This window comes from Malaclemys terrapin, chromosome 12 (assembly GCF_027887155.1).
Source record: "Malaclemys terrapin pileata isolate rMalTer1 chromosome 12, rMalTer1.hap1, whole genome shotgun sequence".
Taxonomy (NCBI): domain Eukaryota; kingdom Metazoa; phylum Chordata; order Testudines; family Emydidae; genus Malaclemys; species Malaclemys terrapin.
The window spans coordinates 44,888,265-45,010,160 of record NC_071516.1 but is presented as its reverse complement, the minus strand read 5'-3'; the positions used below and the strand labels follow the sequence as shown (position 1 = coordinate 45,010,160).

Here is a 121,896-nt window from a genome sequence, read left to right as displayed (position 1 = left end):
GACATGGGGCCTTTCCCCTCTAGATGAACGGGGGGGGGGGGGGGAGGGAGGGCAGGGGATGGAAGATAAGGAACTAAACCAAAGCAGCTCAACCTGGTGCTAACACTTGCAGCCCTGTATGAAGACAATTACTATCATCCAATCTCATGCTTCCGGACTTCCCCTGCAGGGGTCAGGCAGGAAGAGTTACCCTGATGCCCCATTGGCTCCCTGTATTCTGGAATGTTTTCTCACCTTCCTTTGAAGCATCAGTGATCGTCCAGAGCTGGAGACAGGGTGGGACAAGGCTCTGAGATGCCTGGCTGGTGGGTCGGGCTGACACACTCTGGGTCCAATTGCTCACAAGAATCGATAGGAGGCAGGAATTTTCCACCATCCCGGGCACAGGGTGGGCTGATGCTGAGACCGGCCAGGCCCCAGAAGCAGAGGTTGGGGGAGGATTTGGGAGAGGGTCACACCAAGAGGAGCTTGGCCCTGGGTCTGTGGGGGAAGAGGGTCCTGGCCCCAGGTGGGGCGGTGTGGAATTTGGCTCTGCACCAGGAACCATGGGTAACCAGCAGCCCAGTGGAGCCTCTGTTCCCCCCACCCCAGAAGGGGAGGGCCCTTGGAGAGGCTCCACTTGCAGAGCCCCCAGGATGGGGCAATGGGGCAGCCTGGAAGGGGGCGAGGATGGCACGCGGATCACACTGGCACTGGGAGTGGAGATGTGGCCATGCACCCCTCTTCAAGGCCTGCGCTCTCGGTGCCCTGTGCCCCTCTCCAAGGCGCTGGCTAGAGAGCCGTGTGGACCGCCCCACAACAGGAAGTCATAGCTAAAAGGGAGGGGAAGCAGCCAGCAGGATCCTCCCAGCGGCATATCCATTAAAGGGCTGGAGAGGGTTCCGGGGGTGGGGTGGGGCGGGGAAGCAGAATGCCTGGGTTCTGTTCCCGCCTCAGGAAGGGCAGTGGTGTCCAGTGGTTTGAGAGTGTGTGTGTGTGTGTGTGTGTGTGTGTGTTGGGGTGGTCTGGGGTTCAGTACTCCTGGGTTCTATCCCCTGCTCAGAGAGGGGGGAGGTCTAGTGATTGTAGTGGGAGGGTTGGGGGCCAGGATGCCTGGGTTCTCTCCCTGGCTCTGGGAGGGGAGTGGGGTCTAGTGGTTAGAGCACTGGAGTCAGGGGACTGGGCAATAGAGCTTTTGGGATTTCATTCCCAGCTCTCCCCAGCTGTATGTGAATCCATCCCCCTCGGTGAATCACCTGGAGCTGGAATGCAGCTGGGAGGTAGCTGGCCCAGATTTTGCCATGACATGCTCTAAATCTGCACTGTGGATCCCTTGGGTCCATCAGCCCAGGGATCCCATCTAGCCTGGCCTTTGAGAGTGGCACCCCCGGCAGACAATTGTGGAATAACCTGCCCAAGGGAGCCACTCCCTCCTGCCACCCTTACTTTATTGCTGGCCATGCCCTGAATTGCAGGCATTCCCCCGGCTCCTCTGCCTTGCTGGAGGTGATACCCATGAACTTCTGATTGGCCCTTGAGTGTCTGTTGAATTCAAGTGGCAGTGAGTTCCATAGGCTGTTCCTGTCTCCATGGCTCTCCGGGTCCCATTCCTACTGCCCCTCCCCCCCAGCTCTGTCTAGTGGTGACACCTTTATAGCTACATGCTGGATACTCAGGAGGGAGAAGGTAGGGTAGACACAGGGTGGAGGGGATGTGGAAGGCTCAGGGGGGGATGAAATAGGTTCCCTGCCTGGCTACCTCTCCCTTACCGGCGTCTTGTATGTCTCCTGCCCCTCATGCTGTTCAGGGTATGCTGGGCATTTTCTGCCCCCTACTGGTGCTCTGCCTTGTGGGGGCACCATGCCTGAAGAGGCTCTCCTGTCTGGGGGAAAAACCAGCAAGTTTGAAATGCTTAGAGTGCCCCCTGAGATCCAGCCCAGCAGAACCAACAAGAATTGGTCCTGTATGGGCTGGAAGACTGGGAGTGCGCAGAATAGGGCAGTATAGAAAGGACCAGTCGCACCTGCCAGGGCTCGGTTCAGGTGGAGCAGGATGTAACCGACTGGGGCTGAAGATTCTCCTGTTTTTGCGAGGGTCAGTGAATCTGTAATGGGGCCTTTCCCCTCTAGGATGTGCTGGCTCCCATCCAGCCTCAGAGCTGGGGAATTGGTGGCTCAGGGAGGCAGGAATGGACACGCAGCCTTTCCCCTCTAGATGAACTGGGGGGATGGAAATTAAGGAATTAAATCAATGCAGCAGGGCTGTTAGCACTTGCAGCCCTGTGTGAAGACAATTCCGATCCCTCCAGCTTTTTACACTTCTACAGACCCTGAACCAAGGAGCAAATCAAGGAAATTCAACCCCAGTCACCTGGTGACTGCTGAAAAAAAATCAATTCTTTATTCTGGCTTGACTAATTCTCTGCGTTTCAGCAGCAGATTCGAGCCCAGAATGATCCCATAGCAGAATTCAGGCTGCCAGTCATGAGAGAAGACAGAGAGAACATGTCATGAAATCACCTGCCTTGATAAGGACATTTGGAGAGAAGCTGGGGAAGGGGAAGTGGATGAGCTGGGTTTGCAAGCTGGGAGGAGGGCCCTGGGAAGTTATAAGCAGGGATTTGAAGGGATTGATTTGATCCCATTGATTTCCAGGAGGCCAACGCAAGACTCAACCCAAGAAGCTCTCGCTCCTGTAGACACCCACGGTGTTCATAAAAAACCCAAACTGGCATCTTCAGGCACCTAAATGCCTTTTAAAATCTGTCTCTGTGTCCACTACTTTTCAGGAACTAGACAAGATGGTGTCTGTTTTCTTTTAAACCATTTGTTGCCCCTGGAAGTGATAGGAATTCTCTGGGACAAGAAGGAAACTGAATTATTGAAAGGCAGAAACACCCAGCACGTGTGTGACTTCAAAACTTTAAAAGAAATTGCTTAAAAAGGGGGGGAACCCAATTAATAGGCTGGTTAATACAGAAATACAATGTTTAAGTCAATGACTAACACATAGAATGCCTCCTATAAGCAAAGACTGAAAGAAAATGTTGATGCACCAGTACCATCTACTGGATAGTGATGGAATCAGCAGAGAAGGGAAATCTCAGAGCTGCTGGCAAAGGTCCAATACAAAAGGATTGCTGTCCTCCAACGAACCCGAAAAGAGGACGTATACACTGGGGCCAGCATGGTGGACCATACAGTTAATCGAAGCCACCAATGAAGTTGGAGAACTCAGAAGTGCAACCAGACACACGGACAAGCCACATGTCCCGCTCTTCCCAGTCGCAGGGTTAGGTGAGATGAAGCAGTGAGAGAGCATTTTGGGAGACTGTTCTGAGGGATGAAAACGTAAGAAATTCGCTTATAGCACCCGGGCAGCCATAGTAAACTTAACTCCTTTTTTATTGAATTTTTTTGAAAGTTTATGTACATACAGAAGGAATTAATACAATTTCTCATTCTTAGGACAGCTAGATTAGTATGTTTTAGTGACTGCTCCAGAATGCTTGATTTATGACTAGAAAACATACATAAATATACATTTCCTAATAGGACAAGATCTTTAGAAAACATTATTTGCCAAGGTTGTTATCTTGCATCATCACTGTCTCATGGAGTTTCTGTACTAAAACATTATTATTATATTAAAATTAATTTTTCAAAAGTAAATTTAAATTAAATACACTTTAAAAAAAATGATTTTTTTTTTGCTTTTACTATGGTGCCATACAGCCCATCTTCACCCTCACAATCTCACTCCACTGTAAATTTGAACAGCCCTTCTCATTTCAATTCCCGGGGAAAACGCTGAGCTGGGCTAGCAGGCGGCTGAAGGTAGGAACTGAGGGGCACTGGCAGAGTGGGCAGCCAAGGACTAGGATAGCAGAGGGCTGTGCGTCGAGATTGAGGAAACTTTGATGCGTTATTTTCTTTTGAGCTCCTAATACGTCAGGAACTTGTTCTTATTTCCTCACCTCTATCCCCACGCATGGCAGCGCTTTGTACTTACTGGGTGAGACGGCGGAGACATGGCCCAGTCAGATAGATCAAGGGAGGTAAGTGGGATCCCGTGTAAGGCAGGATCCTCTCAAGGGAGGACTCTGAACTTTCCCCTCCCCTCCCTCTCTCAAGACAATCCCACGTCCTGGAGATAGTGTTGCAGGCCCAGGGCACATCTAGGAGTCTTCACTGCAGACACCTCCCAGGACTCCCCAATTCCTATCCCAGGTGCCTGGTCACTCTTGGAACTGGGCGGGGGGGCGGGTCTTAAAGCATGAAAGATTCACAAAAGATCAGATGAGCTAATGTCAAAGGGCTGCAGCTCCATTGGAAGCAGTAGGCCAGATCCCCTGCAGATTTTAATGGGCCAGACACCTACTGCTGTATATTGGCAATAGTTCCATTGGTGTCACTGGGCCAGATCTCCAGCTGGTGTATATCAGCCGTAGCTCCACTGGGGTGAGAGAAGAGGGGTCGTTGTTGCCCTGAGAGATTCACTTCTGGTGTCACTGAAAAGTTTTTCTCTTCATAGAAACAGAGAAGTCTCCTGGTGTCTCCCAATCCAACCCCACAAGCACATGGTCTTCTCAAGCTGCTTTGATCCTTTTGCTTTGATCCCTTCCGTCCACTTTGTCCCCACCCCAGGGTTCCAGGCCAATCATGGGATCACTGGTCCCTCGGAAAGACTCCCCGGGCACAGACATCTTTCACAACAGCGATGGAGACTGCATCGTCCGCTCCGACTGGGCTGCTACCTGCAGATGACTGAATTCCTCGAGAAGGGGTGCAACATTAAGATCCAGAGACTGCACCCTGAATGCCTGGTTGGGGATCACTACATGGGCAGCAGGCAGGAATCCAATATCTACATCATCAAGGGCAGCTGCTACCGGGTGATGAAGGACCTAAGCACAGATAAGGGAGCTCAGGTCTTTGAGCTGCATCCCAGGTGCTGTAGTAGGGACAACTACGGGAGGGTTTGTTGGACCTTCTTCATCATTTTCCAAAACCAGGGTGTAATCCGCAGTGTGACTAATTTGAGGACAGATGAAGTTGAAAATAACTTTCTCCTGCCCCCTGAATACTGCAAGAGGCTCTACTACTTCGGGACTGATCAGTTCCTAGCCCTGATCAAAATGGATGAGAAGTGGGGGGCTCAGTTCTTCCTGTACCCAGACATGAGATTTGACAAGCTGTATTCCTTCTACTCCATCCACCCCAACATGCTGAACTTCTTCCCTGGGGGCTTGACCCTCACCAAGGGCATCTCAACCAGCAGCTGGGAGTGCATCAAGACCCTGCACAACGACTCTGACTCCCCCATCATCTGGGCCAACAAGGTCATCTGCAAGGTGGCAGGGCCGGCTCTAGGATTTTTGCCGCCCAAAGCAAAAACAATTTTGGCCGCCCCCCGCCCCGTTCTTTAATTACCCCACTCCCGGCCCCACCTCAATTCCGCCCCTTCCCCAAATCCCCAGCCCTGCCTCCTCCCCCCAGGCTCTCAAGCTTAGGAGGGAGGGAGGGAGGGGGAGAAGCGGCGCCCACGCCGCGGCCACTCATAGTCCCCCCCCCCAGGTTTGAGAGCCTGGGAGGGAGGGGGAGACTCCGAGTGGCCGCGGCGCGGGCGCCGCTTCTCCCCCTCCCTCCCTGGCTCCCAAGCCTGGGAGGGAAGGAGAGCAGCGGCGTGCAAAACGGCCGCTTGGGAGGTTTGAGAGCCTGGGAGGGAGGGCGAGTAGCGGCGCACAAATCAGCTGTTTCGCGCGCCGTGGCAGCAGCAGCGGAGGTGAGCTAGGGCAGCCAGGGCACATTTTTAGGGGCGGCATTCTGGCGCCGGCCATGCCGCCCCTAAAAATGTGCCGCCCCAAGCACCAGCTTGTTTTGCTGGTGCCTAGAGCCGGCCCTGCAAGGTGGGCTACACCAAGCAGAAGATGTCCTGCATCGAGCACAACTAGAGCATCTCATCTGAGATGTCCCTTGGGGCTGGAGAGCTCACCAAGCTCATCACCCAGGCCCAGTTCTCCTACGGCAGGAGAAGCATCTACATGGAGCAGGACTGGAACAAAGCCCGAGAAGAAGAAGAGTCAATCCAGGTGACCCTGGAGCCCCAAAAGAACCTCTACATCTGGCAGTACCACCTCGGCATAGGCCAGGTGTCCGACTTGTTCTGAAGGGACATCCAGTTCACACACACACACACACACACACACACACACACAAATCCGCCCAACCATTTCCCGCTCCTCCAGTCCCCCAAGCATCCGTGATGATGGAGGATGCCAGCACCATGAGGCCTTTGGTTCCCTCTCTTCTTTTATATATAGATCACAGCCTAACCACTCAGATGCTGCAGGGTGGGCAAAATGTGATGCCAATGCAGGCCGCCTTTCTTCACGCAGATCAGCTTGTAGTCAGAAATCCCCTTCTCATGGCCCGCTCCTTCCTCTCCTGCAAGCTTATGGTACCTTGTGATCCAGGAAGTGGCCAGAATCCACGAGTTAGCAACCCTGGAAGTGCACATTTTTCTTATTCCACAGCAGTCAGCTTCAACTTCACATGACTGTGAAAGCAACAAATTCATCTGGCTTGACATCAGCTAATAAAATACAGATTTTTCACAAACAGCCCATAGAAGGCTTGCCAGCCACCTGTTCTCATTTGCAACCCACACTCCATCCACAGCCACAACCTTTCTCCCTATACCTGTGCCACCCATCCACACCCTCAACATCCAAATACAGTAGAGAGAGAGAAAACTTGAAGCATGGGGCCTGGTGCAGGGCCTGAGGCCTGAACCAAAGGCTGTGAACTACAGTAATATAAAATATTTGGCAAAATAATACACTAGATATTTATGTAAATACATTTCAGAAGGCTAGTAGAAATACACCCCAAACTAGTACAAGAGAAGATGGTTTGATGGAACAATTTTCCATTTTGGGGGTTACCAGGATATGGGTAGCCAGTGAGAGGTACTAGGGGTAGGGGTAGGTAGAGAAGTGTTTTGGGGGGTTCAAAGGAGACGGGCAGGAAGAGGAGCACAATGGGGGGCTCAGAGGTGAGGGGAAAGCATAGGGGGGCCTTGGGCAGCTGGCAAATAATGAGGGGCATGCAGAGAAGGGATTCTAGTGGGGCACAGAGGGGAGGGGAAATGAGAGAGGGGGGCTCACAGACTGGGAGGGGAAGGCAGAGAAGGGGCTGTCTAGATGCAGGGCAGACACATGGGATGGGTGGCTGGAAGGGCCAGTTCAACCAGGCGATGGAGGCATTAGCCCAGAGATATCAGGCAGATGCAGGGGCAGTGAGAGGCAAAAGGGTTTGAGGCGCTATGGCTCAGTCTGTCTCGGGGCATTTCCAGATTCCCAGGCCACAGGCCAGTCTGGTATCCTGGGAATTGTTGCTGGCTGCATCTTTGCTGTGCTGGGAATCGGGGCCTTGGGCTGGTACCTGAGGAGGAGGCCAGGTGAGTGATGACCCCCTTCCCTGCAGCACAGCTCCTGCCCTGCAGCACAGCGTTCCCTAGAGCAGTGGTTCCCAAACTTCAACAACCTGTGAACCCCTTTCACTAAAATGTCAAGTCTCATGAACCCTCCATCTAAAAATGAATATTTCCAGGGATTTTTCTCCTTTACCTGAGTATAAATTATAAAAAGCAGTGATCTTGGAAATATAAAATTTGTTTTTATGACATGCTTTTTAAACACTATTTATTATTAATTATTATGTATAATTACAGTATTTGTATTACATTATGAAAACTCTTCCAATATCTCACTTTCGTAGCTTGTATCACTTTGAATAAGCCTGTTATAGGACAAGGTTCCTATGTTTCATCAAGGAGTATTAGATGTGAAACAGCATGAAGTTATTTAAGAAGCCAACTCACAGAGTTCCTCCTACACAAGGACTCAGGTCTTGAGCAGTGCAGGCAAACAATGCACGTTACAACAAAGCTTAAACTTGTTTGTCGTGATAATTTTAAAAACAATACTAGCTGCCTATTTAATTTTAAAAACAGCAAAAAATATCCACCTTCCCTTTCCATTTCTTATAAGGAGCCTTGAAGTTTAAATCTCCTCACTGTGATAGATATGCTTGCTTTGATCTCTGCTGCCTGGGGTCCCTAGGGACAGCTCTGTCCACCATTAGGGATTTTTTTCCCGAGAACCCCCTGTAACATTTTGCGAACACCAAGGGTTCATGAATCCCAGTTTGGGAACCACTGCCCTAGAGCCACACTGGGGTAATGGGGTCAGCACTGACTGGTGGGGGAGAGCGCTCCCTACTGAGCCCCCACCCTGCAGAGCTTGGTCTCCCAGACACATACCAAGCCAGCCTGGCCACGCTTAGCATGAGGTCCAAGGGGCTCCATGCTGAGCCCTGGCTGGATAATGGGGGAGTGGCTGTGGGACGATGCCCCCCAGCTGTGATCCCCATTGTTCCCACACACACACAGGCAGCAAGATCTCCAGATGAGTCAATTGTTGTTTGTGCTTCCCCTGCAGGGGCCCAGAAGGGGCCGTATCATCCGGCACAGACACAGCCAGAGCCTGTCGACTGCTCCAGCCACCGCTAAGCCAGCAGGAGCCTCCTCGTCCACAGCACCTTCTCTCCCGGATGCCACCGAGTGACCAGACACGGAGACAGCTGTGTAATGGCCATCACCACAGACTGGAGCCACATGGACCATCCCTGGCAAAGGGGAGGTGCAGGGGGCGGCGGGGGGGGGGGAATGAATAAGGCCAAAATCCCTGAAGTACGGGGCGGGGTGTGTGACGTTGCAGTCCATAAGTTTTATGGAAATATGCTTATGACTGTGAATATGATGTAAATGGAATATGTTTTATGCAAATGGTCCCTTGTATGGTGTCCTTAGGAAGCTTGTAATCTACTAAGTGTGTTCATCATATTTGTTTGCATGTATTATTTCTATATGTGGAGTTAGGAGAATAAGATATAAACTTGTATCACTGTTGTAGTCACACCAGTGAGGGCTGTCAATGGGGCATTAGGAACTTGATGGCTCTCACTGACTAGGACAATTGGTTGTAAATGGTTTATTTACCTGCAAGCCTTCCTGTGTATGTGTGGGCCAAACCAGGAAGAATGGAGACTAGGAGTCTTACAGTGACATGTACTTTTTACAGCCCTTGTACTTTTCCACTGATGAGGCGGGGGTGGGGACCAAGCACAGACAAAAGATTCCCACCTTGTGCCAAAGTTATAAAAAGGGGGTGGAGCAGGAGAAAGGGGGCTGCCCGTCAATAGAAAACCCCTGCTTACCACCTGAGATGTCTGCTGGATCTAACAAAGACTGTACAAGGGGAAAGTATTGGGCCCAGACTAGGAAGGAGTCTAGTCTGTGAAAGAAGCTTATTGGAACATTTCTGATAGTGAGATATTACCGGTAATCAGTTTCTTAATGTATTGGGCTTAGACTTGCATGTTTTTGCTTTATTTTGCTTTGTGACTCACTTTGTTCTGTCTGTTATTACTTGAAACCTAAACCTGTTATTTCTTGAAACTTAAATCCTACTTTTCATACTTAATAAAATCACTTTAGTTTATTAATAAACCCAGAGTAAGTGATTAATACCTGAGAGAGCAAACAGCTGTGCGTGTCTCTCTATCAGTGACATAGAGGGTGAAGCTTTATACAGAGTAAAACTGATTTATTTGAGGTTTGGATCCCATTGGGAACTGTGTGTCTGGGGGCTGGAAACAGGTAGCCTGCTGAGCTGTTTCAGTTAAGTCTTCAGTTTTGGGGGCCTGGCCCAGACCCTGGTTCTGTGTTGCAGCAGGTCCCCCTTACCTTATTGCTGGGCCATGCCCTGAATTGCAGGTTTCCTCCTGGCCCCCCACCCCAGCGCATGTCTCCTCTATTTTTGTATCTGCCAGTTTGCCACTTACCAGTAGAAAGGTCCTCACTGAAACATTCCAAAAAGGAATAATGTTTCATGACATGAGAACTGCTTTAATTCATTACTTGAATATTAAAGAGGAACAAAGATGGTTTCAACTATGGTGACTTCCACTCCATATTTCTATGGAACACATATCGCACTGACCCGGGAACCTATCCTTGCAACAAAGCCCGATGCCAACTCTGTCCACATATCTATTCAAGTGACATCATCATAGGACCTAATCACATCAGCCATACCATCAGGGGCTCGTTCACCTGCACATCTACCAATGTGATATATGCCATCATGTGCCAGCAATGCCCCTCTGCCATGTACATTGGCCAAACAATGTACATGGCAGTCTCTCCGCAAAAGAATTAATGGATACAAATCTGACATCAGGAATCATAATACTCAAAAACCAGTGGGAGAACACTTTAACCTGTCTGGTCATTCTATGACAGACCTGTGGGTGGCTATTTTACAACAGAAAAACTTCAAAAACAGACTCCAAGGAGAGACTGCTGAGCTGGAATTGATATGCAAACTAGATACAATCAACTCAGGATTGAATAAGGACTGGGAATGGCTGAGCCATTACAAACATTGAATCTATCTCCCCTTGTAAGTATTCTCACACTTCTTATCAAACTGTCTGTACTGGGCTAGCTTGATTATCACTTCAAAAGTTTTTTTCTCTTACTTAATTGGCCTCTCAGAGTTGGTAAGACAACTCCCACCTGTTCATGCTCTCTATGTGTGTATATATATCTCCTCAATATATGTTTCACTCTATATGCATCCGAAGAAGTGGGCTGTAGTCCACGAAAGCTTATGCTCTAATAAATTTGTTAGTCTCTAAGGTGCCACAAGTACTCCTGTTCTTTTTAGGATTTCATGCTGATTTCTCAAATCCATCCCTGAGTTCTTGATTCAGGAATTCCCATCATCTCTCTTCTAGGATCCAGCTGATTCCCAACCCTAGTTTCTAGGATCTGTCCCTCACTATTAAGATTTCCTGATTTCCAGAAAGTTGCTGATTCTCATCTCTGATTTCTAGAATCTGTTGAACATCAAGCTGAGGTCTGTCCCTGCTTTCTATGATCTTGCCAGTTCCTGTCCCAAATTATTAGGATATATTCCTCATTGGAAAGAGCTACCTAGTTCTTGTCCCTGATTTCTAGATTCCATCCTTGAATCCTAGGATCTGTCCAGTTCTGGTTCCTGGTTCCCAGGATCTGCCTGGCTCACTAGGGATCTTGACTCTCCCCAATATTCCCAGCCCTTGCCCCAGGCACTTGCCCCGTGCCCCTGTCCCACACTCACCCAGAACAATGCCTTCCTCTCCTGGGGATCCCCCACGCACAGCATCCTGGACAGGGCATAGCGCAGATACGGCCGAGACAGACACACGCCCTTGCCCATGACCGTCAGTTCCACCTCCTGCAGGGTTGGGGAGGCCCGGGTATTTGCCTCAGTACTAGTCAGGCCCCAGCCGGTCACGGAGCACACAGCCCCCTCTCTCACCCCCTTCTGGGCCAAGGGGATGGTGCCCACAGTCTGTGTCAGCTTGGCCTTCTTCCTCAGCTGTGATGGGGGGGGGGAAGAGAGAGAAGGGAAATCAAATGCCTCTTGGGGGATTGATCCTGTCCTGGGGGGATGGGGTTAGGTGGGACTAGGTGGGGGATCCCCATGAATACTGTGCAACACTGTGATTCCATGTGCCCACTGGGGTGGGGTGATGAAACAGGGGCAGTGCTAGCAGCAATATGAGGTCAGTGGGAGCAGGGTGATGGGATGGGGCGGTGCCTGCAGCATTGTGAGGTCACTGGGGGTAGGCGGATGGGATGGGGGTGGTACCTGCAGCAGTGTGAGGTCACTGGGGGTGGGGGGATGGGATGGGGGTGGTACCTGCAGCAGTGTGAGGTCATTTTCAAACGTGGCGTCATTGAATTCTGGGTGGGGGATTCGACGATGTACAAGGATCTCCTGCCTTCCCAGTTCATGTATGGCAACATTGTGGGCCCACAACAGCACAATGATGTTGCTGTAAAACCCAAGGGGATCCAAGTGCTGCAGACAGGCCAATACAGTGGACTCGGTCATGGGTCGTTAACCATGTTAAAATGTGTGTGTGTGTGTAGACACTGCCTTGCACTCAGGATGAATGTACAGAAGCCAGCACTTTCCCCTGTAGGAGGGGCCAGCTTTGACTTGGCCTCAGGGTGGGGAACTGGCTGGCTCAGCGGCAAGGCATGTTGTATTTCTTACCCCAGGTTGCAGTTACAATGAGCCGCCGTTACCACCACATCCTCCCGAATCAGGAACCCTCCACACTTGCTTCTTTGATTTCCTCCTTTCTCTATCTTCACGAAAGCCATGTAGGGTCTGGAGTGAGGCCGGGCTTCCTGTCCCCCGATGATCTCCCTTGGCAAGTGAAGGAGTTAGTTCAGGCCCCCACTTCAGCCAGCTGGTGAACCCCTCCTCTGACCAAGATCAGGGCCCCATAGTGGGGCGGCTGCCCCACTCCAGGAAGCAGGGGTTAAAAGCAGCCCTGGAGAGGGCTATGGCTGGGGAAAAGGAGTGAAAGCAGCAAACCTAGGCTGGTTGGGGAAATAGCCATGGCGGTGGCCAGCTCAATTAGGGCCCAGCTGGCCCTGATAAGAGGGCTGTGGGCCAGGACCTGAAGAAGGAGTTTCACTCTAGCCCTGGAGTGGGAAGGGCTAGCTGCCTGGGGGCAAGGTACCTGAAGCACAGCAGAGCAGAGCAGTGCTGGGGAAGGGTAAAAGGGAGCTGGGGAGCTCCAGCCAGGTCAACCCCCAGGCTGCAGGCCTTGTTGAAGGCCTATGAAAGGTACTGGGGCTGCAGAGGGGCAGCCCAGGGATAGGCAGAGACAGCTGGTCCTAACCCCTTGCCAGCGATGAGTGGCTTTTACAGACTGCAGTCTGCCCCAGTGAGCTGGGGCTAGATGATGACTGGCAGTAGCCACTGAGGCAAGGTGGGTTTAGAGGGCTGGGGGTTCCCCTGGGAGGGGAGACCCAGAGTGAGGGGGTACTGCTGGGGCAGAACCCTGAGGAAAAGGGCTCTGGGGTCCGGGAGGGACACGGGGCCAGCGGTGGGTGAGATGCCGGCCTGCAGAGGGCGCTCTGTGTGCTGGAAAGCACTAATTCTCAGGACGACCAGCAGGAGGCGCTGTGCCGGTAAGTCTTGACCTCGCTTCGCTACAGACCTCCATTGTCCTGAGCACTGCACAGACTCCAACCGAGATCAAGACCCCATTGTGTCTGGCACTGCAGAAAAACAGCATGGGAATCCATGCTCCAGAGGGTTTACATACACAAAGTTTAGATCCTCAATCTCATTTCACACACTGGGAAATCCAGGCACAAAGAGAAAGTGAATCACTCCGGATCCCTGGCGTAGAGTGTGGCAGAACTGGAAAATGAACCCAGAATGCCCAGCACTGCCCCCTCCCCCTCTGCAACCACTAGAACCCACTCGCCTCCCAGAGCCGGAAACTGACCGCAGGAGTCCTGGCTCCAAGCCCTTCCCCTTTCCCCCCCGCTCTAACCACACAGCCTGCACAGCTCTGCATTTCCTGTCTAGGAGCTGGCTGTTCATATCAGCCTGTATTAAGTTTCTCTGGGTCGCCTTCCACTTGGGATTTTTTACAATAGCATCAACCCCCTCCTCCGCCCTGTGCCCTTAGCTCCCTGCCCACAGCTCTACAGCTGAATCCTGTGCACACGCCAATAACCGCCCCCAGACCCCATGGCCCTTAGGCTCCCCAGATGGGTCCTGAGCAGGCACCAATGCTCCACAAACCCCATGGTAGCTCAGCTGGGTGCTGGGGACACACCAATGGCCCTGGTAGAAGCATCTGACACTGGGGAGGAGCCAGGATCTGCATACAGCTCCAATAGATCCGGGCTCTGCTCTCTATGAGGCTGGGGTGGGGGGTATTCCCTGTGTTCTCACCAGCGTGAGCCCCAGGGGGCAGGGAAAAGGCAATGTGGAGCAGCAGCAGCATCGTCAGAGGGAGTCCAGGGATGTGGGTGATGCATCTGCCTCTGGGGTCATGTATAGACCTGACTAAGAAGGGGCCACCAGGTTACACTCGGCTCAGGGTAAACCACAGCCCCCAAGTCCTGGGGAGGAGTTCACACATGGGTATCACTGAACAGCCACGCTGCAGAGCCAGCAGAGAGCAATCTGCTGGGCTTGTGCACATCTGGGGATGTGCACCCGAAGGGCTGTGCACATCTGGGGCCCTGGAGTCCAGGGGCTGTGCACATCTGGGGCCCTGGGGCCTGTGCACATCTGGGACCCTGATGCCTCCCCTACTCACCAGTCTGAGCCCCGGGGAGCAGCAGGAGCAGCAGCACTATCAGGGGCCATGGGGGACAACATCTGCCTGGGAGGTGGGTTACAGGCATGGCTGGGCACTGGGGATGCAAGGCAGGAAACCTCAGGGCCATGGGCTCTAGGGCGTGGGTGGGGGACCTGCCGTCTAAGTACTTGGACCCCACATCATACCAGCTGGGGGGTGAGGGTGGAAAAGGGGAGTTGCCATCTGGGGCCCATCAGCCCCTGAGTCCATTCCTGCTGAGTGGAGGGAAATGGCTCAGCCGCTAAGAGGAAGGGCCCAGGTTGGGACTTGTGTTGTGGAAAACCCGGCCTCATCTCAGTGTCTCTCTGTACCAGGAGTGCTCCTGTGTCTGGTTGGGACCTTCACAAGCCCCAGGCTCACAGAGTCTCTTGCCTGCTGTCCGTCAAAGCAATGCCACCACCACCCCCTCTCGCTTCCCGTCCAGGTGAAGGAGCTGGAGGAATGTTCCTCTTTGTCTAGGTGCCCACCATGGCTGGGGCACATCTGGGCACTGGTACAGCCTGGAGCTGTGCACATCTGGGGCAGAGCTGAGTCCTGATGCAGTTTGGATGCTCCCCGGCCCTGCTCCGTGCATGCAGCAGATGAGGTGTGTGGTGGGGCTGAGACATCCACTGAACCAGCTTTGCTGGCCTCTTCCTCCAGGTGCCCAGGTAGGAGCAGAGATGGGGGTGGGAGGGACACCTCCAGTGTGATGTTTCAACCTGCCAGGTGAGGTCCCAGCCATCTCTATTCCTGGAAACCCCATTGTGACACTTTATACCTTGGGGGAGCGTCCTGTAACCCCCACACTCCTCATTTTTATATAATTGTGATCTTATATATAAATCATGCCTTGTAAGGTATCAGGGGAAAGGTTATGATCTGCCAAAAGTCATTTCTCTATCCATATATGTATATCATTTATGCATGAGCAGTTATGAGAATTGCATTGTATGGCTGTCACTAAAACATGCTGTAAGTTGGGGGATCAGTCAGATATTAGCTCCCCAGAGGCAACAGCAAGGAAAGTAACCAACGCCTGGGCGGGGTGTCAAACAACCCATCAACGGCCATTGTCCAGCAACGGAGCTACAATGCAAAGACTCGCCTGCATGAGGCCACACCAGGGGAATTGCTCAGCCCAGCCTGGAGACTCGCAATGCCCCCGGACACGCCTGGACTTGTGTTTTCCAAGCACATGGACTGAGGGTATAAAACAGACACAGTGGCCACATGCTGGGCCTCTCTCCTTCACCCACCTACGCTGCAAGCAACAAAGACACTCAGAAGAAGACTTCAGACTCCAACAGAGGAGGCTGGCCCAGATTTCATGGGTGAAATCTGTGCACTATGAACTGCAATATCCAGTGGGGTGAGAAAAACGGCTTAATTTAGATGTTGCCCAGTCTAGTAGGGATGAAGGTTTAGACTGCGTGCTTATTTTTTATTTTATTTTGGTAACTAACTCTGACTTTTTGCCTGTTACTTAATATCAGTTAAAATCTATCTTTTGTAGTCAATAAATGTAACTGTTTATCTTTACCAGTGAGTTTGCCTGAAGTGTGGGGCAAATCTGCTCAATTTTGCAAAGGCTGGTGTATATCCACTTTCCATTGATGAAGTGTTGAACCAATTAATAAATCTGCATTGCTCATCTTGAGCAGTGCAAGACGGTATGTTCCTGAGGTGCAGTGCTAGGCTCTGGGGGGATCTGGCTGGGGCCTTTCTCTGTGTGATTCATGAGTGGCTCCGGGAGCATTCATGCAATACAGCTGGGTCTGGGGCTTCTTCACAGAGACTGTAGCATTGGAAAATAATAAGAGTAAGTTCTGCCTGGAGGGAGATCTCAAAGCAGGCTCGACTGGTTGTTCATTTCTCTGTCCATCTTTCCTTTGCAATATCCAGCTGTTGGTCTTTTCATCTCTCACATCCCTCCCTCCCTCCCTCCTTCCATCCTGCTTCAACATCTATCCATCATTGATCCATCCCTCCTTTTACAATATCTATCCATCATCCATCCTTCTGCAATATCCATCTGTCTGCCTTCTCGTCTGCCATCCACCATCGTTCCACAGTATCTATCCATCATCTGTCTACCCATCCTTCTGCAATACCTATGTCTTCTCATCTACCATTTCTATCCATCCATCCCCAATATCTGTCCATCTAGCTGTCCATCCACCCTTCTGCAATAGCCATCCATCTGTAGCCTTTTTATTTTAAGTGAATTTTGTACTGTAGTATTACATCACCGTGGGTTTGGCACTAGTAGCTACAGTTTCAAGCTCACAGAGTGAAAGTCACCTCTGATACTTACTTCAGATTTAGAGTTTCTAGGAACACATAAAGACCCAGGGTCATGACCACACACACATTTCACAAGGACAAGGTCTAGTCTCTTTTAGAAGTTTTATAAAGTTACAGTTAAAGTTATGATTACCCAAGCATGTAGAAATTCTATACAGACCTAGGCACATGTTACATATATAGTTACACTCAGATTCTTAATGATATTCTTAAGGTCTGATGGCTGGCTGGCCAAATGGTCATCAGTAGAGGGATGGTTCCTGCTGGGGTTTCCCATAGGCAACTCAATTTTCCTAATCTGGGCACCCTATTTTTATAATGTGATTCCGACTTCCTCATTAGCATTTAGGCACATACTGCAGCCTGCGGTTAGGGTATGTGTTAGAAAAATAGCATTACTGGGAATCTTGTAAGCAAAAAATTACTCTTACTGTTAATTTTTCGCAATATCACCCATAGGTACATCTTTTCCCAATAGCTTGTGGCACAGAGTCTGTGATTAATAAAGTGTGTGGGGGGAGCTCCCTTTGATGGACACCCAACCAGCCAGTTAGCAGTAAAATCCCTCTTGGTAGCTGTTCTCTACTTGCTGCTTTACTTGTAAAGGGATAAAAAGTCCCCCAGGTAAAGGAAAAAAAAGTGGACACCTGACCAAAAGAGCCAGTGGGAAGGCTAGAACTTTTTAAAATTGGGAAAGAAACTTTCCCTTTGTCTGTTGTTCTCTCTGGGCTGCAGAGACGGAGCAGCAATGCTATAAGCAGCAATGCTGTGTAAGGTTGAACCACGTATGAAAAGATATCTTCCATACCTAGAAGGAACCGTTTGGATAAGGAATGTTTAGGTAAACACAGTCAGGTTTATTTCTTTATTTTGGCTTGTGGATCTCCTCTGTGCTAACCCCAGATGCTTTTGTCTGCTTGTAACCTTTAAGACAAACCCCCAAGAAAGCTATTTTGGGTGCTTAATTTTTTTTGAATTGCTCTTTTTTAAAATCTAGCAAAAGCCTAAGTTCCAGATGTATTTTCTTCCTTTTTGTTTTTAATAAAATGTACCTTTTTTAAGAGCAGGACTGGGTTTTTGGTGTCCTGAGAGGTTTGTGCATATGCTGTTTGATTAGCTGGTGGCAACAGCTAATTTCCTTTGTTTTCTTTCTCAGCGCTTCCCCTGGGGATTGGGGGTGGGGGTGAAAGGGCTTGAGGGTACCCCACAGGGAGGAATTCCCAAGTGTTCCTTCCTGGGTCCAAGGGTTTTTTTTGCATTTGGGTGGTGGCAGCGTTTACCAAGCCAAGGTCAGAGAGAAGCTGTAATCTTGGGAGTTTAATACAAGCCTGGAGTGGCCAGTATTAATTTTTAGAATCCTTGCAGGCCCTCACCTTCTGCACTCGGAGTGACAGAGTGGGGAATCGGCCTTGACAGGGTCATTCTTTGGTCACTTACTTATGTCAAGAATTTCTTAAGCCTATGGCGTAGTATGGCTAAGCTAAAATCGTACAGACCTCACCCTGCAGGCCTTGCGTTTCAGACTTCCTTATTTAGATACCTAATAGCAAATTATCACTTCTATTACCGATCAGTTTTATACTTCTATAATCCATTTAACTCTATTTAGCATACAATGATTGTATACGATATTGCATGTTAGTTAATCATAACAAAAATAAATGGACAATAAATCAAAATCATTGGCTACACATCTATCCATCCAGCTGCAATACCCAGCCAGCCATGGCTCTGCAATACCAGCTATCTCTCCAATCATGCTAGAGGAGATGGATGATCCCCTCTAAGGCTTCAGCTTGCGCAAAGTTTTCTTGATCCAGGAGACATATTTGAAGACCTTGGTGAACAGCCTGGGTGGTGACCCATCAGCGCTGCCATGGGAGACTATGCCCTGGGCCTTCCCTTTACAGACCAGGGGGCCCCCGGAGTCACCCTGAGAAGCAAACACCAGACATGGGGTTACAGAAGTCCAAGAGAAGGGCAGGCTGCATTCTGTATTCACCGTCCTGAAATCCAGCTCTGAATCCACCGGCCTGTGGACTCACGGTTAAGTCACTCCTGGGACACACCCGGGCCTCCCACCCCCCGGTCCAGGGATCCAATCGACCCCTGTCCCTGATTTCTAGGATCTGGCCAGTTCATACGTCTGATTTCTAGCATCTATCCCTCATGTCTTTAATCTGTTCAGCACTCATCCCTGATTCCAAATCCTGATTTCCAGCATCTGGCTGATACCTGCCCTTGATTTCTAGGATCTCCTGCTGATTTCTCAGATCCACCCCTGGGTTCTTGATTCAGCAATTCCCCTCTCTGACTCCTAGGATCTAGCTGATTCCCAACCCTGATTTCCAGAATCTGTCCCTCACTAGTAAGATCCATGTGGCTGATTCTTGTCCCTGATTCTAGAACCTGTTGAACATGCAGCAGATTTCTGTCCCTGATTTCTATGATCTTGCCAGTTTCTGTATCAAATTATTAGGATTTATTCCCCATTTAAAAGATCTGCCTGTTTCGGATTGGGCCGAAAAAAACCTGATGAGGTTCAACAAGGACAAGTGCAGAGTCCTGCACTTAGGACGGAAGAATCCCATGCACTGCTACAGACTAGGGACCGAATGGCTAGGTAACAGTTCTGCAGAAAAGGACCTAGGGGTCACAGTGGACGAGAAGCTGGATATGAGTCAACAGTGTGCTCTTGTTGCCAAGAAGGCTAACGGCATTTTGGGCTGTATAAGTAGGGGCATTGCCAGCAGATCAAGGAACGTGATCGTTCCCCTTTATTCGACATTGGTGAGGCCTCATCTGGAATACTGTGTCCAGTTTTGGGCCCCACACTACAAGAAGGATGTGGAAAAATTGAAAAGAGTCCAGCGGAGGGCAACAAAAATGATTAGGGGTCTGGAGCACATGACTTATGAGGAGAGGCTGAGGGAACTGGGATTGTTTAGTCTCCAGAAGAGAAGAATGAGGGGGGATTTGATAGCAGCCTTCAACTACCTGAAGGGGGGTTCCAAAGAGGATGGAGCTCGGCTGTTCTCAGTGGTGGCAGATGACAGAACAAGGAGCAATGGTCTCAAGTTGCAGTGGGGGAGGTCCAGGTTGGATATCAGGAAAAACTATTTCACTAGGAGGGTGGTGAAACACTGGAATGCGTTACCTAGGGAGGTGGTGGAGTCTCCTTCCTTGGAGGTTTTTAAGGCCCGGCTTGACAAAGCCCTGGCTGGGATGATTTAGCTGGGAATTGGTCCTGCTTTGAGCAGGGGGTTGGACTAGATGACCTCTTGAGGTCCCTTCCAACTCTGATATTCTATGATTCTATGATTCTTGCCCCTGATTTCGAGCTTCCATCCATGATTACCAGGATCTGGCCCATTCCAGTCGCTCATTCCCAGGATCTGCCTGTTCACCATGGATCCTGGCTCTCCCCAGCTCTGTCAGTCTCCTGTTATAGCAGCACCTTGCCCCAGGTCCCAGGTGCCCCATCCCACACTCACCCGGAAGGACGCCCTCCTCTCCTTGGGATCCCCCACGCACAGCATCACGGACGGGTCATAGCGCAGATAGGGTTGGGACAGACAGATGTCCTTGCTCATGACCGTCAGTTCCACCTCCTGCAGGGTCTGGGACGACTGGGCATTTATCTTGCTACTAGTCTGGCCCCAGCCGGCCACACCACACACAGCCCCCGGTTTCACCTTATTCCTTGTGTCCACAGTCTCGGTCAGATTGGCTTTGCAACTCAGCTGTGATCAGGGTGAGAAAAGGGAAATCAAACTCCTCTTGGGGGACGGATCTGCCCCCAGGGGATGCGGCCAGATGGGGCATCCCTGTGAAAACTGCACAAAACTGTGATGCCATGTGCTCACTGGGGGCAAGGGGGTGGGATGAGGGCGGTACCTGTAGCACTGTGAGGTCACTGGGGGCAGGGTGATGGGATGGGGGCGGTACCTGCAGCAGTGTGAGGTCACTGCGGGTGGGGTGATGGGATGGGGGCGGTACCTGCAGCAGTGTGAGGTCACTGCGGGTGGGGTGATGGGATGGGGGCGGTACCTGCAGCAGTGTGAGGTCACTGCGGGTGGGGTGATGGGATGGGGGCGGTACCTGCAGCAGTGTGAGGTCACTGCGGGTGGGGTGATGGGATGGCGGCTGTACCTGCAGCAGTGTGAGGTCACTGGGGGCGGGGTGATGGAATGGGGGCGGTACCTGCAGCAGTGTGAGGTCACTGGGGGCGGGGTGATGAAATGGGGGCGGTACCTGCAGCAGTGTGAGGTCACTGGGGGCGGGATGATGAGATGGGGTGGTACCTGCAGTAGTGTGCTTTCATTGGGGCAGGTGATGTAAGTAGGGTGCCATCTCAGCGCTTGGATCCCCTACCACACCAGCTGGGGGGCAGGGGAGTTGCCATCGGGGCCCCTCAGCCCATCAGTCCATTTTGGTGGGGCCATGGGCATTGCCGAATGCCGAGCTGTGCTCACCCTGGGCAGTGCCCAGCAGCCCCACTGAGTAGGTAGGTGACATGTGGGGGGGCATGAAGAGTTGAGCTCCCCCCAACAACCAGCTGGGGTGGGGAGTGGAAGGGGAGGGGCCAGAGCATGAGGAGAAGGGGCGGGGCCTGTTCCAGCCAAGCTGTCTGGTGCAGCGCAGCGGATGACCGTGACCGGGAGATCACCTGGCTGCAGCAGCAGCAGGCTGCCCCCAGCCCAGGCTTGGCTTCCGGGACAGCGGCCAAGCAGGCCCGAGCCCCCCACCCCACCGCAGCCCCCGGCATGCTCAGAGTGGGCGCCTGTCCCTGGAAGCAGGGCCTGGGCAGGGAGCGAGCTGCTGCTGCCCCCTCCCCAGTCAGGCTCTCTCTCAGGCTCTGCTGCGCTGCACGGGGCAGTATCCAGGAGAGGGTCGGTCCCGCTGGGTGGGGGGGGGAGATCAGGCCCAGCTGAATCACAGCCACCCCAGAGTTGAGGGCCCAGAGCCTTGCCCAGCTGGGGGCTGCCCGCTCTGAGGCCAGGTACTGCTGGGGCCACACCTTGTTGGGACCCCCCTGTGCCTCTGGCAGCTGTGCACCACTGGTACCGAGCACATCTGGAGTGGAGCTGGGCAAGGTAGGGTGCTACTGCGGTGGGAGCTGTGGTTTAACTGAGACTCAACTCAGCTTCTGGGAGGAACCCGGCCCCTTGATCCTTCTCAACTGCCGTGGGGGTGTGACCGGGGTAGAGGAACCTGGGTCAAGGAGCTCAGGTCGGGCCCGTCTGTGACAGCGCCGCTTCCCACAGACACCCGCATTGGGGGTGGGGACAGAGACAATGAAGCTGATTCTCAGCCCACCTGAACCAGCCAGTCTTGGATGGGAGCTGGTGCCCCCTAGAGGGCCCCATGTCCCATTCCCCACCTCCCTGAGCCAGTCCCCCACCCTGGGTCTGGTTGCAGCCAGCTCCCCCTAGAGGGGAAAGGCCCCATGACCCATTGCTTGTTCAGTGCTTCTGAAAATCTCCCTATGTCCCCCATGCTGGGTGCTGAGTGGAATTGAGCTCCAGCACTTGACAGGATGAGTTGGAGATGGTAAAAGGGGGTCAGGGTGTTAGGGGCCCAACAGCCACTGAAAGTCCATGGGATATAGACACCTCACTCCTCAAAGTGGCATTGACCATCCCAGCCAGGCTGTGTGCAATAGCGGTGGCCAGCTCGAAAGGCCATGGAAGGAATTAAACACTGATGAAGGCTGGATGTCAGTACACTCCATCAATGCCGGCAGCTAGAGGACAGAGTGAAATTAAGAAGCAAACACGACGAAGCTGAAGGCACCAACAGGGCTGAGATACTAGAGCAATGGGTAACACTGTCAGGGGATGGATGGGGAGAGAGTGAGGAACAGATGGCAGGATAGATTGATAGAAGGATGTGGATGGAGAGGGAGGGAGGGAGGGATGGATGGGGAGAGAGTGAGGAACAGATGGCAGGATAGATTGATAGAAGGATGTGGATGGAGAGGGAGGGAGGGAGGGAGGGATGGATGGGGAGAGAGTGAGGAACAGATGGCAGGATAGATTGATAGAAGGATATGGATGGAGAGGGAGGGAGGGAGGGATGGGGAGAGAGTGAGGAACAGATGGCAGGATAGATTGATAGAAGGATGTGGATGGAGAGGGAGGGAGGGAGGGATGGATGGGGAGAGAGTGAGGAACAGATGGCAGGATAGATTGATAGAAGGATGTGGATGGAGCCAGATGGGGCAACTGTGCAATACTGTGATGCCATGTGCTCTCTGGGGTGAGGGGGGGATGGGATGGGGCAGTATTGGCAGCAGTGTGAGGTCTTGGGGGCGTGATGATGGGATGAGGGAGGTACCTGCAGCAATGTGAGGTCACTGGGGGTGGAGTGATGGGATGGGGATGGTATCTGCAGCAATCTGAGGTCACGGGGGTGATGTGATGGTACCTGTAGCAGTCTGACATCACTGGGAGATGCAAAGGTGTGGTACCTGCAGCAGCATGATGTCATTTTCATCTGTCTCATCATTGTATTCTGGGTGGGAGATTCGGTGATGTACCCCAATCTCCTGCCTCCCCAGTTCATCTATTTCAACACAGTGATGGTGCTGTGAAATACAAGGGAATGCAGGTGCCACAGACAGGCCAATACAATGGATTCAGTCATGGGCCATAAACATCCTTGGGATGAGGGCGGTACCTGTAGCACTGTGAGGTCACTGGGGGCGGGGTGATGGGATGGGAGCGGTACCTGCAGCAGTGTGAGGTCACTAGGGGTGGGGGGATGGGATGGGAGCGGTACCTGCAGCAGTGTGAGGTCACTAGGGGTGGGGGGATGGGATGGGAGCAGAACCTTCAGTAGTGTGAGGTCACTGGGGGTGGGGGGATGGGATGGGGGTGGTACCTGCAGCAGTGTGAGGTCACTGGGGGCGGGGTGATGAGATGGGGGTGGTACCTGCAGCAGTGTGAGGTCACTGGGGGCGGGGTGATGAGATGGGGGTGGTACCTGCAGCAGTGTGTGGTCACTGGGGGCGGGGTGATGAGATGGGGGTGGTACCTGCAGTAGTGTGAGGTCACTGGGGGCGGGGTGATGGGATGGGGGCGGTACCTGCAGCAGTGTGAGGTCACTGGGGGTGGGGTGATGGGATGGGGTGGTACCTGCAGCAGTGTGAGGTCACTGGGGGTGGGATAATGGAATGGGGGCGGTACCTACAGCAGTGTGAGGTCATAGGGGGTGGGGTGATGGGATGGGGGTGGTACCTGCAGCAGTGTGAGGTCACTAGGGGCAGGGTGATGAGATGGGGTGGTACCTGCAGCAGTGTGAGGTCACTGGGGGCGGGGTGATGAGATGGGGGTGGTACCTGCAGCAGTGTGAGGTCACTGGGGGTGGGGTGATGAGATGGGGGTGGTACCTGCAGTAGTGTGAGGTCACTGGGGGCGGGGTGATGAGATGGGGGTGGTACCTGCAGCAGTGTGAGGTCACTGGGGGTGGGGTGATGGGATGGGGGCTGTACCTGCAGTAGTGTCAGGTTACTGGGGGTGGGGTGATGGGATGGCTGCTGTACCTGCAGCACTGTGAGGTCACTGGGGGCGGGGTGATGAGATGGGGGCGGTACCTGCAGCAGTGTGAGGTCACTGGGGGCGGGGTGATGAGATGGGGGTGGTACCTGCAGTAGTGTGAGGTCACTGGGGGCGGGGTGATGGGATGGGGGTGGTACCTGCAGCAGTGTGTGGTCACTGGGGGCGGGGTGATGAGATGGGGGTGGTACCTGCTGCAGTGTGAGGTCACTGGGGGCGGGGTGATGGGATGGGGGTGGTACCTGCAGCAGTGTGAGGTCACTGGGGGCGGGGTGATGGGATGGGGGTGGTACCTGCAGCAGTGTGAGGTCACTGGGGGTGGGATGATGGGATGGGGGCGGTACCTGCAGCAGTGTGAGGTCACTGTGGGTGGGATGATGGAATGGGGGCGGTACCTGCAGCAGTGTGAGGTCACTGGTGGCGGGGTGATGAGATGGGGGTGGTACCTGCAGTAGTGTGAGGTCACTGGGGGCGGGGTGATGAGATGGGGGTGGTACCTGCAGTAGTGCGAGGTCACTGGGGGCAGGGTGATGAGATGGGGGTGGTACCTGCAGCAGTGTGAGGTCACTGGGGGCGGGGTGATGGGATGGGGGCGGTACCTGCAGCAGTGTGAGGTCACTGGGGGTGGGGTGATGGGATGGGGGCTGTACCTGCAGTAGTGTCAGGTCACTGGGGGTGGGGTGATGGGATGGCGGCTGTACCTGCAGCACTGTGAGGTCACTGGGGGCGGGGTGATGAGATGGGGGTGGTACCTGCAGCAGTGTGAGGTCACTGGGGGTGGGGTGATGAGATGGGGTGGTACCTGCAGCAGTGTGAGGTCACTAGGGGCGGGGTGATGGGATGGGGGTGGTACCTGCAGCAGTGTGAGGTCACTGGGTGCGGGGTGATGGGATGGGGGTGGTACCTGCAGCAGTGTGAGGTCACTGGGGGCGGGGTGATGAGATGGGGGTGGTACCTGTAGCACTGTGAAGTCACTGGGGGCGGGGTGATGGGATGGCGGCTGTACCTGCAGCAGTGTGAGGTCACTGGGGGCGGGGTGATGAGATGGGGGTGGTACCTGCAGCAGTGTGAGGTCACTGGGGGCGTGGTGATGAGATGGGGTGGTACCTGCAGCAGTGTGAGGTCACTGGGGGCGGGGTGATGAGATGGGGGTGGTACCTGCAGCAGTGTGAGGTCACTGGGGGCGGGGTGATGGGATGGGGGCGGTACCTGCAGCAGTGTGAGATCACTGGGGGCGGGGTGATGGGATGGGGGCGGGGTGATGGGATGGGGGCGGTACCTGCAGCAGTGTGAGGTCACTGGGGGCGGGGTGATGGGATGGGGGCGGTACCTGCAGCAGTGTGAGGTCACTGGGGGTGGGGTGATGGGATGGCGGCTGTACCTGCAGCACTGTGAGGTCACTGGGGGCGGGGTGATGAGATGGGGGTGGTACCTGCAGCAGTGTGAGGTCACTGGGGGTGGGGTGATGAGATGGGGTGGTACCTGCAGCAGTGTGAGGTCACTAGGGGCGGGGTGATGGGATGGGGGTGGTACCTGCAGCAGTGTGAGGTCACTGGGGGCGGGGTGATGGGATGGGGGTGGTACCTGCAGCAGTGTGACGTCACTGGGGGCGGGGTGATGAGATGGGGGTGGTACCTGCAGCACTGTGAGGTCACTGGGGGCGGGGTGATGAGATGGGGGTGGTACCTGCAGCAGTGTGAGGTCACTGGGGGCGTGGTGATGAGATGGGGTGGTACCTGCAGCAGTGTGAGGTCACTGGGGGCGGGGTGATGAGATGGGGGTGGTACCTGCAGCAGTGTGAGATCACTGGGGGCAGAGTGATTGGGTGGGGGTTGTACCTGCAGTAGTGTGAGGTCACTGGGGGCGGGGTGATGAGATGGGGGTGGTACCTGCAGTAGTGTGTGTTCATTGGGGCAGGTGATGTAAGTAGGGTGGTCCCTGCAGCAGCATGATGTCATTTTCATCTGTTTCACCGTTGTATTGTGGGTGGGAGATTCGATGACGTACCCAGATCTCCTGCATGATCCCAGGTTCATGTACAGAAATGTTGCGGGCCCCCAGGAGCACAGTGATGGTGCTGGGAAATACAATGGGATGCGGACAGGTGAACACTCTGGATTCAGTCATGGGTCGTTAACCTCGTTAAAGTGGGTGTGTGTAGACGCTGCCTGGCACTCAGGATGAATGTACAGAAACCAGCACTCCAGCGTTTTTCACCTTCAGGGGGTGCCAGCTTTGACCTAGAAGCAGGGAAGGGGAATTGATGCCTCAGGGACAGGGGATCTTGCATTTCTTACCTAAAGTTGCAGTTACAATGAGCTGCCGTCACCACCACATCATCCCGGATCAGGAACCCTCCACACATTCTTCCTCCTTTTCTTTCTGTCTCTATCTTCACAAAAGCCATGTAGGGTCTGGAGTGAGGCTCGGCTTCCTGTCCCCCGATGATCTCCCCTGGCAGAGCCCCCAAAAGAAGGAGTTAGTTCAGGCCCCCAATACAGCTAGCGCGTGTATCTGTCCGCCAGCCAGGGCCCCGCTGTGCCGGGTGCTGCACAGACCCTGACCAAGATCAGGGCCCACCTGTGCCACAGGCTTTGCACACCCTGACTGAGATCAGGGCCCCATTGTGCCGGGCACTGCATAGACACTGACAGAGATCAGGGCCCCTGTTGTGCCAGGTGCTGCACAGACCCCAAACCAAGATCAAGTTCCCATTCTGTCGGGTGCTGCACAGACCCCCAGGGCCCCTTTGTTCTGAGCGCTGCACAGAAACAGAGTGAGAATCTCTGCTCCAGAGAGTTTAAAGGATGGATCCTCATTCCCATTTCACACCCTGGGAAATCCTGGCACAAAGGTAGAAAGTGGCTCCCTCCAGCACATTGTGTCGTGGAACTGCAAAATGAATCCAGCCTCCCTGCTGTAACCACACAGGCTGCACAGATCTGCCTTTCCTGTCTTGATACACGCTCTTCTCATCAGCCCTTAGTGAGCTTCTCTGTGTCGTCTCCCTCTCAGGGCACTTATTATGGTAGCATCAATCCGCTCCGCTCCCCCTGCCCCTTTAGCTCCCTGCCCACCTGCCTCCAGACCCCACAGCTCCCCAGTTGTGTTTTGGGCACACACCGATGCCCCCAGACCCCATGGCTCTGGGGCACCTCAGCTTTGTTCTGGGCACACACACACCGATAACCATCCCCAGACCCCACTGCCCTGAGGCTCGCCAGTTGGGCAAACATGATAGCCCCCTGGGCCCCACTGCACTCCAGCTGGGTGCTGGGGACACATTGATGGTCCTGGTGGAAGCATCTGACTCTGGGGAGTAGCCAGGGTTTGCAGACCATGTTAATAGATCCATGTTCTGCTCTCTATGGGGCTGGGGGGTTCTATCCACTCCTGTACTCACCAGCCTGAGCCCCACGGGGGGGGGGGGGGGGGAGAAAGGCAATGAGGAGCAGAAGCTGCATTGTCAGAGGCAGTCCATGGAAGGGGGTGGTGTGGCTGTCTCTGGGGTTATTTATAGACCAGGCTGGGAGGGGTTGACCCCCCCTCCCCCAGGTGACAAGGGGCAAACCACAGCCCCTTTATCCTGCTGGGGAGGAGTTCACAGGTGTGTGAGTCACTAGCCAGCTGCCCTGCAGAGCTAGCAGAGCGCAATCTGCTGGGCCTGTGCACATCTGGGCCCCTCCACCCCAAAGGGTGTGCACATCTGGGGCCCTGGAGTCCAGGCAATGTGCACATCTTGGGCCCTGCAGTCCCTGGGACCTGTGCACATTTGGGGCCCTGTACCTCGCTAGGGCTGGGTACATCTGGGGCCCTGATGTCCCACCTACTCAGCATCTTGAGCTCTGGGGAGCAGCAGCAGCAGCACTATCAGGTCCCATGGGGGGGGGGCGCATCTGCCTGGAAGGTGTGCTAGAGGCCTGGCTGGGCAGTGGGAATACAAGGAAACCTCAAGGTCATGCGCTCTGGGGCTAGGTTTACCAGGCATCCAGTGTTCGACTGGAACGCCCAGTCGAAAAGGGACCCTGGCAGCTCCAGGCAGCAGAGCTGGCCAGGCTGCTAAACATCTGGTTGGACGCAGCACCAGCGGGGTGGGCAGGCGCCGTACCCAGCTCTGAATGGCTCCCGGGAAGCAGCTGGAATGTCCCTCCAGCTCCTATGCAGAGGGGCAGCCAGGGGGGCTCCACGTACTGCCCCCGCCCACAGGAACCACTCCGAGTGCCAGCTCCACAGCTCCTATTGGCTGGAAAGTGAGCCCAATAGGAGCTGGGGGGTGGGTAGGAGCAGTGTGCAGAGCCTTCTGGCCCCTCCACCTAAAAGCCAGAGGGACATTCTGGCCGCTTCCCATGAGCCGCCTGAGGTCAGCACCGCCCAGAGCCTGCACCCAAACCCCCTCCCATGCCCCAAACCCCTGCCCCAGCCCAGACTCCCTCACAGAGCCTGCACCCTGCACCTCCTTCTGCACCCCAACCTCCCTGCCCCAGCCCAAAGCCTGCACCCTGCACCTCCTCCTACACCCTGAACTCCTCATCTCTGGCCCCACCCCAGAACCAGCACTCCCATCTGGAGACTTCACCCCCTCCTGCAGCTCATCCCCCTGCCCCAGACCAGTGAAAATGAGTGAGTGAGGGTGGGTGGGAGAGAGTGAGTGAGGAAGGGAGGGGGGAAGAAGTGAGCAGTGGTGGGGCCTCGGAGAAGGGCACGGGTGTTCGGTTTTCTGCAAGTAGAAAGTTGGCAACCCCATCTGGGGCATCAGAGAGGGACCTGCCATCTCAGTGCTTGGATCCCCCACCACACCAGCTGGGGGACAGGGGAGTTGCCATCGGGGCTCCTCAGCCTATCAGTCCATTTTGGTGGGGCCATGGGCATTGCCGAATGCCGAGCTGTGCTCACCCTGGGCAGTGCCCAGCAGCCCCACTGAGTAGGTAGGTGACATGTGGGGGGGCATGAAGAGTTGAGTTCCCCCCAACAACCAGCTGGGGTGGGGAGTGGAAGGGGAGGGGCCAGAGCATGAGGAGAAGGGGCGGGGCCTGTTCCAGCCAAGCTGTCTGGTGCAGCGCAGCGGATGACCGTGACCGGGAGATCACCTGGTTGCAGCAGCAGCAGGCTGTCCCCAGCCCAGGCTTGGCTTCCGGGACAGCGGCCAAGCAGGCCCGAGCCCCCACCCCACCGCAGCCCCCGGCATGCTCAGAGTGGGCGCCTGTCCCTGGAAGCAGGGCCTGGGCAGGGAGCGAGCTGCTGCTGCTCTGCACGGGGCAGTATCCAGGAGAGTGTCGGTCCCGCTGGGGGGCGGGGGGGAGATCAGGCCCAGCTGAATCACAGCCACCCCAGAGTTGAGGGCCCAGAGCCTAGCCCAGCTGGGGGCTGCCCGCTCTGAGGCCAGGTACTGCTGGGGCCACACCTTGTTGGGACCCCCCTGTGCCTCTGGCAGCTGTGCACCACTGGTACCGAGCACATCTGGAGTGGAGCTGGGCAAGGTGGGGTTTGACTGAGACTCAACTCAGCTTCTGGGAGGAACCCGGCCCCTTGATCCTTCTCAACTGCCATGGGGGTGTGACCGGGGTAGAGGAACCTGGGTCAAGGAGCTCAGGTCGGGCCCGTCTGTGACAGCGCCGCTTCCCACAGACACCCGCATTGGGGGTGGGGACAGAGACAATGAAGCTGATTCTCAGCCCATCTGAACCAGCCAGTCTTGGATGGGAGCTGGTGCCCCCTAGAGGGGAAAGGCCCCATGTCCCATTCCCCACCTCCCTGAGCCAGTCCCCCACCCTGGGTCTGGTTGCAGCCAGCTCCCCCTAGAGGGGAAAGGCCCCATGTCCCATTCCCCACCTCCCTGAGCCAGTCCCCCACCCTGGGTCTGGTTGCAGCCAGCTCCCCCTAGAGGGGAAAGGCCCGCTGTCCCATTGCTTGTTCAGTGCTTCTGAAAATCTCCCCATGTCCCCCATGCTGGGTGCTGAGTGGAATTGAGCTCCAGCACTTGACAGGATGAGCTGGAGATGGTAAAAGGGGGTCAGGGTGTTAGGGGCCCAACAGCCACTGAAAGTCCATGGGATATAGACACCTCACTCCTCAAAGTGGCATTGACCATCCCAGCCTGGCTGTGTGCAATAGCGGTGGCCAGCTCGAAAGGCCACGGAAGGAATTAAACACTGATGAAGGCTGGATGTCACTACACTCCATCAATGCTGGTAGCTAGAGGACAGAGTGAAATTAACAAGCAAACACGACGAAGCTGAAGGCACCAACAGGGCTGAGATACTAGAGCAATGGGTAACACTGTCAGGGGATGGATGGATGGGGAGAGAGTGAGGAACAGATGGCAGGACAGATTGATAGAAGGATGTGGATGGAGAGGGAGGGAGGGAGGGATGGATGGGGAGAGAGTGAGGAACAGATGGCAGGATAGATTGATAGAGGGATGTGGATGGAGAGGGAGGGAGGGAGGGATGGATGGGGAGAGAGTGAGGAACAGATGGCAGGATAGATTGATAGAAGGATGTGGATGGAGAGGGAGGGAGGGAGGGATGGATGGGGAGAGAGTGAGGAACAGATGGCAGGATAGATTGATAGAAGGATGTGGATGGAGAGGGAGGGAGGGAGGGATGGATAGAAGGGGTGTATGAACATAAACAGATTTCAGAAGGATCGTGCCAGAACATCCTAATACAAGGTAAACACCCCCAATACAAGTTAAACACACTCCCTGGAGATGATACAGTCTGGCCCCAGCCGGCCTGCTGCACACAGCCCCCTCCCTCACCTTCACTAGGGCAGGGGGATGGTGCCCACAGTCTCGGTCAGATTGGCTTTGTCCCTCAGCTGTGATGGGGGTGAGGGTGGGGAGAGAAGGGAAATCAAACTCCTCATGGGGGCTGCATCCTGTCCTGGGGGGATGGGGCCAGATGGGGCATCCCCATGACAACTGTGCAATACTGTGATGCCATGTGCTCTCTGGGGTGAGGGGGGGATGGGATGGGGCAGTATTGGCAGCAGTGTGAGGTCTTGGGGGCGTGATGATGGGATGGGGGAGGTACCTGCAGCAATCTGAGGTCACAGGGGTGATGTGATGGTACCTGTAGCAGTCTGACATCACTGGGAGATACAAAGGTGTGGTACCTGCAGCAGCATGATGTCATTTTCATCTGTCTCATCATTGTATTCTGTGTGGGAGATTCGGTGATGTACCCCAATCTCCTGCCTCCCCAGTTCATCTATTTCAACACAGTGATGGTGCTGTGAAATATAAGGGAATGCAGGTGCCACAGACAGGCCAATACAATGGATTCAGTCATGGGCCATAAACATCCTTAAAGTGGGTGGGTCTTGTTCTCAGGATCAATGTACAGAAGCCATTATAAGCTTGTTTAGGTAACAAGAAAGCTGAATCACTAGAATCACACAGGCCTGGACTAAAACTTAGCTGTGAAGCAGCCAGAGAAGGCACCAGCCACAGCCAAAGAAGCATGGGTACTGTTACCCTGCACTAAGCCGCAGGAGAGAGCTTTTGGGCAGAGTGCTGGCTGAAAGAGGCTTGGGACTTGGAGTAAAGAAAGAGTCACTTGTTGTTTCATTCCGACTGCATTCAGAGAAACAGGACTTTGGACATACTTTGTAAATAAACAGAACTGCATGAAAGAATAGACCTAATGCCACCAGCAATTTCTCCTCCTGCAAGACCTCACTGACTTCTCAGGCCAAGGAAGGTAACAATACTATTCCTGGAGCAGCAGATCAGGGTATCTGTTGTTGACACATTCTGTACCCAGCACAACAGTGCACCAAGCCATTAGTGGCTCAAAATGACAAGAGGCAAGCCCCAGGACAGGGACTGGCTGGCTCAGGGACGGCAGATGGTACATTTCTTACCCAAGGTTGCAGTGACAATGAGCCACTGTCACCACCATGTCATTCCAGATCAGGAACCTTCTGCAGCATCCTCCTGTCTCTATCTTCACGAAGGCCATGTAGGGTCTGGAGTGACACCCAGCTTTCCTTCCCCCGATGATCTCCAATGGCAGAGAGAGGGAGAGGGGTAAAACTCACCTGCTTTGGGACAACATGAGGCTCCAGAGTTTGACCAAGGACCCCAATTCTATCCCTACCCTCATCCTCAACCTTTGCTGCCACAGATCAGACTCTCAACCCAGCCAGCCAAGTTTCCCTGCCCCCTCCTCCTGGATTGTCCCCTCGACCCAGGTAACATGGAGATCACTGACAATCTCCTCCCACCACATTGAGTTCACTAGAGAATCCCATTGTGGTTGTGGGGCTCTCTTGAAACCCTGCCCCACATGTCTCAGGTCAGATCTGCCCACTGGTCATGGGGTTTTTGGTCTTTCCAGACCCTGCCTGTCCTTGCAACACCCACCTCATAAATCAGGTAGCAGCCCTCCCTGCAGCCTAGAACTTGGAGGAGCAGATCTATGCCAGGCCATGGAGGTGCCCAGCTCTGCCAAGCTACCAGAATGGCCCCTTGGGGCACAGACAGGTTAGGGCAGCCCCGAGGTTGCTGTGCCCTGCACAGATGGCCAGAGGAGTCAGCTGCATTCGGAGCACTGCTGTGCTGGCTACTGGTGCAGGAAGAGCCAGACTCCACCCGGGGCTGGAAATCTGGGTGGGCTCCCAAAGGTGCTGATTCAATGGCCTCCCAGCTCTGTGGTTGACTCCAGCCCTGGAGCACAGTCCTTGAGCTAAAGGGGTGAGGCTGTTAGATGGCAGCACTAGGAGGTTGTTACCCTGCATGTGGCCTCCAGGGCATGTCACACCCATAATTGGTGGCTGATGTTCTTTGGTGGGAAGCTTCCCTAGTGTAGACTGGATCCCCTCAGATCTATGGAAACAACTTCCCCGCCTCTGCTCCCCATCCCACTGGCCTGCAGACGCCTCGGCCATGGGGCACCCCACACGGGGGCAGGGGAGATGGTGAGGAGAAGCTGCCTCCTTTCCGTACCCCCAGGATTGCTGTATTGGGGAAGCAGCCTCAGGCCCTTCCACTGAGCCATGTGCAGGCTCTGCTCCCTAAGGGGTCCCTCCCCCCATACTCACCAGCCCAAGCCCTGGGGGGCAGGAGAACAGCCATGGGAAGCAGGAGTAGCGGCAGTAGCATCTGCACCAGAGCAGGGAAGGAGAAGGTGCTTCACATGCAGCCCGAGGGGCGGGGGGCATTATAGACACAGCTTGGGGGGGGGAAGGAAACCTCAGCATCAAACTCTCTGCTGTGTGGCTCTCTGCACACCTCCCCATGTAGGCTGGGGGGCGGGTCAGGCACTGCTGAATCTGTGCATCTGGGCATCTTCTGGGGATGCTCAGTGCCTGAGCCATGCACAGCTGGGGCTAGCCCATGCCCCATTGTGCCCAGCAGGGGCCCTGCAGCCTCTGTTTCCATGCACATCTGGTGCTGAGCTGGGGGATGTGAGTTCGTTGCTAACACTAGAGACACTAGAGTCTCTCTCTGCCTATTGTAGTGGGAGCTGTGGTTAATCTGAACTCATATCAGCTGCATATGGGAACCCAGCCCTTTGATCCTTCTCACGTCTCCTTGCACCATGAGAGAGACAGGGGGAGGGGCTGAAGTCAAAGAGACCAAATACTGCACTTCAAGGCGTTGGTGATAATGTACAAGGCAGAGGGGCATTGCTGGCACATGATGGCATAGATCACATTGGTAGATGTGCAGGTGAACGAACCCCTGATGGCATGACTGATGTGATTAGGTCCTATGATGATGTCACTTGAATAGATATGTGGACAGAGCTGGCATGGGGCTTTGTTACAAGGATAGGTTCCCGGGTCAGTGTTTTTGTTCAGTGGTGTGTGGTTGCTGGTGAGTATTTGCTTCAGGTTGGGGGGTTGTCTGTAAGCGAGGGCAGGTCTGTCTCCCAAGATCTGTGAGAGTGAGGGATCATCTTTCAGGATAGGTTGTAGATCTGTGATGATGCGCTGGAGAGGTTTTAGTTGGGGGCTGAAGGTGACGGCTAGTGGTGTTCTGTTGTTTTCTTTGTTGGGCCTGTCTTGTAGGAGGTGACTTCTGGGTACTCTTCTGGCTCTGTCAATCTGTTTTTTCACTTCAGCAGGTGGGTATTGTAGTTTTAAGAATGCTTGATAGAGATCTTGTAGGTGCTTGTCTCTGTCTGAGGGATTGGAGCAAATGCGGTTGTATCTTAGAGCTTGGCCGTAGACAATGGATCGTGTGGTGTGTCCTGGATGGAAGCTGGAGGCATGTAGGTAAGTATAGCGGTCAGTAGGTTTCCGGTATAGGGTGGTAATTATGTGACCATCGCTTATCAGCACAGTAGTGTCCAGGAAATGGACCGCTTGTGTGGATTGATCTAGGCTGAGGTTGATGGTGGGATGGAAATTATTGAAATCATCGTGGAATTCCTCAAGGGCTTCTTTTCCATGGGTCCAGATGATGAAGATGTCATCAATGTAGCGCAAGTAGAGTAGGGGTGTTAGGGGACCAGAGCTAAGGAAGCGTTGTTCTAAGTCAGCCATAAAAATGTTGGCATACTGTGGGGCCATGCGAGTACCCATAGCAGTGCCCCTGACTTGAAGGTATATATTGTCCCCAAATGTGAAATAGTTGTGGGTGAGGACAAAGTCACAAAGTTCAGCCACCAGGTTAGCTGTGACATTATCGGGGATACTGTTCCTGATAGCTTGTAGTCCATCTTTGTGTGGAATATTGGTGTAGAGGGTTTCTACGTCCATAGTGGCCAGGATGGTGTTTTCTGGAAGATCACCGATGGATTGTAGTTTCCTCAGGAAGTCAGTGGTGTCTCGAAGATAGCTGGGAGTGCTGGTAGCTAGGGCCTGAGGAGAGAGTCCACATAGCCAGACAATCCTGATGTTAGGGTGCCAATGCCTGAGATGATGGGGCGTCCAGGATTTCCAGGTTTATGGATCTTTTGTAGCAAATAGAATACCCCTGGTCAGGATTCTAGGCATGTGTCTGTACAGATTTGTTCCTGTGCTTTTTCAGGGAGTTTTTTTAGCAGATGATGTAGTTTCTTTAGGTAATCCTCAGTGGGATCAGAGGATAATGGCCTGTAGAATGTGGTGTTAGAGAGCTGTCTAGCAGCCTCTTGGTCATATTCCAATTTATTCATGATGACGACAGCACCTCCTTTGTCAACCTTTTTGATTATGATGTCAGAGTTGTTTCTGAGGCTGTAGATGGCGTTGTGTTCAGCATGGCTGAGGTTATGGGACAACTGATGTTGCTTTTCCACAATTTCAGCCTTTGCATGTTGACGGAAGCAATCTATATAGAAGTCCAGTCTGTTGTTTCGACCGTCCGGAGGAGTCCACGCAGAATCCTTTTTTTTTTTTGTAGTGTTGGTAGGGAGGATTGTGTGGGTTAGTATGCTGTTCAGAGGTATGTTGGAAATATTCTTTGAGTCGGAGACGTCGAAAGTAGGATTTTAGGTCACCGCAGAACTGTATCATGTTCGTGGGTCTGGAAGGACAAAAGGAGAGGCCCCAAGATAGGACAGACTCTTCTGCTGGGTTACGAGTATAGCTGGAAAGATTAACAATATTGTTGGGTGGGTTAAGTGAACTACTGTTGTGGCTGCTTGTGGCATGTAGCAGTTTAGATAGTTTAGTGTCCTTTTTCCTTTGTAGAGAGGCAAAGTTTGTCTTGTAAATAGCTTGTCTAGTTTTTGTAAAGTCTATCCATGAGGAAGTTTGTGTGGAAGGTTGGTTTTTTTATGAGAGTATCCAGTTCTGAGAGCTCATTCTTAATCTTTCCCTGTTTGCTGTATAGGATGCTGATCAGATGGTTTCGCAGTTTCTTTGAGAGTGTGTGACACAGTCTCTCAGCATAGTCTGTGTGATATGTAGATTGTAATGGATTTTTTACCTTTATCCTTTTGGTATGATGTCCATCTGCTTGCATTTGGAAAGGAAGATGATGTCTGTCTGTATCTGTATGAGTTTTTTCATGAAGTTGATGGATTTCCACTCCATACGGCTAAATGCAGTACCTTGCATAATGACAGGTTTCAGAGTAGCAGCTGTGTTAGTCTGTATCTGCAGAAAGAACAGGAGTACTTCTGGCACCTTAGAGACTAACAAATTTATTTGAGCATAAGCTTTCGTGGGCTACAGCCCACTTCATCAGATGCATGGCCCCACAGTATGCCAACATTTTTATGGCTGACTTAGAACAACGCTTCCTTAGCTCTCGTTCCCTAATGCCCCTACTCTACTTGCGCTACATTGATGACATCTTCATCATCTGGACCCATGGAAAAGAAGCCCTTGAGGAATTCCACGATGATTTCAATAATTTCCATCCCACCATCAACCTCAGCCTAGATCAATCCACACAAGCGGTTCATTTCCTGGACACTACTGTGCTGATAAGCGATGGTCACATAATTACCACCCTATACCGGAAACCTACTGACCGCTATACTTACCTACATGCCTCCAGCTTCCATCCAGGACACACCACACGATCCATTGTCTACGGCCAAGCTCTAAGATATAACCGCATTTGCTCCAATCCCTCAGACAGAGACAAGCACCTACAAGATCTCTATCAAGCATTCTTAAACCTACAATACCCACCTGCTGAAGTGAAAAAACAGATTGACAGAGCCAGACGAGTACCCAGAAGTCACCTCCTACAAGACAGGCCCAACAAAGAAAACAACAGAACACCACTAGCCGTCACCTTCAGCCCCCAACTAAAACCTCTCCAGCGCATCATCACAGATCTACAACCTATCCTGAAAGATGATCCCTCACTCTCACAGATCTTGGAAGACAGGCCTGTCCTCGCTTACAGACAACCCCCCAACCTGAAGCAAATACTCACCAGCAACCACACACCACTGAACAAAAACACTGACCCAGGAACCTATCCTTGCAACAAAGCCCCATGCCAACTCTGTCCACATATCTATTCAAGTGACATCATCATAGGACCTAATCACATCAGTCATGCCATCAGGGATTCGTTCACCTGCACATCTACCAATGTGATCTATGCCATCATGTGCCAGCAATGCCCCTCTGCCTTGTACATTGGCCAAACCGGACAGTCTCTACGCAAAAGAATAAATGGACACAAATCTGACATCAGGAATCATCACATTCAAAAACCAGTAGGAGAACACTTTAACCTGTCTGGTCACTCAGTAACAGACCGGAGGGTGGCAATTTTGCAACAGAAAAGCTTCAAAAACAGACTCCAATGAGAAACTGATGAATTTGAATTGATATGCAAACTAGATACAATCAACTTAGGCTTAAATAGAGATTGGGAATGGCTGAGCCATTACAAACATTGAATCTATCTCCCCTTAAGTATTCTCACACTTCTTATCAAACTGTCTGTACTGGGCTATCTTGATTATCACTTCAAACGTTTTTTCACTTACTTAATTGGCCTCTCAGAGTTGGTAAGACAACTCCCACCTGTTCATGCTCTCTGTATGTGTATATATATCTCCTCAATATATGTTCCATTCTATGCATCCGAAGAAGTGGGCCCATGAAACCTTATGCTCAAATAAATGTGTTAGTCTCTAAGGTACCACAAGTACTCCTGTTCTTTTTAGTGAAAATAAAGATACTCCTTTTAACAAAAGATGTTTAACTTCCCTCAGAAAATACACCAACTTGCTTTAGATTTATACAAAGCAGTGAATGTCCTATCCCCAGCACTGGCAATAAAAGTGTAAAGGAAAGAAATTATGTAGCATCCAGTCCCCCCTCCTTTTTTTCCCCCAGAAGACAACAGTGAGGAGAAAGTAGATAAAACTCCCTTCTAACTGTTTTGAAGATAAGCTCATTTCTGAATTCTTTGGCTAACAGTGAATACAAAGATACATCTGTAACAAAAGATGGTCTCCTTCTCTCAAAAAACACTGGCTTGCTTTTTATACTTTTTCCCAAAGGAAAGTTCTGTAAAGAAATTATACATCTTTTACAAACAGAGGCCCCTCTTCTAAGATAAAGACAATGACCGACAACTCCAGGGTTAAAAACACCAACCCTCCAAAGACCCCAAGCCATAAAATGACTTTAGCTGTAAACTTTGTAAAGGGAGAAAGTCCTATTCCCAGCATGGACAATAAAAGTTCAAACGAACCGATATTAGCAGGTTCTTACAGTGGATGACACTAAGAAAGCAGCTTATACAAAAATCAGCTCTTTTTTTCAAATAAAAAAGGAAAACCTTATATTTTACAACAAAGAGATACATCTTCTAAGATAAACACCCACGCTGGTTATCTGAAGAAACACAAGCCCTCAATAAACCATAAAACCCAGCATTGAATGAGCTGTAACGTAACAAGGTGTCTTCTTTAGGAATATTTTGTAGAAGTTCAGTGACATAAAAATGTTAAAGATACATTAGCCTATCCTTTGAAAAATAGTGTTTTTAAAGTACCAAAACAACAACAAAGTAGAATATGAAAACTGTCACAATTGAGGGGAGTTTACAGATGTGCTTCAATAAAAAAAGAAGTTAGCATGCAGTGAGGACAATTTGAAGCAGCATATTTTTTAAAAAACTCTTAAATTTTGCAAGAAAAACACCTGCTTAAAATTAAATAACAGAAGCCTAAAATGATGCTAAGGTTACTCAATTTCCATAACTAAATAATGGTAATCTCTGCAACACAAAGATCTTAGTCCAACTGATTTACCTGGTAAGGTAAACCTCCTTCTCCACCCCGCCCCCCCCAGACCCAGTAAAATTAGGTTATACGGGAATGTAAATTGTGAAGAAATAAGTTCGTGGAGGATCAGGAATATAATGCAAAACCCTCACGTAAAGAAGGGTTTTACAATAATAAAATAAAATGGAAAGACAGGTTATAGCTTTCTACATGGTTAGGTGGGGTCTGCGCTCTACTTGTAAATCGTAAAGATAGCTTTGAAAGTCAAGGGTGTGGTTAAGAATCTCCTCTCCTCTCCCTATCCCCCAACACCACACACACACACACACACACACACACACACACACACACACACACACACACAGGCAAATGAAGAGTTTTACAATAAAACAATTAAAAAGACAAAAGCCACAGCCATAGAGAACAGGGCATGGGGATAGAGAGCTGTCCTGAGGTTTTAGGAGAATATGGATAACTGAGTGAAATCTCTTTTAATGACACAGTTTTGTAGGCAGCCATTCTTGGTGAGTTGTTATGCTTGTGCACAGGCGAGCATTTGTCATTCCGAATCCCTTCCCCACTCTACGAGGTATTATCTCCCCCGTCCAACAGCCGATCATAAATAATATTAACAAAAACACAGAGGAATTACATACTTGAAGATACATTGTAGCGGTGCCTGCAAAGCAACAATTACAATTTTGATTATTATTATCTTGTCTCGACACCTTAGAGAATTTTTTGTTGTGTTTTTATAAAACACTTTTATGCAAACTGTAACCCTAGATGCTGTACAGCATTAAATAATATGCACCAGTAGATGAAAGCCCTGAGACATTGCTGAAAACAGAGGTGTCATGATCACTAAAGTCCTAATGCAGAGGGCCTGCAGGAAAAGTAAAAGGCACAGTTGGAGCAGAAGATGGTATGATTTAAGAGGGTTTCTGGAGTTACTTTGCAATGGCCCAGATGCCCCAACAGCCTATCCCTCATGCACAAGTAGCCAGGAGCCCTTGTTAGAGGAACAGGCCGTCCATATATTTCTTGTCATTGAAAAACTATAACCTAACTACAAGTATACAACGGGTTCAACCTACTTCTCTTTTGACAACCACCCCCACCCTTGAGCTCCATAAAAACACGCTTCACACTGACATTTTAAACTGACATTTTATTTGTACAATATGCCGTGTTTTGTTCCCAGACCACGCTCTGACTTTTATCTAACGTGTATCTGTCAGTTTGATGATTTCATCTAACGCTCTATCTGGTTCCTCCGCCTCTGTCATGTTGTCCACCAACGCTGCTATGAAACCGAAATGTTCCTGGGTTAAACTGGGTCACTGCAGCTCACATCCCAATGTAATGATGGTATTTAAAAAATGATTCATACACAAATGACCACTAAAAATTACCACTAATTTCTTTAATTTTACAATTCACATCATCTACAGACCAGTTTACACAGTCCAGACCTGGGATGGGTTCGGAGCTGGTGCCCCTCAGAGAGGAAAGGTCCCATCTCACATTTCCCATCACCACTGACAGCAGAAGGAAATGCATAGAGAGTGACTGGATCCTATTGATTTGTTTAACTAACTGCCCTGGTTGGACAGACAGCTCAGACTGCCAGTGGCTGGGGCTCCCCTGCCCTGGGTGACAGAGACCCGGGAGAGAAGGAAACACTCCCAGGGACAGGATTCCATAAAACTCTGTGTTGATTCCAGAGGACACAAACCAGCCTGTGAAATTAACAAGTAAAGAGGGCAGATGGCGGGGAGGGAAGGGGACTTTAACTACCCAGACAGCTGCTGGAAAAGTAATACAACAAGACACAAGATTTCCCATAAGTGCCTGGAATGTCTTGGGGACAACTTTTTGTTTCAGAAGGTGGAGGAAAAACCGAGAGGGAGGGGCATTTTAGACTTGAATCTGACAAGCAGGGAGGAATTGGTTGTGAATCTGAAGGTGGAAAGCAATTTAGGCTAAAGTGACCCTCAAATGATAGAATTCCTGATCCTAAGGAAAGGAAGGAGTGAGAGCAGCAGAATCAGAACAATGGACTTCAAAAAACAGACTAACCAGTTCAGAAAAGGATAGGTGAGGTCCCAGGTGAAGAAAATCTAAGGGCTAATGTAGTTCAGGAGAGCTGGCAGTTTCTGAAAGGGGCAATATTAAAGGCACAACTACAAACTATCCCTATACAAAGCAAAGATGGGAAGAATAGTAAGAGGTCAATATGGCTCCAACAGAAATTCTTTAATGTCGTGAAAATCCATAAAGAGGAAATTTGAAAACTTACTAAGGGGGAATACAAAAGACTAGAACTAGCATGTAGGAACAAAACTGGAAAGGCTAGGGCAGAAAATGAGTTTCACCTCACAAGGGACCTACCAGGGGATCAGTGAGAGGTCCCAGAGGACTGGAGAAGGGAAAATTTAGTACATATCTTTCAAAAGAGGAACAAAGAGAATGCAGGGAATTGTAGACCAGTCAGCCTAACTTTGATACCTGGAAAGATACTGGATCAAATTATTAAACAATCATTTAGGAAGCCACGGCCTAGAGGATAATAGGGTTACAAGGAATAGCCAACATGGATTTGACAAGAGCAAATCATGACAAATCAACCTAATGTCCTTCTTTAACACAGTTACTGGCATGGTGGATGGGGTGACACAGTAGACATGATGTATCTTGATTTTAGTCAGGCTTTTGACACAATGCCACCAAACATTCTCATGAATAAACTAAGGGAATTACTATAGGGTGCTGGGAGAAACAGTCAAAAGACTGTACTCAAAAACTATCAATGGTTGTGTGTCAAACTGGGAGAACGATTCTAGTGGGGTCCCGCAGGAGTCAGCCCTGAGTCAGGTACTATGCAATATTTTCATTAATGGCTTAGAGTATGGAGTGGAGAATATAAATATAATATTTGCAGATGACATCAGGTCGAGAGGGACTACAAATACTTTCGAGTACAGGACTAGATATTGAAACAAAGTTGACGAATTAGCAAATTGATCTGGAATCAATAAGATGAAATTCAATAAAGACAAATGCAAAGTGCTACACTTAGGAAGGAAAAATCAAATGCACAGCTACAAAATGGGGAATCTCTGGCTAGGTGCTAGTACTGCTGAAAAGGATCCGGAGGCTATAGTGGATCACAAATTGAATATGAGTCAGCAGTGTGATGCGGTTGGGGAAAAGGTTAGTATCATTCTGGGGGGTATTAATAGGAGTGTCCTATGTAAGACACGGAGGTAATTGTCCCACTCTACCTGGCACTGCTGAGTACATCTCGATGTGCAGAAAGAGTAGCAAATATGGCAGGCGACCAGCTTGGCTTAACAGAGAAATCTTTGTTGAGTTTAAACACCAAAAGGAATTACAAGAAGTGGAAACTTGGACAGATGACTAGGGAGGAGTATAAAAATATTGCTCGAGCATGCAGGGGTGTAATCGGGAAGGCCAAAGCACAACTGGAGTTGCCTCTTGCAAGGGATGTGAAGGGTAACAAGAAGGATTTCTACAGGTATGTTATCAAGAAGAAGAAGGTCAGGGAAAGTATGTGACCCTTACTGAATGGGGGAGGCAACCTAATGACAGATTATCTAGAAAAAGATGAAGTACTCAATGCTTTTTTTGTCTCAGTCTTCACAGACTGCTGCACTGGGTAGCACAGTATGGGGAGGAGGTGAGCAGCCCTTAGTGGTGAGAGAACAGGTTAAGGACTATTTAGAAAAGCTGGACAGGCACAAGCCCATGGGGCCAGATGCAATGCATCCGAGGGTGGTGAGGGAGTTGGCTGATGTGATTGCAGAGCCATTGGCCATTATTTTTGAAAACTCGCGGCAATCGATGGATGTCCTGGACGACTGGAAAAAGGCTAATATAGTGCCCTTCTCTTAAAAAGGGAAGAAGGAGAATCTGGAAAGGTACAGCTTTATCTCAGTGCCTGGAAAAATCATGAAGCAGGTCCTCAAGGAATCCATTTTGAAGCACTTGGAGGCCAGGAAGGTGATCAGGAACAGTCAACATGGATTCACCAAGGCCAAGTCATGCCTTACCAACTAGATTTCCTTCTGTGATAAGATAACTGGCTCTGTAGATATGGGGAAAGCAGTGGATTTTGATACAGTCTTCAACATTATTCTTGCCAGCAAGTTAAAGAAGTATGGATTGGATAAATGGACTACAAGGTGGCTAGATCGTCGGGCTCAACAGGTAGTGATCAACAGCTCAATGTCTAGTTGGCAGCCGGCATCAAGTGGAGTTCCCCAGGGGTTGGTCCTGGGGCCAGTTTTATTCAGCATCTTCATTAATGATCTGGAGGATGGCATGGATTGCACCCTCAGCAAATTCGTGGATGACATTAAGCTTGTGGGGGAGGTACATACGCTGGAAGGTAGGGATAGGGTCCAGAGTGATCTAGACAAATTAGAGGATTGGGCCAAAAGAAATCTGATGAGGTTCAACAAGGACAAGTGCAGAGTCCTGCACTTAGGATGGAAGAATCCCATTCACTGTTACAGGCTGGGGACCATCTGGCTAAGCAGCAGTTCTGCAGAAAAGGACCTGGGGATTACTGTGGATGAAAAGCTGGATATGAGTCAACAGTGCGCCCTTGTTGCCAAGAAGGCTAATGGCATATTGAACTGCATTAGTAGGAGCATTGCCAGCAGATTGAGGAAAGTGATTATTCCCCTCTATTTGGCATTGGTCAGGCCACATCTGGAATATTGTGTCCAGTTTTGTGCCGCATACTACAGAAAGGATGTGGACAAATTGGAGAGAGTCCAGCGGAGGGTACAAAAATGATTAGGGTGCTGGGGCACTTATGAGGGGAGAATGGGGGAACTGGGCTTATTTAGTCTTCAGAAGAGAAGAGTGAGGGGGGATTTGATAGCAGCTTTCAACTACCTGAAAGGGGGTTCCAAAGAAGATGGAGCTCGCCTGTTCTCAGTGGTGGCAGAATACAGAACAAGGAGCAATGGACTCAAGTTGCAGTGCGGGAGGTTTAGGTTGGATATTAGGAAAAACTATTTCACTAGGAGGGTGGTGAAGCACTGGAATGGGTTACCTAGGAAGGTGGTGAAATCTCCTTCCTTTGAGGTTTTTAAGGCCTGGCTTGACAAAACCATGGCTGGGATGATTTAGTTGGTGTTGATCCTTCTTTGAGCAGAGGGTTGGACTAGATGACCTCTGGAGGTCTCTTCCAACCCTAATATTCTATGATTCTATGATTCTACTGTGTCCAGTTCTGGGTGCCACACTTTAGGAGAGATGTAGAAAAACTGGAGAGGGTCCGGAGGACAGCCACAAAAATAGTTAAAGGTTTGGAAAACCTGACCTAGAAGGAAAGGTGAAAAAAACAGGGTATGTTTAGTCTAGAGAAGAGGAGGCTAAGGGAGAACCTGAGAACAATCTCCCAATATATTAAGAGCTGTTCTAAAAAGTATGAGGGTCAATTGTTCTCCATGTCCGCTGACGGTAGGAAAACAAGTAATGGGCTTCATCTGCAGCAAGGGAGATTGTGGTTAGTCATAGGAAAAAACTTTCTAACCCTAAATGGAGTTAATCTCTGGAATAGGATCGCAAGAGAGGTTGTAGAATCCCCATCACTGAAGGTTTTTAAGGCCAGATTAGACAAAAACCTGTTAGGGATGTTCTAAGTTGACATGGTCCTGCCTCACAAGAGGAGGATGGACCAGGTGACTGCTTGATGTCCCTTCCAGGATGACATTTCTATGATTCTACTCTATGAAATGTCTTCTGAGATGAAATCCCCTGTGCTTTGTTCCCCTCCATTGTCCGTTATCTGGTGACCAGCTAGCCAGAGTCCAGGGAGTTATGAAACATTACACCGAGAAAATAAAGCTGGTCTTGAAAGCTTTCTAAGAACCAGGAGAAGAAGGAAATTACTTAGCTCATGGGGAATGGAGAAATAACAAATTTGTAGAGAAAGATGTAGACATTTAATAGTCTTGCTGGTGCAGGCCACAGGCGGTGCGGTGGGGGGTGGGCGGTTTGCAACCACAAATGCCCCTCCCCAGATTAGCTACTTAGCTTATACTGACCATGCTAACATGGACTGAGCATGCTGGATAGCACTGCTGAAACCGGCTGCCCTCATTCTGCGCCCCCACTATGGGCAGGCATGGGTCATCTCTGCCAGTAACCCTCAATCCCGACCTGCAGACCCACCATCCCAGTCCAGAACTCTGACTCTCAGAGAGCTCCATTTGTGCTCCCCAATGTCTGACTCTGAGAACTGTTTCCATTCATGACACAGCCGTGCGTGGGGATGCACCTTTCACTGCCATGGAGACAAGGAGATATCACTGCTCAGATGTTCAGCTTGACAGTCAGGCCTCAGGGATGATAGCCTGCTACAGATGGGAGGGTTTTACCATCCAGGCCATGGACACTGGGGGTTCATCAACACCACAAAAAAACCCCACTGCAGCCAGTTTCAGAGGCCGAGTCAACTGATCCCGTAGGACGGACCAGACTGGACACAGCCCCAGCTGTGCAGAGCCCAAGATACTGAGTGTCTGCACGTGTTGGGGGCCCGTCCTTTCTCCAAGCCATGTGGTGGGGTGTACATGCTCCAGGACAGCCTAGCACCCACCTACGCATTGGGAACCTGACCCTGAGGTTGCCTATCCCCACCCAGCTGGGGCTGTAACCCCTCTGGGCCCAGGCAGAAGGGCTGCCCCCTCCTCAGACAGGCCATGAAGATGCCGCTCATGGGGGATGGGAAGACATCATCTGGGAATGAATAAAGGGTTCTCATGCTCTGTGGGTGCTGTCTGAGTCGTATTAGGGTACCCTGAAGGAGTGGCACGGATGAGAAGACCAGGGAGTTTTATGCATTTATGGGTCATGTCTTCAAACTCTTCTCCACAGCTTCGTGGGCTCAAAACGCCCAATTTACCACAAGAGAAGGTAAAATTTGCAGGTGATCCCATGACTCCTTATGCTGGGGCTTTACGAAATACCAAGGTATTTCAGGAGAGTTTGGACCTTGATGGAGAAATGGGGCCGGGGCCTCAGTGCAATTTTAAGCCACTTTCTGTGGCCCAGAATTGTGGGCATGTGAGACATTCAAATGTCTGGACAGTCAGGGTCACATTTCCAAGTGGTCACCCCTGTTGTGTGGGGACGTTTGCTCTTATCTCAACCATGCCAGCCATGGGGCAGGCCCAGAGGAACACGGCTCCAGCACCGTCTGTTTAGGGCCTTCCCCATCACCCATCACCATGATATCAGTGCTCCCCCACCTCCAACGTGGTCTACGTGCTCCCCATCTTCTGGGAGAATTTCTGCCATGGGCTCTGTGGCTGGGCTACAGGAAGTCACAGGAGGGCCCCCATCCCCTTCTCACTGCTCTGAGACGCACACTGGGACAGAAGCAGGGAGCTGAGCCAAGCCAGCGGGTGACTCGGCGTCGGCCGCACTCCCCGCCAGATGAGCTGCTGGAGCAGAGGAGACAGGCAAGCTCCAGATGAGCCCAGCGCCAGGTGTGCTGGGCTCCAGGCAGGCCCCAGGGGTCCCTGCTCCTAGATGCTGTCGGGGGAGGGGAGGAGAGATGCGCTGTTCCAGAGGGATTTTCCCCTGAGCTCCTTCCTTCAGAGAGAGGTTGTTTTCCAGCCACCAGCTCCCTCCCTCTTGCCCCCCATGTGTCAGTGGAGTAATGCTGAGGTTTCTGAGGGCGCCTGCATGGTCCCAGCTCCCCACGAGGGGAGAGCGAACGTGATCTGCGGTTTCCTGCTGACTCTATAAATCCCCCAGTACTGAGGCACGAGCACTGTCACTTTCCCCAGATGGTGACGATGCTGATCCTGATCCTGTTGCCCATGGCCTTTCTCCTGCCCCCCGGGGCTGGGGCTGGTGAGTATGTGGGGGGAAGGGGTCAGGGATCCTGGGGAATGGAGCCAGGAGCTCGCTGGGCTGTTTGCAAATTCTGGATCCTCCCCAAAGTAAGATGCATCTCCCAGGGTGATTGCTGGCTCCCAGGACGCAGCTAGGGAAGAGTTTGGAGGTGGGGGTGAAGGAGTTGGGTGGTGGAGCTGGTGTTGAGATAAAGCCCCCGAGAGATACATAGAGAGCTTGAGAACAGGAGAGAGACACAGGAGTACCTTAACTAGGAGCTAGGAGTCAAGACTCCTGGGTTCTATTCCCTGCTTGGGAGTGATGTCTAGTGATCAGAGTGGAGCTCAGGGATGGTAGTCAGGACTCCTGGGTTCTAGCTCCTTCTTCCTTTGTGTGTGATGTCATTTTAAATTGAAGCTCTTTAGGGAAGGGACTGACTTTCCCTGTGCAGCTCTCGGCACAACGGGGATCTCATCTGGGTTGGTGGCACCATATGCAAATAACAGCACCAGACTGTTAAAACAGCCTCGTTCATATGGACGTCAAACTAACATCCATGAGTCGTCTGTTAAAACATTCAGATGTGAGCTGCACACAAACGTGTATTGCTTTAATTATCCTGATTTTAAACCACATCTGTAGTTCAACTGGTTCAGCTCTGCCTGTAGCTGCCCTGATATTGATTTAAACCTGGCCAAAGCCAGGGGCCAGTTAACTTCAGAGAACCAGCCTTCAACCCATACAAGTGCCTCAAACCTGCATTTGCACAGGCTTAAAACAAACCATGCAGTCTGGCAATTCCTAAGTCCTACATCTCTCTGATGGTTAGAGACCTTCTCACTTCCACCTCCATCTGTCCCTGCCCAGTTTATCCCCTTTTGTTCTTCTATCTACATTGTCCTTCAGCGTCACCAGCTCTTCCCCGTCCTGTCCCCTCCACCCTGATGTCTTTACATTGATTGTCTAGCTTTGACTTCATCCACCTGGGCTGAGAAGTTTCAGAGTTGGTCTGAAAAGTTTTTCCCTAGGAAATTTCAACTTTTCATTGAAAACCCCCAAAGTAATTTGTTTTCTAGTAATTTTTTATTAATTTTTAAAAGATACATAGAGAGTGAGAAAACAAAGAGCAAAATATACATAAACTTCTCATAATGCATAAACACCTCATAAGATATTAAGTATTTGCTACCTCACCTTAGCTAGGCTTGAAACATTTAGTTATCTGTAGTATGAATGGTTAGAATATCAATCCCTTATTGTATTCCACAATTTACAAACAAAATATGCTTTATAAAAATCCAGCTAGTTAAAGAAAAATTATTAAAGTAAGATAATGGCTAGAAGCAAAATTCAAATGAGAGGGATAGATACAGGGAGCGGAAGTGCGTAGGGAAGAGGGGGGTTGAGGTGGGAACATGCATTTGATAGGATCATCAGATACTTCCAGGAGAGCATCTCATATCTCTAACAACTTTTCTTGGGAAGCTCTTTCCTGGTAGCCAAGCTTGGGATGTCTATGCTCTAATCTTCGATTGTTGGTTGCTTTTTGGATTTCCGTTTTGGTGGTACTTGTCTTTTCACTGCTGTTAGTGCTCTGCTTAGCCAAAGTCTTTCTGATTTATTCTGCTTCCAGTTAACACCCACTAGGTTGAAAATTACATGTTTAATTTTATTTGATGGGGAAAAAAACCCACTGTCCCCTTCAGTTCCGCCCAAAGGCGACCGGTCTATGAGTATATGTGTTAAGTCAGCACATGCTAGTCACAGCTGACTTAGCAGCACCTGCTTTGAACAGTGGAAAGAAGGTCCAATGCATCCTCCATATGATTCCTGTGGAATTAATCTTAAATGTAGGTCCAAGGAGCAGTTCAGAGAACTGGCTACGATTTGCTTCCATTTGGTTAGCAGAAAATTATTGTCTAGTTTCTCCTTCCAATGCTTTTTTAGGGCATCAGTGTTTAGTTCAAATTTGCTGGCCAGCTGTGCATAATGTTGCCATCGATCCTGGCAATCTGGGTCACATTTAGAGAAGCAAAAGCAGTAATGAGTGAAGGGCAGCGAAGGCAGCAGTGCTAAACAGATGGGGGGCGGCATGTTTCCCTTGCATATCTCACCACTGCATCTTAGTCTGTAGTGAGACCAAAATTAAAATTGTTTTGGTGACTAAAAACTTACACATTTTCAGCTGAAAAGTGCCCAAAACTGGGGGGAAATAATCAGTTTTCCAAGAAAAATGCCAAAATGTTTGAGGCAAGAAGACGCCTTCTGGGAAACTTTTCATTGTCTAGAAAATCCGATTTTCTGTACAAAAACAGTTTGGAGGGGCAGCTTTGGAGCAGTCCTGGCTTCTTGCTGGGGGTTGATGGAACAGGTGAAACTTCAGCAGGGGACATGTCAGTGGTGTTCTTGGTGAGACTGACCCCAAAGCTGTTAACTCCGGGCAGTGCATTTGGCACCGATTCTCCGCCCAGTGAGGTCAGAGCTTTAGATTTACCTGTCGGCCCCATGGGGTGTCCAGTGTGGGGCAGAGCTGAGGAGGGGGCAGGGTTCCAGGCACAGGGGTCCCCCAAGGAGAGAATGGGTTGAGACTGTGGAGACTCCCCTTCGGGATGGGGAGCTGGGTCCCAGCCTGGCCCAGGGAGATGATGGGGCTCTTTATATGAACCTGGGCTGCCCCCGGGCAGGGCCGGCTCTACCATTTTTGCCACCCCAAGCAAGAAAAAAAAAAAAAGCCCTTACTGTGCCGCCCCTTAGCATGTGCCGCCCCAGGCATGTGCTTCCTCCGCTGGTGCCTGGGGCCGACCCTGCCCCCAGTGAGATCATCGGGGAACAGGAAGCCCAGCCCCAATCCAGACCCTACATGGCCTGTCTGTGTATACGATGTGCAGAGTTCCTGGTGAAGACAAACTTTGTGCTGACGGCCGCTCGCTGCAACGGAGAGTAAGCGCCTCTGTGCTGGGGATGTCGGGGCAGGTCGGGGTTAGCAGGTGACAGGGGAGCCAGGAGCTCTGGCACCATCGTAGGTTGCAGGGAAGGAGCAGTTAGTAGGACAGGCAGGGAGAGCAGAGCCCAGGGGTCTGATCTGCTCAGGGGGCATCACGTGTCTCTAGGGGCCTCTGCAAACCATGGTCCAGATCCAACGCTGGGTAAATCAATGTGGCTATGGCCAGTGACACCAACTACAGTGTGGCCCATTGATCCCAATGGGGCTAGGGCCATTGACACCTGCTGGGGTCTGGCCCATTGCCGACATGGGGAATGGAGGGACTCAGAGCCCCAGGACTTCTCTGCAGGACTCCGGACAAGGGGGAGCTGGGCATAGACCCATCTGGATCTAGCTGGGAGGGGTCACCTGGCTGGAGGGGAGCTGAGACCCAGGGATCAAGGGGAATGAAGGAGTCTGAGATCACTGCCTGAGCGTCCCAGGCTGATCTCCCCCACCCTAGACATCCCTTCTCTTAGTGCCCAACCCATGAGCATCAAGGAGGGAACCTGGGGGAGTTAGGAGCCATGTTCAATTCCAACTCCCTCAGCTCCCTTGGCAATCCCAACCCTGGCTCTTAGGCTGCGTCTTCACTAGGGAAACAGCTGGTTTATTTCCCCCGGGGTAACGGACATGGGCCAAACCCTGGGGCAGACCTGGCAGTTTGTAGCTGTCCCCCATGTCAGCCGATCGAGTGACCCTTTACTGGAGATCCTCGTCATTACCTGACCTGCTAACTCTCATTAAAACTTTAGCCTGCCCTGTCCTCACTGGGCCTTTTCCACTTGCTATTTCCCCAGGGGTAGCCACCGCCCCTTCCAAAGACACCTGTTCCCAGCACTGACAAGGAGAGCGGGAGTTTGTTCATGGGAAGGGAAATTAGAAAATTATGCAGTGAACTGATTTCAGCTGAAATGACAGCTCTGAGTACCTCCTTCTAACCCCCCCTTGACCTGACCTGACCTGCCGCAGGGTCTAGTGCATTTCACTTGCTGCCTCTTACCCAGCAATGAATAAAAATGAAGTTGCAAAACAATGAAGTGGTGCCTTCCTGGGAATTGAATGAATGCCCCCAGCCTCGGACTCCCAGCTAACTTGTACCTAGCAGGTGTAACCAGGGTTTTGGGCCCCAGTGGGGAATTCACCCCCTGGTTTTGAGTAATTCATGCTGGATCTGTTAAAAATACAAGGGAAATCACAGGTGAAAAAGCAAATCACTGTGTCTGTTGTCAGCTCTCCTGACTCTGGTATCCCACTGCTGACACCTAGGCCAGCTCCCTGCCAACAGGAGTGCACTTTAGGCCCACTGGAGGAGAAATCAGTACCAGGGTATTCTTAGTTTCCCTTATACGTCATTCCTCTTCCACTCTGCACCTGTCTGGAGACAGAGGGGTCACAAACAGCAGGCAGGCCAGTCCCCTCCATCAGACATCTCAGCCCAGATGTCAAGGCCTGATCCCAAACAGCCTCTGTGTGTGTCCCCTGCCTGCCTGACACTAATCAGGGGCTATTCAGACAGGGGGCAAAGAAAATACATGTCAAATCTAGCCCAGTGCAGCAGGGATTAATGGACTAGACACGGCTCTGATGCTCTGGGAAGAGACATCTCAGACTGGGACTTGGCACCATCCACTGATGCCTGTTAGTGTCATCTCATTGTTCCCCTGGTTCTTCCCCATCAGCCTGTCTGCAGCCACTTGTTTTCTCCTGTCCGATACCGAGACTGTGAGCTACTGGGGACAGGGCCCATCGCTGTGTTTTGTGTTTGTACAGCACCTGGCACAGCGGGGTCCTGGGCCATAGCTGGGATTCCACTTAGGTGCTACTGTGATACACCTAATAAGTCATGTGCAGTGGCAATGGGATCCTTTTCCATGGCTGGGTCTTCTAGTACACCTAATACACCTAATAAACACCGTACAGCTGCGAGCACAATGCAACCCTGGTCATCTGACAGTCCCGGACATGCTCCATGTCTCCGGTTGGATGCCAGAAACCAGAGTCACCCCAGGGTCCCAGCTCAAGCTGCCATCAGACCTGCAGGTGTCACAGCACCGGGCAGAGCGGTCAATGCTGACTGAACCAGGGCAGGTGCAGGGAGCAAGCTGGGGAGCTTGGTGAGCTGGGCCCAGTCACACCCCCGCGGTGAGAATCCAGCCGATGCAGTGTTCTCCATCCCAGCCCCAGGGACGCAGACACCTCCCCAGGTCCAGGACTGTGTCCTGGAGAACTGATGCTCCACAAAGGATCTAGGGGGGCTTACAGTGAACAAGCAGTGCCATGAGCTCCCCACACACCTCTGGGACAAAACTGACCAGAGCATGGGCTGTAAAATCAGGGAAGGCATTTTGCCTCTCTATGCAGCACTGGTGAGAGTAAGAGCAGCCCTGGGATGGGGGACAGGTTTGGGGGAGTGGGGAATGGACTTCGGGTCTTTCCCCTACAGGGGGTGCCAGCTACGATACAACCTCATAGGAGGGGACTGGCTGGTTCTAGGGGTACAGAATGAGACGTGCGGCCTTTCCCCTCTTGGACATATCTGTGCTGCTGTCACTGTTCCAAGCACTTGTAGCTACCAGCAGGGTCCAGACAGCAGGTCGGTCCAGCACTGGTAGGCTGAAATGATGGGTCTAGAATGGATGTACAGGGATGTGCACCAATCTAGAAGGGATCTACAGGTGGCTATGTGGGTATGGATAGATCTAGAATGAACAGCATCAACTGAAGTGAATCTAGCAAGAATTTAAATGGAGTGAGTTGGGTATTCATGCATGTATATTGATGTTGAATAGATTCAGAGAGGTTCTGGAATTGTTTTAGATCAGGTGTGGGCAAAATTTTTGGCCCAAGGGCTACATCTGGGTATGGAAATTGTATGGTGGGCCATGAATGCTCATGAAATTGGTGGTTGGGGTGCAGGTGGGCGTGAGGGCTCTGGCTGGGGCTGCGGGCTCTGGGGTTAGGCTGGGGATGAGGAGTTTGGGGTGCAGGAGGATGCTCCAGGCTGGGACCGAGGGGTTTGGAGGGTGGGAGGGGGATCAGGGATGGGGCAGGGGGGTTGGGGTATGGGAGGGGGTCGGGGAGGCAGGCTCCAGGTGGCACTTATCTCAAGCAGCTCCCAGAAACAGAGGCATGTCCCCCCTCCAGCTCCTATGCAGAAGTGCGGCCAGGTGGCTCTGTGCACTGCCCTGTGCATAGGCATCACCCCTGCAGCTCCCATTGGCTGTGGTTCCTGGCCAATGGGAACCGCAGGGGCGGCGCATGGGGTGAGGGCAGCATGCGGAGCCCCTTGGCTGCCCCATGCGTAGGACCGGAGTGGAGTCAGGAGGCTGCTCCCGGGAGCCATCCAGAGTGGGGCAAGACCCTGATCCCACTCCCCAACTGCAGCACCGGAGTGGGACAAGCCCCAGACCCCACTTCCCGGCAGGAGCTCGAGGGCCGGATTAAAATGTCTGGAGGGCTGGATATGGCCCCTGGGCCGTAGTTTGCCCACCTCTGTTCGACTGTGACACTGATATCTGGATGGAGAGATCCCACCCCTCATTCATCAGACATGGCAATTCCAAGAGAGGGATCCAGAGCCAAATAATGGAATGGCTGAGATTGGATCTACCAATAGGCAGCTACTAACGGATGGAAACAGAGTTAATGCCAGTCAATGTGAGTTCATGGAGAACAGATCATGTTCAATGACCATGCTGTCATTTCTGAGCAAGCTTAAAAGTCTGGTTCTTTAAGGTGACTGTGCTGTTGTGATATATACGTGGATTTCCGTAGGGAGTTTGCCCCAACTACCACACAACATTCATATTGAGAAATTAGCTCTCTAAACACTCATCATGGTTCCAAAATGGGCTAACTGATTCTCCTCAAAATATGATCCTCACTGGGGAATCAGCATCCACTGGGGTGTTGCTGGTGGGCCCGACGAAGACCTGTTCTGGGCCTGAGGTTATTTGGTATCTGTATCAATGATCTGGAAGTTCATGTAAATTGTTTTTGGGAAAGTCTGCAGAGAACACAAAGATTGGTGGGGTGGAGGACGTCTCCAAGCTACAGAGCTACTTGGGTCACCTGGTGAGTTAGGCGCAATTAGACCTGCACATGAATCCAGCCAAATGCAAGGTCAAACATCGAGGGACAAGGGATGTCGTTCATGCTGGCAGGACAGGAGCTGTGTCTTGGAGAGCAGGGGCTCTGAAAGGGAGCATGGCTGTCAAGGCTACTTCCCCACTCTGAACTTTAGGGTACAGATGTGGGGGCCTGCATGAAAACTTCTAAGCTTAACTACCAGCTTAGATCTAGTCCACTGCCACCATTCCCAAAGCTAGTTCCCTTCCCTGGGTAGCCTTGAGAGACTCTTCACCAATTCCCTGGTGAATACAGATCCAAACCCCTTGGATCTTAAAACAAGGAGAAATTAACCATGCCCCCTCCTTTCTCACACCAACTCCTGGTGGATTAAGATCCAACCCCCTTGGATCTAAAAACAAGGAAAAATCAATCAGGTTCTTAAAAAGGCTTTTAATTAAAGAAAAAGGTAAAAATCATCTCTGTAAAATGGAAAATAACTTTACAGGGTAATCAAACTTAAAGAGCCCAGAGGAGCCTCCTCTAGCCTTAGGTTCAAAGTACAGCAAACAGAGGTAAACACCCTAGTAAAAGGTACATTTACAAGTGAGAAAACAAAGATAAAACTAACACACTTTGCCTGGTTGTTTACTTACAAGTGTGAAATATGAGAGACTTGTTCAGAAAGATGTGGAGAGCCTGGATTGATGTCTGGTCCCTCTTAGTCCCTAGAGTGAACAACCACCCAAAGAAAAAGAGCACAAACAAAAGCCTTCCCCCCACCAAGATTTGAAAGTATCTTGTCCCCTTATTGGTCCTTTGGGTCAGGTGTCAGCCAGGTTACCTGAGCTTCTTAACCCTTTACAGGTAAAAGGATTTTGGAGTCTCTGGCCAGGAGGGGTTTTATAGTATTGTACACAGGAGGGCTGTTACCCTTCCCTTTCTAGTTATGACAATGGCGGAACCCATCCAAACAGGAGATTTCAGTGGAATGCAGGAGCTAAGCAGGCAGATACCATCCTTGGGTGTATAAACCAGGGGATATTCAGTAGCAGCAAGGAGATGGGGTCACCTCTGGATTCGTTCCTTGTGGGACCAGGACTGGAGATTTTGTCCAGCTCTAATGTCCACTCCTTTAGCAGGACTTTGACAAATTGAAAAGAGCTACAACAACAAGCTGGCAGGGAGCGCTTCAAGGAGAGTGATCTCCTGAGGGTTTTGGAGGTGAAGAGGGGACTTGGCCCCTCTGTAGGAAACTCCATGGGGTGGGGGTTTTGAGAGCAAGGTCTCTTCAACCTATGTGGCCAAGGCAGGACAAGACCCAATGTCCAGGAGCCGGAGTTAGAAAAGGTCTGGCTGAGAATAATATGCAAATATTAAACATGGAGCTATGGGAACAACTGACCCAGGGCCGTGGTGGAGACAGGAGTTGATGGGTGGGTTCTGGCTCTGGGGTGTCCAACAGGGGGTCAGGTTGGGAGGTCACAATGGTCCCTCCTGCCCTTGAAATATATGAGTCTGAGTATCTATGTGCAGAGAAGCCCAGGGGTGTTTCTTACACCTGTAGTAGGGAGGGGGGAGGGTTAACCACATCTGCAGCCAGGCCGGGTGGGCACCAGAGCAGGGAGGAAACTCCCCACCCTGATGTGGGCACAGCTGTGGCTGGAGGCTTCTCCAATTGGCGTCTCCACCCCTGGGCCATCTGGGGTGGGAGTTTCCGGGCAGCAGGGTACACGTTCCTGTGGTTGCCAGGCCCTGCCCTCCCCTCCCCACGCCTGGTCCATATAACCCCCCGGGGCTCAGGCAGAGGCTCCGTGCCCATCCCTGGATGTCTCTGACAATGCAGCTCTTGATCCTCGTCCTGCTTCCCGTGGCCTTTCTCCTTCCCCCTGGGTCTCAGGCGTGGGGAGCGTGACCCTCCCATATGGGGAGCTGTGGGCAGCGGTTAAGGTCCCCCCTTGCTCCTGCTGGGGACAAGCGCCTGTATTGAACTCTGCATCCTCTCCTGAGTGTGGCTGGGGCTCTCTCAGCAGCACTAGGGGTTGGGTGGCCAAGCCCCCACAGGCTCCTTTGGGACCCCACTGCCAATCCGTGTCCCAGACAGGGTGGTTGGCCATGGGGCTAGGCCACTGGGCTGGGACCCAAGAAATCTGGGACCATTCTCAGATCTGCCCAGGATCTCTGTGGACAGGGATTTATATGGATTGAGGATGGTCACTATAATCCCTTAGGCGGGTTTACAAACAATTTCCTTGGGCCTCAGTTTCCCTCTCTGTACAATGTGAGGAATAATTCAGCTTGTGTCTGGATGCTGCCTGGGTCAGTGAAAGGCCTGGAGCAAGGGAGCCCCTGATCTCAGTTAGTTTCTGCGCAGCCCCTGGCATAATAGGGGCTTCTCGGTCTATCTGCCACCCTCATGCAAATAACAGCAATTTGTTTACGGTGAGATTTTCCAACACACCCACCCACCCCAGTGGAAACTTCTTCAGAGGTGATCACAAAACATTTTTTATTTTCCATGGGAAAAAAACCCCAAAGTGGAACTTCTAATTTTTCACCTAAATATTATGCAACACTGGGGGGAAAGAATCTGTTTCACCACAATAATTCAGACATTTTTGAGACGAGGCTTTCTGAGAAAAAAATGATGTTCCTAAAATGTTTGGTGGGTCAGTCTGGGAGCAGCCCTGGCTGGTGACTGTGGGATGGTGGAGAAAAAGCATCCACAAGGGACCTGTTTGTCCCCTTCCAGGTGCTGCCTGGCTTAATCTGGGGCGACTTCGGCCCCCAAAGCTGTTAACTTCAGGCAATGGGATTACTGACCCACTCCTGGTGCGTTTGGCACCGATTGTCCACACAGTGAGGACAGAGCTTTAGATTTACCTTCTGGCCCCATGGGGTGTCCAGTCTGGGGGAGAGATGAGGAGGGCAGGGTTCCAGGCACAGGGATCCCCCAGGGAGAGCATCAGAGGGGATGGGATGATGTTGTGGAGACTCCTCTTTGGGATGGGGAGCTGGGTCCCAGCCCGGCGCAGGGAGACGATGGGGCTCTTTCTATGAACCTGGTCTCTCCCCAGGGGAGATCATCGGGGGACAGGAAGCCCAGCCCCACTCCAGACCCTACATGGCCTATCTGAAAATACAATGCGGAAACGAGATGTTTAGCTGTGGAGGGTTCCTGGTGGCGGAGAACTTCGTGCTGACGGCGGCTCACTGCGAGGGAGAGTAAGTGCCTCTGTGCTGGGGATGTCGGGGCAGGGCAGATGTTAGCAGGTGATGGAGCCGGGAGCTCTGGTGCCGTTGTAGGTTGCAGGGAAGGAGCTGTTAGTAGGACAGGCTGGGAGAGCAGAGCCCAGGGGTCTGATCTGCTCAGGGGGCGGAGGTGTGTCTCTAGGGGCCTCTGCAAACCATGGTCTAGATCCAGCGCTGGGTAAACCAATGGGGATAGGGCCATTGACACCAGCTGGGGTCTGGCCCATTGCCCAGATCGGGGCAGGGAGGGGCTCACAGTTCCAGGACAGCTCTGGAGGGCTCTGGGCTGGGGGAGCGAGGCATAGACCCCTGTGTAGATCATGCTGGATGGGAGCTGAGACCCAGGGGACGGGAGGACAATGAGGAGTGAAGAAGCTCATGAGAACAGCACAAGGGGCTTGTGGAGAGAGAGGCTGGGACCCCAACACCACTGAGCAAGTGTTTATGCTGCAAGCAGTGCCCACTAGAAGGAAGAGGCACCTTTTTCTATTCTGCTCCCCCCACCTCCGAGCCAGCCAATCCCAGCAACGGAGCTGGATCGGAGCTGGCAATGTGTACAGTGGTATGGATGTTTTGCTGGCAGAAGCTGAGTCCGAGATCTCGGCCGGAGACCCCAGGCTGCCCTGTCCCCTCCCTATCACTGTTCATGAGTCAGACCCTCGTGTGCCCATCCCCCACCTCGCCTACGCTCCTGCCCCTAGCACCCCATGCATTGCTCCTGGGTTTTACAGTGAGATCTCTGTCACGCTGGGAGCCCACAGGATTAGTGAACAGGAACGGAGCCAACGGAAACTACCTGTGAGGCGGCAGATCCGGCACCCGCGGTACAACAGAGAAACCACTAACAATGACATCACGCTGCTGCAGGTACGGCCTCCATCCCATCACCCCGCCCCCAGTGACCTCACACTGCTGCAGTTACTGGCCCCACCCAATGTTCTCTCTGATTATTACCATCCATGTGCAGAATGAATATTGTTATGTGCACCAGTATGGAGGTGATGTGTGGCGGGGGTGGGGCTGAGGGGTTCGGAGCGTGGGAGGGGGCTCAGGGCTGGGGCAGAGGGTTGAGGCGTGGGAGTGAGGGCTCCAGCTGGGGGAGGGGGCTCTGAGGTGGGGCCAGGGATGAAGGGTTTGGGGTGCTGGCTGCCCCAGGGCTGCAGTGGAGAGAGAGGACTCCCCCCAGCCCTCTCTCCCTGAAGAAGCACCTGGGCTGGGGGAGAGCGTCTCTCCCAGCTGCAGCAGCTCCAGGGCTGGGGGAGTCCTCTCCCCCTGTGGCACCCCCAGATTGGGCAGAGGGGAGAGGCATCTCTCCCGGACGCACCACAGCCCTGGTGCTGGGGAGGTCACTGCAGCCCCGCAGGCCCCAAGCTCCTCCATCACCACCTCCACCTCACCCCACGCCCGTGAGTGCAGTGTGCACACCTGTGCGGCCCTTGGTGGCCTCCTGCGTGGCCGCGCAGGCATGCAATTTAGAGGGAACCTAGCCCCCCTCCCATCACCACACCTCCAGTGACCTCACACTGCTGCAGGTACTGCCCCCATCCCATCACCCTGCCCCCCCCCCACACACACATCCTCTGACTGCACTTCATGGGGTGTGTCATTCCCCTCCCCTCTTTGCCCCAACAGCTGCATCACAAGGCGCGTCTGACCAAGAAGGTGGGATTGATTGATTTGACTTCTGCTCATCGCAGAGTGAGCCCAGGGACCATGTGCAGCGTGGCTGGCTGGGGAATGACCAGCTTGACCGATACAACCAACACCCTTCAGGAAGTGAACCTGTCAGTGATAAGCGATAAGACCTGTTACAACCGGTACCGTTACTATTACCGCTCCAGCATGATGTGTGCAGGGGACCCTGATGACCAGAAGTCAGTTTATTCTGTAAGTGGCTGATTGGCCTGGGCTCCTGCTGCTGGTTGTCCTTTCTCAGCCGCATTGTGGGGTCAGCCAGGGCTGACAGGGGCCTGGCAAGTGCAGTGGGACCTGAACCCTGCTGATTATCTAGCCCTAAATGACTAGACCATGGTACCATGCCTAGCCTACTGCAGAGCCTTCCACCCAGGTCGTACACTGACACCTTCACCTCCTTATTGTCACACATTGGCCAGGGGTATCATGCAGCAGCTCCCTGCCTGATTCACACACCATGAGAGTATGGAAAGAATGACACAGGGTGGCAGGGTCCAAATAACGACATTCATTAATCATGCACAACCCATGAGGCCTGGCTCCCTGCCCACGGCTGCTCTGCTCGGGTTCCGGTAATGTAGGGGACATAGGACACTGTGAACCCCACTGGAGGGCTCCCACGCTGTTGACAGGGACACCACCCAATTCCTGTGCACTACGGCTGGTGACAGCCCCAAGCTGGCTCTTTCAAACTTTCAAATCCTAGACGAGCCCCTCCTAGGAGTCATGGCATGGCCAGAACAGACCAGATCATCCAGTCTGAAAATCTGTAGCTCATAGGCCACCAACTGTGCCCAGCATCCGCACACTAGAACCAACAGCCAAAATGTGACCAAGGCATCACGGCCCACAGGCAGGGCTTCACTTTTAATAAAAGAGGTGTCAGGACTTCAGCAATGAGTTGCCGGGGCTCAAGCAATTTATTACATTCACACCTGATGCAGCAAGGCCAGCGGTGCTGGGGCTATGAACCGCCAAGTCTAGCGATGCTGGGGCTCAGCCCTGGCACAAATTAAGCGCTGCTCACTGGTGACAGGCAGAGAACAGGAGGGACTGAGGGGCCACCAATGCCCGAGACCCTACAGTGGCAGGAAATGGATTAGGAGAGATGTGCCCAGGTGGTTGCAACAGGTGACTCATGCCCCAGAGGAAGGTGACCCCCCCCCAAGGTCCCCACCACTCTGACCTGGGGGAAAGATTCCTTCCCAGCCCACAACGTGTCGATCACTCAGACCCTGGCCTGTGAACAAGCTCCTGAAAGGCAGAATCCTCTCGATCACCTCAGAGCACCATCCAGCGTCCAATCCTCAGCCCTGGCCACTTTGGAGGTTTCAGATCAACCCCCACCACCTACACCACTTCTATACTTTCAGCCCAAGCACATGGAAAGTTACTGGTAAAAGATGGAGTCTTAGGTCATAAGTCCTTATCCTATGTCCTTACATGTCTTGCTGAGTCACTGGGCCTCCATTGTCCATATGCCCTTTCGGGAGCCCTCTGAAGGGATCCATTGATATCCTTAATGGGCCATCAACACATGGCTGGCTAGTCCTGATGTAAATCTGCCTGGTGTGTGTCACCCAAGAGCAAAACGTATTTGAGATACACCTAGTCAGTATTCATAACTTCAGACACAACCATGATACGTGAATGTAAACAGGATAATCACACTTAACAGATTATAACCTTTACAAGGATACCTTACACGACATGCTCTGTACAAGATTGATTGCAATTTTGTAACAATGGCGACTGAATTATTGCAACTAATCATCTTTCTTTTTATACAGCATCACACAGGAGGTCAGACTAGATAATCACAATGGTGCTTCTGGTCTTAGATTCTATGAATCCCCCATCTTGGGCTTCTCAGTGTTAATTCATTTCTTTTTTGAGGATGCTCTGGCTTTAATGGCCCAAACAGTCCTGGAGTCCTGGGTATGATCAGTGCATTAAAACTCATCTCCCTGCTTATTCTGGGGCAGGGCGATTCTGGAGGCCCTCTCGTGTGCTGTGGAGTGGCCGAGGGCATCGTCTCCAAGGGCATCGAGAACAGCACCGGGCCTCCTGCTGTGTACACACGGATTTCCCACTTCATGCCCTGGATCACTGACACCATGAGAGGAATCTAGCAACACAGAGCCCATGGCCAGCCACAGCCTTCTGCTACGCAACCTGCTCCTGGAAACATGTGATCAGACATCCCTGTTAGTCTGGGCCCAGCTACTCATTGATTTATGGTCAACATAGGCCTTGTGGCCAGATCAGAGATGGCGCCCTGTAATGGGGAAAGGCCCGGGTCCCATTCCCCACCCCTTTGAGCCAGCCAGTCCTCCACCCTGGGGCCGGACTGGAGCTGCCACCCCCTAGAGAGACCACATACCACGTTCCTTTCTGCTTGTATCCTGGATAGTCTCTTTAAAGCACTGAGGAAAATATGCAACGTTCCCTGCTCTGTGGGTCACAGATACAGCTTGTGATGCACTAAATGGCTTTTTGCAGCAGCTGCTGTTGGTGTCTGGACTCCTGAGTGTTTCGCTGATTGTGAGAGGTGGGCTGTCCGACCCCCTCTCACAGCCCAGTGTGCCTCTGAGTGGGGGTTTGGGTGTGGGGGTTGTGGGGTGTGAAACTACAGTTAAAGGGGACTTGTGGGGAGAAGGGAGAAAGGCCCCAATTCAGCCAGGCACTGAGCACATTCCGACATTGCAGCCCATGAGTAACCCCTTTGCATCCAATCAGAATATGCAAGTGCTTAAAGTCAGACACCTGATTATGCACCTTGCTAAATCAGAAGACAAATAAGATAGATAGATAGATAGATAGATAGATAGATAGATAGATAGATAGATAGATAGATAGATAGATAGGCTGAGCCCTAAGTTGCTACAGTCCACACACAAACCCCAGGAGATGCTTTGGACCAGGGCTAGGTGTCTTGACTGGTGGTGTCAGCTAGAACCCCTCTGCTTGATCTTGGGCTCTAACTCACCGACTTTGGAGCCAGGCTGGATCACTCAGGGCTGGTGCTTCTCCAACGCCTTCCCACGATTCCCCTAGTCTGCCCTTAGGCCTAGTCTGCCCTTCCCCCTACTCCCTTCTGCACCTGACATCACCCCCAGTTTCTTAGTGCCCTGGGTTGGCATTGAGCCCCTCGTTGGGCAGGGTTTGCTCCATTTCTACCCAGCCCTAGAGCAGTGCTGCCCTCTGGCAGATCCTCCTGCCAACATGCTGCTCGGTGGCCAGAGGCCCCCAGCCTAGCTCGGGGGGAGCACCACGGGGAGATGGACCCCACAGATAAGATCCCCAAGAGGCAAACAGGGGAGGGGATGGAGCAGGTGGCAATTCAGTGGGGAGGAGAATAAACAACCTGGAGGGCGCCTATGGCAGGGGAGTTGACATCAACAGCCAGCCTGGCCCCTCAGCCCCAGCCTGCCCCTGTGACGGGGGCTGAGTCGATACTGGCACCGCTCGGAGTGTGGAGCCCCGGATGTGCTGGACAGGCTTTGAGCCCAGAGCTATTAATAACGGACCAGGGCAGAGGGGCCGGAGGGGATGGGACAGACTCCGACTGCCTGGGGGAAAAGCTGGTACCTCCTGGGCCTGGTCTCCCATGGGAGACAAGCCCAGAGCTCAGGCCAGGGCGGACCCCACTGCTGTGGGGGATGGGCCTGTGACATTCCCCAGGCTACAATCTGGCCTGTTGGACAGTGTGTTCCCTCAATTCTGCAACCTGGGGTGCCATTTACACTGCTTCACTCTGAGAGCCACCACTCCCGGCCTGCTCACAGCCAGCCTCCAGCATGTTAGTTACTCCCAGCTCTGGTGTGTGAGTGCTATGGGCAGCCACTCCTCACTTACACTGCAGGGCAATACCAGCAAACTCCCAGTCCCAGACTTGCCCCCAGAAATATGCATCTTGTACTGCCCAGCACCTCCTTCTGGACCTTACAAGCTCATTGAAAGTCTGTCATTTCATTAATTGAAAATGATCTGCACAAATCCCGTGATCTCAAATGGAGCTTTACAAACAATTTGAATCCAAACACACTGATTTAGATACAACAATAAAACAAGTGTATTGACTATGGAAAGAGAGATTTTAAGTGATTCCAAGTAATGTGACATAAAAGTCAGATTTGGTTACAAAGAAAGAAAAGGTAAAACACAGCTAATACCTAACTTAACAAGCTAAGTGAATTCAAACCAACGGTCTCTCTCACCATGCATCCAACAGTGTTACTGGCTGCATGCTTCAGTCAGGATCTTCCCCCAGCCCCGGGCTGCTTCCTTTCTTCTTCAAGTGTTGTTGATGCTGTTGGTATAAAGAAAGGGAGAGAGAGATTTGGGGCTATTGCCTTCTTCTCTTAGAACCCTTTCTCTTGCGCAAGGGCCATCTCCAGCTGCTGTCAAAGAGACACAGAAAGTCTATGTGGCCAGGAACCTCAAGCTGCTGCTTTGTCAAAATGTAGATACTTTGTCCATACCTCCCACCCCCTCCAAAGAATGGCCACTTAACCAGGTGACAATCCATTTAATCTTGTTGACACTTGGCTGAGGCATTGGCTAGCCTTTCAGCTCTGGGGAACTGGTTTGTGACCACCCTCCAGACCATGTTGGAACATGCCCCAATATTATCATAGAATCATAGAATATCAGGGTTGGAAGGGACCTCAGGAGGTCATCTAGTCCAACTCCCTGCTCAAAGCAGGACCAATCCCCAATTATCACACTGTAGAATCTTATAACTCTACATACAGTGTTGCCACACATATTTTACAAGGACAATAATGATCAGCAAATTATGAGTTTTCAAATGATTCCTCACAAGGTCTACTTTGTACGAGATTTATCATAACTCTATGAAAGGGGTGACTATAGTGGTACAGACTGCCACAGGGACATGCTTCATGGCAGAGTTTGCTGCAGCTGAAGATTGAGGAATGGTCAGTTCCCTGCCCCTTTCCCCCAAATGTGTAACAACATCAATTGGAAGGGACCAGTAGGTCATCTAAGCTGATCTGCTGGAGAGCACTGGCCCCCAGCACCACCCAGGACTCCCTGCCCCAGGCCACCCATGGGCCACCACAGGTAAAGCCCAGGCAGGGTAAAATTCAGCCTGAGACTAATTATTGACCATGGCAGTGCCCCTGCATGGTGCTGAGCAGGGGTGATTGATCCAGGTCTAGCAGAGCCTGCAGATGCAGGGCACGGGTGGCCCAGCCATGGACGTGTGAGCACTACAGGGAACAGTCTGGAAAACGTCCAGCCTTAATTCATAAACCAAGTAACCTGAGATCTTTGGTGCAAAGGCTGCAGTGAAGAAATGGTCAATAGCCTCCTGGCTCTGGTTACTGACAGGGCAATTCTGGTGTGCGATGGTGTGGCCCAGGGCATCGTCTCCATAGGAGATACCAATGGGATCTCCACACAAGGATCTCCACATTCCTCCCCTGCATGGAGAGAAATCTGCAAACCTGAAAACCTTTTGTAGGGCTTGTGGACCCAGCTGAGTACTCCCTGCTAAGGGTCGTAGGGTGGCGCCAAAGAGCCTGTTGGAAAGACTCTGACCCTGGCCTGCTGGGGGGCTGTGAGCATCTCCTATCCCTTCTTGCGCCTCAGTTTCTCCTGTGCCCCATGGGAAGAATGACACCTGTGCTGTCAGGCCTATGCATGACGGACAGTCCCGAAGAGCTGGGTGCTATAACTGTTATTGTGGGCAGCGCCCGGCTGCTGGCCACGGAAACCAATGGAAACACCAAAGACAGAGCTGGGAAAGGCGCCCTGGGCCCTCCAACCCAATCCCATTAGAAACACACAAAGAACAGCCAGGAAACGATAGAGCTGCCTTCATCTGCCAACGCCAGGGGCTACAGGTTTGTTTCCAGCTATTGCACCACTCGGACCAAGGAGCCCTGGGTGTAGTCTGTGGGTTACACTGATTGCTATCAGTGCTGGGTGAAACAACATGCCCTGATCCTTCCTGTGTGTGAGATAGACAAGGGTGCGGTTCTGATCACCCTGATGCCAGCTCCCACCGGACACTGTGTACATGATGCACAGAGTGTCTTTGACTTCCTCCTGCATAAACACATAGACACCTCCTCGGCTTCTGCTGCCCCATTGGGTCTATCAATCCACAAAGGGGGCTCAGCCCTGTCCCCTGTCTGTGGGGTCCCTGCCCTGTCTGGGGAGGTGCCATCTACCTGGGGGTATTCACACACACAGAGCCAGGAGCATCACTGGTCCAGCCATTCCTGCATCCCGCCTCCCCCAGGGCCAGTCCCGGATGCTTCCAGCCAACATCCCCAATAGCCTTGTATCCAAGTCAGGTGGGTCGAGCACTGGCAGGGTGGGGAGATGGGTCTAGAATGAATGTACGGGGCTCTAAATGAAACTAGAAGAGATCTGTATGAATGTGGATGGATCTAAAATGGACCCATATGTAGCTATTCGGATTGGATAGATCTAGAATGGAATTGCATCAACTTAAATGAATCTAGAATGAATGTAAATAGAGTTAGTCAGGTATTCACACATCTGCATTGACAGGGCCTCCCAGAGGATTCAGGGGGCCTGGGGCAAAGCAATTTCAGGGGCTTCTTCCATAAAAAAAAGTTGCAATACTATACAATACTATATTCTTGTGGGGGCCCCTGTGGGGCCCGGGGCAAATTGCCCCACTTGCCCCCCCCCCCCCCCAGGGCGGCCCTGGGAAAAATAAACATTTAAAAACCTTCTGCATCTCGGCACAAACCCAGTTTTGAGAAAACTTCTTTTCAAGTCACCTTTACAAGGTATCACTGGTTCTCAGCATCAGCTAGTGCTAAAAGGCACTAAAGCTCATTAAAAGAGTTGGACAAATATTTTCCATCAAAACTTTTTTTTGATCAAAAACTAGGGGTTTTGAAAAAGCAGAAGAAATCACGGACAATGTCTGCTTTCCTTCAAAATGTGTTGTGTTTTTTTTTAATTGAAAAGCTGAAATTAGTCTGCCAAAACCTGAACATGGTTTGGGGTTTCAGAAGTGTGTGGCCAAATATTTGCTGCTTGCTGTGTTTGACTGTTTAAAGAAACAATACAAAAATTCTGCTTAAAAAAAATCCAAAACTTTTGAACCACCTCAGCTTGTGACCAAATGCCTGAGCCCATCCAGTCAGAGATTTTTCCAGGTTTCTGATGCTCTGCTGGCTTCTTTGACTCATATCTGTCTCCTCAACTTTGGGTTCATTTAGGTTAGAACATAGGAACATAAGAAAGGCCAGACTGGGTCAGACCAAAGGTCCAACCAGCCCAGTATCCTCTCTACTGACAGTGGCCAATGCCAGGTGCCCCAGAGGGAGTGAACCTAACAGGTAATGACCAAGTGATCTCTCTCCTGCCATCCATCTCCATCCACCCTCTGACAAACAGAGGCTAGGGACACCATTCCTTACCCATCCTGGCTAATAGCCATTATTGGACTTAACCTCCATGAATTTATCTGTTTCCTAGAGACTGGTTCCATGGGGTCCCTCACAAACTGGAGACGGTTACTGTGGGTTTGTCTTTAGTATAGCTTATGTACATACTCCACGAACTGAGCATTTGAGCTTGTTCCAGAATCTGGGATGAGCCTATGTTGTGAAATAGCACATGCATGTGAATGGACACAAGGTGCTGAAATTAAATTAACCCAGGGGGTCTCAAACTGGGGGTCAGGACCCCTCAGGGGGTAACGAGGTTATTACTTGGGGTCGCGAGCTGTCAGCCTCCACCTCAAACCCTGCTTTGCCTCCAGCATATATAATAGTGTTAAATATATAAAAAAGTGTTTTTAATTTATAAGGGGGGGGTCGCACTCAGAGGTTTGCTATCTGAAAGGGGTCACTAGTACAAAAGTTTGAGAACCACTGAATTAACCCCTCTGGAGCCACAGGGAATGCCGGGGGGGGGGGGGGGGTTCTCCCTTGGTAGGGTTGGGAAGGAGGTAGGTGGTGTAGGATATTGCTCTTCTCATGTGATCCCTCCCCCATGGCTTTCTTGGCTCTATCACTGTTAATCTACAGTGGCTAATTTGAAATGAAGCTCCCCTCCCCTGACATGAATCTCCATATGGCACTGAAATGAAATGTAGACTATAATTTGGCATTTGAGAAGTGAAAGGGATGATAGCCCTAAGGGAAAAGATAACAGCTTGGCTCTTTGTGTTAAATAGCTGTCTGCAAGCCTCAAACTGCTGAATGAGCTTTAGGGTAGGGAAGGCTGTGCCTCCCCGAACAGCCTGGCCCTGCCCCCTATCCGACCCCCACCACCTTCCCGCCCCCCAACTGCCCCCTCAGAATCCCCAACCCATCCTGCTCCTTGTCCCCTGATTGCCCCCCCCAGATCCCCCCAAACACCACCCCGGGACTGCACCCCCCACGAACCCCCCTGCTCCCTGTCCCCTGACTGCCCGACCCCTATCCACCCCCGCGCCGAGTCCTGACATACCCATGGAATGCCCACGATCCAACCCCCCATTCCCTGTCCCCTGACTGCCCCCCCAGAACCTCTGCCCCCTCTCTGTCCCCTGACTGTCCCCGGGACTCCCTGCCCCTTATCCAACCCCCCCAGACTCCTTACCATGCCGCTTACCCCCACCTCCCGCCTCTCCTGGAGCCTCAGCGTGCTGCGTCCAGGGGTGGCCCTGGACAGCACTGCAGCACCATGGCTCCAGCAGGACCTGAGCTCCCGCTGCTCGGCTGCAGCTCACAGCCCCGCCCCGTAACCGCCGTGACCCACCTAAAGTGGAGATCACTGACAATCTCCTCGCACCACATTGAGTTCATAGAGAATCCCATTGAGGCAGGTGGTTGTGGAGCTCTCTTGAAACCCTCCCCACATGTCTCAGGTCAGATCTGCCCCCTGGTCATGGGGGTTTTGGTCTTTCCAGACCCTGCCTGTCCTTGCAACACCCGCCCCATAAATCACGTAGGCTGGGGGGAGGGTCAGGCACTGCTGAGTCTGCACATCTGGGCATCTTCTGGGGATGCTCAGTGCCTAGGGCCCTGTAGAGCTGGGGCTGGCCCATGCCCCATTTTGCCCAGCTGGGGTCCTGCAGCCTCTGTCTCCATGCACATCTGGTGCTGAGCTGGGGGATGTGAGTTCACTGCTAACAGTAGAGACACTAGAGTCTCTCCCTCCCTATTGTAGTGGGGGCTGTGGTTAATCTGAACTCATCTCAGCTGCAGATGGGAACCCAGCCCTTTGATCCTTCTCACATCTCCTTGAACCATGAGAGAGACAGGGGGAAGGGGCTGAGGTCAGAGAGACCAAATGCTGCACTTCAAGGCAATAGTGATAGAAGGGCCTCTCACACTTACCGTGCTGAGGCTGGGAAAATACAACCCACTGAGCCAGCCAGTTCTCTTCCCTTGGGCCACATGGGACCCAGTGTCCTCTAGAGGGGAAAGGCCCTATGTCCCATTCCCTGCCCGGTCGCCAAGCTAGGGTCAATGGGCTGCAGCTACACTGGAGTCAATAGGGCAGATCCCCAGCTATTATCAATCAGCCATGACTCGATTGGTGTCAATGGGGCCAGATCCCCAGCTGGGGTCAATGGGATATAGCTCCATTGGGGTCAATGGGGCCAGATCCCAGCTGGGGTCAATGGGACATAGCTCCATTGGGGTCAATGGGGCCAGATACCAGCTGGGGTCAATGGGACATAGATCCATTGGGGTCAATGGGGCCAGATACCAGCTGGGGTCAATGGGATATAGCTCCATTGGGGTCAATGGGGCCAGATCCCAGCTGGGGTCAATGGGATATAGCTCCATTGGGGTCAATGGGGCCAGATCCCAGCTGGGGTCAATGGGACATAGCTCCATTGGGGTCAATGGGGCCAGATCCCAGCTGGGGTCAATGGGATATAGCTCCATTGGGGTCAATGGGGCCAGATCCCAGCTGGGGTCAATGGGATATAGCTCCATTGGGGTCAATGGGGCCAGATACCAGCTGGGGTCAATGGGATATAGCTCCATTGGGGTCAATGGGGCCAGATCCCAGCTGGGGTCAATGGGATATAGCTCCATTGGGGTCAATGGGGCCAGATCCCAGCTGGGGTCAATGGGACATAGCTCCATTGGGGTCAATGGGGCCAGATCCCAGCTGGGGTCAATGGGATATAGCTCCATTGGGGTCAATGGGGCCAGATCCCAGATGGGGCAATCGGCCGTAGTTCCATTGGAGTCAATGGGCTAGATCCCAGCTGGGGTCAATGGGACATAGCAGTGCAATAACCCACAGTGTAATTGTCAGCGGTTGGGGTCTCCCCTCCCAAGCGGTGGGAGAACCCCACGGTGTTTGTTACATGGCCGGAGACAGACTCTGTTTAACAGGAATTGCCCTGAATACAGAGACGGAAACACTGTGAAGGTGGAAGGTTTCTGTCACATCAATGCTGAGCTGTTCGTAGAGCTGGAGAGGTGACGGCCAGCAGAGACCATCAGACCATCTCCTCTGCCCCCACCCCACATACAGTGCGGGCCAGAACGCCCAGCCAGGAGATCTGAATGATGTTGGCTGGGAATTGGCCATTCAAATCCCTTTGGTGGCTGGGCCAGTGTCAGGCTCAGAGACGCTGCTGGCAAGGGCTGGGCTGGATTCTCCATCCCTGGTGACGTGTATCTCAAACCGGGAGGTTGCTCTAACAGTTCTGCTCTAGTTCTAGCCGGGATTAGCTCAGGGCCGTCCCAGGGCCGGGGCTACACAGGGGTCAGGCAGGACGAGCACCGTGGTCCCTTCCAGCCTTGTAATGGACGAGTCTGTTAAAGGAACGTGGCTCTCTTATTGCAGCGGGTCAGGGTGGAGGGACCCAAGGTGTCTGAGGGAAGCTCTGGGAATCTGTCTCATGCCTCTGGCTCAGACAAATCTGGCCTTTAGCCAGACAGGGATCAACAACACGGCATCTCCCGGTACTGGGGAGCGCTGGCCATCCCCACCCCAGACAGAGAGAGCCAGATGGAGGGACAAGAAGCAATGGTCTCAGGTTGTGGGGGGGGAGTCTAAGTTGGATATTAGGAAACACTATTTCACTAGGAGGGTGGTGAAGCACTGGACTGGGTTACCTAGGGAGGTGGTGGAATCTCCTTCCTTAGAGGTTTTTAAGGTCAGGCTTGACAAAGTCCTGGCTGGGATGATTTAGTTGGGGATTGGTCCTGCTTTGAGCAAGGGATTGGACTAGATGACCTCCTGAGGTCCCTTCCAACCCTGATATTCTATGATTCTATGAGGAGAGTGTGGAGACACACAGATCTATACTGTCTGTGTTTGCTCCACAGCCACTGGATTTGTGGGTGGGAATAATTCCAGCCCTGCAGATATTACATCCTCACACCCTGTAACCTGAGACCTCCCCTGCCCTGGTGGACCTAGCGCCTGCCCCAGACGACATGGGTCAGGCGGGAATTCAGAGCTGGAGAAGTTTGTATCAGATCTGTACTGATTCCAGAGAACACAAGATGGGAATTGAAATCAACAAACAGTGTGGTTGATGGGCTGTGGGGGCATGGTGCATGGGACGGCCTGACTGAGCTGTTGTCAGACGGGAAGCTGTGTGGCCACGTAGCCAGAGCAAAGGCCTGCCCCTCAGGATCCCTGTGTTCTGTTCCTGGCTTTGCTGTTGCATGACCTTCAGCAAGTCCCGGCCCCTTTCTGTGCCTCAGTTTGCCCATTTGGGGCTAATGATCCTGAACACCCTTTGTAAAGCGCTTTGAGATCTCCTGGAGGGAAGAGCTAGGAGCCCAGATCCCCAAAGTTATTCAGGCTCCTGGTGATTTCAATGGGAGTTAGGCACCCAAACACCTCTGGGGATCTGGGCCTCGATGTTTTTGTTTAGCACCAATTTTGTTTATGGCTCAGCCCAGCACCTGAATCCTGCCCACCGCCCCATTATTCTCCCACAACCCTGTACCATCCACACATGCAGTGCCCAGTCTACAGGCCAGTGATGGAAAAGGCAGCACAAATTGTTCAGAGAAAACATTTTTTATTTAGAAAAATGGCTTTTTTCCCTTCAAGTGCCATTTGTTTTTCAAACAAGCATCCGTTTTCAATATTTTCCAAATATTTGGAAATAGACAATTCTTTCTTTTTCCCCAATGTATCTCAGCGATGCGTTCTGGGTTCCCTTCCTTTGGGTTTTTCCAACCTCCGGTCAGTATCACAATAATAAATAATAAATAATTAAATACTTGTGGGGTGGGAGAGGGAAAAAGAAAAGAAAATACTGAAAACAAACAAATTTGGGTCTGGCTCAAAATGTGTGAAACAAAATCATTGAAATTTCAATTTTTTTCACACAATCATTTCAATGTGCTATTGTCATGGGCTGTTTAATTTGACTAGCCACGCTTTGTGGTCATAGGTTGGCCACCAAAGCCACATGGCTCCGTTCCTGCTCTTCGGTTGGGGGAAAGAATGTTTTTAAGCCAGCCAGAGACACGCTGCAGCTAGGAATTTTGATGGTGGAAAACCCGCAAGGAATGGATTAGGTATAAAAATGTTCAGCATGTGTAGAGGTCCTATAGAATTCAACAGAGAAAATCCTACCCTTGGTCCAGAATCCCCTAGGCTGATGTAAAACCCTGTGCACATGTGGGAATTCTAACGACTCAGGAGGAAAGGTCATCGCCGAATATTGTTCTGGGGTAAAGGGGCATGTGGATCAGACAGACACAACATAAACAGAGAGCTCTGGGGACAGAAGCGAGTAAGACGCAAAGTAAAAGCCAGGCAGACACAACCTGGAAACACAGGAATGCGGCCCTGTCAAGGCTCCTTCTCCACTCTGAACTTTAGGGTACAGATGTGGGGGCCTGCATGAAAACTTCTAAGCTTAACTACCAGTTTAGATCTGGTCCGCTGCCACCACTCCCAAATGTGCTAATTCCCTTCCCTGGGTAGCCTTGAGAGACTTTTCACCAATTCCCTGGTGAATACAGATTGGATCTTAAAACAAGGAGAAATTAACCACCCCCCCCTCCTCTCTCCCACCAACTCCTGGTGGATCAAGATCCAACCCCCTTGGATCTAAAAAACAGGGGAAATCAATCAGGTTCTTAAAAAGAAGGCTTTTAATTAAAGGAAAAGGTAAAAATCATCTCTGTAAAATCAGGATGGAAAATAACTCTACAGGGTAATCAAACTTAAAGAGCCCAGAGGACCCCTCTCTAGCCTTAGGTTCAAAGTTACAGCAAACAGAGGTAAACACCCTAGCAAATGTCTGGTCCCTCTTAGTCCCAAGAGCGAACAACCACCAAAACAAAAAGCACAAACAAAAGCCTTCCTTCCCCCCACCAAGATTTGAAAGTATCTTGTCCCCTTATTGGTCCTTTGGGTCAGGTGTCAGCCAGGTTACCTGAGCTTCTTAACCCTTTACAGGTAAAAGGATTTTGGAGTCTCTGGCCAGGAGGGATTTTATAGTATTGTACACAGGAGAGCTGTTGCCCTTCCCTTTATAGTTATGACAGACCCTGAGAAAAAGCTAAGAGCACCATTTTGGGCACACAGTCTTGGCTGGAAAGGCAGGCTCTGTACACAGAACAGAGTTGCTGTCTGCTGCTGTTTGATTCTGACTGTGTTCAGGGAAACAGGACTTTGGATGTTCCTTGTAAATTAGATCACATCACAGGAAATACCAGACTCCATTGTCAATTTCTGCTCCCAACCGGAACACGCGTAGGGTCCCAAACATTGACTAGACACTTGGGGAGACAATATAACAAAATTTCAAACATCGATGGGGTATTTCTAGCCACAAAAGGATTTCAGGACTGAGCCACTCGAAGAATTTCTCTATCACTAGAAAGAAATACTCTGATCTAAAGCACCTGGGGATTCCACACAGGCACATTGCCCAGTATGGCCAAATTGGCCCTTTAAAGGGTGGTGTCTCCTTTAACTCAGCTTCTGCAGAGTTTCGTTGATCCAGGGAATGAATTTGGAGATTCTCGTGTATACGCTGGGGGGTCGCCCATCTGGATCTCCATTGGAGATGATGCCCTGGACCATCCCGTCGCACACCAGGGGCCCGCCGGAATCGCCCTGCCAATAAGGAGAATAATGTCAGTGACTGACATAACTCAGCCCGGCCTGTTCTCTGGAGATCTCAGATTTCATGTGGGACAGGTGTTCTCTGCAGCTGAAGGATGAGCCCCTCCTGCCAAACAGAACCAGCCTGGAAATGGGTCGGCAGAGAGAGAAATCTAGAGCTGCACAGAATGTAGAAAAAGCAGTTTCTACAAAATTGAAATTTTCCACAGAAAACAATCAATTTTCAATTTTTGCTTTAGGAAAATTGAAAGGAAATACTTCATTTTGGGTCAGTTCCACCTGAATCAGAATATTTTACTTTTTTAAAATGTCCTGAAACATTTAATTTGGAATCAGTTCAAAAGATGTTAAACTGCTTTTCTCCTAACCATGCATTGTTTTAGGGTGACCAGATCACCAAAGACAAATATCGGGACGCGGGGGGGGGGGGTGACGTGGCGGGGGTTGTGGCGGGGGGCGGGGCCAAAAAAAAAAAAACACCTTCCTCCACAAGCGCTGGAGGGAGGCCCCGGGAGACTCAGGGGAAGCGCGGGGCCAGGGTGAGAGCCTGGCCTGGCCCCGAGTGCAGGCAGGACTCAGTCGGGCGGTAGGACGAGGAGGGGGGCGGCCCGCGGGGCCAGGCGGCGGCTGTTCTCCCCCCCCGGGCAGCGGGACTCGGGAGCAGCCGCTGCTGCAGCTCCCACTGCCGCGGGGGAGGAAGCGGCCATGGCGCTCCGCGGTTGCGGCTCTGGCGCCCCCGAACTCCCCGAGCCGGGGCCTGCTGCAGGGACCCAGCAGCGCGTACGCTGGGCCCAGCCCCTGGCCAGTCGCGTCTGGGCTGCTGCCCAGCTGGTGCTATCCCGCGGCGGCCCCGGAGCGGGGGCAGCAGGCCCCAGCCCCCCCGTCCCACTCGGGTCCCGCAGGGGAACGAACGGGGCTGGGCTGCCGATGCCGCCGCCCCGGGGCCGCCGCGGGATAGCACCAGCTGGGCAGCAGCCCAGACGCGACTGGCCAGGGGCTGGGCCCAGCGTACGCGCTGCTGGGTCCCCGCAGCAGGCCCCGGCTCGGGGGGTTCGGAGGCGCCGCAGCCGCGGAGCGCCATGGCCGCTTCCTCCCCCGCAGCAGTGGGAGCTGCAGCAGCGGCTGCTCCCGAGTCCCGCTGCCCAGGGGGGGAGAACAGCCGCCGCCTGGCCCCGCGGGCCGCCCCCTCCTCGCCCTACCTCCCAACTGAGTCCTGCCTGCTCGGGGCCAGGCCGGACTCTTACTCACCCTGGCCCCGCGCTTCCCCTGAGTCTCCCGGGCCTCCCTCCAGCGCTTGCGGAGGGGGGAGGAATGGTGAGCCCGGGGAAGAGGCGGGGATTCGGGGAGGGAGCCAATCAGGGGAGGAGGGGGCGGAGTCGGGGTGGGGGGGGTGCGAGCACTTCCGGGCTCTAGGCTCCGGGGCATTTCCTTGTTTGTCCGGTTGTCCCGACCGCACGTCGGTCGGGGCGCGGGACAAACAAGGAAATATCGGGATGGTCCCGATAAAATCGGGACGTCTGGTCAGATTGGTTTATGGGAGTTGTCCTTCAGGTCTTCATTCTCTCCTAAGGACTTGGCTCCCTGGAGCAGTACATCTCCCATAATGCAACTCGGATTTGCTTCTGACTGAGCTGTTTGGGGCATCATGGGAATCACATGTCAAAGTGCATTGTGGGAGATGTAGTGCAGGCAGGGGCTACATAAGGGAAAATAGAGGCCTGATAAGGAACTGCAGCCCCTTCAGCCTCATCTTCTCTGCCTAAACATGCCCAATTCTTTTAGTCTTTCCTCCTACATAAGGTTTTCTAAATCTCTGATCATATTTTTTTGTTCTTGTTTCTCTCCAAAGGACTATCTCCAGTTTGTTCACATGGAAGGAAACATTTAAATCTGTTCACATCTCACCATGTTTCATTTTGATTGAAAATGTTTCAATGAAACATTTTGAAATTTCTGAGTCAAACCTGCTTTTGCAATTTCCATTCTGCCAAAAATGTTGACATCTCAACTTTTCTTAGAAAACTAAGATTGGAATGTTGCCATTTCCTGTTAGACGGGAATGCTGATTCTCCCTCAGCTCCAATGCCAACCTGGTCCTATGGACATCATCAGCAAAGCTCCCATCCACATGTATGGGGTCAGGATTTCACCCAGGGTCCTATCTGTTGGATAGCCTCAGGGTTGAGTTAACCAGTAGATCCTCCAATGAAGGTGAAGAGTAGAGATGGTCAGAACATGTGGTAGGGAAGGGGGAGGGGGTTTCCCTTTTTCCATCAACACTTTTCCTGGAACATTTTGTTAAAACTCAAGGCCTAACTATGTGTAATCATGGGAGTTGTATTTCAGGTGCCTCATGCTCTTATGAGAACACAGGACTGGAAGGGCCCTACTGAGTCATAAAGTCCAATTTCTGCTATTACAGGCAGCCCTGTCATATCATCCCATCCATAAACTTATCAAGCTCTGTCTTTATCTTTGTTAGGTTGTTCTCCCCCCCCATGCTCCTGTTGGATGTTGTTCCAGAACCTCCTCCCTCTGATGGTTAGAAACGTCCTCGTCTCCAGCCTCATTGATCCCTGCCACTTTTATCCCCATTTGATTAGTCCTTTAGCTTCAACAGCTCATCTCCCTCCCTGATGTTCCCCCCTCCTGATGTATTTATAGAGCAATCAGACCCCTCTCAGCCTGTGTTCTATGCTAAGCTAGCCCAGGTATTTTATTCCTTTCTCATCAGAGCGGCTTTCCATTCCCCTGATCGTCCCCATCACCCCTTCTCAACACCTGCTCCAGCTGAGATTCCTCTTTCTGGGACAGGGCTGCCCAGAAGTCTGCACCGGATTCCAGCTGAGTAATGCCCAGAACCTTCTCTGCTGGCATTAAACCCCCCCTCTCTACTGGAGACACCTGGGCTGCTTCATCCCAGGACCACATGGGCCTTTCTTCTGGCCACATCCCGATGGTGGCCCATGGTCATCTTGTGATTGGCTGACACACCCATTTCTCCCTCCCCATCTGACACTTCCAGATGATGATCCCCTGGCTCAGAGAAGAAATTCTTTTTTCTTGTCACTATGTGCATGAGCCCATGTTAAATTTCAGCCCGTTTCCACCAGCACTTTGCACAAGGGCAGTAACACTGAAGATACCACTCTGCAGTTATCCTATGTGCTGGGCTCCCCAGCTGGGATGCATCTCCCATGGTGCACAATGGGCTCCCGTCTTGTGGCAATGGAGCATGGGAGGGGCATATCCATGGTGGTTTCTATCGGCTCCTTCCTCTGGAGCAGCTTCCTGTACCCCCAGTGGCTTTGGGCAGGGAGATATTTACCTGGAAGGCTGATTTCTTGGTGTGGGGGCTGCCGGCGCAGAGCATGGTGATAGGGTCATAATGACGGTACCGCTCTCTGCACAGGCCATCCGACACCACCTCCTGCTCTGCCTCCTGCAGCTTGTCAGTGGTGGTGTTCAGTCCGGTCCGACCCCACCCGGCCACGCTGCACTCGGAGCCTGGGCTGACGAGGTGATCAGCCTCCGGCAGGGGGACAAGCCCCACCCATTCGTTCAGCTCCACACTGTGCCACAGCTGCCATGGGAAGGAGAGAGAATGGACCCAGATCAGCACAGTTATCGGAGGTGGCAAGGGGCAGCACCACCTGTCCAAAGCATGGATGTAAGTCCGGGAAGTGAGTGTGGGGTCACTGGGGGCAGGTGATGGGATGGGGGCAGTACCTGCAGCGGTGTGAGGTCACTGGGGGTGGGGTGATGGGATGGGGGTGGTACCTGTAGCACTGTGAGGTCACTGGGAGCAGGGCAATGGGATGAGGGTGATACCTACAACAGTGTGAGGTCACTGGGGCTGAGATGATGGAATGGGGGCAGTATCTGCAGCAGTGCAAAGTCACTGGGAGCTCGGTGATGGGATGGGGGTGGTACCCTAGCAGTGTGAGGTCACTGGGGGCAAGTGATGGGATGGGGGCAGTACCTTGAGCAGCATGATGTCATTGTGAAAGTTCTCATTGTTGAAGTCGGGGTGCTGGATCCAGCGACGGGCCCGGATCCGTTGCCAGTTCTGTCCCGGCTTCATGAAGTCCTGGACTCCCAGGTAGACATAGATGTTTCTGGAAAAGCCAAGGGGAAAATATGTGGGCATTAGTGCCCATTGGATAGTGGGGTGGGGCCATCACAGACCCTCCAGAAGGGACATCAGTCCAGATCCTGGCCTGTGCAGATTTTTTCAGTTGTGTGACTGAGTAACAAAGACCATCTTATGCACCTACATGTGGATGGACTTCCTCCTTCTCCATTCTGGTTGGCTAAAGAGAACCAAAAGACTGAGCAATGGACTGTTCTCTTATGCAGGGTGACCCATTGTCTAGTTCTTGTCTGCACAGTTCAAGAAAGATGTTGATAAATTGGAGAGGGGTCAGAGAAGAGCCACAAGAATGATCAAAAGATTGGAAAACACACCATATACTGAGAAACTCAAGCTCAATTAGTTTCAAATTCAGAGGGAATATAAAGGATTCTGTTTGATTTATTTTTCAGTGATTGTTTTGTGGTATGAGTTTTTAGCAGGAACTTTAACTAATGTTGGAACCACTTACCAAAGTTAATTGTGGATTCTTCAACACTGGCAATTTTTAATCAAGATTGGATTTTTTTAAAAGATCTGCTGTAGATCCAAAGGAATTATTTGGGAAAGTGTAAGGCCCTAACCTGGGCGCAACTTTGAAATATTAAAAGAATTTGTTTAAAGCGGGGAAATCCCAGATGCCTAGGCTGGGCCGACACAGAAATAAGGTCGCTGGAATGAATGAAACATGCAAATAAGAAATGATCAAAGAGTTTGTTATGCACCGGTGCCATCTACTGGATATGGACAGCAGTAGCAGGAAGCCCAGATCTGCCTGTGAAATGACCCTGGGGACAGAGATCACAATGTGGGACATAAGTGGCTGCTGAGTCCATCAGAGAAGATGTTGAAGTGCAGAAGGGAACCAGGATGCTTGGCCCAGCCCCTCTGGACAGGCCTTTCCCTCCTCCAGGGTTAGCAGGACATGAGAAAAAGTGGTGAGACTTCATGGCAGAGATTGAATCTCCTCATCTTTTTTAATCTCTGTCTGGGTGTTCCTCTTTTGACCCCAAGAAACATGCTACAAACATGAAAGAACTGATGGCTGATGATCGAAAATGAATGTCGTAGGAAATCCTGGGGATTGGATCAGTCTCTGGTACAACAGCTGAGCTCCAGCGCTGATCTATGTCCATTGCCTACTTTTGTTCTCTTCAGTAGGGCTCAGATACCCAAAGGCAATGGGAGGGTTTCTTGATTGGTTAAGAGCAGCCAAGTGTCTGGGTTTGAGAAGCGATGGCCAAGGGAAAAGCTTGAAAAGACGCTAGGTTTCAACTGAGTGAAGTAACTCAGTGACAGGGGTTGTCCTTATTGAACTGACTAAAATCATCAGATGGGATCAAGTATCAGAGGGGTAGCCGTGTTAGTCTGAATCTGTAAAATGCAACAGAGGGTCCTGTGGCACCTTTGAGACTAACAGAAGTATTGGAGCATAAGCTTTCGTGTGTGACTTGCATCTGATGAAGTGGGCATTCACCCATGAAAGCTTATGCTCCAATACTTCTGTTAGTCTTAAAGGTGCCACAGGACCCTCTGTTGCGTTTATCAGCTGGGATGTTTGCCCTGTGGGGCAGGTCTAGTTTGGTGGGTTTGGGCTTTAAAATCTAGCAAGCACCTAGTGATATTCATAATTTTCACATCCCATAAACGCTTTTAGTCTTTGGGGCAACATATTGCCAGCTCCAATCCCGTCCCAGAGATGGAGACTGGCTGGCTCAGGGAGTGGGAAATGGGACAAGGGGCCTTTCTCCTCCAGGAGCACCAGCCCTGATCCAGCCCCAGGGTGGGGGGCTGTCTGGCTCAGGTGTGGGGGGTGGTGCATTTCTTACCCCAGGTTGCAGTTACAATGAGCTGCCGTCACCACCACATCCTCCTGGATCAGGAACCCTCCACAGCTTCCCGTTGACCCGATTTGCACATAGGCCATGTAGGGTCTGGAGCCAAGTGGGGGTTCCTGGCCCCCGATGACCCGAGCTGCAGGGAGACAGGGAGGGGTTCAAAAGGGAGCTGGGGAGTGGGACTAAGAGCCAGGGTGGGTGCAAGGATGTTTCACGCCCTAGGCGAAACTTCCACCTTGTGCTCCCCCCCCGAGCCCCGTGGCAGCTCTCCATCCCCCCACCCTAGGGTGCCCCCCCGTGGCAGCTCTCCACCCCCCCACCTGGAGGCGCCCCCCTACGGTAGCCCCCCCCCTCTGCGGCAGCTCCCCCCGGCCCAGGGAGCCGTGTGGCAGCTCCCTGCCCCAGCTCACCTCTGCTCCGCCTCCTCCCTGAGCACACCATCCCTGCTCCACTTCTCCCACCTCCCAGGCTTGCGGCACCAATCAGCTGTTTGGCACCGCAAGCCTGGGAGGGAGGGAAGCAGAGCGGGGCGGTGTGCTCAGGGGAGGAGGCGGAGCAGAGGTGAGCTGGGGCGGGGAGCGGTTCCCCTGTATGCCGCCCCCCCTTACTTGCTGCAGGCAGCCCTCCCTGCGCCCCCATGCCCCAGCCCCCTCTGCCGAAATGCCGACGAGGACTGGGGCGGCCAAAGATCCGGCCGCCGCCGAAGAAAACGCCGCCCCGCAAATGCTAGTGCCCTAGGCAACCGCCTAGGTCGTCTAATGGGTTGCACCGGCCCTGCTAAGAGCCCAATGCAACCCAGATCCTCATCCCTTAGCTCAGCCCCCTCTTGGCCTGGATCAGCCCCTTAGGCCCCCCCCAGCCCAGCCTGCCCCTAAGTCACCCCCTCTCCCCAACCAGCCTGGTAAATCCCATACATACACGTACCCACTGAACATCTACCTATTCCCACATGGACCTGTCCATCCTTCCATCCATTCTTTATCCCATATACGCCCATCCATCTTCTGGCGGTGGGGCCACCCCCTAGCCATCTCCCCTCTCAGAGAACTAGGTCAGGAATTCCCTATCTCCCCTCGGCCTCATTGTCACCTCTCCTGACACCTGACTGAGCCCGATGGCTAATTCTATCCCCCTGCCCTTGGTGTGGGTTGCGCTGCCCACAGCCCCAATCTCCCCGTTCTCACCACTAGAGCCGGGCAAAAATTTATAAGGAATTGGCAAATTTGCTTTAAAAAAAGTACCTGTGAATTCAGGTAGAATTCAGTGGATTGTTTTGGCTACAAAGGAATGATTATTTTTTTCCAGGAAACAGTAGAAAAGTTTTGTTATGAGCAATGGGGAATGAAACATCTTGAATTTCTGTTTGAAATGGTGCTTCCTTTAGAAATGGAGCAAATTGGCTTCTTTTAAACTAATGTTGTTAAAAGTGATTAAACCCCCTCTAAAGCGACCTGAAATCAAATGAAAAAGTACCCCCCAAAATTGTTTTGAGTTGAAAGCAAATGAAAAAGTAAAAACAAAAGCAATCCATTTTTGTTTCAAAATGGCATTTCAGTTCAAAACTCAGCTAATTAAAAATAAGGGTGAAAAACACCTGAACAGGTCCCATAATGAAACCAAAAATAAAAAAAAAAATGCTTCAGGTTGAAGGAGACACCACAAAGCAAACAATCCCCCCTCCCCCTATTTGTTTTGAAACAATGTCTTTTTAGGGTTTCTGCATCTGCGAGAAAAAAGAAACAAACTAATTTGGGGAGGGACCCAGCTTTTTCCCAGTTTTTACGGTTCGGCCCCTGAACCAAAAACTCTGTGACTCGCTCAGCCCCACTCCCAGTGTGAGTCCCCCGGGGCCGGGAAATAACCAGTCGCTCGGCTCTACTCACCATTATGAAGTGGGATAAAGACCGTGGAGAGCAGGAGCAGCAGCAGCATCATTGGTGCACATCCAGGAGCTGGGGCTGGTGGCTCTGTCTCAGCCCCCGGGGTTTACATACAGCGGGCAGCGGGGAGGGGAGGCTGGGAAGAGGTGACTCGGGAAGTGCAGGGTCACGTAGCCGGCTACCAAGAAATTTCCCATCAGCGATGTGTCAGGGGTGGGGATTCCCTGGGAGGAAACCTTGAGCCACATCTGCTCCCGCATCCCGGGGAGGGAGGGGGAAGTTTCCTTCCTGCACTGGTGCCCTCCCTGCCCCCAGCTGCGGACATGGCCAGTGCTGAGGCCTCCCAGCTGCAGATGGCAGAATCCCCCCATGTCTGTTCTGCCCCTGGATACCTGGATCCCCAGATGTTCAGGCCAGCAGGGTCCGTTCAACCGACCCGTCTGCCCTCCTGAGTGACCCCGGCCGGAGAACCTCACCCAGCTCCCCCGGACTGAGCCTGGTCACTGGAGTTCTGTGACTGCCTCTCCCAGCAAGGCAGCCAGGCTGGGTCTGACACAACACGGAGATGGAGAAACCCCCCTGCTCTGGGGAGCAAGAATGTAGGTGTATTCTTATCACTTAGCTAGTTATAGAGGTATAAAAGAAAGAATCAAAATCACTGTCTGCCGGTGTAAGGGCCTTTTCTCACTGGGACAGTCTGAGGCCCTGTTCTTAGGCTAAGCAAGACCTTCGGCTAAGTAGCAGAGGCAGCCATAAACTGGGAAGTGAACGGTCACATCCTCACATTCCAAACTAGTCACATTGAAATAAGGCAATCTGGGGCTGTTAGAAAGGTGATCCGATCTATCACTCCAGAGAAAGGAAAGAGCCTAAAAGATTTAAAGAAAACGTAGTTTGATAGTTGGGGTGTACAATCCTCATTTCTGTATTGTTCTATCACTGTAGTCTCTACTTCCCTATTGTTTGTCTGTATAACACTGGTCTACAATTTTTGAGAAGTCGTCTGCTTCAGAGATAAAATGTGCTATTGATTATGTATTTTGATGTGCTGAATTCAAATATAACAATTAAAACAACTGATTGGCTACTGTTTCTAAGATATTTAAGTTTTTACATTTTATGTCTATGTATATTGTGTAGATAGTAGAGTTTTAATCATAAATTGTAAACCTAGGTCTTTTCATGTGTTTATGGTTGCTTTACATGATAATATTTCACCTGTCCTGTTTATGTAAGACTTTAAAAATCAGCAAAAGGGTTATATAAATAAAATGTATTATGAAACAAAAGGCAAAAAACTATTATGTACATAGTTTAGTCCTATTCAGTGTCTACTCGGTGCTTCTTGGCTTGTCTCTTGTATTCATTAAATGGAGCATCTCTTGTCACTGTCCAGCAATAGTCTGCAAGCATTGATGGGCTCCATTTGCCCTGATAGCGTTTCTCCATTGTTGCAATGTCCTGGTGAAATCACTCGCCGTGCTCGTCGCTCACTGCTCCACAGTTTGGTGGAAAAAAATCTAGATGAGAGTGCAAAAAATGTATCTTTAGTGACATGTTGCAACCAAGGCTTTTGTGTGCCTCGAGGAGGTTTTCCACCAACAACCTGTAGTTGTCTGCCTTGTTGTTTCCGAGAAAATTTATTGCCACTAACTGGAAGGCTTTCCATGTTGTCTTTTCCTTGCCACGCAGTGCATGGTCAAATGCATCATCTCGAAGAAGTTCACAAATCTGAGGACCAACAAAGACACCTTCCTTTATCTTAGCTTCACTTAACCTTGGAAATTTTCCATGGAGGTACTTGAAAGCTGCTTGTGTTTTGTCAATGGCCTTGACAAAGTTCTTCATAAGACCCAGCTTGATGTGTAAGGTTGGTAACAAAATCTTCCTTGACTCAACAAATGGTGGATGCTGAACACTTTTCCTCCCAGGCTCCAATGACTGTCGGAGTGGCCAATCTTTCTTGATGTAGTGGGAATCTCTTGCATGGAGCAAACCTCATTGCCAACTCTGCCCACATATCTACACCAGCAACACCATCACAGGACCTGACCAGATCAGCTACAACATCACCGGCTCATTCACCTGCATGTCCACCAATGTTATACATGACATTATGTGCCAGCAATGCCCCTCTGCTATGTACATTGGCCAAACTGGACAATCACTACACAAGAAGATAAATGGACACAAGTCAGATATCAGGAATGGCAATATACAAAAACCTGTAGGAGAACACTTCAACCTCCCTGGCCACACAATAGCAGATGTAAAGGTTGCCATCTTACAGCAAAAAAAAACTTCAGGACCAGACTCCAAAGAGAAACTGCTGAGCTCCAGTTCATTTGCAAATTTGACACCATCAGATCAGGATTAAACAAAGACTGTGAATGGCTATCCAACTACAGAAGCAGTTTCTCCTCCCTTGGTGTTCACACCTCAACTGCTAGCAGAGCACCTCACCCTCCCCGATTGAACTAACCTCGTTATCTCCATACTGATTTATACCTGCCTCTGGAAATTTCCATTACTTGCATCTGAAGAAGTGAGGTTCTTACCCACGAAAGTTTATGCTCCCAATACTTCTGTTAGTCTCAAAGGTGCCACAGGACCCTCTGTTGCTTTTTACAGATTCAGACTAACACGGCTACCCCTCTGATACTATTATCCCAAAAGGGCTGGTGAGTAAACTGAGGCAAAGGGAGGGATGGGAGATGCCCACAACCCCCCCAGTGGTCCAGGGTGAGAGCTTTTCTACTGGTCTTTCTGGAGCCACCCTACAGCCTTTAGCAGGGAAAAGGCAGCCCCTGCTTCTGGATTCTGTTGGGTGGGTCCTAAGCCCTACAGAGAGTTTGCAGGTTTGGAGATTTTGCATCATGCAGGGGAGGAATGTGGAGATCCTTATGTGTAGGTGCTGGGCAGGGCCCACTGGAGTGCAAGCTCCAATCCAGGACCAAGGCAGGGGACTGACTGGCTCAGGGGGGTGGGAAATGGGATACAGGACTTTCCCTTCTACAGAAATTCAGTGCTTCCATCTCCTTTCCAAGGACAGATTTCTATCCTTCCCTAGCTAACCCTTACATGGTCTGTGGGTAATGCTGATTGGTATCGATGCTGGGTGAGAGAACACGCCCCAATCCCACCCCTGTGTGCGTAGGATACAGGAGGTTGCAGCTCTGATCTCCCTGATACCAGCCTCCCCCAGGGACATACTGTATGTGATGCCCAGGGTGTCTCTGAACCCCCACAAACACATTGTCACAGCCAGATGCCTCCCCTCCTCCTGCTGCCCATATTGGGTTTATCAGCCCTTGCCTGGGGGGGGGGGTCAGTCCTACCCGCTATCTTGGATCCCTGGCCTGTCAGTGGAGACACAATCCCCCTATGGGGATTCCCATAGACAGAGCCAGGAGCATCACTGGTCCAGCCATTCCTGCTTCCAGCTTCTCCCAGGGGCCAGTCCTGGATGCTCCCAGCCAACCCCCTGTGCTGGCCTTGGAGCCCAGTTGGTAACCCCTACTGTAGCTACCAGCAAAACTCTTTGGGTCCAGCAGTGCATGGCTCATGAATGGGTCTAGAAACTAATGGTTTGGGTCTAGGTGGATCTAGAATCAATTTGCATACACGTGAGTCGATCAAGACTGATAGCTCTAGATTGGAATTTGCATTGATCCAGAATTGACCTAAATGGATCCAGTAGAACATTTGTGCATCTGCATTGATCAAGCATGGATGTCAAATAGTTTGGGCATGGCTCTAGCTGGGCAATCATGGGTCTACATCGGGGTGGGCAAACTACGGCCCTTGGGCCATTTCCGGCCTCTTAGAACTTTTAATCTGGCCCTCGAGCTCCTGCTGGGAGCAGGGTCGGGGGTTTTCCGTGTGGCTCCCAGAAGCAGCGTCATGTCCCCCTGACTCCCATGCGTTGGGCAAGCCAGGGTGGTCCACACGCTGCCCCTGCATCAAAGGCCACCCCCACAGCTCCCATTGGCTGGGAAACGTGGCCAATGGGAGCTGCAGGGATGGTGCCTGCAGGCGGGCAAGTGCACAGAGCCACTTGGCTGATGCTGCGCCTCCGTGTAGGAGCTGGAGGGGGGCATGCTGCTGCTTCCGGGGGAGGCACATGTTGACAGGGAAGCCACCCTGGCCATGCCTCCATGTAGGAGCCAGAGGGGGGACATGACGCTGCTTCCAGGAGCTGATTGAGGTAAGTGCTGCCAGAGCCTGCACCCCTGAGCCTGCCCCCCCCGGACCCCAACCCCCTGCCCCAACCCTGACCCCCCCTCCTGCCCCCGAACCCCTTTGTCCCAGCCTGGAGTACCCTCCTACACCCCAAACCCCTCATCCCCAGCCCCACCCCAGAGCCTGCACCCCCAGCCAGAGCCCTCACCCCCCCTCACCCCAACCCCCAATTTTGTGAGCATTCATGGCTTGCCATACAATTTCTATACCCAGATGTGGCCTTCAGACCAAAAAGTTTGCCCACCTCTGGTCTCCATGGACCTAGATGGAATGGTTGTGATGGGACCCCATCAATAGAAGAGACAGAGGTATAACTGAGACCAATCAACATGGTTCTGTGGACAGCAGGCCTTGTTAAATGAAAACAATGTCGGTTTTTGACAACATTTTAAGGCTGGTTGATAGAGGCGACAATGCTGAAGGAAGAGATAGATTTGGACTTCTGGAAGGCATTTGAGAAAGTGTAACATCAACATGGCCCATGTGAAATGGGTTAAAAAAACCTGGCTCGCTGACTGAGCACAAAATGCAACCCTCAAAAGGGAATCAAGGGACTTTCTAGGGGGGGTCCCAGAGGGACCTGTTCTGGGCAAGGAGCTCTAGAGTGGCTCATGCTTTTAGCTCTGGAGGCCCCTAGTTCAATCCCTGGTGTATCAGTTAAGATGACAGATGTGATACTCCAGCCCTCATAGCCACATTGCCTGCACTCCTGTTACTGTCTGCTCGGTTATCTCATGACTTCTGTCTCTCTCTGCTCCTACTCTCTCTTGCACATGGACAACAGCTGTTCCACCAAGCAAAGCACTGGCCCCCATCTTTGCTAGGCACGCCCATGGAAACCCCTGGAACCACGTGGTTCAGCATCTACTCCAGCTTTCCCATGAGCCTGTGTCAGGCACGATGGTTGTGGGTTCCCCACATGGCTACAATTGCTTATTTCCATTGATCTACGAGGGGGGAGGCCCCACCCAGAACAAGGTTTAACCCAACCCCCAACAATAGCATTGGCCCATCTCCTCCTTAGGCACTGGGCACACTGGTTTCACATGATGACTAGGAGGTCACATCCCCCAGGCATCTCTGACAATCTTGACCTTAAGACAAATGACCCCATACCATAGTTAGTTAGGTAGCATGAATCCCTGAGGAGAGCACTGGGAGATCAAGGGAAGACTATATCCCTCTGGGGTTTAGTGGACAGGTCCCTGTCTCTGGCAGTGATGGGCAAGGATCAGGATTTGGAAAGGCACATAGCACCAGCTGTGCTTCATCTGGAGCCCAGCACACCTGGGCTTCCTGTTTCCAATTTTGGTGCTTCAGTGGCTGGAAGCCATTCCCCTCTAGGGGGCGCAGGGTGGGGGACTGGCTGGCTCAGGGGTGGGGAATGGAACATAGGGCAGCTCGGTGCCGCTGTCACCGTTCTAAGGGATTATTTTTGCCCTTCCCCACCTCTTCCTTACATGGGCTGTGGCTAACACTGATCGGTATCAGTGCTGGGTGAAACAACACACCCTGATCCTTCCCATGTGTGAGACAGATGAAGGTGCAGCTTTGATCACCCCAATAACAGCCCACTGTGACAGTGTGTACGTTATGCCCAAAGTGTCTCTGACCTCCTCCCCCACAAACAAATTGTCAGAGCCAGGTGCCTTCTCTTCTTCTGCTGCCCCGTTGGGGCCATCATTCCACAAAGTGGTTCAACACTGTCCCCTGTCTGTTTTTGCCCTGGCAATGGAGGTGCCATCTCCATGGAAAGATGCACACACAGAGAGCGGGGAGCATCACTGGTCCAGTCATTCCTACATCCTGCCTCCCCCAAGGGCCAGTCCTGGATGCTCCCAGCCAACATCTCAAAAGGACTTGGAGCCACATGAGCTGGGTCCAGCACTGTCAGGGTGGAGGAGGGGGGGTCTAGAATGGATGTATCGGGATCTAGGGGAAACTAGAATAGATCTCTATGGATGTGGATCGAACTAGAATGGGCCCACATGTACTTATATGGACATGGATAGATCTAGAATGGAATAGCATAAACTGAAATCATAGAATCATAGAAGATTAGGGTTGGACGAGACCTCAGGAGGTCTCGTCCAACCCCCTGCTCAAAGCAGGACCAACCCCAACTAAATCATCCCAGGCAGGGCTTTGTCAAGCCTGACCTTAAAAATCTCTATGGATGGAGATTCCACCACCTCCCTAGGTAACCCATTCCAGCTCTGGTGTCCATACTTCCAGCTGGATGTTGTGAAATTGGAAAGAGCTACAAGAACAAGCTGAGATCTGGAGACCCCGCTTTGTGGGGAGAGCTCCAAGGAGAGTGACCCCCTGAGGGTTTTGGATGCGAAAAGGGGATTCAGCCCCCTCTGTAGTAACCTCCATGGTGAGGGGGTTTCTGAGAGCGGGGGGGGGGGGTCTTCATCCTCTCTGGCCAAGGCAGGATAAGACACGGTGGCCAGCAGCTGGAGTCAGAAAAGGTCTGGTTGAGACTAATATGCAAACATTAAACATGGAGCCATGGGAACAACTGACCCAGGGTCGTGGTGGAGGCAGGAGTCGCTGGGTGGGTTCTGGCTCTGGGTGTCCACCAGGAGGTCAGGTTGGAAGGTCACAATGGTCTCTCCTGACCTTGAAATCTATGGGTCAGGGTATTTTGGTGCAGAGAAGCCCAGGGGTGTATCGTACACCTGTAGTAGGGAGGGGGGAGGGTTAACCACATCCGCAGCCAGGCCGAGTGGGCACCAGAGCAGGGAGGAAACCCCCCACCCAGATGTGGTCACAGCTGTGGCTTGAGGCTTTGCCAATCAGCAACTCCACTCCTGGGCCATCTGGGGTGGGTGTTTCCGGGCAGGAGGGTACACATCCCTGTGATTGCCAGTCCCTGACCACCCCTCCCGCTGTCTTGTCCATATAACCACTGGGGCTCAGGCAGAGGCTCCGTGCCCATCCTTGGATGTCTCTGATGATGCAGCTCTTAATCTTGGTCCTGCTTCCCGTAGCCTTTCTCCTTCCCCCTGGGTCTCAGGCTGGTGAATTTGGGGTGGGATCAGGGCCTGCGGGGAGCGGGACCCTTGCCCCATATGAGGACCTGTGGGCAGCATTTAGGGTCTCCCCCTTGCTCCTGATGGGGCCAAGCACCTGTATTGAACCCTGTATCCTCTCCTGAGTGTGGCTGGGGCTCTCCCAGCAGCGCAAGGGGTTGGGTGGCAAAGCTCCCAAAGGCTCCTTTGGGACCCTGGAAAAATCATGGAGCAGGTTCTCAAGGAATCAATTCTGAAGCACTTACAGAAGGGGAAAGTGATCAGGAACAGTCAGCATGTATTCACCAAAGGCAAGTCATGCCTGACAAACCAAATTCCCTTCTATGATGAGATAACTGGCTCTGTGGATGAGGGGAAAGCAGTGGACGTGTTATTCCTTGACTTTAGCAAAGCTTTTGATACAGTCTCCCACAGTATTCTTGCCAGCAAGTTAAAGAAGTATGGGCTGGATGAATGGACTGTAAGGTGGCTAAAAAGCTGGCTAGATCATCGAGCTCAATGCGTAGTGATCAATGGTTCCATGTCTAGTTGGCAGCTGGTATCAAGTGGAGTGCCCCAAGGGTCGGTCCTGGGGCCAGTTTGTTCAACATCTTCATTAATGATCTGGAGGATGGCATCGATTCCACCCTCAGCAAGTTTGCAGATAACACTAAACTGGGAGCAGTGATAGATACACTGCAGGGTAGGGATAGGATACAGATGGATCTAGACAAAATTAGAGGATTGGGCCATAAGAAATCTGATGAGGTTCAACAAGGACAAATGCAGAGTCCTGCACATAGGAGGGAAGAATCCCATGCACTGCTACAGACTAGGGACCAAGTGGCTAGGCAGCAGTTCTGCAGAAAAGGACCTAGGGGTTACAGTGGATGAGAAGCTGAATATGAGTCAACAGTATGTCCTTGTTGCCAAGAAGGCTAACGGCATTTTGAGCTGCATAAGTAAGACCATTGCCAGCAGATCGAGGGACGTGATCATTCCCCCCTATTTGGCATTGGTGAGGCCTCATCTGGAGTACTGTGTCCAGTTTTGGGCCCCACACTACAAGAAGGATTTGGAAAGAGTCCAGGGAAAGGCAACAAAATGATTAGGGTGCTGGGGGCACATGACTTATGAGGAGAGGCTGAGGGAACTGGGATTATTTAGTCTGCAGAAGAGAAGAATGAGGGGGGATTTAATAGCTGCTTTCAACTACCTGAAGGGGGGTTCCAAAGAGGATGGATCTAGACTGTTCTCAGTGGCAGCAGATGACAGAACAAGGAGTAATGGTCTCCAGTTGCAGTGGGGGAGGTTAAGGTTGGATATTAGGAAAAACTTTTTTACTAGGAGGGTGGTGAAGCACTGGAATGGGTTCCCTAGGGAGATGGTGGAATCTCCTTCCTTAGAGGTTTTTAAGGTCAGGCTTGACAAAGCCCTGGCTGGGATGATTTAGTTGGGGGTTGGTCCTGCTTTGAGCAGGGGGTGGGACTAGATACCTCCTGAGGTCCCTTCCAACCCTGATATTCTATGATTCTATGACCCCACTGTTAATCCGTGTCCCAGACAGGGAGATTGGCCATGGGACTAGGCCACTGGGCTGGGACCCAAGAAATCTGGGACCACTTTCCAGATCTGCCCAGGATCTCTTTGGTCAGGGATTTGTATGGATTGGGGATGGTCACTGAAATCCCTTAGGCAGATTTACAAACAATCTCCAGGGCCTCAGATTCCCTATCTGTACAAAGTGAAGAATAATTCAGCTTGTGTCAGGATGCTGCCTGGGTCAGTGAAAGGCCTGGAGCAAGGGAGCCCCTGATCTCAGTTAGTTTCTGCGCAGCCCCTGGTATAATAGGGGCCTGGATCTCGGTCTACGTGCCACCCTCATGCAAATAACAGCAATTTGTTTTTCCACCACACCCCGATGGAAACTTCTTCAGAGGTGATCACAAAATGTTTTTTATTTTCCATAGGGGAAAAAAAGTGGTACTTTTAAATTTTCACCTAAATATCACCCAACACTGGGGAGAAATAATCAGTTTCACCACAATAATTCAGACAGGTTTGAGATGAGGCTTTCTGAGAAAAAATGACATTCCTAAAAAGTTTGGTGGGTCAGTCTGGGAGTAGCCCTGGCTGATGACTGTGGGCTGATGGAGAAGCAGCATCCAGGAGGGACCTGTCTGTGCCCTTCCAGGGGCTGCCTGGCTTAATCTGGGGTGACGTCAGCCCCAAAGCTGTTAACTCCAGGCAGTGCAATTACTGACCCACTCCTGGTGCATTTGGCACCGATTCTCCACACAGCGAGGTCAGAGCTTTAGATTTACCCTCCGGCCCCATGGGGTGTCCAGTCTGGGGGAGAGGTGAGGAGGGAGCAGAGTTCCAGGCACAGGAATCCTCCAGGGAGAGAGGGGTTGGGATGAGGTTGTGAGGACTCCCCTTTGGGATGGGGAGCTCGGTCCCAGCCCGGCCCAGGGAGATGATGGGGCTCTTTCTATGAACCTGGTCTCTCCCCAGGGGAGATCATTGGGGGCTGGGAAGCCAAGCCCCACTCCAGACCCTACATGGCCTATCTGAAAATACAACACAAAGGGAAGACCAGTATCTGCGGAGGGTTCCTGGTGTCAGAGAACTTCGTGCTGACGGCCGCTCACTGCAATGGAGAGTAAGCGCCTCTGTGCTGCGGATGTTGGGGCAGGTCGGGCACTAGCAGGTGATGGGAGAGACGGTAGCTCTGGCGCCGTCGTAGGTTGCAGGGAAGGAGCAGTGAGTGCCACAGGCTGGGAGAGCAGAACCCAGGGATATGATCTGGTCAGGGGGTGTTGGTGTGTCTCTAGGGGCCTCTGCAAACCATGGTCCAGTTCAAACCCTGGGTAAATCAATGGAGCTACAGCCGTTGACACCAGCTGGGGTCTGACACATTGCCCTGATCAGGGCAGAGAGAAAGTCACAGCCCCAGGACAGCTCTGCAGGGCTCTGGGCTCGGAGGAGCTGGCATATTCCCCTGTCTGGATCTAGCCAAGGGTGGGGAGGAGATGAGACCCAGGAGGCAGGAGGACTGTGGGGCGTGAAGGAGCTCAGAGGAATAACACAAAGGGCTGGTAGAGACACAGGCTGGGACCCCAATGCCACTGGGCAGGGTCTGTGTGCTGCAGCCAGTGCCTCCTAGAGGGGAAAAGTCCCCTGTGCTATTTCCCAGCCCCAAAGAGCCCTGTCCTCCCCATATCACTGCTCATGAGTCAGACCCACATGTGCCCCTCCCCCTCCTCACATACGCTTCTGCCCCTAACACCCCATGTATTGCTCTTGGCTTTCATAGTGAGATCTCTGTCACGCTGGGAGCCCATAACATTAGAGAACAGGAACAGAGCCAACAGAAAATCTCCGTGTGCCACCGGATCCCCCACCCACAGTACAACAAAGAGACAACAAACAATGACATCATGCTTCTGCAGGTAAGGCCCTGTAGCGGGGTGAACGCCCACTCCAGCCCTGAAGGGGTTGGAAAAGCTCTGCAGAGGGCTGGGGCTGTGTAAAGGAGCAAAACCCCGGCTGACTGGGGAAGTGGCTGCAGCTGGGGACACGCCCCAAACAGAGCACCTAGGCCTTATAAGAAGGCCAGGGTAGCAAGAAGCTTGGGAGTCTCCCTCTGACTGGAGAAGCAGGCAGGGGAAAGGCCTTGGGGGCTGGGAAGCCCTAGGCCAGCAACTCCCCAGGCTGCAGGGCCTAGTTCTAGGCCCACATAGGTATTGGGGTTGCAGAAGGGCAGCCTGAGGGTGGGTAAAGGCAGTCAGTCCAAACCCCTTGTTGCCTATGATGATTGGCTGATAGACTGCAGTCTGCCCCAGGGTGTGGGGGCTAGATGGTGACTGGCAGTAGCCATGACTGAGGTGACATTAGGATAAGGGGTGGGGGTTCCCCTGGGTGGGGAGACCCAGAGAGAGAGAGTGGGGTACTGCTGGGGGGCAGCACCCAAGCCAAGGGCCTCGGGGTCTGGGAGGGATGTGGGGCCAATGACAGACAGGACACCTAGCCTGCAGAGGGTGCTCTGATGACTGGTGAGCTAATTCCCAAGACAACTAGGAGGAGGTGCCGCAGGGGTCTGATTACAGGCCCCCATCCCATCAGCCTGCCCCCAGTGACCTCACACTGCTGCAGGTACTGCTCCTAACCCATTCCCCAATCCCCAGTGACCTCACAGGCATGGGTTTGCATGTTTCTAGGTATGGGGGTGTGTCTCTGTGTCCTTGAGTGCGACCCTCACATTGATGTTCATTGTTCTTGTGTCTCAGCTGGCAGAGAGAGCGAAGCTGAACAGATGGGTGGATACCATCGCCCTGCCCCACACCAGCGAGAAAGTAGAGGCAGGCGCCATGTGCAGTGTTGCCGGCTGGGGCGGCACTAGCACAGATTGTGAACTGACCCCGGCCACGCTCCAGGAGGTAGATGTGGTGGTGATGCCACATGTGCAAGGAATCCTAACGGGCCATATTGTGACTATAACACCTCCAGCATGTGTGTGCGGGATCCAAAGATGGGCAAAGACTCTTGGGAGGTGATTCTCCTCCTGTCTTCAAGCATCCTTGATAAGTCCTTATTATTAATGAAGCTGTTGGTGTTGCAGTCAGGCCTACGAGCAGTGGTCAGCAATCAGGTCCAATTGTGCTTGGTGCTGTACAAATGAAAGGGAAAATATCGGGTCTTCTTCCAGGGGGAGGCAGAGACCATCTCTGGGGGCAGGGGACTGATACCAGCTGGGCCTTGGGGGAGCCGAGCAGAGACTAGCTTGACTTAGGGGGCTGTCACTGAGCTGTGCATCAGTGGGAATGACTCACTGAGCTGTTCTCCATTTATGGCTTGTTTTATTTCACAGGGTGACTCAGGAGGCCCCCTGGTGTGTGGGAAAACAGCCCAGGGCATCGTCTCCTGGGGGCCACCAACCCCTCCCGGGGTGTACACAAAAGTCTCCACCTTCATCCCCTGGATACAGGCGATGATGAGGAGGCTGCAGCCCTGAGCTGAGACGGAAATAGCTGTGGGGGCTGGAGCTGTGTCGCTTCTGTCCTTTGGTGATGCCCAGATGTGGGGCCTGCTTTGCAGATTGGCTGAGCCCCCCACCCATTGCTCCACCCAGGCAATGCCCAACCAATGAGCATCAAAGCACAGAGCCTAGAGGAGTTAGGAACCAGGTTCAAGACCAGCTCCCATCGGCTCCCTTGGCAATCCCAACCCAGATCCTCAGGCTGCCTCTTAGCTAGGGAAACAGCTGGTTGATTTCCCCTGGGTAACGGACACGGGCCAAACCCTGGGGCAGACCTAGCGGTTGTAGCTCTCCCCCATGTCAGCTGGTCCAGTGACCATTTATTGGGGGATCTTCATTGTTACCTGACCTGCTAACGCTTGTGAAAACTGCAGCCTGCCCTGTCCTCACTGGGTCTATCCCATGGGGTAGTTCATCGGGCTGCCACCGCCCGTTCCAAACACACCTGTTCCCAGAGCTGGTGAGGCCAGTGGGAAGGGAACGCAGAAAAGGCTGCACTGAACTGATTGCAGATCGATCCCCGGCGCTGATCGCCTCCTTCCCATCTCCCCTGCCACACACTCTGCTGCATTTCGCTCACTGCTCCAATTCCAGCAATGAATAAAAATGAAATTACAAAAAAAAGTGTTTCAGGTACTGAGTGATCAACCCGAGCTGTGACATCCAGAGCAGCGGCTGCATCTACCATTCCCAGGAGGGAATTAACCCCTATAGAGGAGGGCTGGGCTTGTGGTCAATGCGCTAGGCTGGGGCCTAGGACACATCACATTTTTGATACTGAGTGCACGTCCCCTCCCCATTTTGACTCCCTTGATCCTTCCTGACCAGCTGGTAATCAGGGATTTTAACCGTCCAGTCGTGGGAATCATCCCAGCAGGTTCCAGTCACACCTGCTACACCAAACTGATGCTCCTAGAAGAGCAATTCCAATTCCTCGTGTTTGTTCCCCAGACTCCTCGCACTGGTGCAGGGGCAAGTCAAGAATTTCTTCTCTTTATTTAATTGGAGTTCCTGGATTAATTTTGTTCTTGATTTTTGCTGAGAGCTCATTTCTTCTCCCTTTTTACCCTTCCCTTTGCCTATTAGTTTATCCCTCCCTTGACTCCTCTAGCTGGCCGGTCCCCATGGAGATTGGTCCCTTTCTCCTGAGGTGAAGGCCATCCAAACTCTACAGCTCCCTGTCCCCACAATCTGTCCACCCTCCACCACACCAACAGAGAGAGTAATCAGGCCCCATCTCAGGCTGTATTTTAGGCTAATCCAGCCCAGCTCTTTCACTCTCCTCTCATTAGACCTGCTCTCCGTCCCTTGAGTGCCCTCACAGACCTTCTCCGCATCTGCTCTGGTCTCAATTCCTCTGTCCTGCACACAGGTGACCTGAATTGGTTCCAGATGGGAGGCTGGGTTCATGGCAGCCCATGGCTCACCCTGAACAGTGATGGGAGATGTTTACTGAGGTTGCCACACTGGTCCAGGGCAGCTGGAGTGCAGCATCCCATGACCCTGGGAAAGGTGCCCAGTGGCAGGCCTGGCCCCGGAGCCTGCCTTGGGAGCCCCAGAGCTAGGGGCAGTGGCTTGGCTTGGCCCAGATGTGTCTCGCTCAGAATCATGTGAGGCCGGCATTTGGGTCTGCTTCCCACAGATTAATTCCTGCACGGTGGGGGCTGAATCAGGTCCATCTAGGCTGATGCCTCCCCCTTTATAGGCAGAGGCTTGAGCAGTGGCCTGCTAAATCCAGGGTTGTAAATTCAGTCCTTGAGGGTGCCATTTAGGGATCTGCGGCAAAAATCTGTCTTGGGATTGGTCCTGCTTTGAGCAGCAGGTTTGATTAGATGAGGTCCTTTCCAACCCTGATATTCTATGATATGAGGTTGCACCCCTAAGAAAGCCCAGATGACATGCACAGGCCTGTGGGGGACAGATTTGGCTTCTGCATGAGACACTCAGAAACCTCAGGGTCATCATGCAAGCACTGTGGTTCCTTTTCTCTCACATTCAAGATGCCAGGGATAAGGCCACTTGGTGAGGAATGGCCCACAGCCTGGAGTGCTGCAGAGCTGGAGCCATGTACAGCTGGAGCCCGGCCTACATAGATCTGAGCTCAGGCAGCTCTGCAGCCCATGGGAGGTCCCTCCACCCCCACGCTGGTCAATGTGGCAAATGCTCTCCAGTTCAGGTGGCACATCAGTCTCCTCATTCACACGAGGGGGAGGGGACACAGCTCAGGATGGTGTTGCAGATGGGGATTTCCAAAGAGCGACTTAGTGCAGGCCTGGGCCTATGGATTCCAGGCCTCAGGTGAGATGCAGTAGCATTCCCTGCCCCCCTGAGCCAGTCAGTCCCACAGACCTGGGTCCTGATCCGAGCCGGTGTCCCCCAGAGGGGAAAGGCCCCATCTCGCATTCCTCATCACCACTTACAGCAGAGGCAGATACAGCAAGAGTGGCTGAATTCTAGTGATTTGTTTTTCCTATTGCCCTGGTCTGAAAGACAGTTCAGACTGCCGGGTTTAACCGCTGAGTGGCTGGGGCTCCCCTCAGTGTGATGACCGAGATCCAGGAGGGAAGGAAACACTCAGAGGGATGGGATTTCATAAATTCTGTGTTGATTCCAGAGGACACAGTCTGGCCTGTGAAATTAACAAGTTCAAAGGGCAGATGGTGGGGAGGGAAGCGGACGTTAACTACCCAGACATCAGCTGGAAAAGTTATACGGCATGACACAACATTTCCCATAAGTGCCTGTAGAGTGACCAGACGTCCCGATTTTATCTGGACTGTCCCGATTTTTGCTTGTTTGTCCTGCGTCCCGACCGATGTGCGGTTGGGACACTGGACAAACAAGCAATTTTGCCTTCCCGGAAGTGCTCTCGCCCCACCCCCATCCCGCCCCCTCATTCCCCCATTGGCTCCCTCCCCAAATCCCCGCCCTGGCCCCGCCTCTTCCCCAAGCATGTGGCATTCCTCCTCCCTCCAAGGCTTGCTGCTGTAATGGCGGGGCAAGCCTGGAGGGAGGGGGTGGTGGCCGGCTTCCAGTTCCTGGAGCTGTTGAGTACGGGCACCAGGCAGGCAAGGGGGGCCGGCAAGGGGGCTGCTCCCCCAGGAGGTAGATGGGGGGACTCCGGACCCTGGCAGCAGCGAGGGACAGCAGCTCGGGGCCGCACAACTGGCCATGTAAAGTTTATCGGCTTGGAGGGGAACCCGGCCGGCTCCTCGCCCCTGTAGGGGGGTAGTGTCCCCGCCCCATGCCAGCATGTTGCGCCGGCCGCTGCAGGCCAGGTAAGGATCTGAGTCGCCCCCTCCTCCCTCATCCTGGCTCCACAGCTGAGCCCCCCCCGTCGCCCTCCTGGGGGAGCAGCCCCCTTGCCAGCCCCCTTTGCCCGTACAGTGCCCGTACTCACAAGCCGCAGGAACTGGAAGCCGACCACCACCCCCTCCCTCCAGGCTTGCGCCGGCATTCCAGCTGCAAGCCTGGGAGGGAGGAGGAATGCCGCTCAGCTGAGGAGCCAGGATGAGGGGGGAGGAGGGACTTGGCTCCTTACCTGGCCTGCGGCGGCCGGCGGGACATGCTGGCGTGGGTCGGGGATGCTACCCCCCTACAGGGCAGGGCGAGGAGCTGGCCGGGGTCCCCCCCAGCCGATAAACTTTATGTGCCCACTCGCGCAGCCCTAAGCCGCTCTCCCCCGCCGCTGCAGCGGTCCGGAGCCCCGCGCCTTTTACTCCAGTGGCTCCTTCCCCGTGGGGTGGCGGGACGTGCCGCATGTGCCCAGGGCCCTGGGGGTGGTGGGGCAGTGGCCACGGCGTGGCCGGGGCCTGCTAATTCTCCCGGCACCTGCATAACAGGTTGGTTTTTTTTGTCCTTTTTTTTTTTTTGGTGGTGGTTTTTTTTTTTTTGCTCCGCCCCCCCCCCCCCCGTGCGTCCCGATATCCCGCCCCCCCGCCCCCATGTCCCGATATTTTCTGTCAGTGATCTGGTCACCCTAAGTGCCTGGAATGTCTTGGGGATAACTTTTTGTGTCAGAAGGTGGAGGAAGAAACCAGGGGGGCATTTTGGACTTGATTCTGACCAACAAGAAGGAATTGGTTGCAATTCTGAAGGCAATTTATTTGAAAGTTATCCTGAAATGATAGAATTACTAATCCGAACAAAAGGAAGGAGGGAGAGCAATAGAATAAGGACAATGGACTTCATAAAAGCAGACTAACCCATTCAGAAAATTATTGGTCAGCTCCCATGTGAGAAAGGTCTAAGGGCAAAAGAGTTCAGAAGAGCTGTCAGTTTCTGAAGAGGACAATATTAAAGGCACAACTGCAAACTATTCCTATGCAAAGGAAAGACACAAGGAATAGTAAGAGCCCAATATGGCTCCGCAGAAGTTCTTTAATGACCCGATAATCAAAGAAGAATCCTAAAAAAAGGGGAAACTTGGAAAAATTGCTAAGGAGGGGTATAAAAGAACAGGACTAGCATGTAGGAACACAATCAGAGAGGCTAAGGCACAAAAGAGTTTCACTTAGCAAGGGACATAAAAGAAGAGATCCTTGAAATGCACTAGGAGCAAGAGAAAGATTCAGGAAAGTGTAGGTTCACTACATAGCCGGGAAGGAGAACTAACAAACAAAATTAAAAAAGGTGTTTAATGTCGTTTTTGCCTCAGACTTACTAAAAAGGTTAATGGTGAACAGATACTCTTCACAATTAATACTAGCGAGGGGGAAGGAACACAAGCCAAAATTGGGAAAGAACAGGTTACAGAACATTTAGTTAGGTTAGTTGTATTCAAGTTAGCAGAGCCTGATTAAATTAATAATTGGATACATACGGAATTGGCTGAAGCAATCACGGAACTATTAGGACGTGTCTTTGAGAACCTCTGGAGGACAGGTGAAGTCCCAGAGACCTGGAGAAGGGCAAACATAGTACTTATCTTTAAAAAGAGGAACAAAGAGAATGCAAGGAATTGTAGACCAGTCCGCCTAACTTTGATACCTGGAAAGATATTGGAGCACATTATAAACAATCAATTTGGAAGTGCCTAGAGGATAATAGAATTACAGGAATGGCCAGCAAGAACAAATCATGCCAAATCTACTGAATTTCCTTCTTAAATTGGGATCCTGGCCTAGTGGATGGGGCGGGGGGAGCAGTAGACATGACATATCTTGATTTTAGGAAGGCTTTTGACACTGTGCCACAAGACATTCTCATAAGTAAACTAGGGAAATTAGCATAAGTTGATGGCAGAATGGGTTGAAAGACGGTACTCAAAAACTATCATTGGTTGTGTGTCAAACTGGGAAAATGATTCTAGTTGAGTCCCGCAGGGATCAGTCCTGGGTCTGGTATTTTGCAATCTTTTCATTAATGGCTTGGATGATGAAGTGAAGATGACACCAATCTGAGAGGGGCTGTAAACACTTTGAAGAACAACATTAGGTTTTGAAATATATTTGATAAATTAGAGGTTTGGTCTGGAATCACCAACATGAAATTTAATACAGGTATGTGCAAAGTACTTCACTTAGGAATGTTGACGTCACTAGGCCTCACCCTAGGTAACTCGGGAGGGTGGAAGGCCACTAAGTGTCAATGAAGACTTCCTGCACTAGGCCTAAGTGAACCAAACTCTATCCTTCCATGTTTAAACTCTAATCAACCTCAAAAGCCAGGTGCAATTGGAATATGTAAGCAACCAGTTATCTGTGTGCAACCTCCTGCTCAAGCGGTAATAATGAGGCCTGCATGTTTCTGGCTGAAGGGAAAAAGGACAAGATAACGGTTTAAAGAAGTTACTAACAAGCTAGGCTTATAGCTGCCAAGAATGACTTAACTGCTTAAATGTAATCGTTATTTGCTTAGTAACTGTTACCAGGGACGGGAGGGGTAAAGGGAAGAATGGGGGGGGGGAGAAAGGGAGGGCTAGAGGGGAAAGGGGGGGGCGAGGCTTAACTGCAAAATGTATAAAAGAAGAAAAACTGTTTCTGTTAGTGTGCTTGATCTGAGACGTGCCTGTCTCCTAGCACCGCTTTGGGATCCCAAATAAACTTTGTTTGCTTCTCCCCCTGGTGTGTTTATTGGCGCGAAGCACACCGGGCAACGAACCCGCTGTTGCTTTGCCTCGGGCACTCTGTGCTGGCAACAGGAAGGAAAAATCCAATGCACAACTACAAAATGGGGAATAACTGGCTAGGTGGTAGCACTGCAAAAAGGATCTGGAGGCTGTAGTGGATCATACTATTAGGATATAGATATTCAAGCCTGCCTGCAAAGGCCTGTACTTTAAGAATCTAGGTGTATTCTTATCACTTAGCTAGTTATAGAGGTATAAAAGAAAGAATCAAAATCACTGTCTGCCGGTGTAAGGGCCTTCTCTCACTGTGACTGTCTGAGGCCCTGTTCAGTCATATTGAAATAAGGCAATCTGGGGCTGTTAGGAAGGTGATCCAATCTATCATCTCCAGAGAAAGGAAAGAGCCCAGAACATGTAAAAGGAAATTTAGTTTGATAGTTTTCTGTCTGGTAAGAACTCACTTATCAATAGACACATCTGGAAAACCCTTGTCTGTATAGATGTAGTTGTGAAATCCTCACTTCTGTATTGTTTTGTATGTTTATTTGCCTGGTTTCTGGCTGGTTCTTTGATTGTTTCTGTCTGCTGTATAATTAATTTTGCTGGGTGTAAACTAATTAAGGTGGTGGGATATAATTGGTTAGCTAATCATGTTACAATATGTTAGGATCAGTTAGGTAAATTTTAGTAGAATGATTGGTTAAGGTATAGCTAAGAATATTCCTATATAAATTAGGGGCAAACAGGAAGTAAGATGGGATTCGAAAATAAGGAAAAAGGAACTTGAATTTAAGCTTCCTGGAAGTTCACCCCAATAAACATTGAATTGTTCGCACCTCCGGACTTCGGATATTGTTGCTCTCTGTTCATGCGAGAAGGATCTGGGAAGTGTGAGAGTGAAGGAATAAGCTCTCTAACATCTTGGTGCCGTAACTCAGATACATCGCATGGGATAAGTGAGTGGCAGCCTGTAAGTCGCCCTCCCCAACAGTCCGCGCAGCTGCTTGGAGGGGGTCTGGCGAACTCTCGTGATGGTAGTTGCGGGTTCTGGCAAGCTTGGGTAACGGATTTTTTGAACAAATGGATAAAGAAGAATCAGGGCCCATACTAGGTGCAGGGATCCACCTGGGATGAGATTGAGAAGGAGATGGGGGAGGTTTTGGGAGACCCCAAGGGAAAGGAGTGTAGGAAAAAGGGACTGGTATTACAAGGTTTGTGTGCTGGGATGGCATACTGGGTAAAAAGGGAAGTTGATCTCCTCCAACACATTAAGGATTTGGAGGGGATTGTGGATCAGCAACGGATTTGAACAGAAAAATCCGTGTTAGCGGTAGAGGTAGCGGATTTGAAGGCACGGGATGCTGCACGGACAGAGGAGTCTTGTGAGGCAATCCGGAGAGAGGGATGAACTGCTGGGGAGAGTAGGAGATTTAGAGGAGGAATTGTATCAGTGTAAACATGGGAGCAATGGACTTGGGGACCCCAGACCATCCGCCCCACTAATGGAGCTGAAGGAGACACCTCCACCACCCTATCCTGAAAATACACTGTACCCACCACTGCCAGTGGATGTTGTAAGCCAACGATCTGCAGTTACAGCCCCTGCGAGAGAGGCTACCCGGGAGGAACTACAGGAGGCAGGAATAGTGGCCCCGGTTGCAGGGTGGGGGGATCATGCCCCACAAGTAGTAGAACAGGCAGAAATCCGCCCCTTGTCCCTGAAGGACTGGGAGGCAGTACTGGGCCGTTTGGGAAAGGTACCCCGGGAGGATTGGGATCAGTTTGTGCTGTGGCTAGTGGAGGTGGGCAGGGAGATGGAGGGTCTAATTTGTGAGGACCAGGTGATCATATGGTTTAGTCTTCTGGGATGGGGCACCTTGGGAATTGATGTGGCGGGACTGGCACACCCATTTCTAATCCCTGGACAGGTGGCAAAGCAGTTGTTTGGGGTGTACTCTTGTACTGCGGGGATGAATAAGATAAAGCAAATCCCTGGGAAAACAGGGCGGGATGCACTTAATTGCATACAGGCATGGGCACGGTGCTGGGTGGGTCCCCTGGACGGTCCATGGATGATACCCCAGACAGGGGCACCAGGACCTGGTGGGGGTGAGGAGCATGGTAGGGGTGTGGAATTGCTGGAGAAATAGTTGGAGCTGAGCAATACTCAGTTCGTGGGGCATTTACGGTAGCAGCACCCTGAACTTGCTCCCAATCAGCTACCCCAGTTTCTGGAACAGGCAGATGTGTGGAGGCAGATGCATCGGGCGGGAGAGCCGGTCCATGTTATTACTGAAGGGGATCAGTACAAGGTGGAAAGGGGTGGGTCAGCCCGGAGGGGAGAAGGTAGAGGGTGAGGTCGTGCATTTGGGGGCGTAGTCAGGGACGAGCGGGCAGCTATAGAGCAACAGATCCAGAGACTGCAGGTTAAACTGACTACCCAGGATCTTACCAGATCAGGGGGAATGTGGCCCCAGAGGCCAGGGGACTGGAACCGACTAAAATGACAGACACAATTTTTCTTGGAGACAGAAATGTGTTTGGTGCCAGGACTCCCCCACCCCCGTGAACCAGTGGGAGGGACAGAGGTGAGTGCTGTGACTTAGGGGTGCCCTGGGAGGCGTCCATGTTCTCAGTTTAGGATAGCACGCAACTGGTCGCCCCATGCTCCAGGGGGCGATCGAAGGGAGTCCCATGAAGGATTTTTTGATTGACACTGGAGCAGCCATCAGCTTAATGACATGGGGGCAGGGGAGGCCCTCAGAAATAACTGTGACAATTGTAGGGGCAATGGGAGGGGAGACACAGTTAACCCTAAGGCGGGGACAGATCAAAGGAATGTGGGGGGAAGGGGAGATTATGTGGGGTTGTAATGATGTGCTTAATCTATTGGAGGCAGGAGATTTACACAAGCTGGGACTTGTACTGGACTTAGCCAATTGGGTGTGTTTATTGGGGCAGACACAGGATGATCAGGGCTATACCATTCCTATGGGGATAGCCACCATGACCATTAAAGCAGCACATGCCCTCCCACCACCCCCGGCAGGGAGGGAACACATTCCTGTGGGGGCTAAGGATAACCTGGATTGTGGTAGAGGCAGTATTGAGGTACTGTTAGAAGGTGGGGACCCTCTCCCACAGAAGCGGTATTCTATTCCTCGGGATGCATTGGCAGAAGTGGGGGTAACTATTGGGGAACTGGAACAGAGGGGACTGATTAGAGCGGTTGCCTCCCCTTGTAATGCTGCTATGTGGCCATTGAGAAAGCCAAATGCTACCTGGCGCCTCACTGTGGATTACAGGGCACTAAACGCTCTGGCCAATTCACCAGTGTCAGTAGTGGCGGCATACCCTGAAATGCTAGCCCGTATTGGACCCCAATTCCGAATGTTCACTGTTTTGGACATAGCGAATGGGTTTTGGTCTCTGCCACTAGCTACCTCATGTCAGTATAAAACTGCATTCACATGGGAGAGCAGACAATTCTGCTGCACAGTCCTACTCCAGGGATATCGGGACTCCCCTGTAATTTTTCACAGATACATGAGACAGGCTCTGGAGGGGGTGGATTCAGCAAGGTGCGTACAATATGTAGACGACCTGTTGCTAATGTCACAGACAGAGGAGGAAGACAGGGAACTAACTGAGCAGGTCCTGCAAGCTTTGGCAAGAGCAGGGTTGAAGGTCAATGGGAAAAAGGCTCAGATGGGGCAGACAAGAATGACCTACTTAGGAGTGGAAGTGTCCCAGATGGGAAGGGAAATCGATAGGGAACGGGTGCAACTGATCCAGTCCCTGCCACTGCCTACGGATGTTTAAAGCCTGCAAAGTTTTCTGGGTCTAACTGGATTTTGCAGGGATTTTGTGGCCAATTATACAGAAATAGCCCAGCCTCTATTTGACCTAACCTGAGCCTCAACTTGGGAATGGTCAGAAGAGTGTACTGAGGCAGTGAGAGTACTAAAGGAAAACCTGGCCAGTGCTCCAGCGCTGGCCTCCCCGGATGGGGAGAAACTCTTTTATCTGTACCCTTTGGTATCTGACACCACCATTGGTGGTGCATTAACACAGGAGTATGAAGCAAAGGACTGACCTGTGGCCTTTGCCATTCGACTTTTGAGTGCTGTGGAACTGATGTCTGGATGGTGTGAAAAGATGCTGTTGTGCACCTACTGGGGGGTAGGGAAATTCAAATACCTCATGGGGATGCAGAAACTAATAGTCCAATCTCATCATGACCCCTTGTGGCTATTAAATATGAATATATGGAGTTATATCTATCTCATAGAACTGGAAGGGACCCCAAAACGTCATTGAGTCAAGCCCATTGACTAGCAGGACTAAGTACTGATTTTGCCCCAGATTCCTAAGTGGCCTCCTCAAAGATTGAATTCAAAACCCTGGTGTCAGCAAGCCAATGCTCAAACCACTGAGCTATCCCTCCTCCTTGTTAGTATATACATACATTCTTACAGGGACAAGTGAGTGGGCAGCATATTGCCAATGGATGCTGGCTCTACAGGCAGAAAACATGAAAGCAGAAGTGTTAAGGGAACCCATAGTCTGGGTAGCCGGATTACATCTGGCTGGCACCCCACACCAGTGTGAAGCCAGCCCAGGTAAAACCCAACATCAGGTCTTTCGGGCGGCTAACCCCAATCCGGTGAAGGAGGGGACACTGGTATGGTTTTTGGATGGAAGTTGTAGTTATCGGGGGGACAGAAAACTGCAGGCTTAGCTGTTGTGGGAGTCAGAGGAAATGAGACAGTCCGCACCATTGGTTTCTCACTAGAAGCAGGGTCAGCTCCGGAGACAGAACTGGCAGCCTTGCTAGCAGCTTTAAATGAAGTGGATCCCAAATTTGAGCCAGAATGTTGTGTGGTGGTAGATTCAGATTATGTATTTCGTGGGGCCACATTAATGCAGAGATGGGGGGCAGATAATCGTTTCAGGGCAACAGACGGCTTCACAATCAAGCGTGCTAACTGGTGAAAGCGAGTGGAGGAGCTCAGTCACCGGTTTACACGGATCAATGTGGTAAAGGTAAAGGCACACAAGAAAACAGGACCCCTAAGCAAAGGGAATAATTTGGCCGATGCAGAGGCCAAGGGGGCTGCAACAGCCCTGGGAGCCAGAAGAGAGTGTGACTGTAGCTGCGTGACAAAGGATGCTGATCCCTGGTCTAGGCTGACATGTTCCTGCCTCGGAACAGGGGCCTGAACCAGGTGACCTCATGAGGTCCCTTCCAGCCTGATATTTTCATGATTCTACTCTATGAAATGTCTTCTGAGATTAAATCCTCTGAGCTTCCTTCCCTGCATTGCCCGTTATCTGGAGCCCAGCTGGGCAGGGGGCCAGGCAGATATGAAATATCACACAGAGAAAACAAAGCAGGTCTTGAAAAGTTTCTGAGAACCAGAAGGGAAAGGAAATGACTTAGCAGATGGGGACTGGAGACATGACAAATTTGCATTCAAAGATGTAGACTTTTAATAGTCTTTCCAGTGTGGGCCAGAGGCGGTGTGGCGGGGGGCATGTGGGGTCAGATGCTCCCCCCCCCCGCCAATTTCCTGCATGGCTTTTACTGAGCATGCTCACATGGACTGAGCATACTCAGTAACATGTCTGAAGCCAGCTGCCCTCACTCTGCTCTCCTATTATTGATGGGCATGGGTCATTTCTGCCGGTGACTCTCAATCCCGACCTGCAGCGCCCTCCTTCCCATTCCTGGACTCAGACCCTCAGACAGCTCCCCTTGTTCTCCCCAGTGTCTGGCTCTGAGAACTGTTTCCATTCGTGACACGGCCGTGCGTGGGGATGCACCTTTCATGACAGGGGGACGGGGAGATGTCCCTGCTCAGACGCTCAGCTTGTCAGTCAGGCCTCAGGGCTGACAGCCTGCTACAGATGGGAAGGTCTTACCCTCCAGGCCATGGTCACTCGGGGGACTTAACAACTCCAAAAAATCCCCATGGCAGCAAGTTTCAGAGGCTAAGTCAATTGATCCCAGGGCACAGCTCGGACACAGCCCCAGCTGTGCAGGGCCCAAGATGCTGGGCAAGCCGAGATGTTTGGGGCCCGTCCATTCCCCCTGCTATGTGGCTGGGTGTACATGCCGCAGGTCTGCCTAGCACCCACCTACGCACTGGGAACCTGACGCTGAGGTTTCCTGTCCCCACCCAGCTGGGGCTGCAACCCCTCTAGGCCCAGGCAGAAGTGCTGCCCCCTCCTCAGATGAGCCATAAAGAAGCCGCTCATGGGGGATTGGAGGACGTCCTTTGGGAGAGAATAGAGGGTTCTCATGCTCTGTGGGTGCTGTCTCTGTTGTATTAAGGCATCCTGAGGGAGTGGAATGGATGAGAAGGCCAGGGGGCTTTATGCATTTAGGGGTCCCATTTTACCTAAGCTGGTAGAAATAAGCGTAGTGAGTCTTTAATGTGGGTCCCAACATCTGAACCCCAGAATTCAGAGTAGGGAGGGAACCCTGACAGATGCGATTCATTTAACTTCTGGTTTCATTTCACAGGGCAATTCTGGGGGGCTCCTGGTATGTGGGAGGGTGGCACAGGACATTGTCTCCTTTGGTCCTATTGATGCTTCACCCCCTCAAATGTACACACAGACCTCTGAGCTCATCCCCTGGAAAAAAGCAACAATGTGAAATCTACAAGCCTTGGACCCGCTGGAATTCTCCTCATGTCCTGGAATTGCACCTGTGATGCTGTACCCCATAATGCTTTATGGGAATATGCCATAACTGGAATATGTTTTGTGCTGCCTGTGCCATATAACATATCTCTGTAAAGATTATGGTCTACTATGTCTATTCATCCTATTTGTACACATATATCATTTTGTACTTGAGGTTAAGAATATTGGTTGTATTCTTGCTTAATTTCTAAGTAAGCCTTGTGAGGCATTTGGTCAGCTTCTTTAGGATGGAATTTGCAAGGTTAAATACCCGATCAGGAAGCACTTGGGGAACAATGCATCTTGGAATGCTCCAATCCACATAAGAAGTCTTCCTAGAGACATACAAGATACCATGTGGACAATGGCTTCTGCCTGTAAAGACTGTGAGTCATGCATGGACATTGACTTGCCCAGGTGACTCCAGAACTCCATCTTGGAGTTGGACTTTGCATAGGAGTGAGGAGGGGGGTCTTCACCCACAAGAGAAAGACTATTTAAACCCATGGGAGACCCCTCCATTTTGTCTTCAGCTGACGAAAGAGAGAGCCTCCCCACCCCACAGGATACTTGGAAGAAACTGGAACAGGAGATGTGAGTGATTGCTGGACCCAGGCTAAAAGGAGATTAGTCTGTAAAAGGGAGCATTCCGGAACTGGTGAGGATTTTATCTATATTCAGTTTGATTAGACATAGATTTGCGCATTTTATTTTATTTTGCTTGGTGACTTACTTTGTTCTGTCTGTTACAACTTGGAACCACTTAAATCCTACTTTCTGTCTTTAATAAAATCACTTTTTACTTATTAATTAACTCAGAGTATGTATTAATACCTGGGGGAGCAAGCAACTATGCATATGTCTCTCTCAGTGTTATAATGGGTGAACAATTTATGAGTTTATGCTGTATAAGCTTTATACAGGGTAAAACGGATTTATTTCGGTTTAGACCCCATTGGGAGTTGGGCATCCGGGTGTTAAAGACAAGCACACTTCTGGTAGCTGCTTTCAGGTAAACCTGCAGCTTTGGGGCAAGTAATTCAGACCCTGGGTCTTTGTTGGAGTAGACGGGAGTGTCTGGCTCAGCAAACACAGGGTGCTGGGGTCCCAAGCTGGCAGGGAAAGCAGGGGGCAGAAGTAGTCTTGGCACATTGGGTGGCAGCTCCCAAAGGGGTTTCTGTGATCTAACATGTCATAGCCCCATTCTTGACACTTGGAGTCCAACTCTTCATCATCCTAGATCTTTACATTAGAAACATGGAAATTCCCATAAGAAACTGAAGTAAACTTCCAATGAGAATTCAAAGTGGTACTTCATTTAGAAAGGAAATGACATTTACGTTAGAAAACACAGAAAATTTCAATACAAAACTAAACAAATATTTCATACAATATAGAATCATACAACATCATCCAATCCAGGTCATGCAATCATGTATTATAATCCCCATCTTCAAACCAGCTAGGTTTCTTACCCCCTCACATACTGTTTCAATTACAGTCCAAATGGGAATTTCATTGAGAAAGGAAACAATATTGCAATAAGAAATTAAATGAGAATTTGACCTAAATTACATTTTCAAATCCAAGTCTACCAAAATTTCAGTCAGATAGAAAATGAACAATACATTGGCTACAAATTGAAAATATCAGTTTGAAATGAAAGAAAATAAAATTGAATTTCAAAGGAAAATTGGAATTCCAAAAGGAAAAGAAACAAAGCTTTCACTGTGAGACAAAAGGGGAGTTTTAATTAGAAGCGAAGTGAAAATCTCAAGTTGGTACAAAATGAAAACTTCAGGTCGAACCATAAACAAAAGCATCACCTCGATATGAAATGGCCAATTTAATTTGAAATGCAACAAAACAAAATTTTCAATTAGAAACTAAATGAAAATTTCATGTTGAAATCAAACACAAATTTTCACTTCCTTGCATTTTGCTAGATGTTTTCCATCCCCATTTTTGATTCAGCCCTATTTTCGAAATGACTGATTGTCAGAAAAGGACAAGCAGGCCTGCTCTGTACATAATCCACCCCTAGATAGGGACAGAGAGGCTCCCATAGCTGGTGTGCTCCCGAGCTGCCAGCTTGCTTGGGCACTGAGCTATTAACCAGCGAGGCACTGGAACCAAATGCAGGGCATTCAGATTCTCAGTCATTTCTCCTCCACCCCAATCTCCCCGGCTCCAGCTCATTTATTTGGCTTTCTGCTGTGTAGACTTGCAATGAATAAAAAAGAAGTTACAAAGACAAAAACCAAAAGAGAATGTGTCCGCTTTGGGGGAATGTAATGAACTCCCTGAGCCTCAAAATGTGGAGCAGTTGCTGCATCTAGTAGGCTGAGCAGGTTCAGGGTAGAGCATGGGACGGGAGGGGCTGATTAACCCTTTCAACGTGTAACTATTGTGACCTGGATGATGTGTAATTGCATGGAGAGTGGCAATGGAAATAAGCAACTCTATGGCCTATGGAGCTCACCGTGACCCCAGCTGGGACTGGTGGTGCATGGAGATGGAGGGCGGGATAGAAGAAGGGTGTGTGTTTGTGGCTACAGGGGTGGGTATGTGGATGGAGGGATGGAGGGATAAAGGGGTGGGGATATAAGGGGTGTGTATAGGGATGGATTGTATGGAGGAGTTTGTATGGGGTTGGATGGAGGTACAGATAGCTAGGATGGATGGGCAGTTGGATACATGAATTGATGCATGGATATATGGCTAGAAGAGTGTCTATGGAGGTGGATGAACGTACAGTTGGCTGGGCTGGATGGATGCATACTTGGATGGATGCCTGGATATACGGTGTCACTCTGTCTTGAGAGGCTCCCGACCATGAGTGTCTACCTCAGGGCAGACTGTCAAAAGCAGGACAGCCACCCCAGACTGGTGGTATGTTCTATAATTAGATTTCACCAACTCAGTAACAAATGTTACCTCCCAAAATACTGCAGTCGTCTTGTAACGGAGTCACAGGCAGTTCCTTTAGACGCTCCAGTCTATCTTGCCACCCAGAACAATACTAACACACAAGTGAGCTGGTCTTGCTTCCAGCTGTGAGTTTGTCAGTTCTCAGCTGACACCTAGGCATTGGCCAGAGCTGGCACTTGGCTTACCACCGTCCCACCCCCAATGCAAAACTGGTGCAGGAAGGGCTGTTGTCAGTGCTCCGGAACATGCCTCAGGGTCACCCTGTTCTTGATAAGGCCCCAGTCACTACCTTTTCCTCCCCCTTGACATGAATTATTTCCATGTGAAATTCTTGTGGAGTAAGACCCCAAGGCAATAATTTAGAATTTGTCCCCTTAGCTCAGTGCAGCTGTCTAAGGGGAGAATGATCTGTCAAAAACTGAATTGTTTTATTACACAAATAAGGTTTACAGCCCAGATGGTGGCATATAATTCCCACTGGATGGCCGCTTGGTTCAGTTCAGTAGAGGTTCATTTTTACTCAAGAAGACAATGGGATCCCTTTTGTTTCCTTTGCCATCCTACTTTAACACTGCACCTAACCCAATATTAGAAATCCCATCACCTTCTTTTATATTCTGAAAGCCTTTTTCACAGATCTCTGTCGATATCACCTGGCCTGGCTTCCCTTTTTTGTAAGATCTGTTGTGGGGGCCACAATGCTGCTAACCCCTTCACAAACCTCCAGTGGTACTTGGCAAGATCAATAAAGGATTGGACCTCCTTCTTTGTTCAACTCCTAATAGGTTCTACTTTGAAGAATTGGGGCAAAGAAACCTAGTGCCCTCCCTGTGCCCTATATAAGATACCTCTGCAGCTTCTATTCTGCAGTTGGAGACCTTGACAGTGAGGTTGGCTTTTTTAAGTCTTTATAACACAATTTTCACATGACTCAAGTGGCCCAAATCGTCTAGCTAGGCCCTGGCAAAGGTTTGTAACCCCTGCAGCACCTCATTGACAAGCCTCTGAAAGGTAACTTTTGCGTTGATTAATTCAAAAGGCAGAACCTTAAATTCATATAAGCCGATTCCACTACAAAAGAAGATTTTTCTTGGCATCAGTATCAAAGGAAATTTCCAGTACCCACGAGTCAAATCCATTGGGCTTATGAATTTTGCACCCCCTCCAATAGATCCAGCAGGTCATTTATTCAGAGCGTGGGGTATGGGTGAAGTTGGGTGTTAGCATTTAGTTCCCTAAAGTTCCCATAAACTTCATGGTTTTATCCTTTTTAGGTACCATCACAATAGGAGATGCCCAGGGGCTTTCTGATTTAATAATGACCCCATCTCCAGCATGCTATCTACCGCCACCTGGATCTGCTTCTGGATTTCCACTTTAGCCCAATGTGTCTTCCTAGGAGCAGGGCAGGGCCCTGTAGTTTCAATGGAATGTCAGTTTAACTGGGTCGGTTGGAAAATACCTGTTTGTGGTGCTTGAAAAGGGCCAGCATTTCCTGCTTTGGGGTTGGATCCAAACCCTCCCCAAACTCAATGCTCTCCAGAGGAGTTTTGTCCTTGCTCTCCCTGACCAAATCAAACAAAGGAACATTAAACATTCCTTCCTCAGCACAACAAATCATATGCGCTGCCATTTCCCTTTCATGGTAAGCTTTTAACCTATTGACATGCACTGTCTGCACAGCTCCCCTGCCCTGGGGTTTTCCTTACATCATATGTGGCTTCATTCACTCTTTCTATCCCCTCAAAACGACCTTCCCAATAATCCTGAATTCTCTCTTTCCTCATTGGTATCAGCACTAACACCAAATCACCAATATGAAATACTTTGTGCCAACTGCACCAACCTTCTGGGTTTCTTGACTTCTTTTAAGGTTCTTTTGCACTAAATCCATCATACACTGTAACTTCTCCTTAAAATGAGTAACATACTCCTCTGCCGGCTGACCTGTCTCCTTGGTACTGCCCTCCCAAGAGCCTCAAAGCAAATCTGGAGGTGCCCTCACCTGCCTCCCATACAAGTCATCAAAGGGGGAAAGCCAATAGTCCCTGGGGAACACTTCTGTAGGCATATAGAAGATAAGGAAGACAAACATCCCAGTCATTCTCATGACTAGATATACATTCTTAGCATAGCTTTTAAAGTTTCATTAAATCTTTCTACAAGCCTATTAGCTTCTGTATGATAGGGAGCAGCCTCCCTTCGGACTTGAGAATGAGGGACCACTACCCTCCCCTGGTGGGCAGAGCCAGAGCTGCCACATCCCCCTCACCAGAACTATTGGGGTGGGACAGGAAGTATAAAGGGACGTCCCTGCGTCTTAGTTCACTGAGAGCCATGGAAGAAGACAGACCTCTCCAATCTGCTGCTGACCGCCATAGCCGAGCCCATGCTGCACAGTGCCCTGCCTCTGGTGGAGACAGACCCTGGAGGGGAGTTGCTGGGAGTGCCGTATACAGTGTACCCTGAGAAGAGAGAGGACCTTTGGACTACGGAACCCCCTCTCCAGACTGTGGTTGGAAATATTCAAGGGAAGCCAGACTTTAGTCCGGTTTGGTTGCCAGAGAAGGGCTCAGCATGTTGTGGTTGGATTCCTCACAAATGCAGTGGTGAAACACTCTGCCATTGTTAGGGCCCTGGGCTGGGACCCAATGTAGATGGCTGAGCCCAGGTCCCCCTATCGGCAACCCCAACCTTCGGGTGGTGGCCTTTGCACCCCAAGGCCAGAAGGCCTGTGCTTGGCTTGTGGCTTCCCCCATCAGGAGACAGAGAGCCCTAGACTGAGTGTTTGCTGGCTGCCTTAGCCGGGAGGCTTAGACTAAAGCCTGCTCCCTGCTCTGCCCTGCTCAAAGGGCCAGAGCCTTGGACTTAATTACTGCCAGCCCCAGGCAGGAGGCTGTGGGCAAAAGACTGCTCACTGCTCTGCCCTGCCTGAGGGGTCTAGGGTATCAGACTGTTACTGCTGGTTTGCATCTGCTAGGTGGCTACAGAACTATAGATTCCTCATGGCTTGGCCCCACCAGTGGGACCCAAACCCCACTGCTGTTGTCTGACACAGCGAGGCAGAGGGGCCTCCCTCAACACTTGAGAATGAGGGACCATTACAGCTTTACTATAATTCCCACAACTTTTTAAAGACTAAAGCCATGAAATTTTCACTATGTTGCATCAAGATTTCTGCTACCTACTCTGCTGTAAACGGTGAATAAAGCTGTAGCCACTGTTCAGAATTAGACAAGGATGTGGTTTCAGGGTCCCTGTGGCAGAATCCAACACAACAAGAATGTCTCTCTTTCCCTTCTCTGAAGGTTTAGTGCGAGGTCCCACTGTATTCACAGACATTCTGGCAAACACCTCTTTAATAATGGGCATAGGCTGCAATGGTGTTTTACAGGGTCCCTTTAATCCTTACGCTTCTGACTTAAGTCACAACTCTTACCGGAATCTTTTACTGTATCGAACATGTGAGGCCAATTGAAAATCTGTTGCAGCCTGTCACAGGGTCTTTCCACTCAAAAAACTCCTGTGAATGGACAATCATGAGTTACTTGGAGCAATTCTCTCCTGTATTTCTCAGCCACCTGCTTGCAAACCTCACCTCTCCAAAGTTTTATTAACTAGAAAAAAGAAATGACAGTTATTTACAGGTTAAAGCAAGCAAACATATACACACCAGTGAATTACCATCTAACTCCAAACAGTGACAGAGCTGTAGTGATCTGTCCATTCAACGTATCTTTCAGGGCAGCCCCAGGAAGTAGCTCCTGGGGATCTCTGCCTTCAGTTGAGCATCTCTGGACCTTAAGAATTCAAGCATCCAAAGAGATGGAAAAATTTCCTGTGACCTTGTTTAATTTCCGTCACTCAGCTTCCACTCCCACAGCACACGCTTCCTTGCTCGTAGCATTTCCCAGCTGAAATAGGGCCATTAACCTGTTTTGTATTCAGATGATTTTTAATGGCCTATCTAATTTTGATATTCTTTCTGAATGGGTGAGGCGAGGGACGATTCCCAGTTCTGAGTTCATAAGTTTTAGGCAACACTTTCAAAGTTACAAAACTAGACTTACATTGTTCTTATAGCCTGGAATACCAACATTGCACATGAGATTTCCAAGCATTTCAGAGAGTCAAAGCACTAAACACATTCTTATAAAATTCATATGTATTTTGAACAAAACTACCATATAGATGAGCTGGTCTGGTCTTCAGCTACAAGGGAGTCAGTTCTTAGCTAATGCCTGCACCCTGGGTAAGAGGTAGCATCTGGCCCGCCAACGTTACATGACTATCGCTTCCTCCTGCCTATTACCAGTGTCAGAAACGCTCTTGGGTTTTCGGCTCATAGATTACCAGACCAAGCTAAGGTCCATACAAGAAAAGTGGCAGCGTTAATGCTTAATAGACTACGAAAGTGATGACGTCCCCCTCCAAGCGGGTAACCGTGAGGAAGGGGATTACTTTCCAAACAACTGGTGTCAGGTTATAACGTCAAAAAAGGTAATTTTGTTTCCATGTAAACGCTGTAACTAACTGTTTTAATAGGTAAGTGAGTGTATGTTACTAATTAGTGAACCTTTAAGCAGTGAAAAGACATGCTGGAATGGCTGCAATGTGGTTTAAATCACCAACCATGTGGTGCGACAGCCATCCTTAACACTATAAGGCTTGCAGTCGGGAGCACAGTACATAACAATATTCAAGTGCCCCATGGCAGAAAGAGGAAAAAGAAAACCCTCCAGAGCTGGGTATCGTAAACAAAAGACTGAGAAGGAAAAGGACCAAGCAAAACAGCAGGGATCCTTCCTGAAATATCTTCTCTTTAATCCAAATAAAGATGGAAGCAGTTCACAGCATCCAGATGAAGGAATTTTACTTGGAGAGAAGGTTATCTCACATCCGCATGGAAGCAGTTTGGAACATCAAGATGATGGAAACTTACTTCTAGATGAAGGCAGCTCACAGCATCAGACTGATATGGAAGTGGAAAAAATGTATTCACCTTCGGACACATGCAGAAATTGAAGTAAGTGAAGTAGAATTCTGGAAGAAAGGATGAGGAAGTTACAGTATGGGGACCCAGCTTCATGGCCCAGATGTGATGAGAGCGTGCGGCAAATTCTTGTGGAACATGGACCCAAACAAGTTCATGAATTTCCCTTACCTACGAATGGAAATAAAAGAAAATTCTCTGCTCAGCATTACAAGAGGAAACTCATAATGGGGAAGAAATTAATCTAAACTGGTTACAATATTCAGTGGCGAAGGACTCTGTGTTTTGCTTTTGCTGCAAGTTGTTTAGAAATCAAGCAATTGGTACATCACTTACTGAAAATGGTTCAAAGGACTGGAAAAATATATCTTCAATTCTCTCTTCACATGAAAGAAATACAGAACATTTGGAATGTTTTCAAAATTGGAAAGAACTTGAATTATGATTGAAAAAAGGAAAAACTATCGATGAAGAAAATTTACGTGTGATCAAGGAAAAAGAAGAATATTGGCAACAAATATTAGAGCGTCTGATAGTTTTAGTGAGAGTTCTCGGTGGGCAAAATGTAGCATTCCACAGCTGCGGTAGAAATGAAAAATTATATACTCCAGGTAATGGAAACTTTTAAAAATATGTTGAATACCTAGCTTTGTTTGATCCAGTCATGAAGGAGCATCTACGTAAAATAACTAATCATGAAACACAGGTTCATTACTTAGGAAAAAATATGCAGAATGAACTGATTCAAATCCTAGCAAATGCCATTAAAAATAAAATTGTAGAAGTTGCCCATTCTGCAAAATACTTTTCAATAATACTGGACTGTACACCAGATGTGAGTCATGTTGAACAAATGACGATGATCATTCGTTTTGTGAATATGGAAAAGTCTGCAGATGAAGATAGTGTTGAAGTGCTCATAAAGGAACATTTTTGGGGTTTTGTATCACTGAAGGAGACAACTGGAGCATTTATGACTGAAAGTATTCTACAAGAGCTTGAAACAATGTCATTATCTGTTGAAAACTTACATGGCCAAGGCTATGATAATGTGAGTAATAGGAAGGGTAAAGACAATGGTGTGCAAAGGAGAATGATGGAAATCAATCCTAGGGCCTTTTTCGTTCCTTGCAGTGCGCATTCTCTGAATTTGGTTGTCAATGATGCTGCTAGATGCTGTTTGGAGGCAAGCAGTTTCTTTGACCTGGTGCAACGTGTTTATGTGTTTGTCTCAGGCTGAACATGCCGTTGGGAGATTCGGACTCGCCATGTGAATTCTCTAACTGTGAAGCCACTTAGTCAGACAATATGGGAGAGTCGCATTGATGCTTTGAAGCCTCTTCACTATGAACTTGGAAACATTTATGATACCCTAATTGAAATTTCTGATGATACTACCTTTACTGGATCATCTGGAAATATGGCATGTTCAGATGCAGAAGCTCTTGCAAATGGTCTTTCCAAGTTCAAATTTGTGACTTTTCACTCATTTTGTGGTATAATATCCTTTTTGAGATTAACCTCACTAGTAAGCAGCTTCAGGAAAAGAACTTGAACGTACATTCTGCTATTCAAAAACTGCAGCAAAATAAAAATATTCTGGAGGAATTCAGAAGTGATGAAGGGTTCGAAAGAACACTGGTAGATTCTCTTGAGCTTGCTGAAGAAATAGACTTTCCGACAGAATTTGAAGCAGAGCCAGTTCTGATTCGGCAAAAGAAACAGCAGTTTTCGTATGAAGGACGAGACACACCCATTCAGAATCCAAAACAAAGGTTCAAAGTGAATTTCTACTTCGCAGTCCTTGATACTGCTATTGACTCGGTTGATGAAAGATTTCAATACATGCAGCAGTTAGAGTCAGTATTTGGCTTTCTAGATGATATCCACAGCTTGCAAAAGAAAACAGCAAAACAGATAAGAGAATTTTGTATAAAACTGGTGTCGGCATTGACTCATGAAAATTCAGAAGACATTGATGCTACAGATCTATGTAGTGAGCTTCATTCAGGCTTTTTCCAGACGACTTAAGAAACATTCCACTCCTGAAGTTTGTTTGTGAAAATAAACTCAGACAGTTTTCCAAACATTTTTATATCTCTTTTAACTTTGCCAGTTTCCGTAGCTAGTGGGGAACATAGCTTCTCAAAGTTAAAATTGGTAAAAACATATCTGTGTTCGACAATGGTGGAGACTTGTTGGACTTGCCACAATGTCAATAGAGCATGAAAGAGCTGGAAAACTGGATCTAAAAGAACTAGTGACTGAATTTTCAAAACTTAAAGCAAGAAAAGTCATGTTTTAAGAGCACAGAGTGTTTTTTATTTGGAGTGTTTTGTAAATACAGATTAAAGTTCATTGCAGAGTTTTCTTATTTCTTTCTATATCGGATGTGGTGGTAATGACAGTTAAAGCAGGATAGCGTAATGGATGATTGAGGATTTGTAATAATAAAAATTATAATTAACATTTTTAATGCATTTTTATTTGAAATCGGATTGAAATATCATCTAGCTGTCGTGTACAAATCTATTCTGAAAATTGTGTCTCTATTTTATCTGATCTCAGAAACATTGGTTGGACAGATGGACGGATGGACAAACCGAATAATTAAGTCTCTGTTTAAAAAAAAAAACAAATGCTTAAAAAACATTAAAAGGAAAAAAGGGGCAAAATGTTTCCCAGTTTACCAAAAACCTCAGCCTAGATCTGCCCTTGGGGGTGGGGGGCACCGATTGCATGGTTTGCCTAGGGCGCCAGTTCCTGGCAGCTCGCCTAGGGCTGCCCCTGTCTGCACAGAGCCCATTGTAGCGGTTCAGAACGGGCTGGTGGCAAGGGACGGAGCCATGGGTCGTTCCTGGAGGGGCAGGGATTCATTTCAGCCTCTAGAAGGTGCTATGACGGCCTAGTGGAGAGGGACTAGGGAGCCAGAGGACGTGAGGGGTCCAGCAGCCTGGGAACTGGAGGCAGAGGAAGGGAAGGGGATGCAGCCAGGAGAGGAGGCTGCAGAAGCTGCAGCAGGAGCACAGAGGCAGGTGCCCTTCAAGTCTCTCAATGGGGCACTAATGTGAACTAACGGTGCAGTGCAGTGCCCCAGCCACCAGGGATTAGCCTGGGACAGGGGGCAGTGTGTTCTGACCACAGCGAAGGGACGTCTCTGCATGGAAAGGGCCTGGGGCAGGTCGTGCATCGTCAATGGGGTGGGAGTTTGGGGCTTGCAGCCTAATGGTCTCTCCCAGGGGGAGCTGCCTGCAATAACAGATGTGATCCAGCCGCTGCAGCTAGACAGGAGGAGAATGAGGTGAGGTCCCAATGAGACCAGGCTGCTTGACTGAGCCCCGGACAGGGAAACCTGCCCTCTAACATAGGGACGGCCTGGAAGGGGCACCCCAGGCAACAGACGTGAGACACACCCTGGGGCAGGGTTACCCTGTACCCCTCTACTGGACTGCCCCCTACAGGCCAAGATAGAAATTACTGTGTGTATCATAGATCCTAACTGGTCCCTTGGGTATGAGCCCACCAGATGCTAGAGCCTGTAGGGCCCAGTGCGTGAGGCATCTGCAGCCCCGTCTCCAAGTCCCAGCCGAGCATCTGCTGCACAACACGGCAGCAACTCCCCCGTGGGAGACGGGCGCCAAAGCCGAGCATTGGCCCAGTGCTATTTCCAAGCTCCGCAGCCTGCTTCTGCCCCACTGGGAACAGCTTCACCAGGAGAGAGACCCCAGAGCCCAGGGGTCTGGGCACGCTCCTGGGAGGTGGGAGCAGGGTTCGAGGCCCTGCCCCACATCAGGCAGAGGGGGGATTTGGATCTGGGTGAGAGCTCTGATTCCTGGGCTATTGCGCAGGGGCCACCACCACCAAGTGTAAGCGCCTCACAGACTTCAACAGTGGAAAATTAGATGCCTAGGGGCTTTAGGTGCCTACAGGGTAGCAGCTGAGTGGGCTTTTGTGAATGCTAGTGGTGTCTAATTGTTGGATTTAGGTGCCTAACTGCCCCTTTAGGCACCGACGGGGTTGTCTACACGGCGCCGCAGTCCGCTCTATGGGGGTGTGAGTTGTGCAGCACTCGCACATTGCACTCTAGCCAGCCCGTGTAGACCCCGCTGGTGGGAACTAAAGGTACCTAATGCACATTGATGCCGTCCTGAAACAGGCCTGCTGGAGGGTGCAGGGTCTGCTCCCGGATAGTAGCCTTGTGGACACTGGCCATCGTGGTGAAAGGACTGGAGTGGAGAGACAAAGCTGGTGAGCAGCAGAGGGGAGGGCACCCTGCACCCTCCTGTGGGGCACAGCAATGGGCCCAGGCTGGGGAGCTCTGCAAGCTTTGGGCCTCATACTTCTATGGGCAGTGGATTTGCCCTGCGCAGGGTTGTGCCTATATGGCACTGTCTAGTCCGTGGGGTTCTTCTTTACGTAATGTATTGGAGGAGCCACATACAGAACATATACACCTTGAGTGCCATACCAGAGGCTTCACCTGTCGCGTCCTTACCCTGCCCAGTTAAGCCATTCCTTGCCACTCAGATGCTCTTTTCTGCAGGCAGCTTCACTGGACCAGGCGCATTCTGCGGCTGCGCCCTTAGCAGTCCTGCCCCGAATCCCAGGTGAAAGGTGTTAGTCTGTACAAAGGAACGTCAGCGACCTAATCACAGCCTGGGATCTAAATGTTCCTAATCCCTCCAGCAGCAGCTGGCATTTATGATGGGCAAGAGTGAAATTCCAGCCCCATGGCGCTGGACACCCACATGCGCTCTGGGACGTGCTGACTGCCATGCTGTGAATCCCAGAAGTGCGTCCCAGAGGTGGGACTGTTAGAGAGCAATTGCAGCCCCAGTCCATCTGTGTTTCTGATTGTTTCAGGAAGTCCTCAGATATGAGGGAGTGGTATTTCCTGGCCAGCCAGTCAAAAGTGTTAGTGTCACCGTGAGATAAACCTCTCTCCCAGACCACACCCTCTGATCCACCTCTTCCACTCCAGATCCAAAAAACCCAGCTATCAGGTCTTGTCAAATAGCACCTGGACACACAAGCCGGAACTCGGACTGGTCGGGTGGCAACCCTAATCCTCCATGAATTTATCTAATTCTTTTTTGAACCCTGTTATAGTTTTGGCCTTCACAACTTCCTCTGGCAAGGAGTTCCACAGGTTGACTGTGCGCTTATGAAGAGACTGTGCACAGTGTGAAGATTGATCCCATTGATAGATTGTCAGCTCTTCATGGCAGGGATTGTCTTTTGTGTTGTGTTTGTGCAGCACCTGGCACAATGGGGCCTAGTCCGTGACTGGGGCGCCTAAATCGTATGGTAATATAAATAACAAACACATATACAGCACCTGGAACAATGGACTGGGGCCGTTAGGTCCTACTGAAATCCAAATAAATAATAATAATAGATTTGAATTGCACTGGGCATGGAGCCAGAAACCTAGGCCCTAGGGAACCAGTGGTGTCAAGAACCTAGCTCTGGGTCTGTTATTGTCCGTGTCCTCAGCTGCTCTTGTCAACACAAAGCTGAACCGGGGGTGTTTTGGTGGCACTCCCTCTGGAGCTGCCTGTATTGTTAACAGTTTGCAGGTGAAATACAGTCCAGAGCCAAACTTGCCGTGACCTACAGTCTGGTAGGTTTGTTTCCTGCCACGGCTCCGTGTTTGATGTGGCTCTCGGGAGGTCAGTGAGAACGTTTGCATTCCCATGAGTCACCCTGTGGCTCGAGCAATGCAGAACAGGTGTGTTTTCCCCACAGAGAAGTAAGCAGAGGTGTGGATCATTTATCCTGTTACCTCTGCATGGGGCAGAGAAAATTAAAGCTCTCCAAGTGTTTCAGGCTTTTATCTACACATGAACAGGAGGAGGAACAGGAGCAGGCCGTGATGTCAGAGAATGCCAATGTGTAGGAGCATCTGCGGGCACCTGAGGATTTGTTTTTGCAAGACCTTTTAACTCATGATTGTTTACCTCCTCATCAAATGTCACTCACATTTGGTCTGATTTCCCCCTGGCCAACTATGAATCTTCCAGCCTGCACTGCTTGGAATGCAGGAGCTGGAGGTCCCTTGTGTCAATACTGAGCCAGTGGGGCTAGGGGGCGCTCTGCTGCTGGACCACCTGCCGGAGGAGCCGTAAAACTGAGATCCCAATCAGGGGTCGTTGCTGAAGATCCCACACCACTTTTTGCCAGAATTGGGGGGTTACCCCCACTCTCCTGGCTAAATTTCTAGGTAGGAGATGAATCAAGGGTGGGCAAAGCAGAAGATGAGGTAGAGAACAAGGGAGGGAGGAAACAGGTGGGACCAGAGAACGAGGAACAAAGATGGAGGAAGAGAGACAGGCAAGGAAGAGGAACAGATAGAATGACCCAAGGGCAGGGGAAAGGGTGATTTGTGATGAAGACAGAATGATAAAATGGAGCAAGAAAACAGAGAATGGGCAGAGCTGGGGGACGTCGCTTGTAGGTGTTCCTTCTTGAGAGAAGGCGGCTTGTGCTGCAGGTAGGGTTGCCAAGCCTCCAGGATTGGCTTGGTGTCTCCATGAATTCAAGATTAATCTTTAATTAAGGATTATGTCATGTTATGAAACCTTCAGGAATACATCCAACCTAAATTGGCAACCCACGAGGAGGAAGTACCTTTCCCCCTGACAAGGGTTAGACGCAGAGGCAGTAGGGCCAACACCCCATGTTCAAAAATCATGTCGTGTCCCCCCAAATCATGAGGTTAATAAATCAATAAATGATTTGCTCTCTGGTTTTTGAGCCTTTGGAGTTCACATTTTCAAGTATTTACCCACAGCCATAAAATCTAGAGCGACTCACTTGAACGAAAGGAAGAAGAAAGCTGAGATTCTCCTTCAAAATGTCCAGCTGAGTTTTCGAAAGGAAAGGCTGAACTTGCTCCACTGTGAGCCAACAGGCACCACTTGGAACTCCAGCCATTGATCAGACTACAGCAGGCCGCCCGGCTTTGCCCCCTGTCCCCGAAAGTCAGCGTTAGGGCTGCTGACTTTCTAATCACACAAAACCGAACACCCCTGCCCTGACCCTTCTCCAAGGCCCCTTCCATTGCCACCCCATCACCGAGGCCCTGCCCCGTCCCGTCTCCGAGGCCCTACCCCCACTCACTCCATTCCCTCCGCCCTCTGTCGCTCTCTCTCCCCCACCCTCACTCTACTCCCTCATTTTTACCAGGCTGGGGCAGGTGGTTGGGGTGTGGGAGGGGGTGAGGGCTTCAGCTGGGGGTGTGGGCTCTGGGGTGGGGCCAGGGATGAGAGGTTTGGAGTGTGGGAGGGGTCTGGGCTGAGGCAGGGGGTTGGGGTGTGGGAGGGGACATGGGCTTTAGGGTGGGGGTGAAGGTTCTGGACTGGGGCCAGAAATGAGGGGTTCAGGGTGTGGGAGGTGGATCCAGGCTGGAGCAGGAGGTTGGGGTGTGAGGGTGAGGGCTCCAGCTGGGGGTGTGGGCTCCGAGCTGGTGACAAGGAGTTTGGAGTGTAGGAAGGCGGTCCAAGTTGCGGCAGGGGGGTGGGGCGTGGGTTTCAGGAAAGAGTTTGGGTGCGGGATGGGGTTCAGGGCTGGGGCAGGGGGTTGGGGTGCGGGAGGAGGTTAGGGCTCCAGCTGGGGGTGTGGGCTCTGGGTGGGGCTGGGGATGACGGGTGGGGGAAGGGGTTCAGTGCTGGGGCAGGCAGTTGGAATGCAGGAGGGGGGGAGGGGTGAGGGCTTCGGCTAGGGGTGCGGTCTCTGGAGTGGGGCTGGGGATGAGGGGCTTGGGGTGCAGGGGAGGCTCAGGGCCGGGGTAGGGTGTTGGGGGGGGTGCAGATTCTGGGAGGGAATCATAGAATATCAGGGTTGGAAGAGACCTCAGGAGGTATCTAGTCCAACCCCCTGCTCAAACGAGGACCAATCCCCAAGCTTGGGTGCAGGACGGGGCTCAGAGCTGGGTCAGGGGTTGGGGTGCAGGAGGGGTTTTGGAGTGCGGGCTCCGGGTGGTGTTTACCTCAGCCGGTTCCAGGGAAAGGGCGACATGTCCCTTGGCTCCTAGGCAGAGGAGCAGTCAGGCAGCTCTGCACGCTGTCTCCACCCTCAGGTGCCACCCCTGCAGCTCCCATTGGCCGCGGCTCCCAGGCAATGGGAGATGCGGAGCCAGCTCTCGGGGTGGGGGCTGTGCATGGGGCTGCGGCCGTCCCTCCATCTAGGAGCCGAGGGACATGTCGCTGCTTGCGGAGAGACGCACGGAGCCAGGTAGGGAGCGTGCCAGCCCCACGCCAACCGGACTTTTGACAGCCCAGTCAGCAGTGCTGACCGGAGCCGCCAGGGTCCCTTTTCGAACGGGTGTTCCGGTTGAAAACCGGAC

General features: G+C 51.2%; 4 protein-coding genes and 1 pseudogene across 4 annotated transcripts; 2 read left to right on the top strand and 3 right to left on the bottom strand.

The window, feature by feature from the left end:
* Nucleotides 1–6,309: 6,309 nt before the first annotated feature.
* On the bottom strand, nucleotides 6,310–13,913 carry LOC128846128 (cathepsin G-like). The gene is made up of 5 exons (XM_054045192.1): nucleotides 13,862–13,913; nucleotides 12,155–12,311; nucleotides 11,795–11,930; nucleotides 11,210–11,470; nucleotides 6,310–6,537 (listed from the first exon to the last, which is right to left on the bottom strand). The coding sequence occupies exons 1-5, from the start codon at nucleotides 13,911–13,913 to the stop codon at nucleotides 6,310–6,312; spliced, it is 834 nt and encodes a 277-aa protein (XP_053901167.1).
* Nucleotides 13,914–18,342: 4,429 nt separating this feature from the next.
* On the bottom strand, nucleotides 18,343–33,224 carry LOC128847094 (granzyme B-like). Its single transcript, XM_054046429.1, has 6 exons — nucleotides 33,164–33,224; nucleotides 26,416–26,572; nucleotides 26,159–26,195; nucleotides 23,032–23,148; nucleotides 20,054–20,302; nucleotides 18,343–18,492 (listed from the first exon to the last, which is right to left on the bottom strand). Exons 1-6 carry the CDS (start codon nucleotides 33,222–33,224, stop codon nucleotides 18,343–18,345), a joined length of 771 nt encoding a protein of 256 aa, XP_053902404.1.
* Nucleotides 33,225–46,610: 13,386 nt separating this feature from the next.
* On the top strand, nucleotides 46,611–61,057 carry LOC128847049 (cathepsin G-like). Its single transcript, XM_054046377.1, has 4 exons — nucleotides 46,611–46,659; nucleotides 56,773–56,920; nucleotides 57,679–57,814; nucleotides 60,628–61,057. The coding sequence occupies exons 1-4, from the start codon at nucleotides 46,626–46,628 to the stop codon at nucleotides 60,772–60,774; spliced, it is 465 nt and encodes a 154-aa protein (XP_053902352.1). The 5' UTR covers nucleotides 46,611–46,625; the 3' UTR covers nucleotides 60,775–61,057.
* A 10,575-nt stretch (nucleotides 61,058–71,632) lies between these two features.
* On the bottom strand, nucleotides 71,633–80,669 carry LOC128847048 (duodenase-1-like). Its single transcript, XM_054046376.1, has 5 exons — nucleotides 80,569–80,669; nucleotides 78,677–78,821; nucleotides 76,698–76,833; nucleotides 76,044–76,298; nucleotides 71,633–72,706 (listed from the first exon to the last, which is right to left on the bottom strand). The coding sequence occupies exons 1-5, from the start codon at nucleotides 80,618–80,620 to the stop codon at nucleotides 72,560–72,562; spliced, it is 735 nt and encodes a 244-aa protein (XP_053902351.1). The 5' UTR covers nucleotides 80,621–80,669; the 3' UTR covers nucleotides 71,633–72,559.
* Nucleotides 80,670–87,766: 7,097 nt separating this feature from the next.
* Nucleotides 87,767–92,838, top strand: LOC128847047 (mast cell protease 3-like; annotated as a pseudogene).
* The last annotated feature ends 29,058 nt before the right edge of the window (nucleotides 92,839–121,896 follow it).

Coding starts and splice junctions, on each gene's coding strand:
- LOC128846128 (XM_054045192.1), bottom strand. CDS start 13,913: ATGCTGCTGCTGCTCCACATTGCCTTTTCCCTGCCCCCTGGGGCTCAC. Junction 11,471..11,794: donor ATGACCTCACACTGCTGCAG/GTACCACCCCCA, acceptor CCCCCATCACAG/CTGAGGAAGAAGGCCAAGCT. Junction 6,538..11,209: donor AGAGGAAGGCATTGTTCTGG/GTGAGTGTGGGA, acceptor TTGCTTTCACAG/TCATGTGAAGTTGAAGCTGA.
- LOC128847094 (XM_054046429.1), bottom strand. CDS start 33,224: ATGCTACTGCCGCTACTCCTGCTTCCCATGGCTGTTCTCCTGCCCCCC. Junction 26,573..33,163: donor GCCCCCCAGGGCTTGGGCTG/GTGAGTATGGGG, acceptor GGGCTCTGCCAG/GGGAGATCATCGGGGGACAG. Junction 20,303..23,031: donor ATGACATCATGCTGCTGCAG/GTACCACACCTT, acceptor CCCTGATCACAG/CTGAGTTGCAAAGCCAATCT.
- LOC128847049 (XM_054046377.1), top strand. CDS start 46,626: ATGGCCTTTCTCCTGCCCCCCGGGGCTGGGGCTG. Junction 56,921..57,678: donor GCGGCTCACTGCGAGGGAGA/GTAAGTGCCTCT, acceptor TGGGTTTTACAG/TGAGATCTCTGTCACGCTGG. Junction 57,815..60,627: donor ATGACATCACGCTGCTGCAG/GTACGGCCTCCA, acceptor ATTCTGGGGCAG/GGCGATTCTGGAGGCCCTCT.
- LOC128847048 (XM_054046376.1), bottom strand. CDS start 80,620: ATGATGCTGCTGCTGCTCCTGCTCTCCACGGTCTTTATCCCACTTCAT. Junction 76,834..78,676: donor CATTGTAACTGCAACCTGGG/GTAAGAAATGCA, acceptor TGGCTTTTCCAG/AAACATCTATGTCTACCTGG. Junction 76,299..76,697: donor ATGACATCATGCTGCTCAAG/GTACTGCCCCCA, acceptor TTCCCATGGCAG/CTGTGGCACAGTGTGGAGCT.